The 144,179-nt window shown below is 38.4% G+C and overlaps 2 protein-coding genes across 2 annotated transcripts in view; both read right to left on the bottom strand.

Annotated features, from left to right (window-relative positions):
• Window positions 1–5,651, bottom strand: part of LOC128653250 (lysosomal alpha-glucosidase) — a 44,228-nt gene extending 38,577 nt beyond the window's left edge. The window contains exon 1 of the mRNA XM_053706441.1: window positions 5,517–5,651. The gene's annotated coding sequence lies outside the window, so the exon portion shown is untranslated. The remainder of the gene's footprint in view (window positions 1–5,516) is intronic.
• A 41,234-nt stretch (window positions 5,652–46,885) lies between these two features.
• Window positions 46,886–130,005, bottom strand: CCDC40 (coiled-coil domain containing 40). The gene is made up of 20 exons (XM_053706417.1): window positions 129,870–130,005; window positions 116,381–116,441; window positions 98,975–99,073; window positions 98,513–98,684; window positions 98,213–98,376; window positions 97,888–97,971; window positions 97,116–97,335; window positions 85,032–85,189; window positions 60,458–60,580; window positions 59,678–59,799; window positions 57,915–58,158; window positions 57,134–57,316; window positions 56,780–57,025; window positions 56,264–56,477; window positions 54,613–54,782; window positions 54,437–54,528; window positions 52,379–52,499; window positions 52,086–52,274; window positions 47,429–47,587; window positions 46,886–47,322 (listed from the first exon to the last, which is right to left on the bottom strand). Exons 4-20 carry the CDS (start codon window positions 98,607–98,609, stop codon window positions 47,059–47,061), a joined length of 2,850 nt encoding a protein of 949 aa, XP_053562392.1. The 5' UTR covers window positions 98,610–98,684; window positions 98,975–99,073; window positions 116,381–116,441; window positions 129,870–130,005; the 3' UTR covers window positions 46,886–47,058.
• Between the last annotated feature and the right edge of the window lie 14,174 nt (window positions 130,006–144,179).

Raw genomic sequence — 144,179 nt, 5'->3', positions numbered from 1 at the left:
GAGATGGTAATATAAAAGGTGTCTATGTATGTGTATATATATATATATATATATATATATATATATATATATATATATATATATATATATATATATATATATATATATATATATATACACACACACACACACACACACACACACACACACATATATATACACACACACCTCTCTCTAATAAAAAAAACTGCAATATACTTTCATTATTTATTTTGTCCCTTTTTCCTATAATTCAATTCTGAAATTGTGAGCTTTTCAGTTCCTATTAGAAATGGAAGTGCAAAACTCTGTTATATTCCACACATCTATTGGCTGCACACTCTAGTGTCCTATTTATAACCATTTATAACTCCCTTATTGGCTACAGCAGAGAAATGAACCTAAGTTACAACACGGCAGCTCTCATTGGTTTATAGACACAAACTTTACACTTATGTTGTCAATATTTAAACAACTAATAAAACTTTATAAAACACATCTACGTGTTATTCTCAGACTAATCTTTTCGTTGAATGCATCATTAAATCTAGCATTTATTTAGTGTTCAATGTCCCTTTAACAGCTCTGCAATGAGTTGGCATTTTGGGGCAATACATATGCACTTTCCTCATTATGAAAAAAACTAAAGGTTACAGCATATATTTCTCTATGGCTCGTTGAAATTAAAATGTCAGTTAACACCAAGAGAAGTTTATATAAATGTTTGTTATGTGTAATAAAAACAACTTTTCAATATAATTTAATTATCTATTTTGCCCCTTTTCTATATCATTTATCCCTTAAATGGATACTAAACCCACCTTTTTTTCTTTCATGATTCTGATAGAGCATGCAATTTTAAACAACTTTCTATTTTACCCCTATTATCAATTTTTCTTTGTTCCCTTGCTATCTTTATTTGAAAAAGCAGGAATGTAAGGTTACTAGCCGGCCCATTTTTGCTTCAGCACCTGGGTAGCACTTGCTGATTGGTGGCTAAATTTAACCAACAATCAGCAAGTGCTACACAGGTGCTGAAGCAAAAATGGGCTGGCTATTAACCTTATATTCTTGCTTTTTCAAATAAAGATAGCAAGAGAACAAAGAAAAATTGATACTAGGGGTAAATTAAAAAGTTGCTTAAAATTGCCTGCTCTATCTGAATCATGAAAGAAAAAAATGTGGGTTTAGCATTCCTTTAAAAGTGTGAATTTTCTAATTCTCAAAGCTGTAAATGCACAATGCAGATTTTGCAGACCAGTCAACACATTAGATTTGCACAATCAACAAATGCAAGATAACAAGACAATACAATAGCACTTAGTCTGAACTTCAAATGAGTAGTAGATTTTTTTATAACAAATTTCAAAGTTATGTATATTTCCACTCCCCTTGTACCATGTGATAGCAATCAGCCAATCACAAATGCATATACGTATAGTCTGAATTCTTGCACATGCTCAGTAGGATCTGGTGATTCAAAAAGTGTAAATATAAAAGACTGCACATTTTTTTTAATGGAAGTAAATTGGAAAGTTGTTTAAAATTACATGCTGTATCTGAATCATGAAAATTTAATTTAACCTGAGTGTCCCTTTAAGGCCAACTCTGTTAAATAGATCTATTTGACTGGCTTTAGCAGACAACTACAAAACAATGCATTTTATACTAACCGCTACAGACACAAGCCCCAATTGGCTTCTCCATAAATAAGGCAAGTGATAGATGGAGTTTAGCTATTGAAAAACAATTGCCCCAAACAAGATATTCAATTTGTTTAAAAAAAAATGTTTAGACATGGCTGATATGTTGTTCTTTAACAATACAACAAAATGGTCTTAGAATTACAAGGTGTTTAGGGTCCAATTAAATAAACTAGCAGTGGGTCCTCTATATTAAGTTTTACTAAAATATCTCATTACTTTCAGATTACCCTTACAAGGTCACACCCTAGTATAAAAAATATGTAAGCCTCTGTTACCTCTGATTACCTTGTATCTAAGAACGTTCTGACAGCCCCCTGATCACATGACTGACTATTTAAAATCTATTGAGTTGCATTTTGTATTGTGTTGTGCTAACTCTTAAGGGGACACTGAACCCACATTTTTTCTTTTGTGATTCAGATAGAGCATGACATTTTAAGCAGCTTTCTAATTTACTCCTATTATCAGTTTTCTTCATTCTATTGGTATCTTTATTTGAAATGCAAGATGTAAGTTTAGATGCCGGCCCATTTTTGGTGATCAACCTGGGGTGTTCTTGCTGATTGGTGGATACATTCATCCACCAATAAAAAAGTTCTGTCCAGAGTCTGAACCAAAAAAAAAAAAAAGCTTAGATGCCTTCTTTTTCAAATAAAGATAGCAAAAGAACAAAGAAAATGATAATAGGAGTAAATTAGAAAGTTGCATGCTCTATCTGAATCACGAAAGAAAAAATTTGGGTTCAGTGTCCCTTTAAATAACTTCTCAGGCGTGAGCACAATTTTATCTATATGTCCCACATGAACTAGCAGTCTCCTGTTGTGAAAAACAAATACAAAAGCATGTAATTAAGAGGCTGTCTATAGAGCCTTTGAAAAAGGCAGAAATTTAGAGGTTTAAATGTTATAAAAGTATATTAATCTAACAATGTTGGTTGTGCAAAGCTGGGGAATGGGTAGTAAAGGTGTTATCTTTCTTTTTTAAACAATAACAATTTTTGTGTAGACTGTCCCTTTAAGGTTGCGAACAACATTTTTCACAAAGCTGAAACAGAAAGGTGATAATAGTGCCTGGCTCATCATTTTCTACCAATTAAATGGATATTAAGGGATATTAAACACTTTGAGATAGTAACATAAAATGATTAATCGTATCTATAAAAAAACCAAAAAAAAAACGCAATATACTTTGATTATTTATTTTGCCCCCTTCACCTTTAATACCATTTTGAAATTTTGAGTATTTTAATTCCTGTTAGAAAGGGAAGTGCAGAACACTGTTATATTCCACACAGCTATTGGCTGCACACTCTAGTGACCTATTTATAACTGTCCCTAATTGGCCACAGCAGAGAAGGTAACCTAAGTTACAACATGGCAGCTCCCATTGTTTTATAGAAACTAAAACTTTAGACTTATTTTGTCAATATTTAAACTAATGAAACTTTAAAAAATACATCTACATGTTATTCTCAGACTAATATTTTCTTTGACTGAATCATATCTAGCATTTATTTCGTTTTTAATGTCCTTTTAAACACAAGTGTGCGCGTCTCATGTCCCTTAGAGGGCAGAGAGCAAAATCTCAAACCTGCAAATAAAATAGGCAGCTAAAGCAGATTGCATATTTTTGAAAACCCAGATTTATTTATGGTCTCTATTTAGCAGCACTAGGCTCACAAATGACAATGTTATTTTATGAGCTCATTGATTAAAGAGGCATTTAAATAACTTTTTACCCCCTAAAGACAAAATGTCAAATCTGAAACCTTGCTTTTTAAAATGCTGCAAATTGTATAAACCAGCTGTTTGATCTGCAGGTTACAGAATTTGCTTTTTGACCTTCTAGGAAGCATGGGTTAAACACAATGTTTTCTTAAAAGGAAGGAAGAGCTGTTTAATGTTCTTTGTTGCCACCTGTCCTCGACAATATTAATAGATACTAATAATAATAATATAATAATAAGAATTCCAGTCCTCAGGACCCACTGAATTAGAGTATAGGTGAAATAATCCGCTGATGGGTAAAATCAGGTTAGAAACCATGGTTACTGATCGGCTGATTATTTCACCTGTGCTTTAGTTCAGTGTTTCTCAACCATGGTCAAGTACCCCCAACAGGCCAGGTTTTCATTAAAGCTGAACCAGTGCACAGGTGAAGTAATCAGCTGATCAGTAACACCATGGTTACTAACCTGCTTTCACCCATAAGATGAATGTTTCACCTGTGCACTGGTTCAGGGCCACAGTTGAGAAACACTGCTTTAGTTAACTGGAATTGAGGAACACTGTAATAGATGACCAGCAGGGTAAAACTAGACCTTAAATCATACCCCATTGTTTGCAGTTATGCACTAACGACAAACAAACCTACCAGGAGCAGGTTGGGGAAATGGTAGAAAAAGAAATAGAATCTCCCAAAGATTAGAATAGGTAGACAAATACTCATTTTTGTAAATTATAAAGCAAGTAACTAATGAGGCAAGCAATTGTTATTTTTACACTGGCACATGATGTGAAGATGTCTCATGCCAGTAGGAATGTTTTTTTTTTTATTATTATTATTATAATTATTATTATTATTACGATACACCTGGTTTCTAAGAGGTTTTAGAAATGACATTTTCATACTGACAGTCATTTGAAAGACTATATGGTCAATATAGACTGATACTTAGCTTTGCCACCACTTACCAGCCATCACCACATTATATATGTAAAAACAAGGATTGCACAATACAGCAGCATACTCTGCACACAGGGCACTCTCTAGTCCAAAAATTACAAGCTTTTATGCATCTGTATTTGTTCTTCTCTCCCCCCACTACTTATGTAAACACACAGTGCAGCTGCACCCTAAATTTCCTCTTTCCGCCTGACCTAGCATTGGTGATATTTGGTTTGGCTGCACCTGATGCATGTTCTGCCTTACACACATTTATTACAGATTGTACCCAATTCACTCCCCAGCACTAGAAGCAGAGGATGCTGGGGGTGATATGGAAAGGTCCCACTAACCATAATGTGCAATCACTTCTTTACACATTCTTAGCTCTGTCTAGAACTAGGAGAGAATGAGGGGGCTTAAAAAAAAATAATAAAAAATAAGTGGGTGATATGCAAAGGTCTCACTAACCATAATGTGCAATCACTTCTTTACACATTCTTAGCTCTGTCTAGAACTAGAAGAGAGAGAATGAGGGGGCTTAAAAAAATAATAAGTGATGACACCCCAGATTAGTAACATAATCTGTCCTTCATCTGGAGTTTTATGTCAGCAGTTTGTTAAGATTTAGAACCACCATGACTACCAGGCACTCTGTGCAGCTGCACTTTTTGATCCCTCTACATATCAGTGCAGGCAGCTATTAAACCTGTGTCCCTCCCTCACTCCCTTTCTACTGATTTACCTCCAGATTCTGGGACTATAAAGGTGACACTTGGACAGATGACAACACACACCACATGCAATGGGTTCAGCCAGACACACCAGCATGAACTATATACTTAGATACAATGGCTATAAACAGACACACTACAAATACACACATCAACATGCAACTGGTGAAAGCACCCTGGCATACAGTTATATTCAGACATACTGATAGGCACCATATACAAAAATAATACCATGGGCACCTGATACCCAGACACACTGAAAATAACTGAACTCAGAAACATACGAACACAACATGCACTGTCAACTACTGGCATTGCATATATATATATACACACAATGTTTACAGACAGGGGATTCACAGATACTGAAAGCTAATACTAATTCTGACTCTTGCAGCCCTATAATATTCCCCTAGCTCTCACAGCCACTTACCACTTCCTATGCAGCAGCTCTCCAGCGACCTCCGCACAACATTTACTTTAATAACACTGGGTCATGTGACTGCCAATCATGTGACACTACAGAGAGAGAGAGACGTGAGGAAGAGTTGTGGTGAGGAGGTTATTTGTGCTGATGGATACTAGGGAGACATTATACATGAGTAGGCATTTCATTTCCGATAAGACATCTGAGGTTTTCTACCCTTGTGCAATACATCATCATATCGATCTTACTAATACTGTGGAATGTGCAGACAGGGGGAGGTGGTTCTAAAATATGAGGCGCACAAGCAGTGAAATAAAGAGGTCTGAGCAGGATAAATACAGAAAGCCTCAGCGAGAGATTTGTAAACACAGGGATAAAAGACTAAAAATATATGGCAATCACATTGCTGTACACGTGATATTTTTTTCAGTCAATTGAAAGCAGTTAAAGGGACATGATATACATTGGATGCATTTTACATTGATATAAGAATGTTAAAACAATATTACAGTGTTTAATGTTCCTGTACTGTATTAAAAAACGAAAACTCGACCTTTTTTCCGTGGGAGTTGCCAATATAAACCAGTGAGCACTAGAGTCCCAAAGACCTTGTAATACATAATAATGATACACTTCATGTTGCTTCCCTTTAAATTTATGCAACTGCAACTTAACCGTTTTCATGCAAAAATGGACAAAAAATTAATAGTTTAAAAGTAATATGTCTATTTAAATACTGAGAATGTGCACCTATGTTGCATAATGATATGTAAGAGTACTAGATTTCATATATTACAAAAAAATGTAAAAAATATTAAAAGGACAGTAAACACTTTTGTAATATAAAATAATTATACATTGTAAAACAACTTTGCAATATACTTTTATTTTTTACTTTGCCCCCTTTTCATGTAATTTGTCTGTAAGTTGTATATTTTCCAGTTCTGAAAATTGAAACATGTCAGACTTTACAAGCCGAAATGCCAGAAATCTGCCCTAATTTACAATTTATTTTTTCTGCTTAAAGGGCTATAATATTTTAAAAAAAATTAAATGTTCTAATTAATTAAATCCACAACACAGCTATGGCACTAGCACTGCTGATTAGATCAGCAGCATTTTTGCTTGGGACCAGCAGTGCTCTGCTTTGTGGGGGTTTAACACACAGTAGTGCAAGGTCACTAGTCTTAAAGGGACACTGTACCCAAAAATGTTCTTTTGTGATTCAGATTGAGCATGACATTTTAAGCAACTTTCTAATTTACTACTTTTATCAAATGTTCTTCATTCTCTTGGTATCTTTATTTGAAATGCAAGAATGTAAGTTTAGATGCCGGACCATTTTGGTGAACAACCTGGGTTGTCCTTGCTGATTGGTGGATAAATTCATCCACCAATAAAAAAGTGCTGTCCAGAGTACTGAAACCAAAAAAAAGCTTAGATGCCTTATTTTTCAAATAATGATAGCAAGAGAACGAAGAAAAATTGATAATAGGAGTAAATTAGAAAGTTGCTTAAAATTGCATGCTCTTTCTGAATTACAAAAGAAAAAATTTGGGTTCAGTGTCCCTTTAAGATTTCATTCTCTAACAAATTAGAGCATTTCATTTTTTCACTATTATGGCCCTTTAAACCAAACAATAAAGACCACAATAACTTTGGCAAACCCTGTTCTCTCCAGACTCAAGTCTGGATTGGCTCCTCCAAATAGGAAAAGTCAAGGGTGGAATTTGACCCTTGAATATATTTTAAGCAAATAAGATCTAATATAATTCAGACACTGCAGTTAAATGGCTATTAAATAAAAGTGAATGTATAAGAAATGTGTGTATAGCGCTTGAACTAAAACCACTTAAGCCTCCTCTATAATAACCTCCTCCAGGTTAAAAGTTTTAAAAGTAAAAAATGTGTAAATTAAAGGAGACACTAAAAAAGCTCTAAGTGTTACAAACTAAGAGATTGGGGGGATTAAGACACAAGTTGTAAAGTGTAAACTAGATATAATGTGAACTGATTGAAGTATTTGAGGCAGGTTTTACAATTTATACAGCCTTATAATAAGTCTCAAATTCTGCCAACACCTAATAAAAACTAGAAAGAGAATTGTGTATAAAAATATTCTTTACTATTCAATTATCACAAAACACATAAATATATTTGGACAAATAAAATATATAAGACTTTAAAAAAACATTAATTACTTGCAGGTTTTGACACTGAAATTTCAAAAAGATTATTTGGACAACAAGATGTGAGAGGAGAGAGCCCAGATTTAGAAGAATCGCAAATATTGCGTAAATTTCTGTCCTTTGTAGGATCAAAATGATCAAGAGTTAATAAAAAGACTTCTTTCCATTAGAATACTGATTTGTAAAATGGCAAACTTTCAAAACAATAACGATCTTGTAATATTATGTTCAAGATATCGTTTTTGGTGCAGCAATAAAAAATGACAGTCTTTCTTTAAAAGATTGACGATATTTTCAAGATATCCCTTTATTTAAATTGCGGGGAAGTAGTAGGTGAAATAGTAGTGACCAGCCACTATTAAACTCTAAAAAATTCAGCTCTAGGGAAGATGTTCAAGCACAATGTAACAATGTGTAGACAAACCAGACAGACATCTTGAGAAAGCCCGCAATTAGGGTGAAACGCGTAGAAGCTGTGTAAAGGAGTATCCACTTTGAATTTCAACTCTTTGTTTCCATCCCATCGAGGAGAATACCTGTCATCCGTGAGAGTTTGGAAACAAGTCCGGAGATTTGATCGCTCCCTGCGTACACTTAAGTACTAAGTGCAGAAGGAGTTAAACCGGTCCCCTACGGTAACTTGCGCAAGTTTGAAAAAAACGTTATCAGCAACCGCCATCAACAAAAGCACTAACTACGGAAGCCATTCAGAATCCAGCCGCATACGAGGAAGGGTGAGATTACCTGCATAGCATGCACAACACAAGCTCACCTAAAAGTACAGATCTGTCTGGTTTGTCTACACATTGTTACATTGTGCTTGAACATCTTCCCTAGAGCGGAATTTTTTAGAGTTTAATAGTGGCTGGCCACTACTATTTCACCTACTACTTCACCGCAATTTAAATAAAGGGATATCTTGAAAATATCGTCAATCTTTTAAAGAAAGACTAATTTTTTTATTGCTGCACCAAAAACGATATCTTGAACATAATATTACAAGATCGTTATTGTTTTGAAAGTTTGCCATTTTACAAATCAGTATTCTAATAGAAAGAAGTCTTTTTATTAACTCTTGATCATTTTGATCCTACAAAGGACAGAAATTTACGCAATATTTGCGATTCTTCTAAATCTGGGCTCTCACATCTTGTTGTCCAAATAATCTTTTTGACATTTCAGTGTCAAAACCTGCAAGTGATTAATGTTTTTTTAAAGTCTTATGTATTTTATTTTATTTGTCCAAATATATTTATGTGTTTTGTGATAATTGAATAGTAAAGAATATTTTATACACAATTCTCTTTCTAGTTTTTATTAGGTGTTGGCAGAATTTGAGACTTATTATAAGGCTGTATAAATTGTAAAACCTGCCTCCCATACTTCAATCAGTTCACATTATATCTAGTTTACACTTTACAACTTGTGTCTTAATCCCCCCAATCTCTTAGTTTGTAACACTTAGAGCTTTTTTAGTGTCTCCTTTAATTTACAAATTTTTTACTATTAAATAAAAGTGCTCTAATTCGTTAGAGGCATGTAATTTTTAAGGCTAATGACCATATACTATTGTGTGCTTAAAGTGAAAGTAAATCCTAGCGCCACACCAGCTCCCGCCCACCCTCTCTGCTGTCTGATCCTTCCTTACAGGCAGGTATGTTGTGACCTTAAAGTGAAGGTAAACTTTGATGAATGAAAGCCCGTTTTTTAAAAATTCTATTAAAAATAGGGGCACTTTCATTCATCTAAGTTTACAAAGCAGCCGTTTTGATTAAAAACGTACCTCTCTTCTTTGCACAGCCAGAGCAGCTTCCTCCACCCGGAGATCCTCTATTCACACGTCATCAATAACTAATCCAGCTTCCTCCAATCATGGCTTTCCCTCCAGGGTAGTCATTGCCTGAGGCCATGCCGTGATTGGTGGAAGCTGGATTAGTCATTGATGACGTGTGAATAGAGGATCTCCGGGTGGAGGAAGCTGCTCTGGCTGTGCAAAGAAGAGAGGTACGTTTTTAATCAAAACGGCTGCTTTGTAAACTTTGATGAATGAAAGTGCCCCTATTTTTAATAGAATTTAAAAAAAAAAACGGGCTTTCATTCATCAAAGTTTACATTCACTTTAAACAGTCTCTGCTGCGCATGACAGCTTCGGACAAACATATATATATATATATATATATATATATATATATATATATACATATACATATATATATATATATATATATATATATATATATATATAATCTCACACAAACAAATTAAGTTCCATTATACCTTTAGCACTATATGTATTCTGCCTCTGCATAGTTATTTGGGACACAGTGGCCAAAACTGATCAGTTAAGGTATTACCTTGAAATTAAGTACCTTCCCATAAATTAATTTTAATTAATTTGATTTATTCATATAAGTAAATCAGGTCAAATTAAAAAAAGAGTTTATGTAAGAATTATTTTGTTTTGCTATTTCAATAAATAGACGATGTCAGAAGCCAAATAGTAAATCTTTGCAGTTTCGTTCTGTAATCTCAGTTTTTTCCGACAGAACTGGTAAAAAAAAAGTATACATTTATACCATTATTGTGGGAACATTATAATTCACAGAAACTATTAATAAGGAACCTAGTATTTGTGCAAATATTTGTTCTAGAATATTAATGTGAATGTCAATTTTCACTGTTTTGATGCCTCTAAATAATTCCTTTTGTGTCTATTAGATAAACCGCCACTTTTTTTCCCCAAAAAAATAAATGATTTAGTATATATTTTTATTACCAAATTGACGCCGTTTCCAAGCCCAACTCCTCCCAGCCGCTACTTCCTACTTCTCAGTGTGACGTATAGAGTGGTCTCACCCGCTCTATATGTATCCTTCAAGCGCGCTCCCGTCTAGTTCTTCAACAGCACATGCGTTCAAAGCCAATATCGTAGACTAGCTATATAGTATTCAATGAATGAATACATTAATTGAATACTATTGTGTAACAAAATCACCCTGTAAGTATTGCAATATTATATATATGCAAGTAAGTATTGTAATAAAGAATTGCATTGTTCAAATTCGTTTATAATATGCTTATGATTTTGAAATCGATTACGAGCTCTTAAAATTTTGCTCCAGGGAGCTTAGCTATGTAATTCATTTTGCTTATTTTTAAAAAATATTTTAAAATACTTGCCAGCAATTTTTAAACAATTTTGTTTTTTATGCAAACTATTTTTAATTAATTAGCCCTTTTAGGATATGCACAGATCTCAACCTGTTTTATGTCCCTCTAAATTTAACTTTAAACATGCTGTAAAATCTTGTCTCTCAAAATATTTTTAATTTTATATTTAAAAAAAAAGAAGAAGAAATCTTGCAGTGTAGGAAACTTGCAGTAGAATATATGAACACATTATTAAGTAATGTGTAAACTAAATACTAGTTTTGAGAATGTATCCCATATGATGTATTTTTGTTTAAAATTCCTGCCAGCCACAGTCCATACATTTATACTTACCAGCTGATGTTGTCTTTAAAAACCAGGTGGCAAAGACTCGCTACAGGACCCAATGACCAGAGCATCACCTATATTAATAAATGAAAAAATTGTTATCATTTGATGAACAATCCTAACATGTTTGCACAATTCTCTACTTGTCATTTCCCAAGAGTTCACATCTATTGACAATACTCCAATCTAACTTCTATTATTTACCGTCTGAAGTGGCGGTTGATGATGTCTGCTCTGACATTGAGCCCCTCGTCCCGGAATGGCCCCTCTAGAACAGGCTCGTCCTCCTCATCTTGGAGGAGGCGTCGGGGCGCCTGGACGGCCTGCAGCATCCCAGCCCGCTGTGCAATATTATGCAGGAGGCTACAGGCTATAACAATCTTGGCCACCTTCTGAGGGCTGTACTGGAGGGCTCCTCCCGACCTGTCAAGGCACCGGAATCTCATTTTGAGGAGCCCAAACATTCTCTCGACCACAGCCCTAGTTCTCTTGTGCGCCCTATTGTAGCGCTCCTGAGCCTCATCAGTAGGGTTACGTAACGGCGTAATGAGCCAAGGCCGGCTCATGTAACCAGAATCACCTATAAATTATGAACATAACAAAATTAAAATTTAATCCACAAAAATGTAATTATATTAAACAAATTTATTTGTGTACACGATAATCCAATAACAAATGTTTAAATTTTTAAAAAATAATCTAGTTCAATCTTATTCTCCATCTTCCCATTTAAGGTAAGACATGCTACATATGCGTATTTTGCATAAACCAGACCTTTGCTAAAATACAAACTCAATGGTTAAATTGCATTTTCAATCTGCCCATTTAAGCTAAAACATGCTACATATCTGCTTTGAGCTAAAACTAGACATTTGCGGAAAGAGACAATGACATGGTTAAATTGCATTTGCTATCTTCCCATTTAAGGTAAGACATGCTACATAGGCGTATTTTGCATAAACCAGACCTTGGCTAAACTACAAACTAAATGGTTAAATTGCATTTGCTATCTGAGCATTTCAGCTAATACATGCTACATATGCGTATTTCGCATAAACCAGACCTTGGCTAAAATACAAACTAAATGGTTAAATTGCATTTGCTATCTGAGCATTTCAGCTAATACATGCTACATATGCGTATTTCGCATAAACCAGACCTTTGCTAAAATAAAAAATAAATGGTTAAATTGCAGTCGCTATCTGCCCATTTAAGGTAAGACATGCTACATATCTGCTGTGAGCTAAAACTAGACATTTGCGTAAAGAGACAATGACATGGTTAAATTGCATTCGCTATCTGAGCATTTAAGCTAGAACATGCTACATATCTGCTTTGAGCTAAAACTAGACATTTGCAGAAATAGACAATGACATTGTTAAATTGCATTCGCTATCTGAGCATTTAAGGTAAGACATGCTACATATCTGTTTTGAGCTAAAACGACATTTTCGGAATGAGACAATGGCATTGTTACATTGCATTCTCTATCTAAGCATTTAAGGTAAGACATGCTTCATATCTGTTTTGAATGAAAACTAGACATTTGCGGAAAGAGAAATAAATGGTTAAATTGCATCCTATAGCTGCACATTACACTAACAGTTTAAGACTACAGTGGCAATTGTCTAACTAATTAACCATGTTGTGCACAAATACTCACCAACGAGATACCCAGGGGGAAATTGTCTTTCCTCAAACTGCCGCCACAGGGAGGACAGAGAGAGGATGCGGGCATCATGATAAGCCCCACCGAAATTCGCACACCTGCATAATCCTCATCCGTGCGTCACAAACATACTGCACGTTGAGGCTATGAAAATGTTTGCGATTTCGGAAGGGCAAGTCATCAGCTGGAGCACGCAGCCCAATGTGGGTACAATCAATCGCTCCCAAGACATTGGGCAATTAAGCAATAGCAAAGAATTCCCGCTTCAGGCGCCTCCAATCACCATCATTCTGTGGGAATCCTATGTAGTGCTTACTGATACGTACCATGGCGTCCAGAAAGTTATCAAACACCCCAGAGAATGTACCTTGAGACAGGCCATGCATGTACATTTCTCCTGATTGAAAACTCCCGGAGGCCAGGACGTAAAGACAACTTAGCATCTTAGTGATGCCAGGGACAGCAGTCCTTATTCTTATACGTGGTTCCAGATGAGGTCTAAGAACATCGTAAAGGCCAATGAGCTGTTCGCGATTGAGCCTATACTTGTCATAAACCTCAAAGTCGCTCATGTTTTCCAAGGTGGGTCTTACCCTGTATACACGAGGACCTCGAACCAGACGAGCCCTTTGTCTCACTCGGAGCCGCCGAGGCTGCCTGATTCTATCAACCGCTACTTGGCCAACAGCAGCACCAGCAGCGTCTACCAGATCATCGTCATCCATATTTGCCAAGCTTAGCAGCACGAAGCCAAACAGCAGAGCAAACACAGCGCAAGGAGTAACAAGGTATGCAAAAACACAGAAGCGAATTGATACCATATCGATCACCATGGCGCTTTGGCCATGTTGTTTGGGGGATTTATAGTGCAATTAATCCAATGGTAGTGAGTTTGTAATGATTGCTAATTGTATACACTTGTTTGTATGTGAGCGGCGCGAATGCTTTCAAAGTGGGCGTTTTTTAAGGTGTTTGCTGAAATGTTGTTTTCCCCCAATGAATCTCAATGTGAAAGTATAAAATATCACACATACAGTGCATGTTTGTAATGTTTGATCATATGCGTAATAAATATTTATTAAACGCGATCTTATAGTAAAAAGCACACGTCCAGGCTAACATGAATGAAAGTGCATAGTTGTGTATAATGTGTGCATAGAATGTGATCGATCAATGTTGGTGCAATATTGTTTGTAAACGATAAAGTAACAGCTGTCATCTGTAGTATTGTATATATAAGTGATTTGCGAGCTGTCAATATTTAGTACGCATCCCTTTAAAATCGGCATAATAATGATGTTCCAAACTGTTGTTTACGTATATGTTGTATTGTAGTATTGAGTGCTAAAGTTATGAAAGGGGCGGTACAGTCGTAAAGCTGTAATGTGTATGGTTGAATCTTCTAATGACGTCATCATATTATTAACCTGCCTGTGTAGTTCTGAAATCCTCATTGTGTTGTTGTATTTGACTACATTGTTATTGTGTGCTGATAAAAATATAAATGTGTGCTTTGTGGTTGCGTGATGCGTGTTATGTACATATACGTATATATTGTGATTGTGTCCCACATATGCTGACTTCTCGAAAGCGGTCTCGCATTGTTGTTCCTTCCCATAAAGTGACAGCAGTAATCTGTTGTAATGATGTTCTTATTGTACGTAATTCCTAATGGTATATTGTGATCGAATCATGATGTTAAAAGTACAGTAAAATCCCTATTTTCTGTTTCGTGATTCGTAGAGAGAATGTAATGTGTTTTTCCCCCATCATTTGAATGCACATGTATGAGTGAATGATAAAAGTAAAGTATGTGCATCCATGACTGATCATGTGTTAAGCCTATGTAGATATGCTGTTGCTGCAAGCATATGAGTTGAATAAATGAAATGCAATAATAAAGGTAAATGAGAGGTGTTTCCCATTGTCTACTGTTTGTGAATCCTGAAATGCTGCAATTATTTCTCCTACATTGGTGTGTCCGGTCCACGGCTTCATCCTTACTTGTGGGATATTCTCTTCCCTTACAGGAAATGGCAAAGAGACACACAGCAAAAGCTGTCCACATAGCCCCTCCTCTGGCTCCGCCCCCAGTCATTCTCTTTGCCGCTCTGAACAAGTAGCATCTCCACGGGGATGGCAAAGAGTTTGTGGTGTTAGTTGTAGTTTTTATTTCTTCTATCAAGAGTTTGTTATTTTAAAATAGTGCCGGTTTGTACTATTTACTCTACAACAGAAAGTGATGAAGATTTCTGTTAAAGAGGAGTATGATTTTAGCACCAGTAACTAAAATCCATTGCTGTTCCCACGCAGGACTGTTGAAACCAGAGAACTTCAGTTGGGGGGAACAGTTTGCAGACTTATCTGCTTCAGGTATGACCAGTCTCTTTTCTAGCAAGACACAGTATTGCTAGAAGACTGTCAGTTTTCCTTTATGGGACCGGTAAGCCATTTTCTTAGACTCAGTAACAGAATTAGGGCTTACAAATTGGGCTTTATGCTGGTTGATACTTTTATGGGCTGAATCGATTAGTTTTTTATCATATTATATGACAATTGGAGTGTTTTGTGAACTTTGAAACACTTTTGGGAACGTTTATTTGCGCCTGGCAGTTGTTTAGATGCCTAATCTAGTCAGAAAGGCCCCTTCACTCTGGTAATGCAGAGTGAGTAGGCCTCATTTTCGCGCCTCAGTTGCGCAGTTACTTCCATAGACAGTGCATGCAGCTTCATGTGAGAGGGTCCTGTGGCTGAATAAAGGACTCAGGGAGGCTTAATCCTGTGTTGAATCACCCCTAAGGAAGGTAAAAGCCGCAGCAAAGTCTGTGGCAGGGACTGTAGTGTGTTTAAACCGGTAAATTGAACCGGGGTTTAGAGACTTGAAATTTGGTGTGCAATACTTTCAAAGCATTAAGGCACTGGGAAGTAAATTTCAGAAAGATCGGATATTTCTTTGATAGTTTTTTGAACATTCAGAAATAAAGTGTGTTCTTTTTATTATTTAAAGAGACAGTAACGATTTTGTTTAAAATTGTTTTCATTGCATTAATAGCCTGCCTAAATCTGTCTAACATGTCTGTACCTTCAGATAGCATATGTTCTGTGTGTATGGAGGCCAAGGTGGTTCCCCCTTTAAATGTATGTGCAAATTGTGCCATGGCGTCCAAACAAAGGAAGGACAGTACTGTCACATTTAATAAGGTTGCCCAAGATGATTCTTCTAATGAAGGTAGTGGGGATAGTTCATCATCCTATCCTTCTGTGTCAACACCAGTTTTGCCCGCGCAGGCGATACCTGTACATCTAGCGCGCCAATGCTTGTTACTAGGCAGCAATTAACAGCAGGTAAATGGATAATTCTATAGCAGCCCTTTTATCCAAACTGCCAGCATTTCCCAGAAAGCGTGATTGCTCAGTTTGTAAATACAGAGGATGAGCAAGTAGGCGCTGATGATAATTTTTATCTGTTATATCCCTCACTTCAATCTGAGTTGGCAGGTGAGGGGAGGGGCATGTCTGAGGGAGAAATTTCTGATTCAGGAAAAATTTCTCAGCAGGGGAGAACCTGATATCGTGGCATTTAAATTTAAGCTAGAACATCTCCGCGCCCTGCTTAAGGAGGTGGCTAGCTACTCTTGATGATTGTGATTCTTTGGTAATTTCCAGAGAAGTTGTGGCAAAATGGAAAAATTCTTAGAGGTCCCAGTGCAACGCTGATGCCTTTCCGATACCCAAAGAGGTGGCGGACATAGTGACTAAGGAGTGGGAGAATCCAGGTGTACCTTTTGTTCCACCTCCTATATTTAAGAAAATGTTCCCCATTGTCGACCCCCAGAAGGACGCATGGCAAACGGTCCCTAAGGTGGAGGGGGGCAGTTTCAAACTGCTAGCCAAGAGCACAACTATTCCTATAGAGGACAGTGTGCTTTCAAAGATCCTATGGATAAAAAACTGGAAGGTTGCTTAAAAAGATTTTTGTTCAGCAGGTTTCCTTCTTCAACCAATTTCGTGCATTATTCCTGTCACCACGGCGGCGTCTTTTTGGTTTGAGGAACTAGAAAATTCGCTCCAAAAGGAGACTCCATATGATGAAGTCTTGGATAGAATTCACGCACTAAAGTTGGCTAATTCCTTTATTTTGGATGCCGCCTTTCAATTGGCAAAATTAGCGGCGAAAGTGCAATAGTAGCGCGCAGGGCGCTTTGGCTAAAATCTTGGTCGGCGGATGTGTCGTCCAAAACTAAATTACTTAATATTCCTTTCAAAGGTAAGACCCTTTTCGGGCCAGAATTGAAGGAGATTATTTCAGACATCACTGGGGGGAAAGGGGCCATGCCCTCCCACAGGGATAGGCCTTTCAAGGCTAAGAACAAGTCTAATTTTCGTTCCTTTCGCAATTTCAGGAACGGACCGGCTTCTAACGCTGCAAGCTCTAGAACAAGAGGGTAACGTTTCCCAGGCCTAAACCAGGCATGGAAACCATTGCAAGGCTGGAACCAAGAGTAAACAGGCCAAGGAAGCCTGCTGCTGCTACCAAGACAGCATGAAGGAGTAGCCCCCGATCCGGGACCGGATCTAGTAGGGGGCAGACTTTCTCTCTTTGCTCAGGCTTGGGCAAGAGATGTTCCGGATCCCTGGGCACTAGAAATAGTCTCAAAGGGGTATCTTTTAGAGTTCAAGGAACTTCCTCCAAGGGGAAGGTTCCACATGTCTCGCTTATCTTCAGACCAGATAAAGAGACAGGCATTCTTACATTGCGTAGGAGACCTATTAAAGATGGAGAGGGGCTGAAGAACCCCAGTTCCAACAGCGGAACAAGGTCCTGGGGTTTTTACTCAAACCTGTTTGTAGTTCCCAAAAAAGAGGGAACTTTCAGGCCAATTCTGGATTTAAAAAATTCTAAACAAATTCCTCAGAGTTCCATCATTCAAAATGGAAACCATTCGGACGATTTTACCAACAATCCAGGAGGGTCAATATATGACTACCGTGGACTTAAAGGATACGTACCTGCATATTCCTATCCACAAAGATCATCATCAGTTCCTGAGGTTCGCCTTTCTGGACAAACATTACCAGTTCGTGGCTCTTCCGTTCGGTTTAGTCACCGCTCCCAGAATTTTCACAAAGGTGCTAGGGGTCCCTTCTAGCGGTCTTAAGGCCGAGGGCATTGCTGTAGCACCTTACCTAGACGACATTCTAATCCAAGCGTCGTCCCTTTCCAAAGCAAGGGCTCATACAGACATTGTTTTAGCCTTTCTCAGGTCTCACGGGTGGAAGGTGAACATAGAAAAGAGTTCCCTGTCCCCGTCCACAAGGGTTCCTTTTCTGGGAACAATAATAGATTCTGTGGAAATGAAGATTTTCCCTGACAGAGGTCAGAAAGTTTAAAACTTCTAAAAGCTTGTCGAGTGTTCTTCAATCTATTCCTCAGCCTTCCATAAGCTCAGTGCATGGAAGTAATAGGACTAATGGTTGCAGCAATGGACGTGGTTCCTTTTGCTCGAATTCATTAAGGACCATTGCAACTGGTGCATGCTCAAACAGTGGAGATGGGGATTATACAGACTTGTCTCTCCAAGTTCAAGTAGACCAGGTAACCAGAGACACTCACTCCTCTGGTGGTTGACTCAGGATCACCTGTCTCAGGGAATGAGTTTCCGCGCAGACCCAGAGTGCGGTCATTGTCACGACCCGACCGCCAGCCTCTTTGGGCTGGGGCGCGGTCTGGACTCTCTGAAAGCTCAGGGTCTATGGTCTCGGAAGAGTCTCTTCTCCCGATAAACATTTTAGAACTGAGAGCGATATTCAATGCGCTCCTGGCTTGGCCTCAACTAGCGAAGGCCAGATTCATAAGATTTCAGTCGGACAACATGACGACTGTAGCGTACATCAATCATCAGGGGGGAACAAAGAGTTCCTTGGCGATGAGAGAGGTATCCAAGATCATCAAATGGGCGGAGGATCACTCCTGCCATCTATCTGCAATTCACATCCCAGGAGTAGGACAACTGGGAGGCGGATTATTTGAGTCGTCAGACTTTCCATCCGGGGGGAGTGGGAACTTCAACCCGGAGGTCTTTGCCCAGTTAACTCAACAATGGGGCATTCCAGATCTGGATCTGATGGCGTCTCGTCAGAACTCCAAGGTTCCACGCTACGGGTCCAGATCCAGGGATCCCAAGGCGACACTAGTGGATGCATTGGTGGCGCCCTGGTCGTTCAATCTGGCTTATGTGTTTCCACCGTTCCCTCTCCTTCCAGCTTGTAGCCAGGATCAAACAGGAGAAGCCTCGGTGATTCTAATAGCTCCTGCATGGCCACGCAGGACTTGGTATGCAGACCTGGTGAATATGTCATCGGCTCCACCATGGAAGCTACCTTTGAGGCAGGATCTTCTAGTACAAGGTCCATTCGAACATCCAAATCTAGTCTCTCTGCAACTGACTGCTTGGAAATTGAACGCTTGATTCTATCTAAGCGTGGGTTTTCAGATTCGGTTATAGATACTCTGGTTCAAGCCAGAAAACCGGTGACTAGGAAAATTTACCATAAGATATGGCAAAAATATATCCGTTGGTGCGAATCCAAGGGTTTCTCTTGGAGTAAAATTAAAATCCCTAGGATACTTTCCTTTCTCCAAGAGGGTTTGGATAAAGGTTTGTCAGCTAGTTCTTTAAAAGGACAGATATCTGCTCTGTCTGTTTTGTTACACAAACGTCTGGCAGCCGTGCCAGATGTACAGGCGTTTGTACAGGCGTTAGTCAGAATCAAGCCTGTCTACAGACCTATGACTCCTCCATGGAGTCTAAACTTAGTTCTTTCAGTTCTTCAGGGGGTTCCGTTTGAACCCTTACATTCCATAGATATTAAGTTACTATCTTGGAAAGTTCTGTTTTTGGTTGCTATCTCTTCTGCTAGAAGAGTTTCTGAATTGTCTGCTTTGCAGTGTACTTCACCCTATCTGGTATTCCATACAGATAAGGTAGTTTTACGTACCAAGCCTGGTTTTCTTCCAAAAGTGGTTTCCAACAGGAATATTAACCAGGAAATAGTTGTTCCTTCTCTGTGTCCGAATCCAGTTTCGAAGAAGGAACGTTTGTTACACAACCTAGATGTGGTCCGTGCTTTAAAATTCTATTTAGAAGCAACAAAGGATTTCAGACAGACATCATCCTTGTTTGTCGTTTATTCTGGTAAGAGGAGAGGGCAGAAAGCTACTGCTACCTCTCTTTCCTTTTGGCTGAAAAGCATCATCCGATTGGCTTATGAGACTGCCGGACGGCAGCCTCCTGAACGAATTACAGCTCATTCTACTAGAGCTGTGGCTTCCACATGGGCCTTCAAGAACGAGGCTTCTGTTTATCAGATCTGTAAGGCAGCGACTTGGTCTTCTCTGCATACTTTTGCCAAATTTTACAAATTCGATACTTATGCTTCTTCGGAGGCTGTTTTTGGGAGAAAGGTTTTGCAAGCTGTGGTGCCTTCCATTTAGGTTACCTGACTTGTTCCCTCCCTTCATCCGTGTCCTAAAGCTTTGGTATTGGTTCCCACAAGTAAGGATGAAGCCGTGGACCGGACACACCAATGTAGGAGAAAACAGAATTTATTTTTACCTGATAAATTTCTTTCTCCTACGGTGTGTCCGGTCCATGGCCCGCCCTGGCTTTTAGTCAGGTTTCAAATTTTTTATTCTATACACTACAGTCACCACGGCACCCTATGGTTTCTCCTTTTTCTCCTAACCGTCGGTCGAATGACTGGGGGGCGGAGCCAGAGGAGGGGCTATGTGGACAGCTTTTGCTGTGTGTCTCTTTGCCATTTCCTGTAAGGGAAGAGAATATCCCACAAGTAAGGATGAAGCCGTGGACCGGACACATCGTAGGAGAAAGAAATTTATCAGATAAACATAAATTCTGCTTTTTGTGTCCTTTTAAATGTGATGTAATTTTTGAAAATGTTTGTTACTAGTGATGTTGATTTGTAGTTGATGTAATGTAAAAGTATCATACAATTTAATGTTGTTGTGAATTTCCCATAAGTAAACTCCATACGTCCACCATAGGGAAATAGCCATTTCTTGATCTATTTGTCATAGCGGGTCTAACGCAGAAAAACATGAGTTATTTTCTGAATTCTAGCGCTGGTATTTTGAGTTTTTTTGTCTACGCTTTTTGCGTGCGTTAGGGAAATCTGTCTGTCGCGTGCACGAGCACGTCTTCCCCATAGAAGTCAATGGAGGCTCAAAATGTGTGTGTAAATAAAATCCAAGACTGGTTTTGAGCGTAAAGTGAGTGACGTCATGGTCTTGTGTGAAAAAGTAGCTAAATCGTGTTCATTTTGTAATAAATAACTTGTTTGTGTATGTAATGTAGTGTATATTGTTTGTATGCATCGATGAGTGTATGTTTGTTATAATATTATTAGTTAGATGTAGCTATATGAGTGTCTTTTCCCGTCTGTCAATGTAAGTCAATGGCAAAATGGATTTGTGTTGTTTTTTTTTCTAACACCCGAGATCTCACAACTTTGATCCTTTCTATTTAGATGAAAAAAGAAAACATATGAAAAATAAATATAGTGTAGTGTTTGTATGAGTGTAAGTGTACTTTGTGTAATATTTGTTTTGCGATTCGTGGATGTTTATTTTGTCGGTAGATGTTAACTCCGGGGTCTGAGCTGTCGGTAGAGATTTCTGCGTTCGGGTATTTTTGAGTGTCGGTAAGTAAACTCTAAATACCAGCGGGCGGTAAAAACCAGCGTTAGATGCCCTATACGCTGGTTTTGACGGCTAACGCAAAACTCTAAATCTAGGCGTAAAACTTTACACTAATTTTAACCTTATTTAAACAACTAATGAAACTTTAAAAAATACATCTACATGTTATTCACAGACTAATCTTTCCTTTGAATGCATAATTCTATCTAGCATTTATTTAGTGTTTAGTGTCCCTGTAAGATATTGTGGTCCAGGTCCTAGTGTAAATAATCACCTGCATACATATATGGTTCTGTGTGTAGATTTGACAAAACCCCAATGGAGACCACTTACATTTAAAAAAAAGAAAAAGAAAACAATACTGAGATGTATATGATCCTGTGAGGGTGATCAGCAATACTACATAAAACTGTAGAGGCTGCCACTGTAAGACATTTTTTTGTCCCTATGATCTTGCAAACACATACAAGCACACTGTATTATATTATTCATATGTTTAATAGCAAAATAATAATGTGTTCATCTGCAGCATGCAGGAACGACTACTACTTGGAGAGAGATCTGCACCTGTCCAGCAACTTCCTCCTCAGCGTGTACCCAACAACATGGGCATAAGAAGCAGAACAGTATTTGGCCACTGAAATATAGTGTTATTTGTTTATGTAAATACATTTAAAAAATAATATATATATATATAAAACAAAGTTGTAAGAAATGATTGTGAGTTTCGTAACTGTGTGTGCTAGTTGAAATATAAAAGATAGAGGTGTTATGGCAAATGTTAATAGTGTAAACAGATTTGTGAAAAAATAAAGATGCCAAAACACTGTTAACATGCCTAAAATGTAGCTCTAGGTCTTACAGCATGGAGGGAAAGTAAAGATAGTAAGAGTGGTGTTATACTTAGTATTCATACCAAATTAAAATATAGACCAACATCCTGCTTAACCAGCTGCTGATAGCATAGTCATGGTCAGGTTGCTGTCTGTAGTGGCAGGTGAGCCATTCCACTTGAGTCCTACTGCAGAAGAATAGCAGAGCTGCCAACCATCATGCTTTGGGAACTTTGTCTCTCATGTCCATCACACAGTTCTCTTTGCCTTTTAAGGGCCAGATTATGAGTGGGGTATATAGGGGTTGTTTGCATTCGTCAGGTTTTCCGCTCATATTAGAAGTAAAGTGCATTGGATCCCTTTGCAGTTAAGTAGATAAAAACATGAAAAAAGAAATGTATGCAAAATTCAAATTTAATAAAGGTTTTATTTATGTTTTTACTGTAAATATTTCACATTCCTGTGTTCTGCACATAGCAGAATATGTTCTAAGTATTTATAAATACAGTAGATACTTATATATAATCATGCATAGATATATGTTGTACCAAACTACCATCAGATATATATAGAAAATATGTTATTTATGAATAAATAGAAAATATTCTGCTATGTGAAAAAAATGTAAAATATACATATTTTCATGTTGGGTTAGCACTCTTACGCATATGTGATCGCATTTGCGCATGAGTTGTGTGTTAGGTTTTTCTTCCCACTTTTTTTGCTCCATTGACTTCAATGGGGGAATAGGTTATCATGCGTGATATTGTAATTTAGGATTTTTACGTGCATTGGGTTAAGAGCATGAGAGAGAACTTTTTACTTTCAACTTGTAATACGAGCACAACCCGATGTGTGCAAAAAGCTTACTTCTAGCGCTTTTAACGCTCAAGTCGGATCGTTAGGGTTACCAGGTGTCCGTTATTAGACCGGACTGTCCGGTATTTCAGGCTACTGCCCGGTAATTTTATTTAAAAAAAAAACGGACGTAGCCTTAGGTCGTTTTCTTTAAAATTGTTTTACTATGATGCTGCTTAGCTTTACCCTACCCAAGCCCAGCCCCCTGACAGCAGCCAACTTCCGCCCGTGTCAACTCAGGCTCTGCTCAGCTGATCGGATCATCATCTATCTGATCCTGACAGTGTGCAGAGCCAGAGTTGCGGTCAGACTTCTCCCCTCTGCGCTGCTTGCCAGTTGCCACCCATCTGCGAGTCCTGCGACTGCTGCCTGTGTAACTGTCTTCTGTGGCTGTGTTGGACGTCGTCGCGTGATCACGCGGTTGACGTGATATCACATAGCAAGAAGACTCCGCTCTCAGTCTGTAATGCTGCAGACAGTGACTGAGTTGATCGCTGTGCTGTCTGACTCAGTCAGAGCCAGCAAGAATTTAGAATAGTGCATGCATGCTGCCCACTGCCCAGCCAAGGGAATAGACAGTGTGTGACTGTTACGTAATCCATTGAAGCAGCCAGGGACTGAGACCCAGTTAACAAAACAATGAGGTATGTCTCAGTCACTTTTAGTCTTTTTAAATAATTATTATATCACCATCACCCTGACAATTAATTATATATATATATATATATATATATATATATATATAAAATCTATCCATATAATATATTTATTAGCTATATAATATATATATATTTATTATATATATATATATATCTATATATATATATACACAAACACACAAATACATATATATATATATATATATGTATAAAGATATATAGATATATACATAAATATATATATATATGTGTGTATATATATATATATATATATATATATATAGATATATAGATATATAGATATATATATATATATATGTACTTAATATTATATTATACATATATTATTAAATACATATATATATAGACGCATAAACACACACACACATACTGTTTGTGTATGTATATATATATATATACACATATATATATATATATATCAAATTAGTCAATCAAATACAGATGTAGGTGTGACAACAAGACCCTACCACGCTTCGCCTTCCCCCCCCCCAATTTTGGCTGTATAGTATTTTTTTGAAGGACAGCTGGCAACCCTACGGATCGTTAAATAGCGCTCCACTTGTAATCTGGCCCTAATTGTGAATCAAGGACCACATAGTCATGTGCTGTGCTGGGCTGCCCCAACCCTGCCCACAGCTTGCACATCATGGAAGCTGCTAGAATATATTTGTTACAGTATCATATGACACTGATGTAAACTGCTTTTATATAAAATATTAAAAAGGAGAGTAAAGTCAACTTTAAACTTTCATGATTCAGATAGAGCATATAATTATAAACAACTTACCAATTTACTTTTGTTATTTAATTTGCTTTGTTCTCTTGGTATGCTTTGTTGAAAAGCATATGCAGGCATTGTTGCTCCTTAACCCCTTAATGACCGCGACGTACCAAAGGTTTTCTTGTTACTAATTACGTGGGTCCTGCCGCAAGCGGTGGGTCCGCACTATTATACCCTCACTCCTCCCTTCTGTTCACTGAAAATAGCGCGGTCTCGCTGCTGGTGGCAAGGTGCACTATTAATTACACAATCCCCATAGAAAGACCAGCGACATACAGGGTACATCGCTGTCTTTAAGGGGTTAAACAACAAATACCAAGAAAATTAAGCAGATTTAATTATAGAAGTAAATTGGCAATCTGAATCGTGAAAGAAAAAAAAATAGGATTTCATGTCCCTTTAATGCAGAGGATTAAAAAAGAAAGTTTCCTCTTCAGTGTGTTAATTTAGAAACTATTTCCCTTACCACTGACGAGCTGACCTCCACATTGCAGTTCAACCCTAATGCTGCTGTCCCCCATTACTGTCAACAAATGCAAACTCCCTACACCCCATATGCAAAATGGCTGACTCGCTGCTATTATTCCACCTAAAATTCAAGGCACCTCCTAGAAGATCCTATTATTGCAAACTCTCCTTAGCCAATAAGTCTAAGTGCACTGGACTGGCCTTGTTAGGCTGGATTAGACTGATATACTTTGGGAAAGTACTAATAGGCTCAATTTCTCAAAGATGCTGCTATCAAGTGGTAATCACCATAGAACAAGCTATTGAGCTATTGTTTGTTCCTGAGAGAGCTCTTCTATTTCTGTATGTATTGTAATATGACTCTGGGGAAGTCTCCCTAAGGGTCATGGGGAAAACAGACATTGACTCCTTGCTTAATGTGCTTAGAGGAATATGATTACACCTAATTGACGAGGTCCAATGAAGGCCAAAACATTCATCTAGGGTTGCCATGTTCCTTGTTCAGAGAGGGATTGCTTGGTATTTTGGGGCTAAACTGACCCTGTTAAGCACTGATATACTATTGGGCTAAAAGATGTGACGAAAAACAGGTTATAATTTGTAAAGCTATACACTAAATAAAAAATGAAAATAACTAAAAGTAACAGTGTATGCAAAACAAGGATATGTGATAAATCCAAACTAAACGGAAATAAGGCTGTGTAAGAGTCCCAAAATGCTTGATTGTCGTATTCCACGATGAAACACATAAAGAGGGAGAGAAAAGAATAATAGTGAAGTCCGCAAGAACCGGAATACACCACCTAAAATGAGCAGTAGTCACACTTTGAAGAGCTATATCTAAGCTCTTAGAGAAAAGGCAGGTTATTATTAAGCCCTACGGCTCTCAATAAGGTTCCCGAAGACTCCAAGATAAGTAGATACAATTTATTTAAAAGCAAAGGACACATACACAGGTTGTATCAGTCAGTAAACAGAGTATACAACAATCGTTCAATAAGCTGTCAAATGGCTTGAAGCGCATATGACTGATAGCTACAAAGTTCTGACCAGCGATACAAATGTCCTTGTAGTCCTATAATTATCCGACATACAACCTTTTTAAATGACTGGATGTCTTCTGATTGGTGGAAAGAGTCTCAGCATCACTTGTCACGCAATCTCCACATGATCATCTCAGCTTCACATATAATTGACAATCATTATATCTCTGTTATTTTTAGGAATCAACGTATTCAATAATCAGCTTTCAACAGTAAAGAGATAATATATTCACATAATAATGAAAAAGTAATACAGATTATACATACAATTATTACATACAAAATCGTATGAAACTCTAATAAAAGACTGGAAAAAACACATGTACAAGGTAGGTGCTCTACCACTGCGCCATTCTTAAATAGCAAACTGTTATACACAACAATAAATATATACTATAAATTCCATTTCCATTATATGAAAAGGACATGCTTAAAAAAGTCTGTTCAAAAAGGTCATGTAAAAGACCTCCCTTGGATATGAACCACTATCATATATCCCTCTTTTGTTAGTAGTTCGTATCCCATGGAGGAATTTTACATGACCATTTTGAACTATCATTGAAAAAGCTGGATTATATACCAGTCGGATATTTATAGGACTACACGAACATTTGTATCGCTGGCCAGAACTTTGGAGCTATCAGTCATATGTGCTTTAAGCCATTTAACTGCATATTGAACAATTGCTGTATAATGTGTTTACTGACTGATACAACCTGTGTATGTGTAATTTGCTTTCAAATAAATTGTATTTACTTATCTTGGAGTCTGCGGAACCTTATTGAAAGCCGTGGGGCTGAATACCAACGTGCCTTTTCTATAAGAGCTTAGATATAGCTCTTCAAAGTGTGACTACTGCTCATTTTAAGTGGTGTATAACGGTCCTTGCGGACTTCACTATTATTCTTTTCTCTCCCTCTTTATGTGTTTCATCGTGGAATATGACAATCAAGCATTTTGGGACTCTTACACAGCCTTATTTCCATTTAGTTTGTATTTATCACATATCCTTGTTTTGTATACACTGTTACTTTTAGTTACTGGGCTAAAAGTAGGGGAGGGCTGACAGCCTAAGGCCTGGGGGGCAAATCCAGTCAAGTGGTCCATAGCTCCAGTGAATCAGCTCACCATCCATGCCCACCTTTTCCTAGTTTTATAACGTGTATTGATGAGGCAAGACCGCAAGCAACAGCCAGCAGGACCCACAGCATGCCACAGCCAGCAGGACCCACCGCAAGCCACAGCCAGCAGGACCCACCACAGGCCACAGCCACCAGGAGCCACAGCCAGCAGGACTCACCGCAGGCCACAGCCACCAGGACCCACCGTAGGCCACAGCCAGCAGGACCCACTGCAGGCCACAGCCAGCAGGACCCACTGCAGGCCACAGCCAGCAGGAGTCAGATCCACCACAGGACAGTGCTGAGGGGAATTTTGCAGTTACTGGGTGGGCAGGGTGGATAGAGTGTATAGGGGTGGGAGAGATGAGATGTGAGGGGCATATAACTAAGACCTGACCTGAACAATTTTTGCATTAAGAGCATGAAACCCTTTCTAAAAGAAAAAAAGTCAGAAACAAGGTTTCACTTCAGCGATGGCCTCCTGGCTGGGGGTGACGGCGGCTAGTCCACAGGCTGCTCTTTCCCAGCGGGCAGGTAGGGTTGCCAGGTGTCCTCCACAAAAATACTAAACACCCATCAAATAAATGGGGGCATTGGTGGGGGTCAAATTTAGTGAAAACAAAAAACTATATATATATATATATATATATATATATATATATATATATATATATATATATATATATATATACACACACACACACACATACATATATATATATACAGTATCTCACAAAAGTGAGCACACCCCTCACATTTTTGTAAATATTTTATATCTTTTCATGTGGCAACACCCTATTGAGCATTTGTGGGGCATCCTCAAACAGAAGGTGGGGGAGCGCAAGGTCTCTAACATGCACCAGCTCTATGATGTTGTCATGGAGGAGTGGAAGAGGACTCCAGTGGCAACCTGTGAAGCTCTGCTGAACTTCATGCCCAAGAGGGTTAAGGCAGTGCTGGAAAATAATGATGGCCACACAAAATATTGACACTTTGGGCCCAATTTGGACATTTCCACTTTTGTTGCCAATGGTTTAGACATTATTGGCTGTGTGTTGAGTTATTTTGAGATGACAGCAAATTTACACTGTTATACAGACTGTACACTACTTTACATTGTAGCAAAGGGTCATTTCTTCAGTGTTGTCAAATGAAAAGCTAAAATAAAATATTTACAAAAATGGGAGGGGTGTACTCACTTTTGTGAGATACTGTGTATATATATATACACACACACACACATATATATATATATATATATATATATATATATATATATATATATATATATATATATATATATATATATATATATATATATATATATATATACAAAACACGGAAGGGAACTGCACTCTCACACTGGACCGGGTACACATCCCATGACCCTGCAACATGCTCAGCCCTGGGTGCCACTGGCACTCACAGGAAGCTGTGCTGCTCCCAGAGTCACAGGCAGTTAACCCCAGTCAGGTCTGGGTGCAAGAACCATAGGGAAAATTACAAAACAAATTAATACAACACACAGAGAAAACCCAGCACTCACAAGCTCTCAGCTAAGATTTAAAAGCTGAGCATGTTGCAGGGTCATGGGATGTGTCCAGTGTGAGAGTGCAGTTCCCTTCCGTGTTTTGTATATGTCTAGGGTGATTACATATTCCTGTGCACCCTTCCCTTGTTCCCAGTTTGTTTGGATTTGAAAGTTTGCATTGTGTGGCTGTTTTGGGTCCCAGGTATTGGAAAGGACCTTGACGAGGTACCTGGCTTGTCCCATTTGGCCAGATGCGGTAACTAACCTTTCCATTTTTGCTTTTAAATCTTAGCTGAGAGCTTGTATGATAGAATCCTATCAGCCAATCGGAATTGAAGGGACGCCATCTTGGATGACGTCCCTTAAAGGAGCCTTCATTCGTCGGTAGTCTGTCGGGAAAGAAGGATGTTCTGCGTCGGCGGGATGAAGATTGAAGATTGAAGACCCCGCTTGGAAGATGACATCGCCCGGATAGAAGACTTCTTCAACGCCGCTTGGAAGATGACATCGCCCGGATGGAAGACTTCTTCAGCGCCGACTGGAGGATCACTTCATCGGATGGAAGATTTCTTCAGCGCCCCTTGGAGGATCACTTCTGCCGCTCCGGATCTCCTCTTCAGTTCCATCGGTGGCTCGCTCGGCTGAGTGAAGACGACTCAAGGTAGGATGATCTTCAGGGGATTAGTGTTAGGTTATTTTAAGGGGGGTTTGGGTTAGATTAGGGGTATGTGGGTGGTGGGTTTTAATGTTGGGGGGGTTGTATTTTTCTTTTACAGGCAAAAGAGCAGTTTTCTTTGGGGCATGCCCCACAAAAGGCCCTTTTAAGGGCTGGTAAGGTAAAGAGCTTTGAACTTTTTTAATGTAGAATAGGGCAGGGAATTTTTTTATTTTGGGGGCTTTGTTATTTTATTAGGGGGCTTAGATTAGGTGTAATTAGCTTAAAATTGTTGTAATATTTTTTAAATGTTTGTAACCTATTTTTTTATTTTTTGTAACTTAGCTTTTTTATTTTTTGTACTTTAGTTAGTTTATGTAATTGTATTTAATTGTAGTTAATTTATTTAATTAATTTAATGATAGTGTAGTGTTAGGTTTAATTGTAACTTAGGTTAGGATTTATTTTACGGGTAATTTTGTAATTATTTTAGCTAGGTAGTTATTAAATAGTTATTAACTATTTAATAACTATTCTAACTAGCTAAAATAAATACAAAGTTACCTGTAAAATAAATATAAATCCTAAAATAGCTACAATGTAATTATTAATTACATTGTAGCTATCTTAGGGTTTATTTTACAGGTAAGTATTTAGTTTTAAATAGGAATAATTTATTTAAGTATAGTGTAGTGTTAGGTGTAATTGTAACTTAGGTTAGTTTTTATTTTACAGGTAAATTTCTCTTATTTTAGCTAGGTAGCTATTAAATAGTTAATAACTATTTAATAGCTATTGTACCTAGTTAAAATAAATTGAAAGTTACCTATAAAATAAAAATAAATCCTAAAATAGCTACAATATAATTATTATTTATATTGTAGCTATATTAGGGTTTATTTTAAAGGTAAGTATTTAGTTTTAAATAGGATAAATTTAGTTAATAATAGAAATATTATTTAGATTTATTTAATTAATATTTAAGTTAGAGGGGTGTTAGGGTTAGTGTTAGACTTAGGTTTAGGAGTTAATAAATTTATTACAGTGGCGGCGGTGTAGTGGGGGGCAGGATAGGGGTTAATAAATGTATTATAGGTGGCGACGGTGTAGGGGGGGCAGATTAGGGGTTAATAAATTTAATATAGGTTGCGGCAGGGTCCGGGAGCAGCGGTATTGGGGTTTAACTATTTATTTAGTTGCGGCGAGGTGCGGGATCAGCAGGATAGGGGTTAATAACTTTATTATAGAGGGCGGTGGTATAGGGGGGGGCAGGATAGGGGTTACTAGGTATAATGTAAGTTGCGGCGGTGTCCGGGAGCGGCGGTTTAGGGGTTAATACATTTATTATAGTTGCGGCGGGGTCAGGGAGCGGCGGTTTAGGGGTTAATATGTATAGAGTAGCTTGCGGTGGGCTCCGGGAGCGGCGGTTTAGGGGGTAATAACTTTATATAGTTGCGGCGGTGTAGGGGGGGGACAGCTTAGGGGTGTTTAGACTCGGGGTACATGTTAGAGTGTTAAGTGTAGACAGCTCCCATAGAAATCAATGAGATGTCTGGCAGCAGCGAACTTGTACTTTCGCTATGGTCAGACTCCCATTGATTCCTATGGGATCCGCCACCTCCAGGGCGGCAGATTGAAAACCAGGTACGCTGGGCCGGAAAAGTGCCGAGCGTACCTGCTAGTTTTTTGATAACTAGGAAAAGTAGTCAGATTGTGCCACACTTGTGTGCGGAACATCTGGAGTGACGTAAGAATCGATCTGTGTCGGACTGAGTCCGGCGGATCGAAGCTTACGTCACAAAATTCTACTTTTGCCGGTCTCTAGCCTTTGATAACTAAGGCGGATCAGCCTCGCCACAAATACGCTGCGGAATTCCAGCGTATTTGAGGTTGACGGCTTGATAACTACCCCCCCACAGTATATATATATATATATATATATATATATATATATATATACACACATACATATATATATATATATATATATATATATATATATATATATATATATATATATATATATACATACATACACACACACACTTTTGAGGGTGATATTGCTTTTTAAGTTGTTATGTCAGTTATATTTTTCTCTGTGATTTATTTTACAGCTCAGTATTAGTTTATGGCTCTTTGTCTGATGGTTAGTTTATATTCATCCTACATCCATATCGGCTACATAATTGCCCCCAGTAAATTATGAACTGTCCTGATAGTTTATATTCTTTTATTTTTCCTAAACTTACATTCCTGCCTTTTCAATCAAAGATTCCAAGAGAACGAAGAAAATTTGATAATAGGAGTAAATTAGAAGTTGCTTAAAATTGCATGCTCTATCTGAATCATAAAAGAAAAAATGTGGGTCAGTTCACATTCATATAACATCTAAATTTTGCATTCTATATCTAGTTTTTCAATAAAAAGGAAATTTATGCTTACCTGATAAATTTGTTTCTTTTACGATATGACGAGTCCACGGATTTCATCCTTACTTATGGGATATCGCCTCCTGGTCAGCAGGAGGAGGCAAAGAGCTCCACAGCAGAGCTGCATAAATAGCTCCTCCCTTCCCCCCCCAACCCAGTCATTCGACCGAAGTTAGGAAGAGAAAGGAAAAGCCAAGGAGCAGAGGTGACTGAAGTTTAACAAAAATAAAAACCTGTCTTTAGAAAGTAACAGGGTGGGCCATGGACTTGTCATATCGTAAAAGAAACAAATTTATCAGGTAAGCATAAATTTCCTTTTCTTTTACAAGATATGACAAGTCCACGGATTTCATCCTTACTTATGGGATACAATACCAAAGCTATAGGACACGGATGAAAGGGAGGGACAAGACAGGGACCTAAATGGAAGGCACCACTGCTTGAAGAACCTTTCTCCCAAAAACAGCCTCAGACGAGGCAAAAGTATCAAATTTGTAAAATTTGGAAAAAGTGTGAAGAGACGACCAAGTTGCAGCCTTGCAAATCTGTTCAACAGACGCATCATTGTTAAATGCCCATGAGGAAGCAACAGCCCTAGTAGAATGAGCCGTAATTTGTTCTGGAGGCTGCTGTCCAGCAGTCTCATATGCAACATGGATGATACTCCTCAGCCAAAGAGAAAAAGAGGTAGCCCTAGCTTTCTGATCCCTACGTTTCCCAGCAAAAACAACCAATAATGAAGATGTTTGACGAAAATCCTTAGTCGCCTGCAAGTAGAACTTCAAGGCACGGACTACGTCCAAATTATGTAACAGACGCTCTTTCTTAGAAGAGGGGTTAGAACACAAGGAAGGAACAACAATTTCCTGATTAATATTTTTGTTAGAAACAACCTTAGGAAGAAAACCAGGTTTGGTACGCAACACCACCTTATCAGCATGGAAAATAAGATAAGGAGAATCACATTGTAATGCCGAAAGCTCAGAAACTCTGCGAGCAGAAGAAATAGCAACCAAAAATAAAACTTTCCAAGATAATAACTTAATATCTATGGAATGCATGGGTTCAAACGGAACCCCTTGAAGAACATTAAGAACTAAATTCAAACTCCAAGGAGGAGCAATTGATCTAAACACAGGCCGAATTCTAGTCAGGGCCTGACAAAAAGATTGAACATCTGGAACATCAGCCAGACACTTGTGTAACAGAATAGATAAAGCAGAAATTTGTCCCTTTAAGGAACTTGCTGACAATCCTTTCTCCAATCCATCTTGGAGAAAAGATAAAATCCTGGGAATCCTAACCCTACTCCATGAGTAGCCCTTGGATTCACACCAATAAAGATATTTACGCCATATCTTATGGTAAATCTTTCTAGTAACAGGCTTGCGTGCCTGAATCAAGGTATCAATAACTGCATCAGAGAACCCCCGCTTAGATAAAATCAAGCGTTCAATCTCCAAGCAGTCAGCTGCAGAGAAATTAGATTTGGATGATGGAAGGGACCCTGAATGAGAAGGTCCTGCCTCAATGGAAGCTTCCACGGTGGCAGAGAGGACATGTCCACTAGGTCGGCATACCAAGTCCTGCGAGGCCACGCAGGAGCGATTAGAATTACCAAAGCCTTCTCCTGTTTGATCCGTGCAATCACTCTGGGAAGGAGAGCAAAAGGTGGAAACACATAAGCTAGGTTGAACGACCAAGGCACTACCAAGGCATCTATCAGTTCGGCCTGAGAATCCCTGGACATGGATCCGTATCTCGGGAGCTTGGCATTTTGACGAGACGCCATCAGATCCAATTCCGGACTGCCCCATCTGAGAATCAGGGAGGCAAAGACCTCCGGATGGAGTTCCCATTCCCCGGATGAAACGTCTGTCTGCTCAAAAAATCCGCCTCCCAGTTGTCCACTCCTGGGATGTAGATTGCTGACAGATAACAAGAGTGAGCCTCTGCCCACCGAATTATCTTGGATACTTCTGTCATCGCTAAGGAACTCCTTGTTCCTCCCTGATAATTGATGTAAGCTACAGTCGTGATATTGTCCGACTGAAATCAGATGAATTTTGCCGAAGCCAACTGAGGCCAAGCCTGAAGAGCATTGAATATCGCCCTCAACTCCAGAATATTGATTGGAAGTAGAGACTCTGACCGAGTCCACACACCCTGAGCCTTCAGAGAATTCCAGACTGCACCCCATCCTAGAAGACTGACGTCCGTTGTCACTATCACCCATGAGGGTCTGCGAAAGCACGTCCCTTGGGACAGATGATCCTGTGACAACCACCAAAGAAGAGAGTCTCTTGTCTCCTGATCCAGATCTATCTGAGGAGACAAATTTGCATAATCTCCTTTCCACTGTCTCAGCATGCTCAGTTGTAGAGGTCTGAGATGAAAACGAGCAAACGGAATGATGTCCATAGTCGCCACCATCAGTCCAATTACCTCCATGCACTGAACCACTGATGGCCGAGGATTGGACTGAAGGGCTCGGCATGTATTCAGAATTTTATTTTCTGACTTCCGTCAAGAAGATTTTCATGGATATAGAATCTATTAGAGTTCCCAGGAAAAGAACCCTTGTCTGTGGAATTAGTGAACTCTTTTCTAGATTCACCTTCCACCCGTGAGTCCTTAGAAAGGACAGAACCATGTCGGTATTAGACTGTCAGTTGATAAGACGGCGCCTGGATCAGAATATTGTCCAGATAAGGCGCCACTGCAATGCCCTGCGGTCTGAGAACTGCTAGCAGAGACCCTAGCACCTTCGTGAAGATCCTGGGTGCCGTGGCCAACCCGAAAGGAAGAGCCACGAACTGAAAATGTTTGTCCAGGAAGGCAAACCTTAGGAACTGGTGATGATCTTTGTGAATAGGAATATGAAGGTATGCATCCTTTAAGTCCACGGTAGTCATATATTGACACTCCTGGATCAATGGAAGAATTGTCCGAATAGTCTCCATCTTGAGGGATGGAACTCTGAGAAACTTGTTTAGACTCTTGAGATCTAAAATGGGTTGGAACGTTCCCTCTTTTTTGGGAACCACAAAAAGATTTGAGTAAAACCCCTGCCCCTGTTCCTGTATCGGAACGGGACAAATTACTCCCATAGTGGAGAGGTCTTTTACACAACGTAAGAACGCCTCTCTTTTTATCTGGTCTACAGATAATCGTGAAAGCAGGAACCTTCCTCTTGGGAAGGAATTTTTGAACTCCAACTGATACCCTTGAGACACGATTTCTAGTGTCCAGGGATCCTGAACGTCTCTTATCCAAGCCTGGACAAAGAGAGAAAGTCTGCCCCCTACTAGATCCGTCCCGGTTCAGGGGCCGTCCCTTCATGCTGTCTTGGGGGCAGCAGCGGGCTTCTTGGGTTGTTTACCCTTGTTCCAAGCCTGGTTGGGTCTCCAGCTGGGCTTGGATTGTGCAAAGTTCCCTTCCTGCTTAGCGGAAGAGGAAGAAGGGACTCCCTTGAAATTTCGAAAGGAACGAAAATTACTTTGTTTTATTTGTTTGGCTGACTTATCCTGAGGGAGGAGGTGGCCCTTACCTCTCGTAATGTCAGAAATGATCTCCTTCAATTCAGGCCCGAAAATGGTCTTTCCCTTGAAAGGAATAGCCAAAAGTTTAGACTTAGAAGACACATCCGCAGACCAAGATTTTAACCATAAGGCTCTGCGCGCTAAAATGGCAAAACCTGCATTTTTAGCCGCCAATTTGGCGATCTGAAAGGCGGCATCTGTAACAAAAGAATTAGCCAGCTTAAGGGCCTTAATTCTATCCATTATCTCCTCTAAAGAAGTCTCAGTCTTCAGAGACTCTTCTAAGGCGTCAAACCAAAAGGCAGCCGCAGTTGTGACTGTTACAATGCAAGCCGTCGGTTGTAAGAGAAACCCTTGATGAACAAATAGCTTTTTTAGAAAAGCCTCCAACTTTTTATCCAAGAGTCTCGCACGGTGTCAGCTATAGGGTACATTTTCTTAAACATAGGGGAAGGGGAGAACGGGATACCCGGTCTTTCCCATTCCCAAGTAACAATTTCCGAAATTCTCTTCGGAACCGGCAAAGTATCAGAATAAGAAGGAACTTCCAGATATCTGTCCATCTTACACAATTTCTCTGGAGGTACCACAATGGAGTCACAGTCGTCCAGAGTCACTAAGACCTCCCGAAGTAACAGGCGGAGGTGTTCCAGCTTAAATCTAAAGGACATGACATCCGAATCTATCTGGGGCAACGCATTTCCTGAGTCAGACAGTTCCCCCTCAGACAGAGTCTCCCTACCCCCCCAATTCAGAGGTCTGGGAGGGTACATCAGAGATAGCCATCAAAGCATCAGAAGTCGCAGGGGCCCCATGGGTTTCTGCCCTGCTACGTTTGCCTTGCAACACTGGCAACTTAGACAAAACCTCTGTGAGAGTAGATGACATAACTGCAGCCATATCCTGCAGAGTAAATGACGCAGACGCCGTTGAAGAGCATGGCGTTACTTGCGCAGGCGTTAAAGGCTGTGACGCTTGGGGAAAAAGATGCGGCATACCCTCACTTTCATCAGGCCGAGAACCCTCTATAGACAAAATATTTTTTCTTTACATTGTAAGGCTCTCTCAATACATGAGGGACATAGTGTAACAGGGGGTTCCACAATGGCATCTAAACGCATAGCACATGTAGTGTGTTCCAGATCTTCCATGTTGCAAAAAAATAAATAAAGACCAGCCTGGTCGTGACTCTGTTAATTAAAACCTGTGTACTGTGTCTTTAAATATAAACTAACTCAGGTTGTCACAGAATGATCCTGAATGATCAACATAAAACAGATGTGAAATAAGTCTTTTGTCCCTCTTACTATGTAATCCGATAAAGGAATGCTTATTAATCCCCTAGAACAACAGACACCTCGCCGCAGCTCTACTGCGGCTCCTACCTGACCTGCCAGCAGCCAGCAGAACACACAGCAATCCTAAGAACGCTTGTAATTACAGACACAAGCAAACTTAGGAGCCGTAATGAAACACTGCCGTCGGAACTCCAACAGATAGCTGCGCGGCTGAAGCGCGCAAGGATTTTCTCCGCCCTTCGTGGGCATATTAAAACAACACCGGGAAAAAACAAAGTGCCACCATACACCGGAGTCCGACAAGAGAAAATTGTAATTCTCCCTCCGACTCCGGTGTTACGTCCCAGCGTTAGCGTCAAGTCCTACATAATAAACAATCGCTCATATTATACACAGCCATTGTGTGATTGCAACCGTCCCCAGCGCTTCTGACTTAGTCTTAGTATATGTCAGAGAGAATTGGGAGTGCTAAATGTGTCTATGTCCCATTACACAAATGAAACCCACACCTGCAAGAAGGGAAAGTCCTTAGCCCGAGCCCCTTCACAGACAGAGGAATAGCACAGTCAAGTCTGAGATAAGCTGTAACAGCCCCAGAGAGAAAGACTGCACTTACCTCCATGCTGATGAATAGCATGATGATCCCCCAGTGTCAAGAGGTCCACTCTTCCCCCTGAGGTCCTGCAAGGATAGCAAAGTCTTAGTTAACATTCTCTAAGACCAGAATAGAAAACAGCACAAGCAAGGGAGGCGCAGTGAAATTAAAAACTCCACTAGTTCCCACAGCCTAAAAGGCTATTACTCCAGATGCTGCTCTATAGAAAAAAATAGTACACACTGGCACCATTTAAAATAAAAAACTCTTGATTGAAGAATTCTAAACTAACACTTCACTCACTTTACCTCTTCCTATCACTAACACAGGCAAAGAGAATGACTGGGTTGGGGGGGAAGGGAGGAGCTATTTATGCAGCTCTGCTGTGGAGCTCTTTGCCTCCTCCTGCTGACCAGGAGGCGATATCCCATAAGTAAGGATGAAATTCGTGGACTTGTCATATCTTGTAAAAGAAAATACTATTAAACCAGTTGAACCATCTTCCAATTAATGAAGAAAATGAGTAGGAATAATAAAAAAATCAATGTGGTCACAGTGTATTGTACTCAATTCCAAACTCGCCTAAAATACTTGTGCCAAAAATCATTCTATACAGAATTTGGCAAAAACAGAATTTATGCTTACCTGATAAATTACTTTCTCCAACGGTGTGTCCGGTCCACGGTTTCATCCTTGTGGGATATTCTCCTCCCCTACAGGAAATGGCAAGGAGAGCACACAGCAAGAGCTGTCCATATAGCCCCCCCTCTGGCTCCGCCCCCCCAGTCATTCGACCGACGGTTAGGAGAAAAAGGAGAAACTATAGGGTGCCGTGGTGACTGTAGTGTATAAAGAAAGAAAGAAATTTTTCAAACCTGATTAAAAAACCAGGGCGGGCCGTGGACCGGACACACCGTTGGAGAAAGTAATTTATCAGGTAAGCATAAATTCTGTTTTCTCCAACATTGGTGTGTCCGGTCCACGGTTTCATCCTTACTTGTGGGAACCAATACCAAAGCTTTAGGACACGGATGAAGGGAGGGAGCAAATCAGGTTACCTAAACGGAAGGCACCACGGCTTGCAAAACATATCTCCCAAAAATAGCCTCCGAAGAAACATAAGTATTGAATTTGAAAATTTGGCCAAGTATGCAGGGAAGACCAAGTCGCTGCCCTACAGATCTGATCAACAGAAGCCTCGTTCTTGAAGGCCCATGTGGAAGCCACAGCTCTAGTAGAATGAGCTGTAAATTGTTCAGGAGGCTGCCGTCCAGCAGTCTCATAAGCCAATCGGATGATGCTTTTCAGCCAAAAGTAAAGAGAGGTAACAGTAGCTTTCTGTCCTCTCCTCTTACCAGAATAGACGACAAACAAAGAAGATGTCTGTCTGAAATCCTTTGTTGCTTCTAAATAGAATTTTAAAGCACGGACCACATCTAGGTTGTGTAACAAACGTTCCTTCTTCGAAACTGGATTCGGACACAGAGAAGGAACAACTATTTCATGGTTAATATTCCTGTTGGAAACAACTTTTGGAAGAAAACCAGGCTTTGTACGTAAAACTACCTTATCTGTATGGAATACCAGATAGGGTGAACACACTGCAAAGCAGACAATTCAGAAACTCTTCTAGCAGAAGAAAAAGCAGAACTTTCCAAGATAGTAACTTAACATCTATGGAATGTAAGGGTTCAAACGGAACCCCTTGAAGAACTGAAAGAACTAAATTTAGACTCCATGGAGGAGTCAAAGGTCTGTAGACAGGCTTGATTCTGAGTAAAGCCTGTACAAACACCTGTACATCTGGCACGGCTGCCAGACGTTTATGCAACAAAACAAACAGAGCAGATATCTGTCCTTTTAGAGAACTAGCTGACAAACCTTTATCCAACCCTCTTGGAGAAAGGAAAGTATCCTCAGAATTTTAATTTTACTTCAAGAGTATCCCTTGGAGTCGCACCAACAGATATATTTTTTCCATATCTTATGGTAAATTTTCCTAGTCACAGGCTTCCTGACCTGAATCAGAGTATCTATAACCGAATCTGAAAACCCACGCTTAGATAGAATCAAGCGTTCAATTTCCAAGCAGTCAGTTGCAGAGAGACTAGATTTGGATGTTCGAATGGACCTTGTACTAGAAGATCCTGTCTCAAAGGTAGCTTCCATGGTGGAGCCGATGACATATCCACCAGAACTGCATACCAAGTCCTGCGTGGCCACGCAGGAGCTATCAGAATCACTGAGGCCTTCTCCTGTTTGATCCTGGCTACAAGCCTGGGAAGGAGAGGGAACGGTGGAAACACATAAGCTAGATTGAACGACCAAGGCGCCACCAATGCATCCACTAGTGTCGCCTTGGGATCCCTGGATCTGGACCCGTATCGAGGAACCTTGGAGTTCTGAAGAGACGCCATCAGATCCATATCTGGAATGCCCCATAGTTGAGTTAACTGGGCAAAGACCTCCGGGTGGAGTGCCCACTCCCCCGGATGGAAAGTCTGACGACTCAAATAATCCGCCTCCCAGTTGTCTACTCCTGGGATGTGAATTGCAGATAGATGGCAGGAGTGATCCTCCGCCCATTTGATGATCTTGGATACCTCTCTCATCGCCAAGGAACTCTTTGTTCCTCCCTGATGGTTGATGTAAGCTACAGTCGTCATGTTGTCTGACTGGAATCTTATGAATCCGGCCTTCGCTAGTTGAGGCCAAGCCCGGAGAGCATTGAATATCGCTCTCAGTTCCAGGATGTTTATCGGGAGAAGAGACTCTTCCCGAGACCATAGACCCTGAGCCTTCAGGGAATCCCATACCGCGCCCCAGCCTAATAGACTGGCGTCAGTCGTGACAATGACCCACTCTGGTCTGCGGAAACTCATTCCCTGAGACAGGTGATCCTGAGTCAACCACCAACGGAGTGAGTCTCTGTTCATCTGGTCTACTTGAATCTGTGGAGACAAGTCTGCATAATCCCCATTCCACTGATTGAGCATGCACAGTTGTAATGGTCTTAGATGAATTCGAGCAAAAGGAACTATGTCCATTGCTGCAACCATCAATTCTACTACTTCCATGCACTTAGCTATGGAAGGCTGCAGAATAGAGTGAAGAACTTGACAAGCGTTTAGAAGCTTTGTCTTTCTGACTTCTGTCAGGAAGATCTTTATTTCTAAAGAATCTATTATTGTTCCCAAAAAGGGAACTCTTGTTGACGGAGACAGGGAACTCTTTTCTACGTTCACCTTCCACCCGTGAGATCTGAGAAAGGCTAGAACAATGTCTTGTATGGGCCTTTGCTTTGGAAAGAGACGACGCTTGGGTTAGAATGTCGTCTAGATAAGGTGCTATAGCAATGCCCCTCGGTCTTAATACCGCTAGAAGGGACCCTAGCACCTTTGTGAAAATTCTGGGAGCAGTGGCTAAACCGAATGGAAGAGCCACGAACTGTCTTTCCAGGAAGGCGAACCTCAGGAACTAATGGAGATCTTTGTGGATAGGAATATGCAGGTACGCATCCTTTAAATCCACGGTAGTCATGAATTGACCCTCCTGGATTGTTGGAAAAATCTTCCTTGTTCCGTTATTGGAACTGGGTGTATCACTCCCATCTTTACTATGTCTCCTACGCAGTGTAAGAATGCCTGTCTCTTCATCTGGTCTGAAGATAAGCGAGACATGTGGAACCTTCCCTTTGGAGGAAGTTCCTTGAATTCTAGAAGATATCCCTGAGAGACTATTCTAGTGTCCAGGAATCCGGAACATCTCTTGCCCAAGCCTGAGCAAAGAGAGAGAGTCTGCCCCCTACTAGATCCGATCCCGGATCGGGGCTACCCCTTCATGCTGTCTTGGTAGCAGCAGCAGGCTTTTTGGCCTGTTTACCCTAGTTCCAACCTTGCAATGGTTTCCATGCTGGTTAAGGTTGGGAAGTGTTGCCTTCTTGTCTGGAGGCCGCAGAGTTAGGAATTGGTCCGTTCCTGAAATTGCGAAAGGAACGAAAATTAGATTTGTTCTTAGCCTTAAAAGGCCTATCTTGTGGGAGGGCATGTCCCTTTCCACCAGTAATGTCTGAAATAATCTCTTTCAATTCCAGCCCGAATAGGGTCTTACCCTTGAAAGGAATATTAAGCAATTTGTTCTTGAACGACACATTCGCCGACCAGGATTTTAGCCAAAGCGCTCTGCGCGCCACTATAGCAAACCCTGAATTTTTCGCCGCTAACTTAGCTAATTGAAAAGCGGCATCCAAAAGAAATGAATTAACCGACTTAAGTGCGTGAATTCTGTCCATGACTTCATCATATGGAGTCTCCCTTTGAAGCAAATTTTCCAGTTCCTCGAACCAAAATACGCTGCGATAGTGACAGGAATAATGCACAAGATTGGTTGAAGAAGGAAGCCCTGCTGAATAAATTCTTTTTTAACAGTCCTTCTAATCTTTTATCCATAGGATCTTTGAAAACGCAACTGTCCTCAATAGGAATAGTTGTGCGCTTAGCTAACACTGAAACCGCCCCCTCAACCTTAGGAACCGTCTGCCATGTGCCCTTTCTAGGGTCGACAATGGGGAACATTTACTTAAATATAGGACGTAGAACAAAAGTTATGCCTGGCTTTTCCCACTCCTTAGTCACTATGTCCGCCACCCACTTGGGTATCGGAAAGGCATCAGCGTGCACTGGAACCTCTAAGAATTTGTCCATCTTGCACAATTTCTCTGGAATTACCAGAGAGTCACAATCATGTAGAGTAGTTAGGACCTCCTTAAGCAGGGCGCGGAGGTGTTCTAACTTAAATTTAAAAATCACTATATCAGTGTCTGCCTGCTGAGAAACTTTTCCTGAATCAGAAACTTCCCCTTCAGACAGGCCCTCCCTCACTGCTATACTCAGATTGATGTGAGGGAACAACTGATAAATTGTCCTCAGCGCTAACCTGCTCATCTTCTGTATTTAAAAACTGAGCAATCACGCTTTCTAGAATAGGATGGCAGTTTGGATAATAGATTTGCTATAGAATTATCCATCACTGCAGTTAATTGCTGCATAGTAACCAGCATTGGCGCACTAGATGTACTAGGTATCGCCTGCGTGGGCAAAACTGGTGTTGACACAGAAGGAGAGGATGATAAACTATCCCCACTACCTTCACATGAAGAATCATCCTGGGCAATCTTATTAAATGTGACAGTACCGTCCTTACTTTGTTTGGACGCTATGACACAATTTGCACAAAACATTAATAGGGGGAACCACCTTGGCTTTCATACATACAGAGCATAAGCTATCTGAAGGTACAGACATGTTAGACAGAATATGGCAGGCTAATAATGCAATAAAAACGTTTTTAAAGAAAAGCGTTACTGTCTCTTTAAATAATAAACAAGCACACTTTATTTCTGAAAGTTTGAAAAACTTTGAAGGCAATGTGCCTTGAAAGTATTGCACACCAAGTTTCAAGACTTTAACCCTTAAAATGAGCAAACCGGAGCTATTTGTTCAAATAAACAATTTTATCACACAACAATCACTGCCACAGCCTTGCTGCGGCTTTTTACCTTCCCTTAAAGTGATTCAGCACAGAAATAAACCTTCCTGAGTCCGTTTTCTTTACCCACAGGACCCTCAAATGAAGCTGCATGCACTGCCAAGGAAATAAACTGCGCAATTGAGGCGCGAAAACGGGGCCTCCTCCATCTGCATTACCAGAGTGAAGGGGCCTTTCTGACTAAAGTAGTAGACTAACTAGATGCCAGGCGAAAAAAACGTTCCCAAAAGTGCTTTTATAACACAAAAAACCACTCTAAATGTCCAATAAATCTGATATAAACCAATCGATTTAGCCCACAATAGTGTCAACCAGTATAGAGCCCATTTATAAGCCTTAATCTGTTATGAATCTAAGAAAATGGCTTACCGATCCCCTAAGGGAAAAACTGACAGTCTTCTATCATTAACATGTCTTGTTAGAAATATGACTAATCGTACCTGAAGCAGATAAGTCTGCAAACTGTTCCCCCCAACTGAAGTTCTCTGGGCTCAACAGTCCTGCGTGGGAACAGCAATTGATTTTAGTTACTGCTGCTAAAATCATACTCCTCTTTTAACAGAAATCTTCTTCATTTTCTGTTGTAGAGTAAATAGTACAAACCGGCACTATTTTAAAATAACAAACTCTTGATAGAAGAAATAAAAAACTACAACTCACACCACAAACTCCTCACCATCCCCGTGGAGATGCTACTTGTTCAGAGCGGCAAGGAGAATGACTGGGGGGCGGAGCCAGAGGGGGGGCTATATGGACAGCTCTTGCTGTGTGCTCTCCTTGCCATTTCCTGTAGGGGAGGAGAATATCCCACAAGTAAGGATGAAACCGTGGACCGGACACACCAATGTTGGAGAAATGTAATCTATTTATTTGAATACCTGCATTATTTATTTGCTCAGATAATCATGTATCTATAAGCCCTGACATAAATAAAAGTGCATTGCTGCTTCCGGGCTATCTAGGTATGCTTTTCAATGAATGATATCAAGAGAACAAAGCATATTAAAAATAGAAGTAAATTGGCATTTTTTTTTTTATTGTATGCTCTATCTCAAGCATGAAGTTTACTTTTCACTTTACTGTCCCTTTAATCCTATTAGTATTTTGTCTAAACTAAGCGGTCCTGGAAATATGCTAATTTCTGTGGTAGTCTCCCATATATTAGACAAATATATTTACATACAAAATTAAAGGGCCACTCAAGTCCAAATAAAGTTTTATGATTCGGATAGAGGATGCAGTTTTAAGACATGCAATTTACTTCCATTATCAAATTTCTGGGGAACAAGATCTTACTGAGCATGTGCATGTACTGAGCATGTGCACAAGCTCAAAGGGTATACGTATACAAGTCTGTGATTGGCTGGTGTCTGTCACATGATGCAGGGGGTCGGAAAATATGAGAAAAAATACATTTGTCAGAAAAAAATCCACTGCTTATTTGAAATTCAGAGAAGGGTTTAAATCATTGTCTTATTATTATATACTTATTTATTATGCAGTTTTACTGCATTGAGTGGTTCTAATGTATATTTTATGATGAAGTACTTTGGTTAGTACAATTTATAGTATAGCTGCTTTCACAGCTTCTTACATGGAGTCCCTAATGTCATCATTCTAGGACCCTTCCATAGAATGATGACATTAGGGACATGTCAGCCACGTATTCTGTGGGGTGAGTCTTGTATCTGCATTACAAAGATTGTACTGGATTGACTTTCAAATAACGGATATCTGCTTATGATTTCATGCATGTGTTAAGTAATTGTGGCAATTCTACCTCAATTTAGCCGCCTCAATGTTTGAGCTTACATCGGCTATAATTGCCCAGACATGTGATTTCTGTATTGCATCCAGTGTAAGTGAACTGATGGAACTATGCTATTAATGCATATATGTACACAGAACTTGGCTTCACTTTAACACAGCGTGTGGCCTGTTTTAACACATATACAGTATGCCTTGCTGCTCGAACTTGCATTTATTTGTATTGCACTTTTTACCTAGCAGCATATACATGTTGCGTACATTGTATCTGTCAGTTTGCATCTTTAAATTATATATGTTGCGATATTTGTTTTGTATTTCATTACATTCTGTTCAGTAAGGATAGATCCCTTTTCTCTTCCACACTAGCGTATACCATTGTAAGATTGCAGTTTGGGCTAGTGTTTGGCAGGGTGTTGCTGGCTGGATTGTATATGTATGAAATATTCCGGCACTGTATGACATAGATCCAATATTTTGAACCTACCCAAGCATTATTCCCCTATTGGCGGAGCTTGTGAGCCCTTTATATGAATATACGGCAACGCTTATGTAAACTTTTGGTACTGGACCATTCGTTTTCATTCTGTCCTGGTGTTTTTCTTTTCTTTTTTATTTTGCTAATATTTCTGTGTAAATTGTGCATCAGAGGAGTTTGATATTTCCTTCATTGAGACTTACCATAACATTACAATTCGCTATGATTTTTCAGTAAAAAATAAATATGGTTGTTTAAAAGATGTGCTGAATTCCCTGTCTTTATTTTTGGGCATAAATTACTGTGTGCCCATATATCTCAGCATCTGTCTGAGGTTTAATATTTTGTTTAAGGGTCTGCAACAGTTATTACTTATTGATTGTTGATTGAGTTTATTCTAGCCTTCCTTGCCTCTGCTTTGCTTGAATATTAGCTGTTTTACTAATACACAAAGGTGACCCTGTCATGGTTAGAACCAGTGACCATGAGGTTACATCATTACGGCATCAAGTATGTCAGCCAACAGAAGCATGTTTGTGGCTATTGTTATACAATCGTTAATAGATTTTCTTCCCATCAGGAAAAATATAATTTCCTTTAAAATATTACATCACACGCTTCTATGTTTTGCTGTATGTTAACTGAAAAGAAACATTTTATTAAGTATTATACCAGTTTTGATTTTATTGTTTTATCCAAGTTTTGTAGTTCTCAGAAAATTTTAAATAGAGCAATTATAAAATACATTTAAAATTCTGGACTTTTAAATTTTGTTAAAATAAAAAATATATAAAAATATCACAATGTAGAATACTGGAAATAAGTTCATATTGATGAGCAAGCCATTGGAGTTTTGTAAGAAGAAAGGACAATATAGGACATTTGTAGTCATTTTATTTTAGACCTTTTATTGCTGTGTCTAACTTAAAGGGATACTAAACCCAATTTTTTACTTTCATGATTCGAATAGAGCATGCAATTTTAAAGGGACATTAAACACTTTGAGATGGTAATATAAAATGATAAATTGTATATAATAAAACAACTCTGCAATATACTTTCATTATTTATTTTGTCCTCTTTGCCTGTAATTCCATTCTGAAATTGTGAGCTTTTCAGTTCCTGTTAGAAATGGAAGTGCAGAACGCTGTTAAATCCAGCACAACCATTGGCTGCACACTCTAGTGACCTATTTATAACTGACTCTAATTGGCCACAGCAGAGAAGGTAACACAAGTTACAACATGGCAGCTCCCATTGTTTTATAGACACTAAAACTTTACACTTATTTTGTCACTTTTTAAACAACTAATGAAACTTTAAAAAATACATCTACATGTTAGTCATGGACTAATCTTTTCTTTGAATGCATAATTCTATCTAGCATGTATTTAGTGTTTAATGTCCCTTTAAGGAAGTTTCTAATTTACTCCTATTATCAAATTTTCTTCTCTTGGTATCTTTATTTGAAAACGCAGGAATGAAAGCTTAGGAGCCGGTCCATTTTTGGTTCAGAAACCCTGGATAGCACTTGCTGATTGATGGTTACATTTAGCCACCAATCAGCAAGCGGTACCCAGGTGCTGAACTTAAAATGGGTCGGCTCCTAAGCTTTCACTCCTGCTTTTTCAAATAAGGATACCAAGAGAACCAAGAAAAATTGATAATAGGAGTAAAGTAGAAAGTTGCTTAAAATTGCATGCTCTATCCAAATCATGAAAGAAAAAATGTGGGTTTAGTATCCTTTTATGGTTTAATCACTGACACACTATGGTTCCATTTTAATATGATAACAAAGCATCTGCTATTGAAAGAGAAGACTATGAGGTAGAGACTGTTGTTATTTATCATGGCGTCCTTTCAGACATGGCTTCCTGAGAGCCCAATCGCACCTCCAAGGCTAGACTGACATTGCGCAGGATGCTCTGATATTGCGGATAGTCTTGCTGGATCTGATGTACTATGGTGCTGACTGCATGCATACGGGTCTCTTGTTTCTGCTGCTCCAATTCCAGAGATCGAGGTGTACTACACATGGGTGTGTATTTTCCATCCTTCACAGCCTGCAGGTGCTTCATCCGTGTCTGATAGGCCACAATCTCGGATAAGTTCTAATGTAACGTACAAAAGGGTATTCACCCAATTAATCACAAGATTAACAACAAAATGAATCACAAAACATGGTCTGATCTATGATGGGAAGGAATATTTAGTTACCTGCCGCTTCTTCTCCTGAAGGCGCTCAATTTCAGTCTCCATTGAATTGGAATCAAGTTTTAAGGTAGAGATGTTTTGCTGTTTTTCTTCGATTTCTTCACCTAGTTCATGCTGAGTTTTCTGTAGGTCAGTTACAATATTTGTGCATTCTTCTGCGTTCTGTCAGTAGGAAAAACAGAGCAGTGAGCTTTCACCTTTACTCAGACATTACCCTCAATATAGCTTTAAAGACAATTGCTTCAATAGATCAGATAAAAAATAAACATCTAGGGCCAATTAATTAAAATTTGCCAGCATATAATGAAATATTGAAGAGACCCTTCCATGGGCACACCTCAATCAATTCTCTAAAAGAGGGGGTGAGAGGCGAGCTGCCTGCCATAGAAGGTAATGAAGCTCTCTCTAATGCATATTCTTGCACTGGAGTGAATGTGACAAGGAGCACTCAGAACTAACAACAACAAACAAATTACTATTTTTTTAGTGTACTTTACCTTGCATTTGCTTCTAGTTTCTTATACATATCTTTGTCTTTCAGTGCAACAAGTGCATTATGTATTTTGATACAAACTTGCCAGATATCATTTGCTGGGATAAAGGAATGAGACCTACAGGTGCAAGCCTTTTTTTACAATACAAAAATCAAGTATACTATGCATTTCATACTTTAACCCCTTAATGACCAAGGACGTACGCCACACGTCCTCAAAAAAAATACAGTTAATGACCGAGGACGTGTGGCGTACGTCCTTGGTCTGGAAAGCAGCTGGAAGCGATCCTGCTCGCTTCCAGCTGCTTTCCGGTTATTGCAGTGCACGGGGGGCGGTGGGCGGGCGCGTGCATGGGGCGGGAGCGGGAGGGAACCGCTACACTACAGAAAAATAAAGCTGTCAAAAGTAAAAAATTAAAACTTTTGATAGCTGTAAATTAAAAGCTAAGGGATCTGGAAGGGGTGGGGGGTTGATCTTGGGGGGGGGGGGGAAGCTACACTACAGAAAAGGGCATTTTTGTTTTAAAAAAAGGCACATTTTTTTACTAAACTGGGTACTGGCAGACAGCTGCCAGTACCCAAGATGGCACCCATTAAGGCAGAGGGGGAGGGTTAGAGAGCTGTTTGGTGGGGGATCAGTGAGGCTGGGGGCTAAGGGGGGATCCTACACAGCAGCATATGTAAATATGCTAAAAAAAAAACACAAAAAAAGCCCAAATATAGCTTTTATTTTAGTACTGGCAGAGTTTCTGCCAGTACTTAAGATGACGGGGACAATTGTGGGGTGGGGGAGGGAAGAGAGCTGTTTGGGAGGGATCAGGGGGTCTCATGTTACAGGTGGGAGGCTGAGCTCTACACTAAAGCTAAAATTAACCCTGCAAGCTCCCTACAAGCTACATAATTAACCCCTTCACTGCTAGCCATAATACATGTGTGAAATGCAGCGGCATTTGGCGGCCTTCTAATTACCAAAAAGCAACGCCAAAGCCATATATGTCTGCTATTTCTGAACAAAGGGGATCCCAGAGAAGCATTAACAACCATTTGTGCCATAATTGCACAAGATATTTGTAAATGATTTCAGTGAGAAACCTAAAATTGTGAAAAACGTTTTTTTTAATTTGATCGCATTTGGCGGTGAAATGGTGGCATGAAATATACCAAAATTGGCCTAGATCAATACTTGGGGTTGTCTACTACACTACACTAAAGCTAAAATTATCCCTAAAAGCTCCCTACATGCTCCATAATTAACCCCTTCACTGCTGGGCATAATACACGTGTAGTGCGCAGTGGCATTTAGCAGCCTTCTAATTACTAAAAAGCAACGCCAAAGCCATATATGTCTGCTATTTCTGAACAAAGGGGATCCCAGAGAAGAATTTACGCCATAATTGCACAAGCTGTTTGTAAATAATTTCAGTGAGAAACCAAAAGTTTGTGAAAAAATTAGTAAAAAAGTGAACGATTTTTTGTATTTAATCGCATTTGGCGGTGAAATGGTGGCATGAAATATACCAAAATGGGCCTAGATGAATACTTTGGGATGTCTACTAAAAAAAAATATATACATGTCAATGGATATTCAGAGATTCCTGAAAGATATCAGTGTTCTAATGTAACTAGCGCTAATTTTGAAAAATAATGGTTTGGAAATAGCAAAGTGCTACTTGTATTTATGGCCCTATAACTTACAAAAAAAGCAAAGAACATGTAAACATTGGGTATTTCTAAACTCAGGACAAAATTTAGAAACTATTTAGCACGGGTGTTTTTTGGTGGTTGTAGATGTGTAACAGATTTTGGGGGTCATAGTTAGAAAAAGTGTGTTTTTTTCAATTTTTTCCTCATATTTTATCATTTTTTTTTATAGTAAATTATAAGATATGATAAAAATAATGGTATCTTTAGAAAGTCCATTTAATGGCGAGAAAAACGGTATATAATATGTGTGGGTACAGTAAATGAGTAAGAAGAAAATTACAGCTAAACACAAACACCGCAAAAATGTAAAAATAGCCTTGGTCCCAAACGGACAGAAAATGGAAAAGTGTTGTGGTCATTAAGGGGTTAATGTACAATTTTAACTTTGTAATTTGAAAATTCAATAGTATTCCCCTATGTACTTTTTACAATGTATAGTACATTTGTATTTTGATGCCTATTTTAATATAAATTTGTTTTAAAGTAATTCTTATTCAGGTTAACCTCATCCATACAGTTTGAACAGGTCAGTAGATACAATCAGCACTTCTAGAACATCGATTGGAAAAGCAAGAATATAAAGAAGATCTGTCCGTGTACAAATAAAAAAGGAAAATGAAAAATCACCATATTGTGTATAAACGCATCTCAGATAAAAATGCTTGCCATTACCAATCTATAATCAAATATTAGCTAGATCTACTAGATCTAAGCTCTATATAGTAGCTTAACAAGTCTACAAGGAGAACAAAGAAAAAGGGTAGGAAAACAGAACCTCAAGTTTTTACATTTATTTTTTAGCACAAGGAAATCGCAACATAGTACAAACATCACATAAAGCGACATATAAGTATAGTCTAGATTAGAATATACCACATGCTAGATAAATTTTGATATCCTTAACAAATAATATTCAACAATGTGTTAAATAACAGTTAAAGTGGCCGACTTATCGATGACCGAAAGGCCCTAATTGCCCTGTTTTCGCGCAAGCCTTCAGGCTCGCCAGAAACAGGACTTAAGAAGCAGAGGTCTTAAGGCTCATACGCCTCCTCTGAGGCTGCGGACATCAATCCGGCCGATCGTGTACGATTGGGTTGATTGACACCCTCTGCTAGCGGCCGATTGGCCGCAAATCTGCAGGGGGCAGCATTGCACAAGCAGTTCATCAGAACTGCTTGTGCAATATTAAATGTCGACAACGTATGCTGTTGGCATTCAGCGATGTCTGGCGGGCATGATTCGCTACAGCGGATCATGTCTACCAGACACTGATAAATTGGCCCCAAAGGATCTAACTTTATAGCACATATCATAGTATGATCAGACATACAAGATGTTTTAATCAGTAATGAATTAAGTAATATAAATAGTATCCTAAGGTAAAAAGAAACAAGGATCACTCACTTCTCAATAACAAATATAAATGACTAAGTTCAACAAGGAAAGCTAACGATCATTTAGCGATGTAGCATAAAACTATCTTCAGTTCATCAGTAAGAAGCAACATACGTGATAGGAGTTACTGCACAATTTTAGGGAAAATAAAGGCCATATAAAATAAATGGATATACAGCATCACTCATGTTTGTGGAAAGAAAGAAAGAAAGAAAGAAAGAAAGAAAGAAAGAAAGAAAGAAAGAAAGAAAGAAAGAAAGAAAGAAAGAAAGAAAGAAAGAAAGAAAGAAAGAAAGAAAGAAAGAAAGAAAGAAAGAAAGAAAGAAAGAAAGAAAGAAAGAAAGAAAGAAAGAAAGAAAGAAAGAAAGAATATTATGGGGGAGTATGAAACCAAGGGCAGTGTTTGGTTAAACTATAGAAGGGTACATAGATTCCCTAAATTAGTCCATCTCCAAACTAGGTGAGAGCTGACTACATTATTATTTCTCTTAAGGAAATCTCAGATATTTAAGTCCACAGAGAGTATCTAGAGTGTCCTACTTTGCCTAAATAGGTTCTATGGTCGTCTACTGAACCACACATCCCATATATCCCAATAGCTATCCATCTTATCTTGTTTTCTGTAAACATATCTCTCCATAGTAGCAAGATATTCTATTAGGTCACCTGGATAGCGCTTGCTGATTGTTGGCTAAATGTAGCCACCAATCAGCAAGGGCAACCTAGGATCTGAACCAAAAATGGGCCAGCTCCTATGCTTACAGTCTTGCTTTTTTAAAATAAAGATACCAAGAGAACGAAAACATTTTTATAATAGGAGTAAATTAGAAAGTTGCTTAAAATTTCATGCTTTATCTGAATCACAAAAGAAAAAAATTGGGTTTAGTATCCCTTTAATACTGTAATGTATGTCTCTGCTTCATGTACAGAAATGTAGGATACTCCCTTTAGTGAGATACAGTGCTATCAAAGTAAAATTTGCCTTTAGAGAAGAGAGGAGAACTTTAGAGAATCGGATACTTAGTTGCTCCTTGAGCTTAGGATTACATAGAGCAAACCACTCACTTTTTGTGTTTCTTTTATCTTTTTCCTCAATTCCTGCAGCTTCCCACGGAATTCATTAGTAGTTAGATGGTTTCTGTCTTTCTCAGCCAGGCCCTGTCCACGTGTTGTTATGGTCTCCCTGCGAGACACCACTGCCTCCATTTCACGGATCATTTTTTCCTGCTGCTTAATCAGCTGTGCATGTCTGACCTGATTATAAATCAAAGAAATGTCACATGCTATTAAATGAACCCCACTTATCGCTGCAGCTGGGCAGACAGGATGGATGCTTAGGGCTGTCCCTTTTTACAGACCTGCATACGGTGGATTTCAGACTTCATTGCTCGGATTTCTCCCTGACCAGCCTCCGAGTCCACTGCGTTTCTCATCTCTTTGGCTAACTGGATCTTCTTCTCCCACAACATGATCTGATATCTGCCAAAATGTGAAAGAACAGTCTGTACTGTATGTGATATCTTCATAATCTCCACCAGTATGGCATGATCAGTAATCTTGCTAATTTAAAACACTGCAGTCCTTCTTGATGTACTTGATGGAAACAGTGTTTGCACAATATACAATGTGGTTAAATGCATTCCTGCAATACTGCTGCCATATAGTGTTCCAAACACGTGCACGCCCATGAGTCTACCTACCTGTTTCTCAAAAAATGGTACAAAATAATTACGTTTTTTTTTTAATTGTACACTCTATCTAAATAAAAAAAATGTTGGGTTTCCTGATCTGGTGGAAATGCTGAAGAAAACCAGAGATCAAGTGGACCAGTGGTACAACCAACGTGTAATGAAATGCTGCAACCTGGAGGATTTTCAAAGAATTCAAAACTGTTAGAACCAATATGAAAATGTTTCTATCTGACAAAACGTTAAAGGGACATGAAACCCAAAATTATTTCATGATTCAGATAGAGAATACAATTTTAAACAACTTTCCAATTTACTTCTAATATATAATTTGCTTCATTCACTTGGTATCCTTTGTTGAAGTAGTAGCAATGCACTATTGGGAGGTAGCTGAATGCACTGGGTGAGCCAATGACATGAGGCAAATTTGTACAGCCACCTTTTCAATAAAGGATATTACGAGAACAAAACAAGGTAGATAAAAAAAAAGTAAATTGGAAAGTTGTTTAAACTCTGTGATATCTGAATCAGGAAAGATAATTTTGTGTTTTCTATCCCTTTAAAGGGACAGTAAAGTCAAAATTAAACTTTCATGATTCAGATAGAGCATGCAATTTTAAACAACTTTCCAATTTACTTCTGTTATCAAATTTGCTTTGTTCTCTTGGTATCTTTTATTGAAGAGTAAAACTAGGTAGGCACATAAGAGCTCAGGAGTGTGCACGTGTCTTTAGTACTCTATGTCAACAGTGTTTTGCAACATTGTTTGTAGCTTTGTTATACAATGTCACAAAACACTGCTGCCATAGAGTACTAATAACACGTGCACACTCCTGAGCTCTTATGAACCTACCTAGTTTTACTTTACTCTTCAATAAAAGATACCAAGAGGACAAAGCAAATTTGATAACAGAAGTAAATTGGAAAGTTGTTTAAAATTGCATGCTCTATCTGAATCATGAAGGTATAATTTTGACTTTACTGTCCCTTTAAGGAAAAGCTTTTTAAATGTAAGTTAATAGTACAGTATCGGTTTTTACTTCCTACCAATGCTCTTTGGCTGATACTAATGCGCATTTGTGGACAGGTTTAAATGCTCATAGTACCTTCCAGCCAATAAGCATTATTAGGAAGAACCTATAAGCCAGTAAGCATTAGGGTATCTGCCTGTAAGCATTGGCAGGAAGAACACAACTGATGCTGCTGTATTAAATTCAATTTAAATTTAATGTTTTATCAGGAAAAAAATAAATAAAATAATGCATCTAGATGCCAGAATATATTGTCCCTGTTTTGTTTATACTGAAGTCAATTTACAAGGGCATTATCTGCTTTTTACTAACACAGAATAACAGTGGACAGGAGAAAACACTATATCCTGCAGTTATAATACTTTATAGTTGCTACTCACTTAAAGGGATATGAAACCTATTTTTGTTTATTTAATGATTCAGATAGAGCTTGCAATTTTAAGCAACTTTCTCATTTACTTCTTTTATCTTGGTATCTTTATTTGAAAAAAGCAGAAATGTAAGCTTAGGAGCCGGCCCATTGTTGGTTCAGCACCCTGGGCACCACTTGCTTATTGGTGGTTACATTAATGATACCAAGAGAACAAAGAAAATGTGATAATAGGAGTAAATTGCTTAACATTGCCTGCTCTATCTGAACCATGAAAGAAAAAAATGTGGGTTTAATATCCCTTTAATACAAAAACAGGCGACTTACTCTGCCTCTACAAGACTATGGAGGAGTCTCTCCTTCTCCTCTTGGATGTTTCCCAGGAACTGCTGCATTCCAATTGACTCCCGCTCTGCCTCCTAAAACAAAGAAATAGACGTGTTACTCTGTGACGTAGCCGGAACTTGCGACATAACGCCGGTGTCGGTACTTCTGGGACTCACCCTAAGAGAGTGCATGAACTCGCTCTCCATTAGCTGGTTGTGCTGTTCCAGTTGTTCTTTGGAGCTGATGTTTTTGCTCAGCAGAATATTCAGCCGCAACATGTCATTTTTCAGGTTCCTCATGTGATACTCAATATCCTTTTGCTCTTTCTTCTCCTGCTCAATCTCATCTGAAGGGAACAGACAAGAATCAACTCCTCAATCAATTTCTAAAACAGGACGTTGTTCTACATAATCTACAGGGACATGAGACCCAAACGTTTTCTTTTGTGATTCACTAATTTACTTCTATTATCTGATTTGCCTCATTCCCATGGTATTGTATTTGTTGAAGAGATACCTAGGTAGGTGTCTGGAGCACTACATAGCAGGAAATAATGCTGTTTTCTAGAGCCCTTACAAATGGATAACATTCTTGCAAAACTTCTGCCATATGGTGCTTCCGACACGTGCACATTACTAAGCTTACATTTCTGCTTTTCAACAAAAAAGACCAAGAAAACAAAGAACATTTGGTAATAGAAGTAAATTAGAAAGTTATTTAAAATTGTATGCTCTGTCTGAATCATAACATAAAAATGTTGGGTTTTATGTCCCTTTAACAGTAATTAATGATGTAGCTGATCCCATTTCCCAATATAATGTTGATAAAAGTGTCTGAAACAACAGTACAGCAAGCATCTTACTAACACATTTTTTCCTTACGCTTATGCACAGTAAGCTTAAATATAGCCCAATTGTAAACCACTCTGTTACAAATTAGAAGCCCTGATATATTAAATATTAAACATTGCAAGCTCTTCTGGTGCAATAAGGCATATGTTTAGGGTGATGTTGCCACTGGTCCATTTTTAAAAGGCAAACCAAACATGCATCTGTTCCTATTATTTTTTTTTCCCAATATTCTGTTTTTGTAGACCCATTTCATCCTTAGGATGCCAACATTTGGCATAAGGTGACTTTCACCCCCCAAAACTGCCCACCCTAGGCTTGGTTTCCTTTTGTCTTTGTAAATAGTGAATGTCTGGTGTCTGTTAAAATATACCTGTGACTCTGGATGGGGTTTAAAGGGGCATAATACTTATATGCTAAATCACTTGAAACTGATGCAGCATAACTGTAAAAAGCTGACAGGAAAATATCACCTGAGCATCTCTATGTAAAAAAGGAAGATATTTTACCTCACAATTTCCTCAGCTCGCCAGAGTAAAATGTTACCTTTCAGTTACTGCCCAGCTGCAGGTAAAAAAAAAAAAGGAATAAATGAAGAGCAGCCAATCAGCATCAGCAGTACTGAGGACGTGAATTATTTTACTGTGATCTCATGAAATTTCACAACTCTTATGAGATTTCATAGTAAACATCCTTAAACTGAATAGGGAAATAACATGAGTGTGCATGAGGCACGTTCCCTTGCAAGTCTCAGGACAGGCATACTGATTTGCTTCTTAAAGTCCTTTACAATGGGGTGTGAACACTTAGAACATTTTGAGGTAAACTATCTTTCTTCTTTACATAGAGATGTTCAGGTGATATTTTTTAGTCAGCTTTTTACATCTATGCTGCATAACTTTCAAGTGTTTCAACATCTGGGTATTATGTCCCTTTAAATGTGTTACATATTTATATTCATTAGGACTAAAGTGCTCACTCTCAGTTCGGATTTTCTTCTGCTGCATAATGGTCAGCTCTTTCTTTAACATTTCCACTGTGGCATCCTGCTCTTCGCGCTGTCGTGTTAGCATCACCATATCCGTCTGCAGCCGGAGCCAGAACTGCTGTACTGAGACAATATCCGAGTTGCATTCATCTATCTGCTTGTTCAGAGCTGTAATTTGGATCTCCAAGGGTCCCAGTTCCTTCCCCTGATATAGAAATAACATAAACATGAGTAAAATAAACTTTATTGACAACTCAAGTTCTGTAAATGGTTAACTTATACATAATTAATTATTCCAGTGCATTATTAGAGTAACCCAGCCATAATTCATTAATCTTCTACAGCCCTATACATTTAAGTAACCCAGAAACAAACAGTCACTTCGATACTGCCTGGCATATTACCAGAATAACACATCAATGAAAGCTCCAGTAACAATCTGTACATTATTACCCCAGAAGAGCTACAGGAGATTTTACATTCAAAATTACCCCAACTTCAAATTACCCCAATTTGAGCGATGGTGGCCTCTATCTGCTTGCTGAATAGATTGATACTTGACTGCTTTCTTTCAATTGCTATGGTACGTTTAGAGATCTCAGCTTGACTCCTGTGTATCAGCTCAGTGGTGCTCTGAATGTCTTTTTCCAGTTCCACCAATGTCTTCTGTAGACCTTTAATTCTAGAAGAGCTGTTATTTACTTCCAGCTGAAATTGGGCTGCCTCATTCTCTATCTTGGAGTAGTCTATCTCCTATATGTATGGGAAATAAAAGAACATCATCTTAATCAGTGCGAAGATGTACCTAACCTTAGTACCCACATTAGAAGGTGGAAGCGCTTTAATGCTTAGGTCACCTACCAGTTCAAGCTTCCTCTTTTGCAGCTTTGCTGCCAGCTGAGCTGAGTACTTGGCAGCTTTACCAGATGTCAACTTATCTTGAAGCTTCTCCATGATGTTATTTTCCAAGGCTACTTTCACCTGGGCCTCTTTTTCAATCTGCTTGCGTAGCACTTTCACCTCGCTCAAGCGACCCGCACGCTCCTAAAAGTTGGAAGCCAAAATATCACATTTATGTGGTATGAATAGTAAATTATTATATATATATATTTATCTTAACATCCATTACTAACTGGATACAATTACATTTTATAGTGTTGCTCATAGCAACATAGAAGGCAAAGAGATACAGAAGATGGATTATAAATGATCTCCAGGAATATTTTCAGAGAATTTGCAGGATTTCTAGAACTGTTCCCTGTGTAATCAATATTTTATCATATACAAAAAGTAATCTCCACAATATGCCTAACTGTAATATTTTATCCTATACAAAAAGTAATCTCCACAATATGCCTAACTGTAATATTCTATCTTGTACAAAAAGTAATCTCCACAATATGCCTAACTGTAATATTCTATCTTGTACAAAAAGTAATCTCCACAATATGCCTAACTGTAATATTCTATCTTGTACAAAAAGTAATCTCCGCAATATGTTTAACTGTATTGGGTGATGGGGGAAACCAGACGGGGACTCCTTGCCCAATGTGTCTAGAGGATATGGCAAATTAGGGAATGAGACAAAGAGGTAGAGCTACTGTGCATAGTTTTGTTCCATGCGTATCCCCAGTTCACTCACCATAGTAACCCTGCTAAGTGCTTGCTCGGTCTCCTGCAAGGTGCGCGTGTACATAGTAAATTCAACTCTCAGCGCTTCTTGTCTGGCCTGGCACTGAGCAATCAGCTTCTTGCACATAGCAGCATCACTCTCTGCCCGATTGTACATAAGGGTAAGCTGTTCATTTCTGTCCTCTTCCTTTGTGGTAGCTTTCTTATAGCTCTCAATCTCAGTATCTAGAGAACGAAGTTCCTGTTGGGCCAAACTGATCATATACAAAACAGGTGAATAAATATGGAATTGAGGTAAGAAATCCCAGGAGGGTAACAACAGGCAAATACTAAGAATGCACAGTCATAATCATGTGAAAAGGGGGGATAAGCCGAATGTATAGCACTGGGACCAAAAGGGAATGACAAGTACAGTCTGGTTTTAAAGATACATTAATGAGATTTACTTCTACTACATAACTCAAGGTTCGATTACACACCCCAAGTCCTTGGCTGCACTCTCAGAACACACATGATGCATTTCCCTTAGCACACTATAAGTAAACTGGGTGCACATCCACCGACACAAGTAGATAACCCCAAAGCACCCTGGTGTGCAAAGACCACCACCAATATACAATAAAACGCAACAAAAACTAATAGGCACTCATATGCAAAATGCAGCAAATACTACAAACAGAAAATGGAGAAATAGTTATAGCAATTGGCAAATAGACAATAAGCCGAATATACTCATTAAGGCCCCTCAGTACTTGTGACCTAATCTCATTCTTCCATTCTGGCTTTCAATTATGCACTAGAGTGGCCTTGGGTTATGGCACCTGACAAGGCTGTCCCCTATCATTTGCACTATGTGAATAAAGCCACATAATACAACAAAAGGATCACCTATAGTCATAAACAGAATAAGAATGGGTAAGAGAACTTATTAAGCAGTAAGAACTCAGTATATATATATATATATATATATATATATATATATATATATATATATATATATATATATATATACACACTGCATATATGTATATATATATATATATATATATATACACAGTATATATATATATATATATATATATGTGTGTGTGTGATGTGGCACTGTACCTCACAAATCATGATACAATTTTATATATAAAAACTATACTTATTAAAAATAAAAACTAGGTGGATTTCTAGATCTAGATTTCTAAAATAAATAGCTACTGTCAAAAGGAATACTATGTCAGGTATCTTCCCCTTATTGTACTGTCTTCCAAAATACATCTCAACATACTTATAAGTTACAACCTAATAAGAAATTTGCCAGATCTATTAAAGTTGTAAACACATCTGCCATATCATGCTATTAAGTTACATGCATGCTCTTGGGCCTACCTTAGTATGCTCTCATAGAAAGGAGCTAAGTTTCAACAAAGTATACAAAGATAAATTGCATATTGTTTCTGAATCATGACATTTTCCTTTCGATGTTCATGTCTCTTTAAGAGGAAATGGAAGAAAACCACAGTTCATCCTGACAGTCAAATGATGCAATCACTGCACAATACTAATTCATATTCATAGTAAGGAAATTGAATATAGTGAATATTTAAAGCAGAAAATGGCAATCCTTGTGCAATACAATGTAATCCTACCTTATGTACACAATAAGACTAAAGCATTGGCTGGCTCCCCCATTTATTTTTACCATTCAGCATGAATCTACAGATTGCCCACATTGTAGCCGTTTACTGAACATATCATTACAATATCTGAGTGTAAAACTAATACCTCAGGGCCTCTTGAATAGCAGCATACGCTTCATCCCGCCTCCTCATGCCAATCAGACTGCTGTTCCACTGCTGAAGTAGGTGCTTCTTCTCTAGACCAATGGCCTCAATCTCCATGCAAGCCTGGAAAGGTGAGAGAGGTGACAGGTGGCAAAGTAGCATAGCACAGAGGAGAGATGTAAATTCATTAAAGGGGCATTAAACCCAAAACTTTTCTTTAATGATTTAGGTAGAACATACGATTTTAAACAACTTTCCAGTTTACTTCTAATATCTAATTTGTTTCATTCTCTTGGTATCATTTGATGAAGCAGCAGCAATGCACTAATGGTTTCTAACTGAACACATGGGTGAGCCAATGACAATCGTTATATATATGCAGCCACCAATCAGCAGCTAGAACCTAGTTCTTTGCTGCTCCTGAGCTTACCTAGATAAACCTTTCAGCAAAGGATAACAAGAGAAGGAAGCAAATTAAATAATAGAAGTACATTGGAAAGTTGTGTAAAATTGTATTCTCTGTCTAAATCATGAATGTCTAATTACGACTTTACTGTCCCGTTAATGCTCATGCACCCTACAGACTATCATTGTGAGATCTGACAGAAGTACAACGTCCCTCACGTGATGCAATAAACAAGATAATTAATGATAGTAGTAAAGGAAAGCAATGTGTGATATATATTTTATAGGGCTAGTAAGCAGCAATATAGCATCACATCTGTTTCCTCTCTTGGTTCAGACTATATTATTGGTCACCATAATGAGTGCTTCTTCTTACCTCTGCCACTACTTCACGAGCAGCCTTGGTGTCTTCACGCTGAGCAGAAACCTGTGCTTCGTACAAAGCAATTTGCTCGCGAAGACGGTCGGCCTCCCTCGTAAGTCGATCCACAAACATATCCTGAAAAAAGCATTAACAGAAAAAAGTTTTGTGCATGTGCACATGTTAGCATCCATCATTAAAATCAGTGCGAGAAACAGAAATATGGGACAACAGACATTCTAATACAGAGTTGCCCAAACTATGGTCTGTGGGCCAGTTTTTTTTGGGTGTGTTCTTCAACACAACTGAACTGAAAGCAGACATCAGCAATTTGTGATCGAAAAGGCAGTTCCACACCTCTTATTAGGTAAGCAGGTTTGTGTATTTATACCACATTTCTAAATTAAAAGAATATAAAGTTAAATTAAATGAAATTCTTAGGCCTAGATTTAGAGTTCGGCGGTAGCCGTCAAAACCAGCGTTAGAGGCTCCTAACGCGGGTTTTTTACGCACTCCGGTATTTAGAGTTTATTTACCGCGACTCAAAATACACCTAACGCTCAACTTTCTACCGCCACCTCAGACCCAGTAGTAAACATATACCGCACAAAAAAACATCCACGAATCACAAAACAAATATTACACAAAGTACACTTACACTCATACAAACACAACACTATCTTTATTTTTCGGAATTTTTATTTTTTCTTAAAAATACAAAGGATTAAAGTTGCGAGATCTCGGGTGTTTGAAAAAAATCCACACAAATCCATTTTCCCATTGACTTACATGGACATACGGGAAAAGACCCTCATATACCTACATCTAACGAATAACATTATCACAAACATACACTCATCGATGCATACAAACAATATACACCACATTACATACACAAAATATTTATTTATTACAAAAAGAACACGATTTAGTTACTTTTTCACACAAGCTCATGACGTCACTCACTTTACGAGGAAAACCAGTCTTAGAAAAAAAAATATAGAAATCTTTGGAGCCTCCATTGACTTCTATTGGGAAGACGTGCTCGTGCACGCGAAACCCTCATTTCCCTAACGCACGCAAATAGCGTAGACTGAAAAACTCCAAATACCAGCGCTAGAAAATACATGCTTTTATGCGTTAGACACAGCTATGATAAATAGATCAAGAAATGACTATTTCCCTATGGTGGATTTATGTTTTTTAATATTAAATATTCACCACACCATAAATATTTTTAACACTTTTAGATTACATCAACTACAAATCCCCATCACTAGTAACACATTATTATTTCAATAAAATTACATTTACAATTAAAATAAAATTCAATACACATTTCTGGATTCACAAACACTACACAATGGGAAACATCTCTCATTTACCTTTATTATTGCATTTCTGTTATTCAACTCATATGCTTGCAGCAACTGCATATCTACATAGGCTTAACACATGATCACTCATGGATGCACATACATTACTTTTAACATTCAATCATACATGTGCATTCAAATGATGGGGGAAAAACACATTACATTCTCTCGAGGAATCACAAAACACAACATATGGATTTTACTGTACTTTTAACATCATGATTCCATCACCAGAAACCATTAGGAATTACGTACAACAAGAACATCATTACACCAGATTACAGATGTCACTTTATGGGAAGGAACAACAATGCCAGACCGCTATATAGAAGTCAGCATATGTGGGACACAATCACAATATATACGTACATGTACATAACACGCATCACCCATCACGCAACCACAAAGCACACATTTAGATTTTATTCAGCACACAATAACAATGTAGCACAATACAACAACACAATGAGGATTTCACAACTACATAGGCAGGTTAATAATATCATGACGTCATTACAAGATTCAACCATACACATCACAGATTCACCACTGTACCGCCCCTTTAGGAACTTTAACACTCAATACTACAATACAACATATACGTAAAACACACTTTTGAACAGCATTATTATGGAGATTTCAATGGGACAATTCAGAAATATTGTCAGATCGCACATCAATTATATATATAATACTACAGATGACAGCCGGAAGTTATTCAGTATTCGTGCAATTTTTATGGGACGCATACAATATCGTCAGATCGAAAATCACTTATATATATAATACTACAGATGACAGCCGGAAGTTATTCAGTATTAGTGCGATTTGAAAGGGACGCGTACAATATTCACATCTCGGCAATCACTTATATATACAATACTACAGATGACAGCCGGAAGTTATTCAGTATTAGTGCGATTTGAAAGGGACGCATACAATATTGACAGCTCGGCAATCACTTATATATACAATACTACAGATGGCAGACGGGAATTTCGGAATTATTATTGCGATTTGAAAGGGACGCGTACAATATTTTACAGCTCGGCAATCACTTATATATACAATACTACAGATGGCAGACGGGAAGTTCGGAATTATTATTGCGATTTTAAAGGGACGCATACAATATTGACAGCTCGGCAATCACTTATATATATAATACTACAGATGACAGACGGGAAGTTCGGAATTATTATTGCGATTTTAAAGGGACGCGTACAATATTGACAGCTCGGCAATCACTTATATATATAATACTACAGATGACAGACGGGAAGTTCGGAATTATTATTGCGATTTTAAAGGGACGCGTACAATATTCACATCTCGGCAATCACTTATATATACAATACTACAGATGACAGCCGGAAGTTATTCAGTATTAGTGCGATTTGAAAGGGACGCGTACAATATTCACATCTCGGCAATCACTTATATATACAATACTACAGATGGCAGACGGGAAGTTCGGAATTATTATTGAGATTTGAAAGGGACGCGTACAATACTTTACAGCTCGGCAATCACTTATATATACAATACTACAGATGGCAGACGGGAAGTTCGGAATTATTATTGCGATTTGAAAGGGACGCGTACAATATTTTACAGCTCGGCAATCACTTATATATACAATACTACAGATGGCAGACGGGAAGTTCGGAATTATTATTGCGATTTTAAAGGGACGCGTACAATATTGACAGCTCGGCAATCACTTATATATACAATCCTACAGATGGCAGATGTTCCTTTATCATTTACAAACAATATTGCAGCAACATTGATCGATCACATTCGATGCACATTATACACAACTATGCACTTTCATTCATGTTAGCCTGGACGTGTGCTTGTTACTATAAGATCGCGTTTAAGAAATATTGATTACACATATGATCAAACATTACAAACATGCACTGTATGTGTGATATTTGACACTTTCACATTGAGAATCATTGTTTGAAACTAACATTTCAGCAAACAACAAATAAACGCCCACTGTGAAAGCATTCGCGCCGCTCACATACAAACAGGTGAATACAATCAGCAATCATTACAAACTCACTACCATTGGACTAATTGTACTATAAATCCCCCAAACAACATGGCCAATGCATCACTTGTGATCCACATCAGATCAAGTGCTTACCTTGTTACGCTGTTTTGAAAGATGGATGACGATGACATGGTAGACGCTGCTGGTGGTGCTATTGGCGAACTAGCTGTTGGTCGAATCAGGCAGCCTCGGCGGCTCAGACCGAGACGAAGGGGTCGTCTGGTTCGAGGTCCTCGTGTCTACAGGGTGAGACCCACCTTGGAAAACATGAGTGACTTTGAGGTTTTTGATAAGTATCGGCTCGATCGCGAACAGCTCATTGGCCTTTACGAGCTTCTTAAACCTCATTTGGAGCCACGTATACAAATAAGGACTGCTGTTCCCCCCATGAGTAAGATGCTAAGCTGTCTATACGTCCTGGCCTCCGGGAGTTTTCAATCCGGAGAACTGTACATGCATGGCCTGGCTCAAGGTACATTCTCTGGGGTGTTTGATAACTTTCTGAACGCCATGGTACGTATCAGTAAGCAATACATAGGATTCCCACAGAATGATGGTGATTGGAGGCGCCTGAAGCGGGAATTCTTTGATATTGCTCAATTGCCCAATGTCTTGGGAGCCATTGATTGTACCCACATTGCGCTGCGTGCTCCAATTGATGACTTGCCCTTCAGAAATCGCAAACATTTTCATAGCCTCAACGTGCAGTATGTTTGTGACGCACGGATGAGGATTATGCATGTGTATGCGAATTTTGGAGGTGCTTGTCATGATGCCCGCATCCTCTCTCTGTCGTCCCTGTGGAGACAGTTTGAGGAAAGACAAATGCCCCCTGGTTATCTCGTTGGTGAGTATTTGTGCACAACATGGTTAATTATTTTGACAATTGCCCCTGTATTTTTTAACTGTTAGCGTCATGTTCAGCTATAGGATTAAATTTAACCATTTGTTATTTACCGACGCTAATGTCTATTTTTATTGAAATGCAGATATGTAGCATGTCTTACCTTAAGTGTTCATATAGAGAATGCAATGTAAACATGTAGTTAGCATTTTACACAAGGTTTGGTTTAGGAGAAATACGCATATGTAGCATGTCTTAGATGAAATGGCAAGATATTATCTCATGCAATTTAACCCTGTCATTGTCTTTTTCTGCTAATGTCTATTTTTATTGAAATGCAGATATGTAGCATGTCTTACCTTAAGTGTTCATATAGAGAATGCAATGTAAACATGTAGTTAGCATTTTACACAAGGTTTGGTTTAGGAGAAATACGCATATGTAGCATGTCTTAGATGAAATGGCAAGATATTATCTCATGCAATTTAACCCTGTCATTGTATTTTTCTGCTAATGTCTATTTTTATTGAAAAGCAGATATGTAGCATGTCTTACCTTAAGTGTTCATATAGAGAATGCAATGTAAACATGTAGTTAGCATTTTACACAAGGTTTGGTTTAGGAGAAATACGCATATGTAGCATGTCTTAGATGAAATGGCAAGATATTATCTCATGCAATTTAACCCTGTCATTGTCTTTTTCTGCTAATGTCTATTTTTATTGAAATGCAGATATGTAGCATGTCTTACCTTAAGTGTTCATATAGAGAATGCAATGTAAACATGTAGTTAGCATTTTACACAAGGTTTGGTTTAGGAGAAATACGCATATGTAGCATGTCTTAGATGAAATGGCAAGATATTATCTCATGCAATTTAACCCTGTCATTGTATTTTTCTGCTAATGTCTATTTTTATTGAAAAGCAGATATGTAGCATGTCTTACCTTAAGTGTTCATATAGAGAATGCAATGTAAACATGTAGTTAGCATTTTACACAAGGTTTGGTTTAGGAGAAATACGCATATGTAGCATGTCTTAGATGAAATGGCAAGATATTATCTCATGCAATTTAACCCTGTCATTGTATTTTTCTGCTAATGTCTATTTTTATTGAAAAGCAGATATGTAGCATGTCTTACCTTAAGTGTTCATATAGAGAATGCAATGTAAACATGTAGTTAGCATTTTACACAAGGTTTGGTTTAGGAGAAATACGCATATGTAGCATGTCTTCGATGAAATGGCTAGATACAGATTTATATATAATTTTTTTTTAATTTTTTTATGTTTCTGACAACTTTTAATATGGATTATGGTTTTTAAAAAATATATTTATACAACAATATACTAGTTTAAGTATTCTGTTTGAATTATGTTCTGTTCTAAATTTATAGGTGATTCTGGGTACATGAGCCGGCCTTGGCTCATTACCCCCTTGCGTAGCCCAACTGATGTGTCTGAGGAGCGCTACAATAGGGCTCATAAGAGAACCAGGGCGGTGGTTGAAAGGATGTTCGGGCTCCTGAAGATGAGATTCAGGTGCCTGGACCGTTCTGGAGGAGCACTCCAGTACAACCCAAAGAAGGTGGCTAAGATCGTTGTAGCCTGTAGCGTCCTGCATAATATTGCACAGCGGGCTGGGATGCTGCAGGCCGTCCCGGTGGACAGAGACCTCCTCAGAGATGAGGAGGATGATCCTGTTCTAGAGGGGGAATTCCAGGACGAGGGACTTGATGTCAGAGCAGACGTCATCAACCGCCACTTTAGACGGTAAATAATAGAAGTTACACTGGAGTATTTTCAATAGATGTGAACTCTAGGGAAATGACAAGTAGAGAATTGTGCAAACATGTTAGTATTGATAAAATGTTATAATAATATTTATTTCTCATAATATAGGTGATGCTCTGGGCATTGGGTCCTATAGCGAGTCTTTGCCACCTGGTTTTTATAGAGGACATCAGATGGTAAGTAGAAATGTATGGACTGTTGCTGGCATGATTTGTACACAAATACATAATATGGCATAAATGTTTAAAAATATAACTTTGTTTACACATTACTTATGTACATAATCAGAAAGGGATACTCTAGAATGACTATGGTTCAATGTCACACAGAGGTTTGTTCTGCTCAATATGACTCATCTTCACACTTGATAGAAAATAACACAGGTTCATACACAGGCTTAGTAAGCTAGTGATAGATATTTATTATGAAATGGGGGGTGGGAGAGGGGTACAGAACTGATTCACACACTTGTATGAAATCTTTATATATAATTTCTTACATTAGGGAGATGACTTAATATAAAGACTGAAAGGGAACAATTTGAAGCCTGACAGTGAAGATTTCCAAGACTGACAGTGGGGAAAAAGCCAAGATTGAAATTGAAGTATACCAATGGGATCATGTCTGGCATATTTAAATTCTGCTGACCTTGAAAACCATACAAAGACATGTTCACATGGTAAGTGCAAACTATTTGATAGAATAAGGCTGTGGAGACATCCTATTGGAGACACTTAGATGATTTTCTATTTTGTAGATGGTATTTCCCAGTCCTCTATTTAATGAACTGATGAATAAGACACCTATTGAAGATCAACTGTTTACCCCTGAATTGACATTCAAAGACCATGCATTGTCCAGGTTGGTGTACCAATGCATGCTAGTGAAGACTGTAGAATATTAGTAGCTTACATACATTAGTCATATTTAGTTCTTAATTAGATATTTAGGGATCACAATCAGACACTTAGATGATTTTACTTTTTTAGATGGTATTTCCCAGTCCTCTATTTAATGAACTGATGAATAAGACACCTATTGAAGATCAACTGTTTACCCCTGAATTGACATTCAAAGACCATGCATTGTCCAGGTTGGTGTACCAATGCATGCTAGTGAAGACTGTAGAATATTAGTAGCTTACATACATTAGTCATATTTAGTTCTTAATTAGATATTTAGGGATCACAATCAGACACTTAGATGATTTTACTTTTTTAGATGGTATTTCCCAGTCCTCTATTTAATGAACTGATGAATAAGACACCTATTGAAGATCAACTGTTTACCCCTGAATTGACATTCAAAGACCATGCATTGTCCAGGTTGGTGTACCAATGCATGCTAGTGAAGACTGTAGAATATTAGTAGCTTACATACATTAGTCATATTTAGTTCTTAATTAGATATTTAGGGATCACAATCAGACACTTAGATGATTTTACTTTTTTAGATGGTATTTCCCAGTCCTCTATTTAATGAACTGATGAATAAGACACCTATTGAAGATCAACTGTTTACCCCTGAATTGACATTCAAAGACCATGCATTGTCCAGGTTGGTGTACCAATGCATGCTAGTGAAGACTGTAGAATATTAGTAGCTTACATACATTAGTCATATTTAGTTCTTAATTAGATATTTAGGGATCACAATCAGACACTTAGATGATTTTACTTTTTTAGATGGTATTTCCCAGTCCTCTATTTAATGAACTGATGAATAAGACACCTATTGAAGATCAACTGTTTACCCCTGAATTGACATTCAAAGACCATGCATTGTCCAGGTTGGTGTACCAATGCATGCTAGTGAAGACTGTAGAATATTAGTAGCTTACATACATTAGTCATATTTAGTTCTTAATTAGATATTTAGGGATCACAATCAGACACTTAGATGATTTTACTTTTTTAGATGGTATTTCCCAGTCCTCTATTTAATGAACTGATGAATAAGACACCTATTGAAGATCAACTGTTTACCCCTGAATTGACATTCAAAGACCATGCATTGTCCAGGTTGGTGTACCAATGCATGCTAGTGAAGACTGTAGAATATTAGTAGCTTACATACATTAGTCATATTTAGTTCTTAATTAGATATTTAGGGATCACAATCAGAAAAAGGAATACATATTATAGTTGATATAGAGGTATTTGAATGGACATGAAATATTACATTTATGTTCAGCATACATATATTGTTTACATGTGATATACATTATTATGTATAAATTTAATTTTTGAAATTTAAATATTATTTTTAATCAACAATATAATGGTGTATGTATTTCATTAATTTAAAATGAATGTAATGATTATCTTTAAAAAATGTTGATCAAAGTTAGAGCATAGACACCATATGATTTTAAATGTATTTTATGAATATTTTACAACGTGTGTATTAACTTTGTTCCATTTTTATTATTTGTCATTTCAGATTGGCATCTGATGACTTCATGGAATATTTATTTATTTTCTATTAAATATATATTTTTTTTTTAGCAGATTCTAATATATATCAATATAATCTGTAAATAAATAAAACTTGGACTCCCATGACTGGTAGTTGGCTATTTGACAAGCACATGCATAAGAGAAAATAATGCATTAATAGTAGAAAATAAAATTCTTCAGAGAATATTAAAAGATATATTTTAACATTAATTGGGGAGTCATATTCTTCAATGCTTTTATATTGAAAAAGTATATATTAAAAATATTTAGGATATGTATTAATATTATGATTGTTTTAACATTTAATAAGGTGAAGTGGTTCAATTACATGAAAGTGACAGTGTTGTTGAATGTAAAAAGAATTGTATAAGATCATGTATCTTCCTTAGGTATCTCAAAACATTATTAGAAAATATTTTACAATTATTACATTTATAAATGGTAGGTCATTTAACTTTATAATTTTTAATAATTAGTTATTGGATGCCAGGTTAATCTATGTAATTTTCTAGTGGAGTCATTTAACTATACTTAGTAATATTATGTATTTATTACAATCTTACCTCTTGGGTTAGACATCAAATATCTATATAGAATGTAATTTCCCCTTTAGTTTATTTTGTCAATGTTAAATAAAAATACAATATGTTTGGGTCCTTAAAGGGGTCATTCAAAATGTATATTTTGTATACATTGTTACAAATATCATACAAGAATTTAAACATATTTAGAATGTACTATAGAATTACATTCAGTCTTTAAATATACTTGTTAAAATAAAAATAAATGCACATATCTTAGTGAATGATATAAGGCATCTATATGCAAACAACAATCAGCATCAAAATAGCCTATGTAGAGATGTATTTAATCCACGAATATATATAATTACAATATAATGATTGAATAACAAAACATATTAAGTTGGTCAAATATAAGATTATGATACAAAATGCATACATAACATATAGCTTAATGTCCCTCTACGCTGAAGGCTAAAAAATACCTCATTTAATAAATATATTTCAGTCAGTGTGTAAAACAATCTAGAAGTTAATCTAAATTTGCTTTACTCATATGTTAGACTCATTTAGCAAAAGGAAGGTGCCTAGGTTTATGATATATTAAGCATTATTGTGAAATGTTTATTTAAAGGGACATGAACTCAAAATATACTTAAAGGTAGCCATTTAAAAAAACCATGATTTATACATTCTGAATGAGTATTCTATTTTAATAAACTTTAAAACTTGTCTCATATTATGAATGCTCATTGTGATGTTGCTATCATTACTTTAGAAATAAGCCAGTAAATAGCTAATTTATTTGCTTCAGTACTCTGGACAAAACTTGATTGTTTGGAATAATTGATGCAACAATCGTCAAGGACAACCCAGGTTTTTATTAAACAATTGTCCGTAATATAAAATATCATTATTGATTTTCAAAGAAACATAACAATATAACTTAACATTTGATAATCGTATTAAATAATAAAGTTGATTAACATTTCATGCTCAATCACCAATGGTAAATTTGTTTGGACAGTGTCCCTTTAAGAGCTTGAAATAGTGTATTTACTTCTCTTCCTATCTTGACATACTTTGCTTGAAAAGCATATCGAGATAGGCTCAGTAGATGAAGATTGGTGGATGCACAGAGATGCCTTATGTGATTGGCTCAACCATGTGCATTTAAATTTCTTATGTTGAGGATATATAAATACTAAGAGAAAATGATTTACATTTTAAAGTCTAAACAATCTTCTATCTCTACAGATCATTTGATACAATTGTTTGTAATGTCTCTTTAAAACTAAAGACGCCATTGCACAATAACATATATGAGCACTTCAGAGAAATACAAGCTCGAGGTTTATTTGCGAATAACAAAGCTGTAGTTTAACATTTATAAACAGATTATCAAAGTTACTGACATTCTTCCCGGAATTTTAACATTAATAAATATTGCGTGGGAAACGCATCTTCAAACACCAGATTAGCATATTTAAACATTAGTGTAATGTCACGCAATAGCACACAATCAATGTGCATTATAAATACATTTAATAGAGCAATGTCAATACTTCACAATCAATTTATTTAAAGAACAATAAAGACATACAATATTAAATGTGTATTTGTATTAAAGAAACAGACCGTTATTAAACCGAGAAATGTCTACAACATTAATAATGTGACAGGATGAGATTTTAAAGAGTATTTAATCATTAATATTTCACGGATCACGGATATTAAATCTGCGTCACACATATCCGCATGACAGGCCCATGAGTTACAAATAAGTCTACATGAAAAATGAAGTTACAGCACCACCAAGCGGTATGTGTAAGGAAGTTACTAAGATATGAAACATTAAGGAACGGCCAATCAGAGTTCATCACACAAACACAACTTGAGTCAGGATGGTCTCACAGACATTATAACAATATTTCAAAATTTTATCCAATCAGATGTACAGATAAATTGTCCCATGGTGCATCTCATGTTTACTTCACCATATAAAAGTCCATTACACGTTGCCATCTTTGTCAGTTCTCTAATGCCTGCAGGCAGTTTATATTATTATAATATATTTATTGTACAACCCAGCAGGCATGTCAGTTCCCAGGTTCACCAAGGAGGAGAGCGCTGCACTGGTCCACGCCGTCAAGGACTTTTATCCCCAGCTGTTTGGGAACAAGAGGAGCTCGACAGATGCGCCTGTTAAGAAGGCCCTCTGGGAGTCTATCACCAATGCGGTTAGATTGGTGTGTGACGTCCAGAGGTCCCAGGATCAGATCATGAGGAGATTCGGAGATATGAGGTTGCGTTTATCGAAAAAAGTCAACCTCATAAGGGACTGGGTACAAGCCCGTAAAAGAGGGGGCCAAAGAAAGGCCCCGCGGAAACTGTACCTACTCCCTTATGAGGTGACTTTATGCGAGCTCCTCAATCTCCGGGTCCCCAAAAGATTTAGATCCTCGCCATCCTCGGCCTCCTCTTCTTCCCTCCCAGCTGCGGGATCTGAAAGTCCTGACGCGGGGGACAGGGCAGATGCTTCTCCGTCCGGTGGCCTGGGAGGACCCGATAGAGAATCTGAACCAGGTAATTATCCAACTTCATATAATATTTATAATGTTAAAAATCCAAAATGTGTATTTAGTCAGATACTAAACCTATACAGATCTCACAACATACACTACATATGATGTTTAGATATCTGATTTTACATTAGTGATACATGAAATTGGAATGATGTTTATTGCGCTCTACAGAATATGCGTCACAGAGCGGAAATCTAATTTCGCATCCACGTTAACATGGGTTTGCGGAAAGTGGCATTGCTTTATACATGTTGGTCAAATGACGGATGCGTAATTCCGCTTGGAATCATTGCGCAATGATCGCGAAAATGGCATTTCTCATCCACGTTAACATGGGTTTGCGGAAAGTGGCATTGCTTTATACATGTTGTTAAAAATTAAATGGAAAATCTTAGATTAGTGAAGAATACAGTATTCTTATTTTAAATATTATATCTAATAAAAAACGAATAATACTAATAAATTATAACATATGGCCATCAATTGATGATTATGTAATAACAAGCATATATTCTTAAAGATACAGTAAACAACACAACTGATTGAAAATAAGAGTCCAGGATATATTTATCATTCATTTAATTGCGGAAACTATTAACTCATGGGACTACCAAAGGATTAATATTTTTCTATTGATTTGTTATTAATGTAAATATTTTAAACATGGCATGATTAGTATTAATGATATGCAATCCTCATTTAATATATTACAGATATGGATGTGGCTGCTGGATCCTCAAGCCAGGGCTTGTCACAGTATGGTATGTCTCATTTTAATTGACATTTGTCTTAGAAACATGGAATGAACATTACATACTAAATACACATTGTTCTATATTTATATGTAATGTCTATTTAATAGATGAAAATTATATAATTATTCGGATATACTTAAATAACATATTTGATTTTAATTGCATGCTCAATACCATTCATTACATCAACATATGGAGTAGATAATTCATTAACAAACAACAACATTGTGGAATCTATTTAATTTTAGATTAAAGGGATACTGAACTACAATTATTAATATTGTCTTTCACATACAGTATGCAATATTAATAAACATAAAATATAATACTATCATCATATGTGACATATTCTATTGCTAAATGTATTTTAAAATAAATAAAGTACGTTTATGTGCATCTAAATATTTGTTGACCAACCTGGGTTTATATTGATGATTGGTGGATACCTTCAACAAACAATATTTATTGAATCCAATATTCCTTATCTGCCTTTAAGATTAATATCGAACAACATTCGAATTATAATAGGAGTCAATGTTAAATCATTTTTTACAGTTTGAACATAGAAATCAATTATTTAAATTAATCATGTCAGTGTCCCTTTAAGACAAAATAGATTCATTCATCATTACATTATTTTTATTAAAAACTATTGATATATAAATCTAATTATCTGTTGGAGTTACTTTATATATATCTGCATACTCTAACAGCACCATGATTACATATTTGTAATAATAAAGTTTGTTATGTATTGTGATAAATATGTGTTGTGTCCTAAACAAGATTACTGTACATTGAAAAAATGGCTCGATGTGACACATGTTTGTTTAGATTTGTCAACAGATGCTCCTCAATATGTGGTTTGTGTGTATTCTTGTAACTTCTTAAGGACATATGACGGAATTATTCCGTCATAAAACAATTGAGCTAAGTGAAAGCTGTGTCCTTAAAGGGTTAAGAACATTGATCATTGGGTATATTTAGATATGCAATAGCAGCATCTGAGATGAATTTGATGTCTAATGTAGTCTGACATTAAACATATGTTGAATACAGATATGTTTACAGAATCCCCTTGATTCAATCAAGCATTTTCTGGTGTAATGACTGCTCTATTCTTCACATTTTAAAGTTGATTAATGTTAAAATTCTAGACAGATGTGATTTAGTGATATCCAAAATGTGTTTAATAATATATATCTATATCATTCATAGAGAGAGTTGGTGTGGGGAGCCCACAGGAATCCAGCAGTGACATAGAGCCGCCTTTGCGGTCTCCTGGTAAGTCCATTGACTCATTTATATGTAATTGAAGGTGTATTGCTAATCAATATTATGATCATGATTCCGATGAAGCATAACATTATAAAAAATCATAGAATTTATCTTCTGATTATATATTTATTTTTTATATTGAGCGATTAATAATTTCTACTTTATTATTCTACACATTTGTTATTCATAAGATGTCTAACATATGTTTTTTTAATTTTTTTTTTTTTTAACAACAGTCATCAAGTGATACACACATGAGAAATCTTAAATGTTCTATGTACTATGCTTTTATGAATTTAACATTAAGACAAACAATACATTAATATTCTGATTTATTGACAATAACAAATCTATTGTCATTTGTATGCTCCATCAAAATGATGTAAATCATAACTTTGTGTGTGTATATCTTTAATGCAACATTGATGTGCGTATTTGAGCAACAGTAACATATGTTATAATATCTGATCTTAAGGTGTACACAACATGTTATGTTTTACAGAGATTGATGTCACATGTGGGATGGAGGAGGAAGAGGCTGCCTTGGAGTCTGATGGTATGTGAAATATATCTATCATGTTTCCAACATGTTTCTTTTTTTGAAATCATTTTATTGAAGACATTCAAAGTCTACAGCTTTTTCCCTTTAAAAAGGAATATTATTTGTCTGTTCAAATACACTACTGCCCCCTTTCTATATCAGGCAGCATGAAAATCTGCTTGTATATATTTTTTTAAGAATATATAATTCATGCCATCATTATGTCACATGCATATTCCATGCCAAAACACAATAATAAGTTTCACATTGTACAGACAGTCATTGAGATTCATCTGAGTGCCTATATAGATACCATATCCTCATTTCAGAATAGTTTACAGATTCAAACACACTTCGAGGTATATTGAAAACATAATCAATTTTAAATGCGTTGATTTGATGTCAGGATGTATGAGATGTTAATATATTTCTTTTACATTTTCAGATGGATCCACCACTTCTGGTCATCTGGATTCCGCCCCTGCCCAGTCACAGACCCCTCCCCGTGCACACACCCCTGACCATGGCCACACCTCTGCACACACCCAGAGCCCTTCCCATCACCAAACCCATGACCATGCCCCGACCACTGCCAGCCCTTCCCATATTTCATATCCTGTCCCTCCCAAAAAACGCCCATACACCCCCCTTCGCCGCTCTCCCCGTATTCTGGCCCGTACAGCTGCCCAGACCCAAACTCCCCACTCCCCAGCTGTACGGCCTACCCTGGAGCAGCAGCTCACCACTCCCCAAGCCATTCCCATCCCTCCCCGAGCCAATCCCATCCCTCCCCCCTGTTTAAACCTTCATTGTCCTGGGTGTCAGATTGTCCTTCCCAGGCACAGCTGTAAGTATCATTCTAAATACACTTTATAAGATACTTAAAGGTACAGTGAAGTTAAATTGGTTAAATTGTGATTCAAATCCAGCATGCAATGTTAAGCCAATGTATAATAGAATACTCTTATGAATTATTCGTCATTCTCTTGATATATTTATTGAAAACAACTTATTCCTATAATTAGTTTAAACAATAAAATAAATGTGGCCATCATTTCTTTATTGTTGGATGAATGTATCCATCAACCAGCATGCACAAACAAGGTTCATCAACAAATATTGGCTTCCATAAAAACCAACATTCTTGCATTCAAAATATAGCTTGACAATTAAAACATATAATGAATATGTGTAATTTCTAAAGATTTGTCATGTCATGCTCTATCTGAATCAGTCCATTAAATATTTAGGTTCAGTGTCCCTTTAATTGGATATCACTACATATACCAAACACCACTACTTGGATACAAAATTTTATGTCCAAATGTGGATACATTATCTCTTGTCTAACCCAGTGGGAATGTAATTTCTTCTGGTTGCTATGTTTACACAGCTTGTCCTCAATGCCAAAATGTTTAAGGATATGTGTGCCTACCACAGTCTAAATTGAATTTTTAAATTGCTAATGTAAGTACAATGTAAATCCTTTAACAAGATTTGATACACTCAAGCTGTATAAGTGGATCATCTAAAACCAATTAAAGGGTTCAACATGTTTGAGTAACATGAGCCTTTAATGATTTCTGTCTGTCTGAATAACCTAATTCATGTGTAAAGAATATATGAAAAATAATTGATGTAAAAAATTATTTGTCTTTATGATGACAATGTATGTATTAAAATCTTTTATTCTGTTGTGTAATTATCCTTAATATTAATTTTTATTTTATTTTAGGCTGTGACTCAGCATGGCTCATGCTAGAAGGGATAGCAAGAGTAGAGCAGGCCGTGTTGAGGAACGCAGCTGTCCTGAGAGGGATGAACGACACCATGCAGGCCCAGCTCCGGGTTCAGGACTTGACTCTGCGTGAAATTATGCAATTACGTTCAAGGCCTGAATCTGGAGCTGGACATGCACAGGACAATGAAGAGGATGACCAGTAAGTGGAGGATCTGGATATGCTCCATGGTGGCAGATAATAATCCTCTGTCCACATGTTGAATTTGTATTTATATTGTTGCCATTTGGCCTTTTTATCAGTTTTTTGTTGTGCCTGTTGCACTCTTTTACCTTGTCATGTGTCTCCAATGGGGCTATGCTGGCCCTTGGCAACTCTCTTCATGGACTGTGATGCACTGTGTTACCTTGCCATGTGTCTCCAATGGGGCTATGCTGGCCCTTGGCAACTCTCTTCATGGACTGTGATGCACTGTGTTACCTTGTCATGTGTCTCCAATGAGGCTATGCTGGCCCTTGGCAACTCTCTTCATGGACTGTGATGCACTGTGTTACCTTGCCATGTGTCTCCAATGGGGCTATGCTGGCCCTTGGCAACTCTCTTCATGGACTGTGATGCACTGTGTTACCTTGCCATGTGTCTCCAATGGGGCTATGCTGGCCCTTGGCAACTCTCTTCATGGACTGTGATGCACTGTGTTACCTTGTCATATGGCTCATATATTCCTTATTTTTACAAGATTATTTATAAACGTTGTGTATGTTTTCTTACATACTAATAAAATAAATTTTATTTCACAAATCTTTGTCCTCATTCTTCCTGTTATTTTTTGCAAGCTCTAGTTTATGTTGTTTATCCTTAAAGGGACCTAACAAATCTATTTGTTATAATGAAATCATATATGTAAGACAATAGTAAATGACTTTAAGATTAACATCTCCAATGTAATCTTATTATTTGTGTTTATATTATTTTCTCTTAGCTCTATCATTGCCTGATTATGATTAGCAGAGTAATTTCTTTATATATGTATATATATTTTTGTATTTGTGTATATATGTATATTTAAATGTTCATATCCATGTGTGTATTTATAAACTCTGCATGAATTGATGCACCTTTACCAAATGATCTGAGTATTGATACAATGATATAATCCCTTTAAAGTGTTCATTTTATTTAAATAGTATTGACTATGTGTATGCTCTTTTTAAAAACAAAATAATGTCCCTTTAAGTGATGTTGATCACTATTGTAAATGAATGTATTTCCATTTGTAAAGCGTTTTTGTCCTTTTTACAAGAACAAGGACATATAGTTTTATTAATAAACAATCTTATTGTAATGTTGACAGCACCTGTATTTCATTTTCAAATCTATATTATTGTCAAAGTGTAACCAAATCAATCTCTGTGTGTAATACAAATAATGTAGATGATGAATATTAGTTAACTAATATGTTAACAAAATACATCTCCTCCCATATATGGCTATAGGTAGGCTGACCATAATTAAACTTGAATAAATGACACGTTTAATCAATACATGTATAACTATTGTTATTCAACAACAATCCAAAGATATCTTAAAACATCAATGGCATATGTATTTCTCATGTGTATCTTTTAAATGTTAAAGATATACACCATAGCTATAGTTCAAGGGACAGTCAAGTCCGAAAAGATGATTCATAATTTGGTGACATTCCTAGATAGCAATCTACACACATACTAGTTCCTAAAATATAAATACGTTTCTTAATGATATGCCAAGATGTCACTGAGTCCTTGTATTGTCTGCGGTTTTTCAGCGATCTCGGATGCGCCATGTTGCTTAAGACGTCACCTGCCAGGCTGTCCAATGATTCCTTGTATTGACTGACGTTCTTACGTGATCAGGAATATGCCTTTTATTGGATTGCGTTTTGACGCGATCAAGGATGCGCCTTATTTTTTTGGGCGTTCTTACGTGATCAATAATGTGCCTTTCATTGGATGGCGTTCTTACGTGATCAAGGAAGCGCCATGTTAAGACGGCACATGTAAAGTTAAAAAAACGTGTGATTGGATTGCGTAGTCCCGCAATATTTGTGCACGTTAAAAACGTTTGTGACTGCATGCAATTTTAAAAAGCTTGCGAATATGTATTATTTGCATCATGTTACATTGTTGACCCGTAGCTGATAAAGACCAACACATTCTCTTTTGCTGGATGTCTGGTTGAATCAACGAACGAAAGCAAAATGTTTTCATGCATAGGATATTTCTAGGCAAGTGCAAATCTCTACAGTCCATGTTTAATATGTTTGTCAACAATGTTCCTTTTTCTTAAAAATTAATGTTGTGTTTAATGTTGAACATATCTAATTAATAAATATGCGCTATTGTGTTTGAATAAAGTAATCAATATGCATTTATCATATGCTAAATATATGATGCCGACTTCTTCTAAATGTAATTTCGTTGTATATTTTATGAAAGGTTCATTAGACACTCACATTATAAATAAAAATATTTGATTTTGTCTCTAGTTAGATAGTCCATTGTTTAACCAATAGGTTTATTTTGTCTTGTGTTGTAAGAAAATGTAAGTAATTTTCTTACTCCTCGCAAAGCCAATGAGTTTCATGTGAGTACCATCTCCAGCTTTGTCCAGTTTGTGTAAAGGTTCTTTTCATATGTTAATGATGGGGTATTGTGTTTTACGGTTGTAATGGTGGTTCATCTATATTTAAAATATAGCTAACCCTATTTTATTTGCAAGTGTTTGAAGCTTTTTAATATTGCTATCAGTATATGTTAATCTTGTTGTTTGTAGTAGTGTCTATTACATACAGTTATGTAAAAAATATAGGATACTGTCCCTTGAATGCAAATGTTGTTTTTTTGTATCATGTATGAGATCCACATAGTTTAATCTTCAAATATATTTTTGTTAGCATATTTCACCCCCCCACTCCTAAAAGGACTTTAAACCATATTCATTGTTAAAATAAAAATAGTTACAATAAAATATTAACACAATAATGTCTCTTAAAGAAAATAGACTTTATTTAACACGTCAATATAAATGTGATTTTCAAATATTTTTTTTGACAAAGTACATGTAGATATAGCAACAAGCTTAAAATGTGTTAGCATATGTAATGTTGTTAAAGGGACAGTTTCGAAAAAAATTTTTTTTACATTATTCGAAAAGTCAATTCTGTAATAACAAGGATATCAAATGTTTCTCAACAATTGAACATTTGCTATCTAAATTTGCTATCTAAACCTATGAGGTTGGTGTGCTCATTTCTTAAATCTTGAAGAGTGCTTGTAATCATTATACAATTTGAGCACTAGAGGGCATTTGGATAGCATTTGTATATGTAAAATCTTGTGCTCATACAGCATATTATTGACCATGTATTGATCATTGATATCTAAAATGTTGTTATGTCAGAACAACAAATAAGTGGTCATTTTTCATAGTCATAGATACAAGGGTAAGCACATAAGTCACACATGTATTTCTCCATGTTTTGTTGTTTCAAACTTTATAATGCGTAATACAGTGTTTTCTTTGTAATCAATAATTTTCTGACTGTCCCTTTAAGCTGTGTTATTGGCATTCAAACAGTAATATGCCATCATGGATAATTGTTATGGTAATTTAGTTAGCGATTCGGGAAACAGTTTGGACATCACATCACAGAAACCAATCAATATCATGAACAAGGATAGGTATGTGATGATGTGGTTTTCACACACTTATAACCCACACTCTGCAAAGAATCTTCCTCCATGGACCCGGTCCCATAGAAGTCGATTATATACAGAGTGTGGTCCACAAGTGTATGAAAACCACATCATCACATACCTATCCATTACCCAAAAAAAATAATTTAAGATGGAAAAAAATACTTACTTCCTCTTCCTTCCCCTCTTCCCACGGGGCTGAGGCTCTGGGAGAGGCAACTGCCGACTCCGAAGAGTCCTCCTTGGAGCTGTTGTGGGAGGAGTGGAAGGAAGAGTACTGGGACGACCAAGGTGAGGAGTAGATGGCTGAGGAGGAGGAGGAGAAGATGGCTGAGGAGGAGGAGGAGAAGATGGCTGAGGAGGAGGAGGAGTAGATGGCTGAGGAGGAGGATGAGATGGGCCGGCAGGAGGAGATGGCCCAGCAGCAAGAGGCCCAGCAACAAGAGGCCCAGCAACAGGAGGTAGACCAGCATGCGCCTCCCGGAATAATGTGAACATTTCCTGATGAAGATTGAACATTCTTGTTTGTCCTTCTTGTATTGTATTCAGTATACTGATTATTTCGTTTTGGCCTTGAATTATTTGATTCTGCCCATCAAGTATTCTGCGTCGTCCTTCTATGTTTTCTATCCGGGAGGTACGCATCTGGTCTATGTACTCCAGTAGAACCCGCACCTCCGCTATTTCTTCTTGTTGTGCCTGTTGAACCCGTGCACGGCGGGGTGCCCGTGCACGGCGGAGTGCGGGTCTTTGAGGGACCTCGGGTTCCGCGGCTTCAGCGGCATCCTCCTGTGCTTCCGGGGCCTCTTGATCATCTCCCGTGCGCTGTTCGTCACGGGGGGCCTCTTCCCTCCGAAGTGGGAATTCCTCACCACCACTCTCATCCCGGGGAGATGCAGGAGGCTGTGCTGCCTCGTCCCCAGACTCTGTATATTAAAAAAAAAATAAAAAAAGAAATGTATATATTAGCATATTTGCAAATAAAGGTTTAAATGACTTAGCTTACGATACAATTACAAATGCAGAATCATTAATCCACTTTGAAATCTAACAAACAATCAATACGATTTCCGCTTTTTCTAAACAGTGTTTGTGATATCTGGTCAATGTGAATGTTTTTGCGTTTGTTTTCAGTCTGTTTAAATGCACACCTAACCTATAGCCTAGATACTGATGTAACCGCTAAGTAATAGAATGCGTGTAAACAGCGTAATAGCATTAATCTGATCCTTAACACATGAAACCCAATGTTTTATCTTTCATGATTTATAAGCATACATTTAGTATCAACTTTCGAATGTACTTTTGTTATCTAATTAGCTTCATTCTCTGGATATTCTTTGCTGAAAAGCATATCTAAATATGTTTATAAGATTCTGATTGTTAGCTGAATATAGCTGCCTCCTGTGATTGTTTCACCGTGTGCATGGCTATTTCTTCATTAAAATATATCTCAAGAATGAATCAAATTATGTAATATAAGTACATTTGAATGTTTTGTCAAATTGTATTCGCTACCTCAATCATGAAAGTAAATGTTTGCGTATAGTGTCCATTGAAATACATTCGTATGTGAAATTATTGTTCAATGAGCTTACCGTCAGATGAGAGTGGCAGGTTCCCGGTATCGATTCCTCCGATACCGACTACTTCCACCTCGGAGATGCTGGGCCGCAACATTTCCTCCCATCTGCAGTACTCCATTTCAAGGGCAGGGCCGCCACCGGTCCCTGCGGCATGTCGGGCCTCCAGGCTTAACTTTTTTTTAAGTTCAAGTTTACAGTCCCGGTACCGATGTTTGATGGAATCCATATCCCGGTTCCGGCAACCCACTGCATTGACTGCATTCCGAATCTCGTTCCAGAGCCTCCTCCTGTCAGTCGGGGTAGTCTTCTGGTGCTGCAGCATCCTATACCTGGCCATATAGGCCTCTACGAGGGCCTCCTTCTCCTCCATCGTAAACCTCGCCTCCCTAGTCGCCTTGGCCTTCCCCTGTGACGATGCCCTCTGTTTCCCGGACTGTGAAGCCCTACTCTGACCGCCACTGGGCCCAGCCACTTGGTCATCTTGAACCAAGTGGCTGGGTCCACCCACCGCTTCCACCCCCGCTTCCTGCCCCCCTTCCTGCCCCCCTTCCTGCCCTGTTCCTCTCCCCCTCCCTCTACCTGTCCCCTGCCTGGCCTCCATCTCCTCCCTAAACTAAACCCCAAATAATCAAAAAAAAGTGAGTGTGATGAAATGAAAGGGGGTCAAAATAAAGAACTAAAAAGACAAAAAAGGTGCTTAAAGTGTGAGGGATGTAAAAAAAAACAAAGAGGGTAAGGAGTATTTAAATAAACGAAAAGAATAAGACTAAAAGGAGGATATGTAAACTAAATGTAACTAGGGGATGGGTATGGGATGGGTATGGGGTATGGGATAAGAGTAAATGGGATGAAAGGGAATGGGACTACAAGGAATGGGGTATGGAGTGTAGTATGAGGGGGTAGGGGGTATGGAGTGTATGTAGTGTTATTGATAAGTGTATGTATGTATTGAATGTGTTTGCGTGTAAATGTGTTAAGTGTACAGATAAATCACTCGCTCGCTAACTAACACTACTTCTAATTCTCAATAACAAACACTCCCACTAACGCTCACTAACTACCACTAACTGACGCTCACACTAACAACTATCACTAATAACTCCCACTAACTCACTCACGCTCCCACTAACAGACTCTCTCCCACTCCCGCTAACTCCCACTAACTCACTCACTCTCTCACGCTAACACTACCAACTGACTATCTCACGCTAACACTACCAACTGACTCTCTCACGCTAACACTACCAACTGACTCTCTCACACTAACACTAACTCACTCTCAAAAAATCGCAAAATCTCTATTCTTAAATCTCCAAAGACCCACCAGCAACACAGTCAAAGAAGCCCTGCTTGTGTGGTGCTTATATACCCTGTGTAAATGTTTAATGATGTCCCAATTTCCATTGTAATTAGTGTTCAGGTGTGCTTTATTAGCAATTAATATTATTGCAATGTGTATTAGGTGTGTTAATTTGCGCATGCTCATTTTGAGTTGGTATTTGTGGAATGTGTAGAATGCGATGATGTCATAGTGGTCGTTTTCTCTAACATTGTCCAATAGTATTCTTTTTAAATGTGAATTTGCGATGGTGTGTTCTTCGTGAAGTGTTGTATATGTATGTTTTTCATAATATATAATGATATTGAATGCGATTTTTTTTTTAGTGTATGTATATATTTTTTAATCCTTGTTGTTATTGTGCGATTTTCCGCATCTTAAAGTATATGCGTATTCCCCGTATAAATAGTATTAAAACTTCCCCCGCTTGTGAATGTGTGATGCTTCATAGTTGCCAACTTTTAAAAAAAAATTCCAGGGACACTTTGCAGCAGAGCAAGCAAGCGGGTTACTGGAGTATTGGCAACCTACTGTTCAACTGCTCCGCCCACTCAGTTCTGCAATCAAAACACACCCATTTGAAAGTAATAGTATAATTTATACTTATCCATAGTTTATTATACAGATTACAGCACCAAGCTCTTACACCTACCCATTCTCTGGAACACATTCTGGGCATATGGTTATTTTTACAACACAGCATCAAAATTAGAAAGACAAATAATATGTGAACCCATTCAATAATAATAACAATATTCCATTAGGAATGAATTATATTTAAATAATATACTACATCTATTTATCATCTATCTAATTGTATATGTGTATGTGTGTGTGTATATATATATATATATATATATATATATATATATATATATATATATATATATATATATATGCAAACAACAAATGTTGTGCAAAAGAGATTTTCAGGGACATTTCCAGGGACAAAAAAAATCCAGGGACATACAACAAAATCCAGGGACTGTCCCTGGAAATCAGGGACTGTTGGCAACTATGGATGCTTGTGTGCTTTGTTGATTGATTGATGTTGTGACATTTGCGGCGTGTTATTGTTGTGCATGATGTGGTATGCGTCATATGACCGAGCTGTGCGTATTTCTCGCGAGATCGAGTGTTAGGTGAAAAAAGCTATTTTTTGCCTTTCCCATTGATCTCTATGGGAGACTGTCTAACGCGGGCAGGATTACGCGTGTGACATACACGCGTTAGGAGCATCGTTAGATGGTCTTATATTAACTCTAAATACCGGAGTCAAACAATGCCGTGCGTTAGACATAAAACACGCGTGGCGTTAACAGCCCATCTACCGCCGAACTCTAAATCTAGCCGATAGTAACTAATGTTGTTTTTAACTAAAAATGTGATTAAAAACAAAGCTTAATTTTAAGGCTTTGTCTTAGTATATAAAGTAAATTGGCACATGGAAAATCCTGCTATTAGTAACCAGCCCTCCGTAAAAAAAAAGTTTAGTTCTAAAAGGTGAAATAAGTCTGTTGTAAATGAAGGAGGTCACTTCTACGTATTTTAAGAGCTAACGACTTACTGGGCCCAGACTGATAAACATCAGGTAAGCAGAAGAGGGCTAAAAACACTGCAACCATAGGTGGCACCAAACACACAACAAGCTACTACTGATAGGCATCTGTCAGAAACCTTATGCCATGACAGTGTTGTTACCAGAATATACACAAATCTACCACCACAGCAAGGATGTCGCCATTTTAGAGTGACAACACCGAAAATGGGATTGGTTTTATGGTTAGCGTTGAGGATTTGGCTTTATGGTTTGGCAAAAGTTTTACTGGAGTTACAATTATGGATAAGGTTAACTCTTCAAATCCTTGAGAAGGCTGCAAAAACAAGAACCTTACAGTTGTGTTCGAGTTACTAGATGAGCACCTCTCACTTGTTTTGTGCTAATGACTTACCGGGTGTGAATTACCTGTTTTTGTTTCTCAATTTCAGCCTGCACTCTCTCAGCCTCTGCTTTCTGCACTGCTCGTTTCATCAAAGAGATGTCTGATCGCACGTCCTGATTTACATTCTGCATATAGAAGAGTCTTAAAGCCAAGTTCTCCACCTCTGTCTGCATAGAGGATACTAAAGGTAAAGAGGAACATAAGTATATAGCAGATGAGGTCACAATCTTCAAATTTAGACATCTTTTTTGACAGGATTTCTTCTAATTTATTTTTTTACTTTTTAATGCTATTTTAGAATTAAAAGCTAATATCACCATTCTGTTATTTATATCTTAATGACTGCAATAATTAAAGGGGCATTCTAATGTAAAAAAATAAAAATAAATACAAAGGGCCAGATTGCAAATGGCATGCTAACAGTTGAGTGCTATTGAGCGCGACTTCAGAGCTCTGGTTAACTGTTATGCTTGAATAAAAAGTGTCACAAAATACATAAAATACATTTAATAGTACAGTTACATTCATAATAATATTATCTAATAAAAAATATTTTTTCTTTCCTATGACATGGAGAGTCCACAATGTCATTCCAATTACTAGTGGGATATTCAACTCCTGGCCAGCAGGAGGAGGCAAAGAGCACCCCAGCAAAGCTGTTAAGTGTAACTTCCCTTACCCATAATCCCCAGTCATTCTCTATGCCTCTGTCAATGGAGGATGTGCGAAGTTGGTGTCTGAAGATTTTAATCCTTTTATGGGTACTTTTCCCTGCAAGCAAGGATTGGGGACTAGCTGTGTCCACGTCAATCTCTTGAGTAAGAGTAGTGGTGGCTTTTAGCAGTTAAAATGCGGCGAGGATGTCTTTGCTTTACTTCTTTTTTTTTTAAATAAATCTTTTATTGAGATTCTTGAGAAAAAAAAAACCAGTACAATATATACATCCGATCCAAAATATACAATCCTATGTCACATATCACTCTGCATAGTTACCAGTGCATCAGCTTGTCTTAACATTTAAATGCTGAGATTCGTTACATATTACAAGATCAACTAACATGAGAATCTCTCATTTTCAGTTACAGTTCTTGAAAATTTAAGAAATATAGTAGAACAGTGGTTAATGTGATGGTTACATAACAACCAACCGATATAGGAAAAACTTGTTTTGTTCCTAGTATAACCATAACATAGGTAAGAGATAGGTAAGAGTAATATCCAGACTTGTATGCAACACATTGAAGCACATCATGGCATTCAGGGCTTTACATGTTTGGTCATCAAGCACCTTAAGTCACTTCTCTCCCCAAAAAAAGGGGGGAGAAGAGAAGGAAGAGAGGGACAAAAAGGAAAGGAAGGGATCCCTTTTCCATATAGCTTAATCACCTATTAAGGAGAGTTCTACAACTCTGTTGTGATTATAGAGGTCTGATGTAGGTCTAGTTTATTCGATATTTTAAAGGCATAGGTTTCCATTTCTCTAATATAATCCATGATGGCTATGACTTTGGGAAGGGCAGGAGGTGACGGCTGCTTCCAGTCTCTCGCCACTGCTAATTGTTGTGGCCATGAGTAGGTAAATTGAAGAAGAAAAAAAGGGCGCCTCCTAGTGTAGCCAATGGGTTGTGATATGAAGTACAATTTAAAGTAATATACACACAATATGAGAAGGCAAAGGTAATGCCTAGGGAAACGTTCTGGGAACTTGTCAGTATCCCGGCAGACTGTGCACAGAGATGGGCAGCTCCTCCTGGAATCAGTGCAAGATTCAACAATCTAAAATGTGGAGAAAACAAGGGCGACTCCTAGTGCAGAGCAATAAGGTATTTAGACCCCGTATCCAAATCCCAGGTATAAGGGTACTCACAATTAGTAGCGCACCAAATGGTGCAAATGACACATACTAGGCTATTATAGTGGCCCAGTTCACATAAACATCAGGATCCCAGATGGAAAAGGTCCCAATTAATCCTTAGTGAATGGCCGTATAAAAAGAGACTCAAAAAAGTGCTTAAAAAATAAAGACTTTATACGATATATTAAAAAAGAGCAATACAATAAATTGTAGTACAATAGTTAAAAACAAACAGTATTATATGCTACGTGTTTCTCGGCGTCTACCGCGCCGTTTCCTCAGGCTGGTTGCATTGGTAGACTAATATGGAGGATCTGTAGGATGTTAAAGATCGTTCTCCTCAATCCCTTAATTTTAGGACACTCCCACCAAATGTGTACAGGCATGCCTAGGTTACCACATTCTCTCCAGCATAGCGGCAAAATTTTGTAGTACTTGTGTAACGTGGTAGGAACCAAGTGCCATTGCACTGTAAGCTTATAATAGAGCTCCCACAAGGTAGCGCAATGTAGGTATGTTTTGGCCACCACCAGCTCTCTGTGCCATTCGGATACATCTGTGACTATGTGAATCTCTTTCTCCCATGTTAAATATTAACTGTGTTTGGTGGGTGTTGTGGGGGTGATTAATACATGATAATGAAAAGAAAGTGATCCCTTAAGAGGTTTCCCCAAATCCCACCTAGATTCCCACGTAGTTCTTGGTCTAGGAACAATTTTTCCCATTCCCCAAGATGACAGCAGGCTTGTAAGACGGAGATACTCAAAGCGTAACGTAGTGGGAAGGCCAAATTGTTCTCTAGCTATTGTGAAGTCCATTAGCCTATTATCTCTATATAAGTTGATGACAAAGAGGGCTGCGGCTGTATCCCATTTAGAGATATGGGTCTCAGATAGGGACACCAGTAGTGTATAAAGTTTAAAGAGAGGGGAAGGGTGGGGGGCTAAATTTGATATCGCTCTTTTAGACTCCCAATGTTTAAGAGCATCAAGGATGAGAGGGTGGTTGATAAGAAGTTTACTTCTCAGATAAGGGGGGATCCATGGAAGGTCAGATAATGCAATACCCTTGGGCAGCATGTCCTGCTCGACTTCCTGCAAGCGAAAACTGGTTGCCGGCACAGACCAGTTCATAAGCTGTGAAAGTCTAGCGGCATTGTAATATAATATCACAGTAGGAAACGCAAGTCCTCCCAAGTGGATAGGTTTTTGCATAATTATTCCATTAGTGCGTTGTCTCCTACCTGCCCACACATACGCTGATATCATACTCTGGAGTTTATTTAAGAGGGCTCTAGGGACTGTGAGAGGAAGGCACCTGAAGTCTTTGCTTTACTTTTAACACTTTGCTACCCCTTTGTAGAAAGCCAGAGTTGGTTACTCTGTTCTTTCTTTTCCTTTAGGTTCATGACAGGGAGCAGGCCACACCTAAGGATCAGCATCTATCATGCAGTTGGATCTAAGGTAAGTGACTTTGCCTTCTAGGTACAGAAGGACAGCAGCACTTAAGAGGTTAAACCTCCTTTTCAGATCCTTTTTTCTGGGACATAATAATCCTTTTTTAAGGATTCATATGGGGACAATATATTTGGCACACTTAATATGAGACAATATTTGGCACACTTAATTCAGTAATGAGACTTGACATTTGGCTAAGGGATGTAAGGGGTTAATGGTAAAGGATATCCTTTATTATTTAACCTGTGGCTATGTATTGAGGCTATGGGCTATTAAGGGCTTATTTGTGTATTAAATGGAAGAGCCTTTTTTAACTGTCTATCACTTCATACATTTTTTCACTTAGAAGAAATATTGCGCAGTTTATTTTAGCCCGGTCACGTGATGCTTCCGGTTTAGCACTTCCGGTTTAGCGGAGCGGTGCCGTTGAGACCACAGTAAGCATTTGCTACGGAGGAGAGGATCTCCAGCTCTTCTTGTGTCAGCTTTATTTACATCTACCCGAATCGTTTAAGAGGAGAGGATCTTTTCAAGGAGTCTGTTTTTTCCTCTTACTAGTGTGGTATTTCTTTTGGTGGTAGGAGCCTCAGGCTATCTGAGGTTGTTTCTAAAAGCTAACTTCTATGGTTATTATTATTAACATTTGATATTTAACTTTCATTGATAATTATTTGAATTTAAAATTGCTTAATTTTATTTTTAATTTTTTTAATTTTGCAATTACTTGTGGTACTTGTTACCTCATAGCCATGGACCAACAGGATCAGTCCATCTCTATGGATAAATGTTTACTTTGTTTAGAGGCTCAAATTGTTCTGCCTATGCAATTTTGCTCCTCTTGTTTAACCAAGACTTTAAAATTTAAGGACAAATTACTCCCTTCTGAGCCTACTGTCTCTCAGGATAATGCTGTGTGTGACATGCTTCAGCTTTCTACTCAAACGTCCCAAGCCTTGTTTCTCATACTATGCCTTCTGTGTCCTCTCATCCACCTGGAGGTGTTTATTTACCTGGGGATTTAGCCGCTCAGATTTCGTCTGCAGTAACAGCGGCTTTATCAGCTTTCCCTTCATTGGGTAAGCATAAGAGAAAATCTAAACATCTGCCTGATAGTAAGACTTCTGACTCTAGGTCTGCATTAGCCAATCATTCTTAGATGTCTGATGAGGAGCATACTTCAGTAGCTTCTGAAGGTGAGATCTCACTCTGACTCTGACACTTCAGCAGAAAAATCTTCAGAAACTGAAGAGGTTAATATTAGATTTAAGCTTGAACACCTCCAGTTACTACTGAAAGAGGTTCTAGCTACTTTAGACGACTCTGAACCTTCAGTTGCTGTCAACCCCACGAAGTCTTCTAAATTGGATAGAGTTTATGATTCCCCATCTTCTGAGGAGGTTTTTTCTGTCCCAAGGAAGATGTCTGAAACTATTGCTCAGGAATGGGATAAGCCAGGGGTTCTTTTTTCCCCTTCCCCTGTTTTTAAGAAGATGTTTCCTGTTGCTGATTCTATTCGTGACTCATGGCGCACTGTTCCTAAACTAGAAGGAGCAATTTCTACTCTTGCCAAGAGACCTACTATTCCTATAGAGCAGAGCTTTCCAAACTTTTCATGTTGGTGACACACTTTTTAGACCTACATCATTTCGCGACACAGTAATTAATTCAGTTGTACTAGCAAAAAGGAGATTAAACTAACTTGTTTTAAGAGATACGGACACATACATAAATTATATAATAATGAAATTTACAAGTAACAGTATGTATGTGCAAGAATTAAAAAAAGTTTAATAACACCAATAGCTACTTACTATTTTAATGTGATGTATGAGGTTGATGGGATGAACACAGTTTCGGAATATTTGGTGGAATATTAGATAAAGATACCCACATTTCATCATCAAGCATTTTTAAGTTTCCACTTCCTATCCATATATCAAGAGCTAGAGCAGCAATGCACTACTGGGAGCTAGCTGCAAAAAAAATCCACTGACTTCTGACTTCAGCTCAGCGTTTAAGCTGCCGCCCTCTGAGCTCGGTGAGTCCGATTGACTACTGCCCACACTGCAAACACACTGCTGTCCCACTCAATGACTATACAATGACTATACAATGACTATACATGCAGTCACATGCCAATTAAGGAGACAACACATGCAGTCAGGAGTCAATGTGCCGCCAAAGCCGCCAATGGGAATAGTTTCAGTTCCCACTGAGCTGCGCCAATTGGTTAAGATGATCTGTGACCCACAAGGTATCAATCACGTGTCAACCATGTGATATGCGTAGCAGGCAGGCGGAAAGTCAGAAACCAAAAAAAATTAATTGAAAAAAATTTGTGCTGAAGCAGGAACACACCTACACACTGCTGCCGACACACTAGTGTGTCCCGACACACAGTTTGGAAAGCACTGCTATAGAGGATAGTTGCTCTTTTAAAGGGACACTGTACCCAATTTTTTTCTTTTGTAATTCAGAAAGAGCATGCAATTTTAAGCAACTTTCTAATTTACTCCTATTATCAATTTTTCTTCGTTCTCTTGCTATCATTATTTGAAAAAGAAGGCATCTAAGCTTTTTTTTGTTTCAGTACTCTGGACAGCACTTTTTTATTGGTGGATGGATTTATCCACCAATCAGCAAGGACAACCCAGGTTGTTCACCAAAAATGGTCCGGCATCTAAACTTACATTCTTGCATTTCAAATAAAGATACCAAGAGAATGAAAAAAATTTTTATAATAGGAGTAAATTAGAAAGTTGCTTAAAATTTCATGCTCAATTTGAATCGCGAAAGAAAAATTTTGGGTACAGTGTCCCTTTAAGGATCCAATGGATTAGAAGCTAGAGGCTTACTTAAAAAAGATGTACATACATCAAGGATTACAGTGGCAACCTGCGGCAAATATTGCCACAGTTGCAGGTGCAGCATCTTATTGGTGCGATGCCTTGTCCGATCTTATTTCAGAGGAAACTACGGTAGAGGAGATACAAGATGAGATCAAAGCCCTTAAACTGGCCAATACTTTCATTTGTGATGCAAACATGCAGATAATTAGACTGGGAACTAGCTAGCTAGCTAGCTTCACTGTACTAGCACGCCGAGCTCTGTGGTTAAAATCTTAGTCGGCTGATGTTTCTTCAAAGGCCAAGCTCTTGGCTTTACCTTATAAGGGTAAGACTCTGTTTGGACCTGGTCTCGCAGAGATCATTTCTGAGATTACAGGTGGAAAGGGATCTTTCCTTCTTCAGGACAAGAAGAATAGACCTAAAGGTCGGCAACTTTCCTTTCGCAACTTTAAGGGACAGAAGTCCTCACCTTCCTCTTCCAAACCTGACCAATCCAGGTCCCCTTCGAAATCCAGTTAGCCCTGGAATAAGGGAAAACAAAACAAGAAGCCTTCCGCTGACTCTAAATCAGCATGAAGGGTCTGCCCCGATCCAAATTTGAATCAGGTGGGGGGCAGGCTTTCTCTTTTTCGACAGGCTTGGATAAGCAATGTCCCAGATCCATGGGCTGTGAACATAGTATCCCCGGGTTACAGGATAGGATTCAAGTCTTGCCCTCCAAGGGGCAGATTTCTCCTGTCAAGATTTTCCTCAAACCAGGTAAAGAAGGAGGCCTTCTTAAATAGCGTAAAGGACCTATCCTCCCTGGGTGTCATAGCACCAGTTCCTCTAAGGGAACAAGGTCTAGGATTCTATTCAAATCTATTTGTGGATCCCAAAAAGGAAGGAGCTTTCATCCCATCCTAGATATCAAGTGTCTTAACAAATTCCTCAGGGTTCCGTCCTTCAAGATGGAAACTATTCGTTCCATTCTTCCATTGGTCCAGGAGGGTCAGTTCATGATGACCAAAGACCTGAAGGACGCGTGCCTACATGTCCACATTCACAGGGATCATCACCAGTTTCTCAGATTTGCTTTTCTGGACAAGCATTTCCAGTTTGTTGCCCTTCCGTGTGGTCTGGCCATGGCTTCCAGAATATTCACAAAGGTTCTGGGAGCGTTATAGGCAGTAATCATATCCCAGGGAATTGCTGTGGTGCCTTATCTAGACGACATTCTGGTTCAGGTGTCATCTTTTTAACTAGCCCAATCTCATACAGAGATGCTGTTGTCTTTTCTACGTTCCCACGGATGGAAGGTGAATTTGGAAAAGAGTTCTCTAATCCCATCTACCAAAGTGTTTCCTAGGGACAATACTAGATTCCCTGTCTATGAAAATTTTCCTGATGGAGGTCAGAAAATCTAAACTTCTTGCTTCCTGCCTTTCTCTCCAGTCTGCCTTTCATCCATCAGTGGCTCAATGCATGGAGGTGATTGGTCTGATGGTGGTATCCATGGACATCATTCCTTTTGCTCGGTTCCATCTGCGACCACTGCTTTGTATGCTCTGTCAATGGAACGGAGACCATTCAGATTTATCACAGAGAATAAATCTTGACCCTCTAACAAGAGACTCTCTCTTGTGGTGGATGTCACAGGAACATCTGTCTCGGGCACTTGCTTTTTGAGACCTTCCTGGGAGATTGTGACTACGGATGCCAGCTTGTCAGGCTGGGGAGCTGTTTGGGGTTCTCTGAAGGCTCAGGGCCTGTGGTCTTGGGAAGAGTCCTCTCTTCTCATAAACACCTTGGAGTTGAGAGCTATCTTCAATGCCCTATCAGCATGGTCTCAACTGTCTTTAGTCCGGTTTATCAGATTCGAGTCGGACAACATCACCTCAGTGGCTTGCATCAACCACCACTCGGAGTTCCTTGGCATGAAGGAAGTGACTCGCATTCTGCAGTGGGCGGAACCCACGATCTGTCTTCTATCTGCCTTCCACATCCCAGGAGTGGACAACTGGAAGGCAGATTTTCTGAGCAGACAGACCTTTCATCTCGGGGAGTGGGCTCTCCATCCGGAAGTGTTCTCTCAGATAACCCTCAGGTGGGAGGTTCCAGAGTTGGATCTGATGGTGTCCCGCCAAAACGCCAAGGTTCGAAAGTACGGTTCGAGGTCAAGAGATCCTCAAGCCGCTCTGATAGATGCTCTAGCGGTTCCTTAGAGGTTTTCTCTGGCATATCTGTTTCCTCCGTTTGCTCTCCTTTCACAAGTCATTGCTCGTATCAAACAGGAGAGAGCATCGGTGATCCTAATAGCTCCTGCATGGCCGCACAGGATCTGGTTTGCAGATCTGGTAAGGATGTCATCTCTACCTCCTTGGAGGTTACCTCAGAGGAAGGACCTTCTAATTAAGGGTCATTTCCTCCATCCAAACATAGATTCTCTGAAGTTGACTGCTCTGAGATTTAACACCTAGTTCTGTCTAGACATGGTTTTTCTGAAGCGGTCATTGAAACTATGCTTCAGGCTCGCAAACCTGTCACTCGCAAGATTTATCATAAGATATTGCGTAAATATCTTTATTGGTGCGAATCTAAGGGGTTCTCCTGGAGCCGGGTGAGGATTCCCCAGATTTTGTCATTTCTTCAAGATGGCCTGGAGAAGGGTCTATCGGTTAGTACTCTAAAGGGTCATATTTCTGCAGTATCTATCCTTTTGCACAAACGTCTGGCAGACTTACCAGATATTCAAGCCTTTGTTCAGGCCCTGGTTAAAATCAGGCCTGTGTTTAAACCTGTTGCTCCCCCGTGGAGCCTTAATCTAGTTCTTAAAGTTATCTTGGAAGGTTTTGTTTCTTGTTGCAATTTCTTCTGCTTGCAGAGTGTCTGAGCTTTCAGCTCTGCAGTGTGATTCCCCGTACCTTATTTTTCATGCTAATAAGGCGGTCCTTTGTTCTAAATTGGGTTTTCTCCCTAAGGTGGTGTCAGATCGAAACATTAATCAGGAAATTGTAGTTCCTTCTTTTAGTCCTAATCCTTCTTCTCATAAGGAACGTCTTTTGCATAACTTGGATGTTGTGCGGGCTCTAAAATTTTACTTGCAATTTACTAAAGATTTTCGGCAATCTTCTGCCCTGTTTGTTCTTTTCTCTGGAAAGCGTAAGGGTCAGAAGGCCACTTCTACTACTCTGTCTCTCTGGTTGAGAAGTTTGATTTGTTTGGCTTATGAGACTGCAGCAGCCTCCTGAGAGAATTATGGATCATTCCACTAGGGCTGTCTCCTCTTCTTGGGCATTCAAAAATGAAGCTTCTGTGGAACACATTTGTAGGGCGGCAACATGGTCCTCTCTGCATACTTTTTTCCAAATTCTACAAATTTGATACTTTTGCCTCGGCCGAGGCTTCTTTTGGGAGAAGGCTTCTTCAAGCAGTGGTGCCTTCTGTTTAGGTCCTCCTGTCTTTTTCTCCCTCCCTGTTCATTCCGTGTCCTCTAGCTTGGGTATTGGTTTCCACTAGTAATTGGGATTACGTGGTGGACTCTCCATGTCATAGGAAAGAAAACAAAATTTATGCTTACCTGATAAATGTCTTTCTTTCCGGACATGGAGAGTCCATGACCCCGCCTTCTTTTTAATTATAATTTGGCAGTTTTTTTGAGAAAACCTCAGGCACCTTTTCACCCTTGTGTTTCTTCTTTTTCTATTTTCCTTCGGCTGAGTGACTGGGGATTATGGGTAAGCGAAATTACACTTAAAAGCTTTGCTGGGATGCTCTTTGCCTCCTCCTGCTGGCCAGGAGTTGAATATCCCACTAGTAATTGGAATGATGTTGTGGACTCTCCATGACCGGAAAGAAAGAAATTTATCAAGTAAGCATACATTTTTTTTTAAATTGTATAAAAAAGTTATAAGGGCTCAAAGATATGAGGTCGCAGGTGTTATGACATATGTACACATATAAACACATAAATACATATAAGTGCATTGGAGCCTTTTGCAGTCAAGTAGATGAAAATATGTAAAAGCATTGTTCTTCATTATAGACTTTAAACATTAACTAGCACCATAAAAAAGGGGGTGCAATTCAACATATAGGGCTAGATTTCAAGTGGGGTGAAAAAATATTAGAGCTATTGAGCAGTAACACTGCTCAAGTTAAATCAATAGCGCTCCTCTTCTTGCGCTCATATTACAAGTGGAAAGTTATTGTTCAAGAGAAAGCCTCAGGCACGCTAATACCTGGAAGTCTCAGAGTGCGGCTGCAGTTAGACTTATATGGGGAGTGCTACAAAATCCTGTTCTGAATTTTGCTTGCTCACTAACCTGAAGGTGCGCTAGTCCAACTTGACTAAATATATTTAAACAAAAAAATCCTTTTAAGTGAAGAACAATGCTATTAAAAGTATTTATATTTTAATGGGATATGGTATATGTCAAAGTGTTTGACAGGGAAGGGCTCTAAGGTATCAAGCTAAGTATTATAGCACTGTTATGCTTTGAGCTTGAGTGTGACACTTAACTCACAACTTGTAACATGAGTGCTAAACATTCTCTGGTAATTCTGTATTACCATGGACATGTAATACCAGACAACCAGCTAATTTTAGCGTGCCCCCACAATATTGATAAGGCACCCTGTACTACCAGTTGCACGCCAATTGTTATCTAGGCCATAGTGGGTTAAAGCTTTTAAGAGTATAGATATCTTGATTACAGATATTTGATACAAAACCTCTAGATGTAATAAGAGATTTTTGTAAACCACAGGGAATTCAAATATCTGACGTCAGAAATCATCTCTAGGGACAGAGAAAATATAGTTTTAACCCTTACATTCACTTGGTTCTAACCCTTACACACACATCACTGTTAGGGCTCATTTAAAGATTAAAGGGATATAAAAGGTTTTTGTTGTTGTTTTTTTTATATTATATATATGTTATATACTGAATAAAACTACATTCTCTTGTTGTGTTTGTAAAGACAGGAAGCTGGGCAAACATTTATTTCTATTTAGTTTCATTATCAATAGCTTTAATTTAACCGCTACTTTTTTCATGAAAAAAATATATGTCCCTTTAAAACTCAGATTCCATCCCTATCCCACAATGAAAAGTAGGCCCTATATGTAACACAGGTTATACAGTATGTATTGTGTGTGGCCATTCCTTCCATCTCAGCAAATATTTTTCCATTTTATAATTAAAGGGACATAATACTCATATGCTAAATCACTTGAAACTGATGCAGTATAACTGTAAAAAGCTGACAGGAAAATATCACCTGAGCATCTCTATGTAAAAAAGGAAGATATTTTACCTCACAATTTCCTCAGCTCAGCAGAGTAAGTTCTGTGTAAAAAGTTATACTCAACTGCTGCTCAGCTGCAGGTAAAAAAAAGAAAAGAATAAATGAACAGCAGCCAATCAGCATCAGCAGTGCTGAGGTCATGAACTTTTTTACTGTGATCTCATGAGATTTCATTGTAAACTTCCTTACGCTGAATAGGGAAATAAGATGAGAGTGCACATAAGCTCGCTCCTTCCGCTGTCCCAGGACAGACATACTAATTTGCTGCTTAGAAGTCCTTTACAATGGGATGTGGCTACTGAGAGACTTTTGAGGTAAAATATCTTTCTTTTTTACATAGATATGTTCAGGTGATATTTTCTAGTCAGCTTTTTACAGTTATACTGCATCACTTTCAAGTGTTTCAACATTTGGGTATCATGGCCCTTTAAGCAATGGTACGTGGACACTATACTATAATAGAAAGAGGTTTCTAGTTTTATTCTTTATTTTAGCGAGATGGAAAAAGGATTTAGCATGGTACTGGTTGATAAGATTATTATAACCAGATACAAGATGTCAAATTAATAAAATAGTAAAATATGTAATGTTCTTGATGATTTTGGGTGGTAAGTGGGAGAGAGAACAAGTTTAGTTGAAAAAAGCTGTTTCTGACCTTTCTTGCGTTCTTCGTTTGTTATCTGGTGAGTGTTCTTGTACAAATTTCGGATTTTTTCCAGCTCCTCCTCTTTCTGCCGGCGCACCACAGAGACCTGGGAGTGTTTATCTTGATGTTTCTCCAGCCCCATCTGCAAACGTGCAAGTTCCTGTTGTATTCCATACAGGATCACACCAAGTTCCTCTCGTTCCGTTTTATTTTTTTTAAAGGAAGAATTCTGTAAAAAGGCCACATTACAGAGTTAGAGTAGTATTCCAAAACTTACCTGCAATTTAATTATTCCTCAAAAAAACCTCAGCCGTGAACTCAAGTGATTTCCTGCAAAAATAGATACATTGTAATGGTGAATTTTGTAAAAAAAATCATTAGATAAATTATCTATACCCCTAATTGTTAAGGTACGTATTAAACCGTGGGGTATAAAGTGCTGAAAGGATGCAGAAATATACAGAGTGTATCACGTTTCTGATCACAGAGGCATCTGCATCAGAAATAGGGCCTGATTTTCAAAAACTCGCCGGCATAGAGAGAAATTATCAGATTATTTTACTGTAAAGTAAGTGTTTCTCCTTAGCATAAAGAATATTACTGAAGTATTCTTCATAAGATACACAGTTCCCAAAGCAAAAATTAGAGAGCTTTAGAGAATTAGGCCCATAGTCTCTGTTCATGGTCCTGTTAGTGCTGACAAAGAGCCCCCCCCCCCCCCATGGTCTGGAAGATTCATCTTACACACCGGTAAGCAGTACACCTGCTGTTCTATATATACCATTTCACGTAGTTCCATATCCAGATTGTTTAACTGTTTGCTGAGGTAGTTCTTGAGAGCAGTCTGGAATCTGTTCATCAAAGGCTGGCAAGAAAAAAACAATTATGTTTGGTTAAATGTGTTAACCAAAGTTAAGGGCAATTGATAGGATGTAAAAGACCTATGTGATCAGATAAAAAGCTTTAGTGACAGTGATTAAAGATCTCTTGTATGTGGTAAAGCAATCATAGTGCTTCTTCCCTTCAGGAAGTAGTGTCAGGAAGCAGAGATGCAGAAAGAAAGAAACTCTCAGTCTTTGGATAGAACCCTTTGTTGGAATTCTTACATGATCAGGATCAAGCACCACCAGATCTGACTCTTCCTCAAAGTCACCATCACCCCCCTCTGATCTGGCTTCTTGCTCTTGATTCTCATCATCGCTGTCACCCAGCTGCTGGCTGAACTGATGGAGAGCTGAGTATGGGGAAGAGGTCACAACTCCTGTGTCACCTGAACCCAAAACAGATAAAGTAAACTTAATGTGAGATAACATGTAGTAGACAGAGAGGGAAAGATGCATCATCACATAATAATAGTTGTATGTTGACATTATATGTATAGAAAAGCTAACAGAGGGTCCTGTTACCTGAAGCTGCAATATTTTCCATGCTTTGGGTCTGTAAGGACCTCCGACTGCTGGCCCTTGAAGAGGTGGGACGCATACTCTGATTACTGCTAACCATGTCACTTAGCTGTGGAGAAATAGGCGTCTCTCTGGTTGAACTAGCTTTCTTAGGGGAAGTATAACCAGCAGGTTCCTAATATAAATAAACACAGAAAAAAAATAATGTTGTGCATAGCACCAATAGAATCCCACTGAAAACATATTGAGATGTAAATAATGGTCACAGAAAGTGTAATCAGCAATACACATATTAAACCCTAGAGGGCACCATTGTAAGCCAAATGCTCTTATACTTTTTGATCTTGTTAAGATTAAGGGCACTTAAAGCAAATTGTATACATAATATGCACACAATATTAACATTGTTTTGGTACTTTATTGAATATAAAACTCACAGGACAAGAATACTGTATATACACTTACTGGTTCTTCTGCAGTCCCAGTGATGGAGTCTGGAGAGCCTGCCCCTTGTGCAGACTCCTCTCCTTCAGATTCCCCCTCTGCGTGTTCCAATAGATCTTCCTAAATTAAGAAACACAATAGCATTTTCCTTTGAAATCTAGATTATTATTATTAGAAATTTAAATACAATTAAAAAAAAACCCACTTAGGTTTGAAAAAATGTTATCCTGAGTTCAGGAAGTACACACAATAGCTGAGATGTGAAGAGCTTTACAAAGAGGTGGCTTTTATCAATCATTAAAGGGACATCAAAGTAATGTATTTCTTTGTTGCATTTTTACAAATTATTACAGTGTTTGTTTTCTGTAACACGTTACTGTTGTGTTCTGAGAAAAACAAAAGATAGTTTTTATGCTTGTGAGGTATGTTTTCTGTCCACCAATGAAGCAGAGGGAATTCTCTTTATGGCCAGTGCGTAAACAGCCTTGTGGAACTCAGACATACCCTTACTATTAGCTTCAAACCACAATCAGCTTTAAATGGATAATGTGATAAGAGTTATTTGAATTGCATGTAGTGGCAGAAACACCCTTTCAAATGGACTGGGCACTCGCTCTCTAGTTCATCCTGCATTAGGAAGTTGATTTCTGCTGCTGCCTCTTGTAAACATAGCAGCAGAAATCAGCTGCAGAAATTTGATAGAGAATAGTGCAGTATACATATTTTCAATTTAGGCAGAGGATTGAACTGTCAAATGCAGCCATTTCAAATGACAAAATAAAGGGAAATGAGCTGTTTGTAAACAAAAGTAAAATGTAATTGTCACATTCACAGGTACTCCTTGTGCTGCTGATGAGTGTGGTGACATAACTTTAGCAATTTATCCCTGCAATATTCAGATAGACACTTTTTAAACCCAACTGTTTAAAATAACAGGCCTAGTTCATGTAAGAAAGCCTTCAAACCCCCACCCCGATACACATTTGTTATCTAGACAAGGCTTTCAGCCTAGTCCAAGTATACTAACATATAGCCTTTGAATGGCATATAATAGGTCACACCCTACCCTAGTAAACACATTAGAGAATTTTGCTAAGTATTCTACCTTCTTTTCTTGGGATAAATTCTCTGTGATTTTTATATGAAGTTATTGGTGTTGAACAAATAGTGGTTATGATAGGGTTGCCCTATCTATCTATCTATCTATCTATCTATATACACACACACACACAGCAAAACTCATTTGAGTTATAGTGGAGATAAAACCATGATATTAAAATACTCTGTTACATAAAAGTAAAAGATATATAATTATTGTATAAAGGATTTGCAAATCTAGACAAGTATCCCCGCTTTCTTACCCCCAGAAGTACTCTGTATACATTGTTACCAATACACCAGGGGAGTTTGTGTGAGATATGTAAATTAGATACACAATATCTGACAGTTTTTGCTTCCAAGTACGGTTTTAAACACAGAAATCCCCTTTATCGGGTAGGATGCAGCAAGATAAACCACTTCTGTACAGCCATTTTGACTTTTTTTGACTCATCAGCAGAAGGTAGGTTTAAAGGAATAGTCTAGTCAAAATTAAACTTTGTGATCCAGACAGAGCATGCCATTTTAAGCAATTTTCTAATATTCTCCTATTATCAATTTTTCTTTGTTCTCTTGATATCTTTATTTGAAAAAGCAAGAATGTAAGCTTAGAAGCTGGCCCATTTTTTATTCAGCACCTGGGTAGCGCTTGCTGATTCGTGGCTAAAAAAAGTTTCATTTTGACTAAACTATTCCTTTAAGTTGCTGCTTGGTGAAGCTTTTTTCCTGAGAAAATTGCACTACTGTGTTTGTGTGATTGTGATTGCTGTGTTTAAAACATAGTAAATAGGCCAGGCGGCACTCTTTGGATTTTAATATCATCACACCTTTATTGTGACGTTTCGGAGTTAAACGCCCCTTCCTCAGACTTTTGCCAGCACCCTGGATTTAAAAATTTAGAGTGAGACTGCCCTTCTGTGGAAATGTATATACACAAACACACACACCTGTATATATTCATTGTATCCCAGTGTATATAATTTGATTCTTAAAACTCTCTGCACATAATGGAGACCTTTCAGTGTTTTATCACGTTAGCTGTTGATGTTTTAGTGGTTTTATGGGTCTCGTTGCTGAGGTGAGATCATCTTTTGAATTTCATAGAGGCTCATGTCACCCAGGGCCGCCACTAGAAAACGTATATGCACTTTATTCTTAAGTGTAGACAAACTTGGAAATGTTGTAAAGGTAGTAACACACAAACACAGAACTCAGTAGTAAGGTCAAAATGTCCTAAGGAACAGACAATGGACACACACACAAACTCAAACACAAACTTGCACATACACCCAAGGAAACACCCACAGAGACAGTCTCAGAAAACACACAAAGACATACACACTCACAGACACCCACAGAAAACACACACACACAGAGACACTAACAGAAAACACACACAGACTTACATATACACACACACCCTCACAGAGACATCCACAGAAAATGCACAAAGACAGAAATAAACCCTCACAGGGAGACCCACAGAAAAGAAATACTGTACATACACACTCATAGAGACACCAACAAAGACATAAACACAGACACTCACAGCAACACTCACAGGAGGTAAAATGTCTGCACATTGTCATCCCCTAAATCAACAGTGTGTGACATGCATGATAACAAAATAGCAGAAATGAAGAGATCACTTTTTAAAGAATCATATTGTAAATGAGCAAAGAAAAATAGTTCTGTTAATTCAAAATTGTACATTATTGATCTGTCAGAATGGGTAGATTAAGAAAAGTACTTTTGAAAGGTTGACATACTGTATGTTTGGGGTTCCCCTTTTTCCCCAACCAAGAGCACCACTTCAAATCTGCCAGCTGTACTTATGGATTTTGAAAATGCGGTACTCTATATCGTCTTGGTGGAACTATAAGCTGTGGTACTCAGTCTCATACAATTAGATCTGGTTAAATGCAGGATTTAGGCTTGTTTATATGTATTTAAAAATTAAATCAGCTGTAGTGTAAACTGAACAGTGTTAAAGGGACAGTCTAGGCCAAAATAAACTTTCATGATTCAGATAGGGCATGTAATTTTAAACAATTTTCCAATTTACTTTTATCACCAATTTTGCTTTGTTCTCTTGGTATTCTTAGTTGAAAGCTTAACCTATGAGGTTCATATGCTAATTTCTTAGACCTTGAAGGCCACCTCTTTTCAGAATGCTTTTTAACAGTTTTTCACCACTAGAGGGTGTTAGTTCATGTGTTTCATATAGATTACACTGTGCTCGTGCAAGTGAAGTTATCTGGGAGCAGACACTGATTGGCTAAACTGCAAGTCTGTCAAAAGAACTGAAATAAAGGGGCAGTTTGCAGAGGCTTAGATACAAGATAATCACAGAGGTAAAAAGTATATTAATATAACTGTGTTGGTTATGCAAAACTGGGGAATGGGTAATAAAGGGATTATCTATCTTTTAAAACAATAACAATTCTGGTGTAGACTGTCCCTTTAAGTTAACCTGCCTCATTTCAAACACTGAGCAATCTTAGCCTGAGAGTATAACATTTTATGCAGATGTAAAAATCTTAGATAAAATGCCTCCTGGCATCTGGAAAATCCTTGCATAAAGGGTCAGTAAACTGGAATGTAATTAAAATATATTTATAAATTAAAAAAATCATATCTGTAAAAAGGGCACCTACCATTTGTGTATTGAGGAGGAAACATTTCTGCATGGTTTTAAATATAGAATTTCTACAGCATTGTCAAATAATCATAAAATACACTGCTGCATATTGCTTAAAATTTTTTTTATGGACCCCTGACCCCACCATACAACTACCACACTGAAGTTACAATCCGAAATTGCACAAATAAAAAAAAAACATTTACTAAGTGATCTGCCATATGACTCAGGCACACACTGTACAAACTTAAGTGCCAAGTCTGTCTCACACTGTGCATAGTGGTTTAGTGCAGACTCAGAAATCCTCTCAAATGTTAATGCATTACTCCTTGTAATGACATTTCCCCATGCTCAATAGCACTCTGCTGTAGCAACCTCTGGTGACTGCCAAAATGTAAAAAAAAAAAAAAAAAAAAAAATGTATTTAATAGTTGTGCTTGTCTCATGGGGCCCACTGGGCCCCTGAAAGGAGTCACCCTATTCACTCCCTGATGGCGGCCCTGATGTCACCTATGTTTCTAGCTGATCGCCAGTTGGTGTTCCTGCCATTAACATATATAGTTGTACTTAATGATCCAATACATGATATCTCCAAGAACTGTTTAGCAACACTGAAAAACAATAAATACAACCGCAGCACTTAGAAATGTGTGTAAAATGTTAAATATTTGTGTGGTTGTTTTGTTATGTTCAAATAGTTTCACTGGATAGAACAGTATTTTATATCAGCGAACTTGCAGATGTGAAAAAGTGGTTGATGATGTTCTAAGTGTGTTGGATTTTTTAACCTAAACAGCGACGCAACATTTGGGAATAAATCTCTAAGACTCTTGCCCTTTTTCGCCAGCAATGTTGCAATGTTTTTTTCAGTGAGATCTCAGATTCACAAACTAATATTTATAAATAGACCACTGGTTTTCAAACCTGTCATCAGACCTCCTTCTATAGAAATGAAAATTTACCTGACGGAGTCCAGGTTATCAAAACTTCTAAATGCTTGCCGTGTTCTTCACTCCATTCCGCGCCCCACGGTGGCTCAGTGCATGGAAGTAATCGGCTTAATGGTAGCGGCGATGGACATAGTGCCATTTGCGCGCCTGCATCTCAGACCGCTGCAATTATGCATGCTCAGTCAGTGGAATGGGGATTACACAGATTAAATGTCCCCTCTACTAAATCTGGATCAGGAAACCAGAGATTCTCTTCTCTGGTGGTTATCTCGGGTCCATCTGTCCAAAGGTATGACCTTTCACAGGCCAGATTGGACCATTGTAACAACATACGCCAGCCTTCTAGGTTGGGGTGCAGTCTGGAACTCCCTGAAGGCTCAGGGTTCATGGACTCAGGAGGAGAAACTCCTCCCAATAAATATTCTGGAGTTAAGAGCAATATTCAATGCTCTTCTAGCTTGGCCTCAGTTAGCAACACTGAGGTTCATCAGATTTCAGTCGGACAACATCACGACTGTGGCTTACATCATCCATCAAGGGGGGACCAGGAGTTCCCTAGCGATGTCAGAAGTCTCCAAGATAATTCCCTGGGCAGAGACTCACTCTTGCCACCTATCAGCGATCCATATCCCAGGGGTAGAGAACTGGGAGGTGGATTTTCTAAGTCGTCAGACTTTTCATCCGGGGGAGTGGGAACTCCATCCGGAGGTGTTTGCTCAATTGGTTCTCCGTTGGGGCAAACCAGAATTGGATCTCATGGCATCTCGCCAGAACGCCAAGCTTCCTTGTTACGGATTCAGGTCCAGGGACCCAGAAGCGGCACTGATAGATGCTCTAGCAGCACCTTGGTTCTTCAACCTGGCCTATGTGTTTCCACCATTTCCTTTGCTCCCTCGTCTGATTGCCAAAAATCAAACAGGAGAGAGCATCGGTGATATTGATAGCGCCTGCGTGGCCACGCAGGACCTGGTATGCAGACCTAGTGGACATGTCATCCTTTCCACCATGCACTCTGCCTCTGAGACAAGACCTTCTAATACAAGGTCCTTTCAATCATCCGAATCTACTTTCTCTGAGACTGACTGCATGGAGATTGAACGCTTGATCCTATCAAAGCGTGGCTTCTCTGAGTCAGTAACTGATACCTTAATACAGGCACGAAAGCCTGTCACCAGGAAAATTTACCACAAGATTTGGCGTAAATATCTTCATTGGTGTGAATCCAAGAATTACTCATGGAGTAGGGTTAGGATTCCTAGGATATTGTCCTTCCTCCAAGAGGGTTTGGACAAAGTACTATCAGCTAGTTCTTTAAAGGGACAGATTTCTGCTCTGTCTATTCTTTTACACAAGCGTCTGGCAGAAGTTCCAGACGTTCAGGCATTTTGTCAGGCTTTAGTTAGAATTAAGCCTGTGTTTAAACCTGTTGCTCCCCCATGGAGCTTAAACTTGGTTCTTAAAGTTCTTCAAGGGGTTCCGTTTGAACCCCTTCATTCTATTGATATCAAACTTCTATCATGGAAAGTTCTTTTTCTGATGGCTATTTCCTCGGCTCGAAGAGTCTCGGAGTTATCTGCCTTACATTGTGATTCTCCTTATCTGATCTTTCATTCAGATAAAGTAGTTCTGCATACAAAACCTGGGTTTTTACCTAAGGTGGTTTCTAACAAGAATATCAATCAAGAGATTGTTGTTCAATCATTATGCCCTAATCCTTCTTCAAAGAAGGAACGTCTTTTGCATATTCTAGACGTAGTCCGTGCATTGAAGTTTTACTTGCAGGCTACTAAAGATTTTCGCCAAACATCTCACCTGTTTGTTATTTACTCTGGACAGAGGAGAGGTCAAAAGGCCTCGGCGACCTCTTTCTTTTTGGCTTCGGAGTATAATCCGTTTAGCATATGAGACTGCTGGACAGCAGCCCCCTGAAAGGATTACAGCTCATTCTACTAGAGCTGTGGCTTCCACCTGGGCCTTTAAAAATGAGGCCTCTGTTGAACAGATTTGCAAGGCTGCGACTTGGTCTTCGCTTCATACCTTTTCAAAATTTTCAAAATTTGATACTTTTGCTTCTTCGGAGGCTGTTTTTGGGAGAAAGGTTCTACAGGCAGTGGTTCCTTCCGTTTAAGTTCCTGCCTTGTCCCTCCCATCATCCGTGTACTTAAGCTTTGGTATCCCACAAGTAATGGATGATCCGTGGACTGGATACACTTAACAAGAGAAAACATAATTTATGCTTACCTGATAAATTTATTTCTCTTGTGGTGTATCCAGTCCACGGCCCGCCCTGTCCTTTTAAGGCAGGTCTAAATTTTAATTAAACTTCAGTCACCACTGCACCCTATGGTTTCTCCTTTCTCAGCTTGTTTCGGTCGAATGACTGGATATGGCAGTTAGGGGAGGAGCTATATAGCAGCTCTGCTGTGGGTGATCCTCTTGCAACTTCCTGTTGGGAAGGAGAATATCCCACAAGTAATGGATGATCCGTGGACTGGATACACCACAAGAGAAATAAATTTATCAGGTAAGCATAAATTATGTTTTTACCTGCTCTCATCCAAGGTAATCCTGAAAACCTGGTCTGTTGGGGAGGCCTGAGGACAGGTTTAAAAACCAGTGGTCTAGACCAATGATCCAGCAAATAATATGAGTGCATGTTATTGCTAATCTCAAGTATAAACTAGGAAAACTACATTTTTTTATTGTTACCATTTTTTAAATAATGGATTCCTTAAAAGGTCATGAAACCCAACATTTTACATAGAGCATGTCAATTTAAACAACTTTCCAATTTACTTCTATTGTCTAATTTGCTTTGTTCTCTTGCTATCGTTTGTTGAACAGAATACCTAAGTAGGCTCAGGAGCAGCAAAGCACTACTGTGAGCTAGCTGCTCATTGGTAGCTGCACATATATGATTCTTGGCATTGGTTTACTTAATGTGTTCAGCTAGCTCCTAGTAGTGCATTGTTGTTCCTTCAACAAAGGATAAAAAAGAACAAAGAAATTGTGATAATTTAACCCCTTCGCCCAATCAGACGTATATATACGTTGTGTGGTATTTTGCCTATCGTACCGTAAATATATATATATATATATATATACGTCGGAGCTGCAGGAAGCTCCCGCAGTCTCGGCTAACTTACAGCCGAGAGCTGGAGTTCCTGAGCTCCAGGAATCTGCCTGCATATGGAACCAGAGCACGAAAGCAGATGCTAGATCTTTACAGACAGTGACACTGTGTGTGTCACCGTCTGTAACGATCCTCTGCTGGTGCAGTAATGGCAGTACTTAAGATGGCGGACACTAGCTAGGGGGGAGGGTTATATATATGAAAAAAAAATATTAATGCCTTCAATTTTCATATTGGCAGACTGTCTGCTAGTAGCTAAGATGAGGGGTGAGGGAGGGAAGAGAGCTGTTTGGGAGGGATTAGGTAGGTATCAGGAGTGGGAGGTGTCAGCTGGGAGGGTAACCTCTACACTACATTAAAATTAACCTTACAAGCTACCTGATTAACCCCTTCACTGCCGGGAATAAAAGAAGTGTGGTGTGCAGCTGCAGGGATCACACAGAGAAGCTTTTACATCCATTTATGTTATGACTGCACAAGTGATATGTAAATAATTTCAGTGAGAACCCCAAAGTTTGTGAAAAAAGTTTGACGGTGAAATGGTGGCATGATTTATATTAAAATGTGCCTAGCTCAATACCTTAGGTTGTCTACTTAAAAATAATAATATAGTTTTGATAGGTAAATAGAAAAAAACATAATTTATGCTTACCTGATAAATTCCTTTCTTCTGTAGTGTGATCAGTCCACGGGTCATCATTACTTCTGGGATATTACTCCTCCCCAACAGGAAGTGCAAGAGGATTCACCCAGCAGAGCTGCATATAGCTCCTCCCCTCTACGTCACTCCCAGTCATTCGACCAAGGACCAACGAGAAAGGAAAAGCCAAGGGTGAAGTGGTGACTGGAGTATAAATCAAAAAATATTTACCTGCCTTAAAAACAGGGCGGGCCGTGGACTGATCACACTACAGAAGAAAGGAATTTATCAGGTAAGCATAAATTATGTTTTCTTCTGTTAAGTGTGATCAGTCCACGGGTCATCATTACTTCTGGGATACCAATACCAAAGCAAAAGTACACGGATGACGGGAGGGATAGGCAGGCTCTTTATACAGAAGGAACCACTGCCTGAAGAACCTTTCTCCCAAAAATAGCCTCCGATGAAGCAAAAGTGTCAAATTTGTAAAATTTGGAAAAAGTATGAAGCGAAGACCAAGTTGCAGCCTTGCAAATCTGTTCAACAGAGGCCTCATTCTTGAAGGCCCAAGTGGAAGCCACAGCTCTAGTAGAATGAGCTGTAATTCTTTCAGGAGGCTGCTGTCCAGCAGTCTCATAAGCTAAACGAATTATGCTACGAAGCCAAAAAGAAAGAGAGGTAGCGGAAGCTTTTTGACCTCTCCTCTGCCCAGAGTAAATGACAAACAGAGAAGACGTTTGTCGAAATTCCTTAGTTGCCTGTAAGTAAAATTTTAGAGCACGGACTACATCCAGGTTGTGCAGTAGACGTTCCTTCTTTGAAGAAGGATTTGGGCATAAAGAAGGAACAACAATCTCTTGATTGATATTCCTGTTAGTAACTACCTTAGGTAAGAACCCAGGTTTAGTACGCAGGACTACCTTATCCGAATGAAAAATCAAATAAGGAGAATCACAATGTAAGGCTGATAATTCAGAGACTCTTCGAGCCGAGGAAATAGCCATTAAAAATAGAACTTTCCAAGATAACAACTTTATATCAATGGAATGAAGGGGTTCAAACGGAACGCCCTGAAAAACATTAAGAACAAGGTTTAAACTCCATGGTGGAGCAACAGTTTTAAACACAGGCTTAATCCTGGTCAAAGCCTGACAAAAAGCCTGGACGTCAGGAACTTCTGACAGACGTTTGTGTAACAGAATGGACAGAGCTGAGATCTGTCCCTTTAATGAACTAGCAGATAAACCCTTTTCTAAACCTTCTTGTAGAAAAGACAATATCCTAGGAATCCTAACCTTACTCCAAGAGTAACCTTTGGATTCACACCAATATAGGTATTTACGCCATATCTTATGGTAAATCTTTCTGGTAACAGGTTTCCTAGCCTGTATTAAGGTATCAATAACTGACTCAGAAAACCCACGTCTTGATAAAATCAAGCGTTCAATTTCCAAGCAGTCAGCTTCAGAGAAGTTAGATTTTGATGTTTGAAGGGACCCTGTATCAGAAGGTCCTGTTTCAGAGGTAGAGACCAAGGTGGACAGGATGACATGTCCACCAGGTCTGCATACCAAGTCCTGCGTGGCCATGCAGGTGCTATTAGAATCACTGATGCTCTCTCTTGTTTGATTCTGGCAATCAATCGCGGAAGCAACGGGAAGGGTGGAAACACGTAAGCCATCCTGAAGTCCCAAGGTGCTGTCAGAGCATCTATCAGGACTGCTCCTGGATCCCTGGATCTGGACCCGTAACGAGGAAGCTTGGCGTTCTGTCGAGACGCCATGAGATCTATCTCTGGTTTGCCCCAACGTCGAAGTATTTGGGCAAAGACCTCCGGATGAAGTTCCCACTCCCCCGGATGAAAAGTCTGACGACTTAAGAAATCCGCCTCCCAGTTCTCCACTCCCGGGATGTGGATTGCTGACAGGTGGCAAGAGTGAGACTCTGCCCAGAGAATTATCTTTGATACTTCCATCATAGCTAGGGAGCTTCTTGTCCCTCCCTGATGGTTGATGTAAGCTACAGTCGTGATGTTGTCCGACTGAAACCTGATGAACCCCCGAGTTGTCAACTGGGGCCAAGCCAGGAGGGCATTGAGAACTGCTCTCAATTCCAGAATGTTTATTGGCAGGAGACTCTCCTCCTGACTCCATTGTCCCTGAGCCTTCAGAGAATTCCAGACGGCACCCCAACCTAGAAGGCTGGCGTCTGTTGTTACAATTGTCCAGTCTGGTCTGCTGAATGGCATCCCCCTGGACAGATGTGGCCGAGAAAGCCACCATAGAAGAGAATTTCTGGTCTCTTGATCCAGATTCAGAGAAGGGGATAAGTCTGAGTAATCCCCATTCCACTGACTTAGCATGCACAGTTGCAGTGGTCTGAGGTGTAAGCGTGCAAAGGGTACTATGTCCATTGCCGCTACCATTAAGCCGATTCCCTCCATGCATTGAGCCACTGACGGGTGTTGAATGGAATGAAGGGTGCGGCAAGCACTTTGAAGTCTTGTTAGCCTGTCCTCTGTCAGGTAAATCTTCATTTCTACAGAATCTATAAGAGTCCCCAGGAAGGGAACTCTTGTGAGTGGAACGAGTGAACTTTTCTTTTCGTTCACCTTCCATCCATGTGAACTTAGAAATGCCAGCACTAACTCTGTATGAGACTTGGCAGTTTGAAAGCTTGAAGCTTGTATCAGAATGTCGTCTAGGTATGGAGCTACCGAGATTCCCCGCGGTCTTAGTACCGCCAGAAGAGCACCCAGAACCTTTGTGAAGATTCTTGGAGCTGTAGCCAATCCGAATGGAAGAGCCACAAACTGGTAATGCCTGTCTAGGAAGGCAAACCTTAGGTACCGATAATGATCTTTGTGAATCGGTATGTGAAGGTAAGTATCTTTTAAATCTACAGTGGTCATGTACTGACCCTCTTGGATCATAGGTAAAATTGTCCGAATAGTCTCCATCTTGAACGATGGAACTCTTAGGAATTTGTTTAGGATCTTTAAGTCCAGGATTGGTCTGAAAGTTCCCTCTTTTTTGGGAACCACAAACAGATTTGAGTAAAACCCCTGTCCCTGTTCCGATCGTGGAACTGGATGGATTACTCCCATTAACAAGAGCTCTTGTACGCAGCGTAGAAACGCCTCTTTCTTTGTCTGGATTGTTGACAATCTTGACAGATGAAATCTCTCTCTTGGAGGAGAGTATTTGAAGTCCAGAAGGTATCCCTGAGATATTATCTCTAGCGCCCAGGGATCCTGAACATCTCTTGCCCAAGCCTGGGCGAAGAGAGAAAGTCTGCCCCCCACTAGATCCGATCCCGGATCGGGGGCCCTCAATTCATGCTGTCTTAGGGGCAGCAGCAGGTTTCCTAGTCTGCTTGCCCTTGTTCCAGGACTGGTTAGGTTTCCAGCCTTGTCTGTAGCGAGCAACAGCTCCTTCCTGTTTTGGTGCAGAGGAAGTTGATGCTGCTCCAGCTTTGAAATTACGAAAGGAACGAAAATTAGACTGTCTAGTCTTGGCTTTGGCTTTGTCCTGAGGCAGGGCATGGCCTTTACCTCCTGTAATGTCAGCGATAATCTCTTTCAACCCGGGCCCGAATAAGGTCTGCCTTTTGAAAGGTATATTAAGCAGTTTAGACTTAGAAGTAACATCAGCTGACCAGGATTTTAGCCACAGCGCCCTGCGTGCCTGAATGGCGAATCCTGAATTCTTCGCCGTAAGTTTAGTAAGATGTACTACGGCCTCCGAAATGAATGAATTAGCTAGTTTAAGGACTCTAAGCCTGTCCGTAATGTCGTCCAGAGTAGCTGAACCAATGTTCTCTTCCAGAGACTCAATCCAGAATGCCGCTGCAGCCGTGATCGGCGCAATGCATGCAAGGGGTTGCAATATAAAACCTTGTTGAACAAACATTTTCTTAAGGTAACCCTCTAACTTTTTATCCATTGGATCTGAAAAAGCACAGCTATCCTCCACCGGGATAGTGGTACGCTTAGCTAAGGTAGAAACTGCTCCCTCCACCTTAGGGACCGTTTGCCATAAGTCCCTTGTGGTGGCGTCTATTGGAAACATTTTTCTAAATATCGGAGGGGGTGAGAACGGCACACCGGGTCTATCCCACTCCTTAGTAACAATTTCAGTAAGTCTCTTAGGTATAGGAAAAACCTCAGTACTCGTCGGTACCGCAAAATATTTATCCAACCTACACATTTTCTCTGGTATTGCAACTGTGTTACAATCATTCAGAGCCGCTAACACCTCCCCTAGTAATACACAGAGGTTTTCCAGTTTAAATTTAAAATTTGAAATATCTGAATCCAGTCTGTTTGGATCAGAACCGTCACCCACAGAATGAAGTTCTCCGTCCTCATGTTCTGCCACCTGTGACTCAGTGTCTGACATGGCCCTAATATTATCAGCGCACTCTGTTCTCACCCCAGAGTGATCACGCTTACCTCTTAGTTCTGGTAATTTAGCCAAAACCTCAGTCATAACAGTAGCCATATCCTGTAATGTGATTTGTAATGGCCGCCCAGATGTACTCGGCGCTACAATATCACGCACCTCCCTCTGAGCGGGAGATGTAGGTACTGACACGTGAGGCGAGTTAGTCGGCATAACTCTCCCCTCGTTGTTTGGTGAAATTTGTTCAATTTGTACAGATTGACTTTTATTTAAAGTAGCATCAATACAGTTAGTACATAAATTTCTATTGGGCTCCACTTTGGCATTGCAACAAATGACACAGGTATCATCCTCTGAATCAGACATGTTTAACACACTAGCAAATAAACTTGCAACTTGGAAATACAATTCAATTAGAATAATATTAAAACGTACTGTGCCTTTAAGAAGCACAGAAGATCTATGACAGTTGAAAATTAATAAATTGAAACAGTTATAGCCTCAATCCTTGTAAACAACACAACTTTAGCAAAGGTTTAATCCCATTAGCAAAGATAACAAATTCTGAAAGCAGGAAACAAATTACAGAATAAACGTTTTTTATCTCAGTCAAACTATAATTCTCACAGCTCTGCTGAGAGAAATTACCTCCCTCAAAATAAGTTTTGAAGACCCCTGAGCTCTGTAGAGATGAACCGGATCATGCAGGGAATACAATGAGTTGCTGACTGAAATATTTGATGCAGTAAAAGCGCCAAAAAAACGGCCCCTCCCCCTCACACACAGCAGTGAGGGAGAACAGAAACTGTCAGAAAAACAGATTAAGCAACTGCCAAGTGGAAAAATAGTGCCCAAACATTTATTCACTCAGTACCTCAGTAAATGAAAACGATTTTACATTCCAGCAAAAACGTTAAACATAATCTCTAGTTATTAAACAGATTTATGTATTTCTTACAGTGTAATTCTAGTGAAGTACCATTCCCCAGAATACTGAAGTGTAAAGTATACATACATGACATTATATCGGTATGGCAGGATTTTCTCATCAATTCCATTGTCAGAAAATAAAAACTGCTACATACCTCTATGCAGATTCATCTGCCCGCTGTCCCCTGATCTGAAGTTTACCTCTCCTCAGATGGCCGAGAAACAGCAATATGATCTTAACTACTCCGGCTAAAATCATAACAAAAACTCTGGTAGATTCTTCTTCAAACTCTGCCAGAGAGATAATAACACACTCCGGTGCTATTTTAAAATAACAAACTTTTGATTGAAGATATAAAACTAAGTATAATCACCATAGTCCTCTCACACATCCTATCTAGTCGTTGGGTGCAAGAGAATGACTGGGAGTGACGTAGAGGGGAGGAGCTATATGCAGCTCTGCTGGGTGAATCCTCTTGCACTTCCTGTTGGGGAGGAGTAATATCCCAGAAGTAATGATGACCCGTGGACTGATCACACTTAACAGAAGAAAAAACTAAGGCTCTATTTCTGTTTAAATGGAGTGATAGCAAAAATTATAAAAATTCTCCGATCAAGTTTTTTGGGCAAGTTTTTCTCAGAAAGTCCCGGTAGTGAATGGGGTTAAATAAATTGGAAAGAAATTTAAAATTGTATCATCTATCTCAATCATGAAAGAAAAATGTTGGGTTTGGGTTTCATGTCCCTTTGATGCATTTATGCCGTATGAAAATGTTTGTTTTTATTTCTACAACTTCTAAAAATCTAACATAGTTGCATCAATGGCCTCTGCCTAGGAAACAGGTCTAAAAGTAAAATATAACTTTGTTGTGACAAAACACATCTTTTTCTCCTTCATCCTACTTTTTATGAAATTCCATAATGTCAAATTCGGTTTTTAGACATCAGGTGCAGACATCAGACGTCAGGAGTCATGCAATATCATCATGCAAATATGAAACTCATATTTTGTAAATACAATAACCTAAGTTTATTTGTATATCTATCTATCTATCTATCTATCTAACAAATAATTGTGTATGTGCCTTTGTCACCTACAGAGTTTTTTAGATTTAGGAAAAAAACAAAACATTTTGTCTGTAAAACACAGCATGTACCAATATATATTCAGTTAAACTAAAGCATTGTAAGATTGTTGTTGTTTTTCTAAAGTGCTTCATATAATAAAGGCACAAGAGGGAATTGAGGATAATTCCACACTTAGTCATTCTACCCTTACACATAAAATGGTGCAACAAACAATATAATTTTAATAAACAGGAAAATATCTTATTATAACTAACAGAACCTGCTCATGTTCACTGCACTCAGATTTAAGTTTATTTGCTTATTTGTTTAAAAAAAAACAAAAAAAAAAACTAAAAACTAAAGCAAACAGCCTGATAAACAGAGCAAATCTACCTTGCAGTGAGCAGGGGATGTCTGACTCCTGCTGAATGCATGATACCCGACTCCTGCTGAATGCATGATACCCGACTCCTGCTGAATGCATGATACCCGACTCCTGCTGAATGCATGATACCCGACTCCTGCTGAATGCATGATACCCGACTCCTGCTGAATGCATGATACCCGACTCCTGCTGAATGCATGATACCCGACTCCTGCTGAATGCATGATACCAGACTCCTGCTGAATGCATGATACCCGACTCCTGCTGAATGCATGATACCCGACTCCTGCTGAATGCATGATACCCGACTCCTGCTGAATGCATGATACCCGACTCCTGCTGAATGCATGATACCCGACTCCTGCTGAATGCATGATAACTGACTCCTGCTGAATGCATGATACCCGACTCCTGCTGTATGCATGATAACCGACTCCTGCTTTATGCATGATAACTGACTCCTGCTGAATGCATGATACCACACTCCTGCTGAATGAATGATTCCTGACTCCTACTGAATGAATTATTCCTGACTCCTGCTGAATGCATGATACCTGACTCCTACTGAATGTATGATTCCCGACTCCTGCTGAATGCATGATACCTGACTCCTGCTGAATGCATGATACCCGACTCCTGCTGTATGCATGATACCCGACTCCTGCTGTATGCATGATACCTGACTCCTGCTGAATGCATGATACCACACTCCTGCTGAATGAATGATACCTGACTCCTACTGAATGTATGATTCCCGACTCCTGCTGAATGCATGATACCTGACTCCTGCTGAATGCATGATACCCGACTCCTGCTGTATGCATGATACCCGACTCCTGCTGTATGCATGATACCTGACTCCTGCTGAATGCATGATACCTGACTCCTACTGAATGTATGATTCCCGACTCCTGCTGAATGCATGATACCTGACTCCTGCTGAATGCATGATACCCGACTCCTGCTGTATGCATGATACCCGACTCCTGCTGAATGCATGATAACTGACTCCTGCTGAATGCATGATACTCGACTCCTGCTGTATGCATGATACCCGACTCCTGCTGTATGCATGATACCTGACTCCTGCTGAATGCATGATACCTGACTCCTGCTGAATGTATGATTCCCGACTCCTGCTGAATGCATGATACTCGACTCCTGCTGTATGCATGATACCCGACTCCTGCTGTATGCATGATACCTGACTCCTGCTGAATGCATGATACCTGACTCCTACTGAATGTATGATTCCCGACTCCTGCTGAATGCATGATACCTGACTCCTGCTGAATGCATGATACCCGACTCCTGCTGTATGCATGATACCCGACTCCTGCTGAATGCATGATACCTGACTCCTACTGAATGTATGATTCCCGACTCCTGCTGAATGCATGATACCTGACTCCTGCTGAATGCATGATACCCGACTCCTGCTGTATGCATGATACCCGACTCCTGCTGTATGCATGATACCCGACTCCTGCTGTATGCATGATACCCGACTCCTGCTGAATGCATGATACCTGACTCCTACTGAATGTATGATTCCCGACTCCTGCTGAATGCATGATACCTGACTCCTGCTGAATGCATGATACCCGACTCCTGCTGTATGCATGATAACTGACTCCTGCTGAATGCATGATACCACACTCCTGCTGAATGAATGATTCCTGACTCCTACTGAATGAATTATTCCTGACTCCTGCTGAATGCATGATACCTGACTCCTGCTGATTGCATGATACCTGACTCCTGCTGATTGCATGATACCTGACTCCAGCTGAATGCATGATTCCCGACTCCTGCTAAATGCATGATACCTGACTCCTGCTAAATGCACGATTCCTGACTCCTGCTGAATGCATGATACCTGGCTCCTGCTGAATGCACGAATCCTGACTCCTAATTTGTAATGCATCAGGTAGGATGGATTACGGATGGAGTTTTAGAGAAAGGAATTATGTCATAAAATGGACACCGTACTCACCTTACTTGATCCTTCTCAGACTCTAGTAATATCTAGAGTAGTTAAAATACATGTCATTGTGAGAAAATAAAGCTCAAAGCAGGAGTTCACTATGCAGCAATTATAGCCAAACCTTTTGTGTCTTTTTAATAATACTAAGATATAAATATCTCCATTTAAGTGTGCAAACCTGATTATTCCTACCTCATGGTCTGATATCTGTAGATCCTCTTCATTATCAGACAGCTGTACATCAGATCTTGGGCTAAAACAAGTAAAAAAATAAATATTTCAATATGATGTTTTTTTTCTACAATATTAAAGATTTTAACATTCACTAGCTACGTAGTTTGATGTGATTTGCTGCTACCTCTGAAGCTGCACCAGGGGACTTAGTACTTAGTTGATGGGGAAACTCTCTGAGGGTACCCTGCAGGCTGCAACACTACCTACATCTGGCACTTGTCATTTTTAGTAAATATATTACTTGTAGTTTAATATCTATAACTTAATATTCATCCCATAAGGCTTTTGAAATATTGAACTATGTCCCCATGTATTAGGAAGTTGGTAATGATTTAGAGCATTTTAGTATTCCACTATTGCTTTCATATAATTATGTGTTTCGGCAGAGTGGTTAAATACACAATTTAAAGGGCATGAAACACAAATGTTTTTCTTTTATGATTCAGATAAAAAAAAAAGTTTCCAATTGACTTCTATTATCAAATGTTTGTTCTCTTGGTTTCCTTTGTTAAACATGCAGGTAGGTATGCTCAGGAGCATGCACCTGCCTGCAGTACTATATGGCAGCAGTTTAGCAATAACGTTGTAAATTTGCAAGAGCACTAAATGGCAGCATTGTGTCCTGCCACACAGTGCTCCAGAAGTGCACGCCACCTACCTAGGTATGCTCTTCATAAAAGAATACCATATGAACAAAGGAAATTTGACAACAGAAGTAATTTAGAAACTATAAATATATTTTATTTATTTTTTTGGTGCTCTTTCTGAATCACAAAGAAAATTGTGGGTTTCAAGTCCTTTTAAAGTAATCTCCAGAGAAGCAATACACTGCTGGGAGTTAGCTGAACACATCTGGTGAGTATATCACAAGAGACATATGGTTGTATAGCCATCAATCAACAGGTAAATCCTAGTAGCTGCTCCTGAGTCTACCTAGGTTTGCTTTTCAATAAAGATACCAAGGGAACAAATTTGAAACATCTATTAAAATTGTATGTTCAATGTGAACCATGAAAAGTTTGTTTTGACTTTCATGCCCCTTTAAATGTAATCATCTTTTAAATTTTTTTCAGGAAAAATGAAAAATGAAATGTTGAATTGATAGTCTTCCATACTAATGAGAGAAATATTTTGTATACAATGCCTTTTTTTTTTTTTCTCGTTTATGTGGAATATCATTAAAATCTCACTTGTCTGATGGCTAATAGCAGTAGCGAAAGGGTAAATTCACTTCCCTGTCAGATCAGATGAAAAAAAGAGTAGGAAAAGCAAAACTGGTCTAATTGCTGTGAAACTTTTTTTAACCCTTTCGTGACAGGTTCAATTTGTCTACAACAGAACAACGTTCCGATGTAGACAAATTGAAATCCTGCGATCGTGCACGCGAACGCAAGATTTCAGTTATAGGATTGGGTCAGGGGAGCGTCCCTATGACGCTAGGCACACCCTCCAGACCGCGATCAGATCCAAGAAGCGCCGTTGGCTTCAGGACAGCCAAACGGCAAGGACGTTTTATTCCGTCCTAACGGCGCTAAAGCCCAGCGTGGTTAGGACGGAATAAACGCCATAACGGCTTTAAAAGGTTAAAGATTTAATTACATAAAAGCCAGATGTTTGAGTGCAGGTAAAATAGATCATTGTGAAATAGCTCACAGGTGATATAGAGCTCAATCTCTTATAAGTCGACCAGTTGGCATTTGACCAAATTTCCCATCAATTCCTTGGAGTGTGATGCAACAATGATTATATTCGGGTCATATAATTGTCCAGAATACTAAGTTATCTCAAGTGCAGGGTTGTTCATACCAAGGCCCTCCAGAGCATTCTGTATGACCCTCATATCCCTATCTGAAACACACAGAGTGTTTCTCTAATCTGCATCCTGCTAATTCCTGTCCTCTGAAGACATCATATATCTTTCTGGGCACCCATTTGTGAAGTTAAATATCATAATTTGCTAAATAATTTTAAAGGGATAACAAGGTGCATTTACATTTTAATTAGAAATATTTTGCAATATAGTTCTATTAGCAAAAAAATTTCTGGTAGTTATGTTTTTCAGATGCGTATGCACATATGCTTTAAAGGGACAGTCTTCTTGAAAATGTTTATTGTTTAAAAAGATAGATAATCTCTTTATTACCCATTCCCCAGTTTTGCATAACCAACACTGTTATATTAATACACTTTTTACCCCTGTGATTATCTTGTATCTAAGCCTCTGCAAACTGCCTCCTTATCTCGGTTCTTTTAGAGACTTGCATTTTAGCCAACCAATGCCGATTCCTCTGTAATTCTATGGGAGTGAGCACAATGTTATCTATATGGCGCACATGTACTAGCACTGCCTAGCTGTAAAAATGTCAAACTGCACTGAGATAAGAGGCAGCCTTTAAAGGGGCAGTCTACATCAAAAATGTTATTGTTTAAAAAGATAGCTAATCCCTTTATTACCCATTCCCCAGTTTTGCATAACCAACACAGTTATATTAATACACTTTTTACCTCTTTGATTACCTTGTATCTAAGCCTCTGCAGACTGCCCCCTTATTTCAGTTCTTTTGACAGACTTGCATTGCCAATCAGTGCTGACTTCTAGGTAACTCCACGTGCATGAGCACAATGTTATCTATATAGCACACATGAACTAACACCCTCTAGTTGTGAAAAACTATCAAATTGCATCCTTCAAGGGTTTGGAAATTAGCATATGAGCCTACCTAGATTTAGCTTTCAACAAAGAATAATAAGAGAACAAAGCAAATTTGATGATAAAAGTAAATTGGAAAGTTATTTAAAATTGCATGCCCTATCTGAAGAATCATGAAAGTTTAATTTTGACTAGACTTTAAGTGTCCTGTGAACCGACATTCAAACACTGCACCGTCTCTGAGAGTAAGCAGGGGCTTGCATGACACAAATTAAATCTTCACAGATGCAATACACATCACCACTAGCTCTCTGATCAGGCATGGTGTTTGAATGCTGATCCTCTAGTTGCACGTAGCATATTTGTGTATGCCGCTAAAACAGTAATAACTTTTGCGAGAAGCATTTTTGCTAATGGAAGTATATTGCAAACATTCTTCTATTTAAAAATGAAATGAAATCATAATCGATATTACAATTTTGACCTTTCTATCCCTTTAAGTTTGTTTACATATTAGAATATATTTTTGTTTTGAGCAATAGCATTTGTACCGTGCTTACTGACCCTGTGAGTAGAGCAAAGAAATTGAATGCCACTTCTTACTTGAGAAAGCTAAACATTCCTGCTTTAACACTATCTGTACACTAATGCATTAATACTAGTAATAATAAAAGTATTATCATTATCATGTTCAAAAAAATAAACCTTGATTTCTCTTTTCCATCTGTACAGGAGCCTTTAATTTTTTTTATCAATGCTATAAAGTTTTTACAGATTTTTTTGGGTGCTGTTCTCTTATATCTTGTTAAATCTTGTGTCACTTTTTCTTTAAATACAGCCCCTTACCTAATATCAGTCACACAGTTATCTGAGAGATGTGAATGTGTTACTAGGTTACAGTTGTGTTGCCGTGTAGTCTGTTTCTGGAATATGCAGAGATTTTTTTTTTGTTTGCAAACGGTATTAATAGATTCTGAGTTTCTTGCAACAATTCATGCTTAAAGGGACACTAAAGTCATAATTAGACATTAATGATTCAGTACATACAATTTTAAACAATGTTCCAATTTACTTCTATTATTTAATTTGCTTCCTTCTCTTGTTATCCTTTGCTGAAAGGCTTATCTAGGTAAGCTCAGGAGCAGCAAAGAACCTAGGTTCTACCTGCTGATTGGTGGCTGCATATATATACCGATTGCCATTGGCTCACCCACCTGTCCAGCAGTGCATTGCTGCTCCTTCAACAAATGATACCAAGAGAATGAAACAAATTTGAAAATAGAAGTAAACAGGAAAGTTGTTTAAAATTGTATGTTCTACCTAAATTATGAAAGAAAAATGTGGGGTTTCGTGTCCCTTTAATCCTATCATGTATGTGAAAGAGCAACAGGTAAAGATATTAAAAATATTTCCTTATGAGAAAAGGTCAAGTAAAAGCTGTTTTAACGTAAAGTAAAACTAACAGGAAGTGAGTGGCTGTGTACTACTAATACCTAGGCATCTTTTAAGTAGCTTTCTAATTTACTCCTATTATCAATTTTTCTTTGTTCTCTTGCTATCTTTATTTGAAATAGCAGGAATCTAAGCTAAGGATCCAACTCATCTTTGGTTCAGCACCTGGGTAGCACTTGCTCATTGGTGGCTAAATGTACTCACATATCAGAAAGCACTATCCAAGATGCTGAAATAAAAATGGTCCGGCTCCTTAGGAGTAGATTAGAAAGTTGCTTAAAATTGCATGCTCTATCTGAATCATGAAAGAAAATATTTGGGTTTAGTATCACTTTAACCCCTTAATGACAGACAACGTACGTCGTACGTCCTAAAAAAATATACCCTGTGGCCCTCTCGCACCCTACACAGCAGTATATGTAAATATGCTTAAAAAAGGATACCTTTTATTTCAGTACCAGCAGACTTTCTGCCAGTACTTAAGAGGACGGGGACAATTGTGGCGTGGGGGAGGGAAGAGAGCTGTTTGGGAGGGATCAGGGTGTGTGATGTGTCAGGTGGTAGGCTGATCGCTACACTAAAGCTAAAATTAACCCTGCAAGCTCCCTACAAGCTACCTAATTAACCCCTGCACTGCTGGGCATAATACACGTGTGATGCGCAGCAGCATTTAGCAGCCTTCTAATTACCAAAAAGCAACGCCAAACTCATATATGTCTGCTATTTCGAAAAAAGGGGATCCCAGAGAAGCATTTCCAACCATTTGTGCCATAATTGCACAAGCTGTTTGTAAATAATTTCAGTGAGAAACCTAAAGTTTGTGAAAAAGTGAACAATTTTCTTTTATTTGATTGTATTTGGCGGTGAAATGGTGGCATGAAATATACCAAAATGGGCCTAGATCAATACTTTGGGTTGTCTGGGCAGCACTTGTTTATTGGTGGGTGAATTTATCCACCAATCAGCAAGAACAACCCAGGTTGTTCACCAAAAAAAGGCCGGCATCTAAACTTACATTCTTGCTTTTCAAATAAAGATACCAAGAGCATGAAGAAAATTTGATATTAGGAGTAAATTAGAAAGTTGCTTAAAATTGCATGCTCTTCTATCTGAATCACAAAAGAAAAAAATGTGGGTTCAGTGTCCCTTTGATGTTGACTGTCCCTTTAACATTGATTTTTGAATACACAAAGGAATGCAGTACATTTTTAAATATCTTTCAATTGGAACAATGTAACTGAAAAATCTCTTATTGTAAGGTATTATAGAGGTCCTTTACTTTACAGGACTTCACCTATGTATTTAACTAATTTGTGGGGTTAAACATATAGCTACCCAGGGTTAGATAACACATTACATGCTTTTACAAACTAGATCATTAGAATATTTAACTTATCTAAAGTAAAGGCATTTTATGCTGTAAAAACTAAAAATGTACAGGTAGTAAGATTAGCTCAATTCTAAAGAGAAATGGACAGCACCCCCCCTACCTAAAATATTACAATGTTCTAGCACTTCCTGTACTGTTATTTTAAATAATAAACTATTTATATATGACTATTTTCCCTCACTTCCCAACTGATAACAAAAAGCCCCTCTCCTGACACCCCTAGGTTTCAGAATTGACTTTCACTTCTATCACCAGAGTATCACAGTGGACACTCACAGCAATTATGGGGTATCACAAAAATCTCATGCCACCCGGGGTTGTCATAAAAGAGCATCACTTTCCTTATCAAACAAAAAAACATCACTTTCACCCTTGAGTATCAGAAGGACAATAATAGGGATACACAGTTGCATCAGATCATGAGCTTTCAGAAAGAACAAATATCCAGCCTCAATGTTTATCAAAAAGAACCCTGACTACCATCACTGATGCATAAGATAATGTCCTAACCTATGACAGCTTCTTCACTGGGACATAAAAAAACATCCTGCAACTCTATGGGCATCTCAGAATATGCAACCCTTGTGGTACCAGGTAGGATACCAAGTTATCTGGTTAATCAGACAGTTTTACAGTCTTTGCATGATTTATAATCAGATACACCTAGCATATATGACCGATTAACCTATATGGTTTGACCCTATAACATCGGTTTATACTCGTAATATAATGGAAGCTAAAGCTGTAATCTTACCTTCCAGGAGCAGACATTTTCGGTTGCTATGCGACGCAGCAAACTTCCGGTAGAGGAGGTAATTATGAATCGTACTAACAACTCTAGGGAAGAGGTACCAGGAGCAGACATTATCAGTTGCTATGCGACGCAGTAAACTTCCGGTTGAGGAGGCAATTATGGAGCGTACCAAAAACTGTAGGGACGTGCTGCGCTCACATAATAGTAAGAGTCCTCCCCCTTCGTGTGTGTAATGTAAAGTTTACGAAGGCAGCTATTTATGTGATAGTGAAAGGTTAGGCTACCCATATACCTACACCTGTAGTGAGGTAGCCTATCAGTGGAGAAGCATTATGTCTCGCAGGGAGGTGACACTAAACTTAGGGTTAGCGTTATATTGTATGATGAGACAAGTTACTGGGACTTGCATGTATAACAATGCAATAACTATCTGATCTGAGACTGCCTGCAAAGTGTATGTGTGTCTGACATAAACATACGGTTATTATACAATGTGTATAGGCTACTGTCAATCTGTGTGCATTATATGTAAAATCAGGAGGATTAGGACACGAATAGAGGCCATACTGAGATCAGTACTGAGAGCAGTTCCTCTAGGTCCGTTGCTTCATTTGTACAGGCAATTTATTTTGTAAATAAAAAACCAACATCTTCATATAAACATAACTATATATGTATGTTATGATGCTAAAGTTAGCTCCTTATTCAGTAAGCTTCTTAATTGTAAGTTTTAAATTGTTATGATTCTCTGGTGTGCACTCTCAAAATAAACTGGGTACACATCCCATGAACCAACAACCCCATCAAGAAAAAAAAAATATGCACACACACAAGATAGAAAACAGATCATAACGTTACAATTATTTTATTATATATGTTATTTCTCTTGGTGAGCTTTGTTGAAACTTAGCTTACTTTGTATGAGAGCACGTGCTCACTATATGGCAGCTGTGACAACAATGGTATAGCATTTCAGACAAGTGACATTTCTATCATGCATATGAAAGAAAACTATTTAAAGATTTGTTGTTTGAAAAACAGGTTATGCATAAATTCTTTATTTTTATTTATAATCTAGCAGAAAGTGCATGTTTACAACTGGGCCTTAAAGGGACACTCAATCAAAATTAAACTGTCATGATTCAGATAGAACATGCCATTTTAAACAACTTTCCAATTTACTTCCATTAACAAAATGTGCACAGTCTTTTTATATTTAAGCTTTTTGAGTCACCAGCTCCTACTGAGCATGTGCAAGACTAAGTGTGTATGCATTTGTGAATGGCTGATGGCGGTCACATGGCATGTGTATGCATTTGTGATTGACTGATGGCTTTCACATGGTACAGGGGGAGTGGAAAATGACATAACTTTTAAAATTGTCAGAAAAAAAAAATCTACTACTCATGTGAAGTTCAGACTAAGTGCTATTGCATTGTCTTGTTATCTTGCATTTGTTGATTATGCAAATCTACTGTTTAACTGGTCCTTTAAGATTGTTCACTGGCTGACAAGCAGAACTCCCTCTGTTTTATTAGTGAACATTGACACACGTCACTTCAGTTTAAGAAAAGGCCCTCTTTTTAAGCAACAAAGAAAAAAAGAGTTTGATTTCCCTTTAATAAAGTAAGAAAAGTAGAAAAAACTAATCAACAAGCCTGTGATTAAAGTGATGGTCTGCAGATTGATCATTTGCTTGTTTTAATGTTGCTCTTTGGAGAAGTGATTGCTGCAAACTGGTTATTTGTCTTGCAAAACTGTTTGTCTACTATAATTGCTTATTCCAACTGTATTTGTGATATTTGGTCTTTAGTATATTTTTTCTATCACTTTCCAGTGTTTTCCACAGAAAATGTTGCTAACCGGGTGTTATTATAAAGTAGATGCAATTCATTGCATAATAATTTAAAGGGATAGTAAACTCCATTTTCTTTTATGATTCATTTAGAAAATACAATTTTAAACAACTTTCCAATTTACTTCTATTATCAAATTTGCTTCATTCTCTTGTTATCTATTGCTGAAGGGACAGCATTGCACTACTGGCAGCTAGCTGAACACATCTAGTTAGCCAATCACAAGAGACAAATGTGTTCAGGCACCAATTAGCAGCAGCTCCTTCTAGTGTATTATATGTGTGTGTTCATTTTAACAAGGGATACTAAGAGAACGAAGCACATTTAAAAATAGAAGTGAATTTAAAAGTATCTTAAAATGACACGCTCTGTCTGAATCATGCAAGTTTAATTTTGACTTTCCTATTCCTTTAACAAATTAATGTAGTGATAATTTGTGCAATAAACATTTAAAATCAGTTGAGTGGCGCACCCATTAAAAAGCTTCTGGGGAGAGCATTGACTTTCTAACCTTTCATTATCCCTTTACTTTGGCTATTCATAACACAGAGGAACCTGCCTCTGGTTTTATTCTGCAGGACAATCAGAATGACATGGTATAAGTTACTGTGGAATCTGAGCTGACCTGGAACAAGTTTGCAAGCGTTTCTGCTTCGCTTTTTATTAAAAATCAGTCTATGATGTCTGGCAAACTATATGGTTTTCTTTTGATTAGTTACTAACTAGGCTAGAATATTATAGCGAAAGTAGCAGTAAACACTTTGTAATTACAACATTAAAGGGGCAGTTCCGTCATTTATTTTTTCTTTCAAGATTCAGATAGAGCATGCAATTTTATCCAACTTTTCAACTTACTTTTATTATCTAATTTGTTTGGTTTTAAAATGCTTTTTTTGAAAAGTATAGCTAGATAGACTCAGGAGCAACAATGCACAATTGGGACCTAGCTGCTTATTGTTGGCTGCACAAATATGTCTGTTGTTTCCTGACCTAATGTGTTCAGCTAGCGCCCAGTAGTGCGTTGCTGCTCCTTCAACAAAGGATATAAAGAGAATGAAGCAAATGTAATAATAGAAGTATATAGGAGTTTTATTTTTAATTGTGTGTTCTGTATTAATCATGAAAAAACATTTGGGGTTTCTTGACTGACTCCAACAAGTAGAGACCTGTCAGTTTGATTTCCTTAAAGGGACAGTCTAGGCCAAAATAAACTTGATTCAGATAGTGCATGTAATTTTAAACAATTTTCCAATTTACTTTTATCACCAATTTTGCTTTGTTCTCTTGGTATTCTTAGTTGAAAGCTTAACCTAGGAGGTTCATATGCAAATTTCTTAGACCTTGAAGCCCACCTCTTTTCAGATTGCATTTTAACAGTTTTTCACCACTAGAGGGTGTTAGTTCACGTATTTCATATAGATAACACTGTGCTCTTGCACATGAAGTTATCTGGGAGCAGGCACTGATTGACTAGACTGCAAGTCTGTCAAAAGAACTGAAATAAAGGGGCAGTTTGCAGAGGCTTAGATACAAGATAATCACAGAGGTAAAAAGTATATTAATATAACTATGTTGGTTATGCAAAACTGGGGAATGGGTAATAAAGGGATTATCTATCTTTTAAAACAATAAAAATTCTGGTGTAGACTGTCCCTTTAAATCTGGGGTATCTGCTTTGACCATTTTCAGTGGATTTATTTGCCTCCTAATTGTCAGTTGCCCACAGTCACAGAAACAGCTAGAGCTTGTCTGTTTAATACACTTTTAAAATCACTTATATTTTCAAATGTGTAGCCTCAGTAGGGACCTTGCTCCTTTCTCTTCTTCATCATGATGGCAAAGGTGCCCTTAGCAGTCAGACACTTATACGACTGCAGTGATGTAACACCTTTGTGCGCCAGACATGGTAACCATCTCTTTCTTTGCTGTTTGGATCTTTTTCTTCATTTCACTCTTTGTTGATAGACATTTATGACGCTCTTCATAGTCTAATTTTAAGGGAAACGTGTCTTGGATGGTTTCAATGGAAACTGTCTTGCCAAGATTTTTTTCAATGCTCCGCTTGTTAAAGGGACACTGAACCCAAATTTTTCCTTTTGTGATTCATTCAGATAGAGCATGCAATTTTAAGCAACTTTCTAATTTACTCCCATTATCAATTTTTCTTTGTTTTCTTGCTATCTTTATTTGAAAAATAAGGCATCTAAGCTTTTTATTTGGTTCAGAACTGTGGACAGCACTTTTTTATTGGTGGATGAATTTATCCACCAATCGGCAAGAACAACCCAGGTTGTTCACCAAAATTGGGCCGGCATCTAAACTTACATTCTTGCATTTCAAATAAAGATACCAAGAGAATGAAGAAAATTTGATAATAGGAGTTAATTAGAAAGTTGCTTAAAATGTCATGCTCTATCTGAATCGTGAAAGAAAAAAAATTTGGGTTCAGTGTCCCTTTAAAGGGGCATGGAAGTCAGAATAATTATTTCATGATTTTTTTCAGAGCCTAAAATGAAAAAAAAAATCCAGTTCATTTTTGTTTTCAAATGTACCTCTTTCTCTCTAGAACCTTTTTGAAACGTATCTCCATACCATGAGAATGTATATAGATAGGTTTAGGAGCTTTCCTGTGTCTTGAGCATTGTGTGCGTAAAATTGTTACGAACATTGTTGCAAGGACACCTGCCATATATCAAGACACATACCGTGTTTCCCCGAAAATAAGACAGTGTCTTATATTAATTTTTGTTCCCAAAGATGCGTTAGGTCTTATTTTCAGGGGATGTCTTATTTTTCCATGAAGAAGAATACGGTACACATTTATTGTTGAACAAAAAAAAGGAAATGTATTGCCTGTATACGGTACGGTAGGAAATGTAGTCCTCCTGTGTCATTTTGATTCCCCCCTCTGATCCTCCTGTGTCATTTTAAGTGATCCCCCTCCCCCCACCCCACCCCTTTATCAGACATTTCCCCCCTACCTCAGTCACCCCTGTGTGTCCACAAAATGTGCCCGACTCCCTGTCTAATTGTAAGTCAGTCAGACTCCGTCAGGGCAGAGCGAGCAGCAAGCGGCAGCTTGTCCTGGCGGCGGCGCAGGCTCTCTGATTAAAAGAGACCTCGCACTTCCTGTCTGCTCCGGCTGGGCCTTATGTTCGGGGGAGGCCTTATTTTCGGGGAGGTCTTATTTTCAGGGGGATGCCTTATATTTCAGCGAGAGGCAAAACTGTAAGTAGGTCTTATTTTCGGGGGATGTCTTACTTTCGTGGAAGGGAAACACGGTACATGCTCCTAAGCAAATCTAGATATGCTCTCATAAAATGGAGCTATGTTTCAACAAAAGATACTAAGACAGAGAAGTACATTTGATAATAAAACCAGTATACTGAAAAGGTTATTTATATACTGTATATATATATATATATATATATATATATATATATATATATATATATATATATATATATATATATATATTCTGATGGGGTTATGTTCATGAGATATGCACCCAGTTTATTTTGAGAGTATGCTCTGGTCTGTGTAAGCAGTCAATAACTATGATTTTCAATGTATTTTTAGGTATATTATAATGTATTAATATTTGTTTAGTGCAGTACATGAGTAGGAGTACACAGTGACAATCCATGTTATAAAGGAATACAGATACAGAAAACCAAATTAAAGAAAAGTTATTACAGCAGTGGGGGAACCCTGCCCCAAAGAGCTTACAATCTACAGAATCTCACATGTTGCTAATGCACTCTCACATATGCAATGTGTAGGCTTTCTTGGACACCAGCAATTTGTATCAAGAGTAGGTCCCAAACGCTGGAGATGCAGTGGCAGGTTATTTATGCTTATTATTCCATTGCCAATAGCTGTCTCTCTTTTTTTCTCAAAAACTCTTTATCTTAAAAAAGCTGTTAGTAAAATATTGATTAGCTAAATACATACTTCTTAGTTCACCTTTATTGTATCTACTATGTTAAAGGGACATGAAATCCAAACATTTTCTTTCATGATTTAGGTAGAACATACAATTTTAAACAACTTTCCAGTTTACTTCTATTATCAAATTTGTTTAATTCTCTTGCTATCATTTGTTGAAAGAGCAACAATGCACTACTGGTTTCTAACTGAACACATGGGTGAGCTAATAACAATCTGTATGTGTGTGTATATATATATATATATATATAGCCACCAATCGGCAGATAGAACCTAGGTTCTTTGCTGTGCCTAAGCTTACCTAGATAAACCTTTCAGCAAAGGATAAACAGAGAAGGAAGCAAATTAAATAATATAAGTAAATTGAAAGGTGTTTTAAAATTGTATTCTCTATCTGAATGTCTAATTATGACTTTACTGTTCCTTTAATGGTGGTGTCCTATACAAATAGTACAAGGTAGGGTGAAAAAAACCCCCAGTGGTACTAGTGCCCAAAAGTGTTGGTACTCTGACTCTGGACTGCCCCATACTGCTTGGTTTCTTTAATTGTAGCTCTTAATATTTTATCAATCCATTTTATATAGCAGTAATTGTGATTTTCCCCATGTTACTGTATATATGTGTTTAGATTTTCCCCATGTTACTGTATATATGTGTTTAGATTTTCCCCATATTACTGTATATATGTGTTTAGATTTTCCCCATGTTACTGTATATATGTGTTTAGATTTTCCCCATGTTATTGTATATATGTGTTTAGATTTTCCCCATGTTACTGTATATATGTGTTTAGATTTTCCCCATGTTACTGTATATATGTGTTTAGATTTTCCCCATGTTATTGTATATATGTGTTTAGATTTTCCCCATGTTATTGTATATATGTGTTTAGATTTTCCCCATGTTACTGTATATATGTGTTTAGATTTTCCCCATGTTACTGTATATATGTGTTTAGATTTTCCCCATGTTACTGTATATATGTGTTTAGATTTTCCCCATGTTACTGTATATATGTGTTTAGATTTTCCCCATGTTACTGTATATATGTGTTTAGATTTTCCCCATGTTACTGTATATATGTGTTTAGATTTTCCCCATGTTACTGTATATATGTGTTTAGATTTTCCCAATTTTGGCTGCATAGCCTCAAAAAGATGCCCTAAGTGATTACATATTTACGTGCATAATTGTTTTCATATTGGGTATTTTATAATCTGTAGCAAAAGAGCGACCACATGTTTACCACATCACATATGTTCACCACAACACACTGTACAGGTCCCAAACTCCCAATACTACCATCCTGCGTGCATCAGTAATCCAGCATCCGCAAGCAATCCCTAGTCTGGTAGGGAAAGGGTTACCCGGATCCGCCCCGCCCGCTCAGCTCTTACCAGGCTCAGGCTGTGATCAGGCCGGACGGGGCGGAGAGCTGAGTGTCCCGTGGGTTATGAGCTGTGCTCTTGGGATTCCCGAGCTACTGGACGGATAGCGGAGAGAAGGGCAGGTAGGTGCTACCGCTGCGTCCCACTTACTGGGAAGGGCACATAATGAATCCCCAAGGAGCTGACATGTGGTATAGACATGAGAACCTATAGAGCTGCCAGAAACATTACACTGCAACACTGGTCCCCACAGACACATTGGGTATATGAGACGGATCCTGAATTAATAACAACTAGTATATTATAGAAGTGACCTCACCTAACAGTCACGTGAATATTGTACATGTCTGACCTTCATCCCATAGCCTCATTACATTTTATAGTGCTGATCCGCATCTTATAGCCCCTTCTACTATTGTGTAGGACAGACCCTTTATCAACTAGTATCATTCAAAGGCTTTTTATGCGATCCCCAAAGGACAGCACTATACCGATAAGCCTTATAGTGGAATTTACTGAAAAACTATTTATCCCAGCTCCTGCCTGTAAATGGATTAAAGGGACAGTCACACCAAAATTGTTATTTTTTTTAAAAGATAGATAACCCCTTTACTACCCATTCCCCAACTTTGTGTACCCAACATTGTTATATTAATATACTTTATACCATTTAAACCTCTACATTTCCGCCTGTTTCTAAACCACTACTGACATCCTCCAATCGCATGCTTTTTATTAGGGTTTCACAAGACTGCTTATTCATGTGTGCCATATAGATAACATTGTGCTCTTTTCCATGGAGTTGTGCAGGACACATACCTAATTAGCTAGAATGCAAGTCAATAGATAATAAATAAATAAATAAATAGCCATGTGATAAGGGAGCTGTCATAAGAGGCTTAGATATAAGGTAATCACAGAGGTAAACAGTGTATTTATATTACAGTGTTGGCTATGCAAAACTGGGGAATGGGTAATAAAGGGATTATCTATCTTTTTAAACAATAACATTTTTGGAGTAGACTGTCCCTTTAAGTAAGGAAGGGGGAAATAACTAATAGTCCAGCTGTTAGTAGATCACCTTCTTAAGAGCTGACTACAACAGTGCCACTATTGGCAGGGCCCTCTACCCTATAATTGTTTTGTTGTACTCCCCCTTTGTTTATAGCGCTGCGGAATCTGTTGGCGCTCTACAAATAACCGATAATAATAATAATAATAATAAAAGAGATAGTGTGTAGATTTTTTGGGATGTTAAACTAAGGCTATGTATTTTCTGGGTATAAAATGGGACCCTCCATACTGCCCAGACTAGATGTGTTCTTTCATGACTGTCCCTATCTTAAAGGGACATTAAACACTTTGAGATGGTAATATAAAATAAATAATTTATTTAAAAGAAATATACTGCAATATACTTTCATTATTTATTTTGTCCCCTTTTCCTGTAATTCCATTCTGAAATTGTGAGCTCTTCAGTTCCTGTTAGAAATGGAAGTGCAGAACACTGTTATATTTCGCACAGCCATTGGCTGCACACTCTAGTGACCTATTTATAACGGTCTCTAATTGGCCACAGCAGAGAAGGTAGCCTAAGTTACAACATGGCAGCTCATATTGTTTTATAGACACTAAAACTTTACACTTATGTTGTCAATATTTAAACAACTAATGAAACTTAAAAAAAATACATCTACATATTATTCTCAGACTAATCCTTTTCTTTGAATGCATCATTCTATCTAGCATTTATTTAGTGTTTAAAGTCTCTGTAAACCCTCACTGGATCCAGTCTATACTTAGTACTGGATCATGTAGGACTAATGCTTATACTATAGTTACTTTATAGTATTTATTTTATGGAAGTGATGGTTGTTCTTCTGCCACTGTTGGACCTTATTATCTGCAAGGTCATAGTGGATCTTCTAGGACTGATTCTATTACTACATCCACACTCTTTGCTTTAGGCCTGATTTTTGCTTTGTTCCGAAACTGCTCCCTGCTGTGCTTACACCATAACCACACACTGAGCCCTATGTCACCCATTCACAGTTTTCTTATTCTACACAGCTATAATAAATATGATAAGGATGGACCTGTTGACATTCTTTATTTGTATTGGACAAACAGTATTAAGACGCATGCTTATCACAACATGACACCAGTATGTACATTGATTCAGAAGAATCTGGGGGCTTTACACTTGTCTGATTTTACAGTGGTGATTGGTAGAGATGAATTGGTAAAGGACAGCAAAGCTGCTCTGTACTAGACCAATGGAGTAGTGTTAATTAGTAGAAGATAAAGGGTAACTGACTGTATTTGTTAACTGGCTGATAGCTTTTGACTCTATTTGACAAGCTAGAGAGCCACATCTCCCTAACTTTTTGGATGATTGGTGCCTTTTTGGAAGTGTTTATAAATTATTAATGGGTGTCTGTCTCTGCAATATTTTGCTAGATCATGCTTTTCTATGAAATTGAAATACCTTTTGTTTAGGAAGTTCATGGTTAGCCAGACCAACCTATGCATGATTTCAAATTTTCCCACATGGAAGGTAGATTTAATTAGTACAGAAGGGAATCTAATTGCAATGACCTGGTGCTCCCTGTCTTGCAGTGCCATACAGTAGACTAATGCATATGTGCGTATGCTGGGCTGGTGTGTGCTGCACTCCACAGTGACAAATATACTGAACTGTAGCAGTGTCTTTCATTAGACAGGTGCTAAATGCATAGCTCTTCCACTCATTGGACTGGTGTTGCATCCTTATAGTGATGGTAAATTTATATAGTCTGGTAAGCTTGATTTAAAATCTGATAAACAGTCGAGTCTCTAACTTTATTTCAGAAAAAACGATAACGTTTTATATTATTTGATTCTTACTATTTTATTGCGGCATCCATTCGCTCCGCCCCCCTTGTTTGTCGTGCTTTATGCACAGCGCCGTTGTAGAGCGGTCCCACGCGAACATATTCGCTAAAGAACTTTTTTTTTCTTTTCTTACAAACATGCCAGAATGCCAGGAATGTGATTGGATAGCAGAGAAAACGTCATAAAAAAAAAAAAAATAACACTGACTGGCGGGGCTGCTGGAGCGCACAAGGTGCAAGGTGGTATTGACATTTTTGATGAATTAAACACCTACTTATGTTTATAGTTCACAAACAATATACAGAAGTGCCAGATGGAATAAACACAATATTGGAAAAACACAATTTTATGTAACAGATGAACTAAGAACTGATACTTTAGATTAGATCGCTGCCTTCTTGCAGTCTCTCCTCTGTGACTGTTTAGAAATAGGGTAATGGTGATAGATGGTGCAGGTCTATTAGATGATTTTTCTCTAGTGAATGAAGAGAAAAAAGGCTTGAAGTGTATATAAAAGCCAATTAATATTGATGCAGTATACTCACTCCGTAAGTTGTATATGGTCAGCTGAACTGGAATGTAATATCAGGTGGTAAGAGTCTACAGGATTCTGTTATCAAATGTCAATCTTCCAAAAAGTGTCCAAATACTAGACTGGGAGTGAATGGACTCAAATCACAAAGGTATCCAATGGAAAAAATGTAGTAACTTACTCCATATAAAGGGAGAATCCGGCCTGGCACAGCAAAGAAAGATTTCAACAATCTTTCAACTTGGATAAAAGAAGGTTTTATTTGCTCAACGCGTTTCAACATATTACACGTCTTTATCAAGAGCACAAGTTAAAACAAGCAAAACAAATGAGTAAAAAAATGAGTAAAAACAAATGCTGAGTGTCACACTCAGCATTTGTTTTTACTCATTTGTTTTACTTGTTTTAACTTGTGCTCTATCTATCTGTCTGTCTCTGTCTGTCTATCCTCAAAAATCATCAAACAGAGCAGCATGTATTATTACTATTCTTGCTACTTAGTTACCTTTGGGGGGCCACACATTTTTTAGCACCAAGACCCTTTGTTGAGTAGTTCCGCTACTGCTGATTCTGTATGCCTAGCTGTGTCAGTTACAGGCCTTACTCTGCCATTAACTGGAGTAGAGTGGTATCCCTACCCCTGCTGTTCACTATAGCTTTAGTATCGCCACACACTGGAAAAGTGCTGCATTCTTAACTCTTCCACCCACCTCTCTGATTCTTTATTGTTGGCTTTGCAACTCTTTTGACTGCTTCTGTATTCTCTAGCTGAGCCACTCAGTAGACTGGTTCTACATCCCTAGTTCATCCAGTTAGTGAACTGGTGCTGTATAATTAAAGAGCAGGCAATTTTAAGCAACTTTCTAATTTACTCCTATTGTCACATTTTCTTCATTCTTTTGCTATCTTTATTTGAAAAAGAAGGCATCTAAGCTAAGGAGCCAGACAATTTTTGTTCAGAATTTGCTTAAAATTGCATGCTCTATCGGAATCATGAAAGAAAAAATTTGGGTTCAGTGTCCCTTTAAATGTGATGTTAACTTCTGGTGCTCCTTGCATAGCATTGTAAACCCTGGATTGTTCGGCATGAAGCTAGATAAATCCTAACATCTGACAGCCACATGGGAAGGAAACAACAGCATCTTGTGGAGGTTGCATAATAGAGGTGGAGGTCAGGGTCACAGAACGGGAGGTTTATAACTAATAAGAAAAATATTCTTTTCTTTCACTTCCGATTGTTGTGATAACTTCATGGATTAGATAATGTGTTGCTTAAATACCTTTTTTTTTATATACAAGGCTAGACTGGCACAGCACTGGCCTTGTAATCCACATTGGAACTTTTGTCTTGTTATACCGTGTTCTCCACAGAAAATGTTGCCAGCCAGGTGGCAGGATTAAGTAGCCGGGTGGGGGCAGTGTAATACTTTGCAATAATATAACATTTTCTGTGTATATATATATATATATATATATATATATATATATATATATATATATATATATATATATATATATATATATATATATATATAATGCATTTCATTGGCTACTGCATTTTAAAGGGACACTAAAGTAAAAATGTAACTTTCATGATTCAGACAGAGCACACAATCTTAAGCAACTTTCTAATGTACTCCTATTATCGATTTTTCTTCGTTCTCTTGCAATCTTTATTTAAAAAGCTGGAATGTGATGCATAGGAGCCACCAATAAGCAAGCACTATCTATGGCGCTGAACCTAAAATGGACTGGCTGCTAAGATTTACATTCCTGCTTTTTTAATAAAGATAGCAAGAGAACGAGAAAAATCGATAATAGGAGTAAATTAGAAAGTTGCTTAAAATGTCATGCTCTATCTGAAGCATGAAATAAAAAAATGTGGGTTTAGTATCCCTTTAAATGTAGGAAAGCTGTACCTGTCTTACTCACAAGGAGGGATCAATCCTTTAAACCTTTACACCAAGGCATAAGCTCAACAGAACACTGGCCTTGCACTCCTTGCATTTTTTGCTTTACAGTCACTTAAAGTTTATTTCAAACTCTCACAGTTGTTAAGGATTCTGATGGATGAGTTGGCTGCACCAAGATCTTATTTGAAAAGCAAGAGATTGTTGTGTTTTCTTAGCAGTTAAGTGGTTAATACAGAGACCCTGCAGTACACTGCCAGACCAGACCAGCTGGTTAAACTTGTCTGGTAAGAAAATATTCTTCTGGTAAAGTTTATCTGGGCAGCTTTTGTTATTTTATTTATTTTTTTACACTTTTTTGCTCTCTTTGGCACTTTGTATATCCAATCTCACTACATAAGGAAGGGATCTTGAGCTTTCTCTTCTGAGCTTCACTTTCACTTGTGGTTTATGCTCAAGTAGAGAAAACGTGATATCGCCTTGTTTGCTATTGTTTGTTTTTCCTCCTGTACTTTAAAATCATTCCCTTATTTTAACTCATTACAGAAGCCAGTTGGTAAAGCTCTGCATCTTTATACTGGGCACAGCCATCTTGGTCCGCACATATTGCTGGGTCTTGGTCCGCACGTATTGCTGCGTCTTGGTCCGCACGTATTGCTGCGTCTTGGTCCGCACGTATTGCTGCGTCTTGGTCCGCACGTATTGCTGCGTCTTGGTCCGCACGTATTGCTGCGTCTTGGTCCGCACGTATTGCTGCGTCTTGGTCCGCACGTATTGCTGCGTCTTGGTCCGCACGTATTGCTGCGTCTTGGTCCGCACGTATTGCTGGGTCTTGGTCCGCACGTATTGCTGCGTCTTGGTCCGCACGTATTGCTGGGTCTTGGTCCGCACGTATTGCTGGGTCTTGGTCCGCACGTATTGCTGGGTCTTGGTCCGCACGTATTGCTGGGTCTTGGTCCGCACGTATTGCTGGGTCTTGGTCCGCACGTATTGCTGCGTCTTGGTCCGCACGTATTGCTGCGTCTTGGTCCGCACGTACTGCTGGGTCTTGGTCCGCACGTATTTTACTTTTACAGATAAGTGACTTTGCTGGCTTTCTCAATAGAAAGCAGAAGAGTTACATTTTTGCAGTTTTTTTTACACAGTTGAAAAGTTACATAGCAAATGTAAAGAAGCCCTTTGGAGTACTATAGAGCAATGCATCCACTGCAATAATCTACAGCTTCCACTCTGTACTGTGCATGCTAAGCTAAAGTGCTTGTCAAACTGATGTGAATGCACACTGCTCTGTCACAGGGTACACGAATACTTAAATTCCAAGATGGCTGTGCCCAGCGTGAAGATGCAGAACTAAACTAACCAGCACATTTAAATGGTTAGAATAAAGGAATAGCTTTAAAGAGAGCTGCATGAGTAGTAACCATGCTACTGTAGTTGTAATCATGTACCTTAAAGGGACATTAATCTGAGTATAACAAACACAGCTTGTCATATACTGGTTTAAAGGGACATTTTTATTTCTATCCTCACATATACAAAAACAGGACTTAAAGGGACATAAAACCCAAAATATTGTTTTCATGATTCAGATAGAGCATACAATTTTTAACAACTTTCCAATGTACTTCTATTTCCTTAGTTTTGTTGTTATCCTTAGTTGAGAAGCAGGGATGTAAGTTCAGGAGTGTGCACGTGGCTGCAGCACTATATGGCAATAATGTTATACATTCGCAAGAGCACTAGATGGCAGAACTATGTCCTGTCATGCAGTGCATCAGGCATGTTCATGCTACTTATCTAGACCTTTCTTCAACAAAGAATAGCATGAGAACAAAGCAAATTTGATAATAGAGATAAATTGAAAACTTTTTGAAATTGTATTCTCTATCTGAATAATAAATGAAAAATTTAGTCTTTCATGTCCCTTTTAGCAAAATTATTTTAAATGATGGTGCCACTCAGGATACTTGTGCAAGGGAAACATTTTATACTGGGGTTGTAGAATCCAACATTTTAGGAAACAGGGCTACAATATTTTAGGAGCCATGTCACCCTGGCCCCAGGATTTGTCAAGCCCTCTTTAAATGAAATGACTGCTCTATTTATTTTATTTTAGATAGATGTTGGCTGCATGTGACTTGAAGTCCTAAGTTTTCTGGGTAAATCCTAGTCAGGATTTTCTAGATTGTTACAAAATGAAACATCTACATTGCTGTATTCTGACAATGGTAATCTATCTGTATATAATCCAACCATAATTAGAATATCTAGACTGTTTAGCTGTTTATGAATTATGGCTAAGTCCTATTCCGATTTATAAATAATACTTAATGATAGGTTTGCCAGATTTGACTTCCTGTCAACCCTATAAATATATGTACATGTTACAAACTCAGTATAATGTGTTCACGTGGCTTAGGTGTTGCCCCAGTTTGGTTTATTTAGCTATGTAAATATTTTCTCTCCAATATATTAAATCAGTTAAAAGAGAGCATTAACAAGCCGCTATTAATCTAAAGTGCACCACTGATTTTATTACGCCATTCACAAAATGATTAAGGACTGTAATCTGTTCATCATATATGGGATTCGCTCAACAACTTAATTAATACAAGACTATATCCTAAAAAACGTTTTCTACTAAAAACTGAAGTTTAGGTTTTCCTTAACATGATTGTCTAAAATCATAGAACATATAAGGACATTATTACAATGAAGGTTTTTCTTTTTAGACTGTAATTATCCAAAAATTAGCATTGTGGGAACCGTCCCTTTCAGCCAATGAGAATTTAAATGAAAGTATGAATTGTGCACACAAACAGCTCTTACTTATTTCCCCCTCCAACCTGATATTTTTTGTTGCTGGACTTTCACATGCGCAACAGGAAATATGTTATCTTTGTCTTTATTTTTCATGGAACACACTGTACTAGGGTCATTTTCATACATTATTTTAGAAATTACAAAAACAAAATCTGACACAGTGACATCATATTTTTGAATGAAATCCTTTCTACTGCTGTTTAGGGGTTTGTGAGGTTCATACACTGGTGTAAGAATTTAGGTAGAAATATAAGGAGAGGGATGGTTTCTTACACAATTACTTTGCAAAGTAGCAGCTGTTTTTCTTGTATTAATGCTTATTGGCTGACAGGGACAGTTCCCAGAGTGCTCTTTTCTTGGACAAGGGCAGACTGAAAAGAAAAGTCCAATTTCTTTTCTTTTTTTTTTTTTTGCATTTGCTGCTTTAAAAAATAAGATTGGGGGTAAAAATACTTTTTTGGGTGCATCATAGAAAAATCTTTCCCACTGTCTTGACTGGTTTAAAGGGACAGTCAACACCAGAATTTTTGTTGTTTAAAAAGAAAGACAATCCCTTTATTACCCATTCCCCAGTTTTGCATAACCAACACAGTTATAATACACGTTTTACCTCTGTAATTATCTTGTATCTAAGCTTCTGCTGACTGCCCCCTAATTTCAGTTCTTTTGACAGACATGCAGTTTAGCCAATCAGTGCTCACTCCTAGGTCACTTTACGTGCATGAGCTCAATGTTTTGTATATGAAACATGTGAACTAATGCCCTCTAGTGGTCAAAATGTATTCACATTAGAGGCAGTCTTCAAGGTCTAAGAAATTAGCATATGAACCTCCTAGTTTTAGCTTTCAACTAAGAATACCAAGGGAACAAAGCAAAATTGGTGATAAAAGTAAATTGGGAAGTTGTTTAAAATTGCATGCCCTATTTAAAACATGAACGTTTTTTTTGGACTTGACTGTCCCTTTAAACATTTTAGGTGGGACTCCAGATGGAGAGGAATGTTTTAGTTTTTTAGCCAGTACTTAGCATTGGTATTAAAAACACAGGGCCTCAGAGATGTGGGGCTCACACTTCATGTGATATTTAGATGCCTGTTAGAAGCCTACAGTGATGTCACACAGTTAAAGGGACACTAAACCCAAGATTTTTCTTTCATGATTCAGGTAGAGAATACTATTTTTTAAACAATATTCACATTTAATTCTATTATCTAATTTGCTTCATTCTTTAGATACCCTTTGTTGAAGAAAAAACAATGCACATGGGTGAGCCAATCACACGAGGCATCTGTGTGCAGCCACCAAACAGCAGCTAACGAGCCTATCTAGATATGCTTTTCAGCAAAGGATATCAAGACGATAAAGCAAATTGGATAATAGAAGTAAATTAGAAAGTTGTTTAAAATTACATGCTCTTTCTACATCATGGTGTAAAACATGTAGGTTTTATGACCCTTTAATTTTAAACCGTATTTGACTCTTTGGTAAATTAGATATATTCTCCAGCCTTCTATAGAGATGTTATGTATTTGGAACCAGAAACAAATACTTTGCAGCACCCCAGCCACAGCTGCAGTGTACTAAGTGTAGTATGAGGTAAGATCAGGCTGGAACGTGGTGATACAGACAAAGAAGGGAGACCCATTAATGTGTGAGTGTCTTAATAAAAAAAAAAAGCCAGCAACCATGTGACTTATCTGCCAGTGAGGATAGCACTTAAATCCTGATAGTGTGTCACATCTATGGGGTAATAATATAGATTTATATGAGTCTTGCCCCTATGCTGACTATGTTCCTGGCACAGGAAAGGGGTTCTGACAGTCACCAGAAATAGTTCTGCATTTGATCCAGGAAGGAATACAATGCAGAGGGTCCTACAAGGAAGCAGATGTTTCTAAAGATGCAAGGAATTAGTTTCACTGCAGAAGTAAATAAAAATAAGGCATTTAATGCCTTGTCTGTCATAGCAATGAGTTGCAGGCTGAGCCCCAGTATGCCCCCCTTACTGTAGCCACCTTCATTTGATTGTACACCAATGTCAAGTTTTAGAAATAGAATTAACATGAGTATTGACTATACACTAGGTTACAAGGGGATAATCTAACTATACCCTTTTATCTATGGCAAGGCTGTTCCACCGTACAATCCTTTCTCCTCTCACTGTACACTTACTTTGTTACACAGTCCTTGTGAGTGGCCATTAAGATAATCTATAGAGACTTGGGTAAGGGCTTACACCATATTTGCCAACCTGACTGTTGTTTACTGTAGGTGTTGCTTTTGGCTCCTAGCATCAAATTATTAACCGTTAAAGGGACACTAAACCCAAATGTTTTCTCTAATGATTCAGATAGAGCGTGCAATTGTAAGCAACTTTCTAATTTACTCCCATTATCATTTTTTCTTTGTTCTCTTGCTTTTTTTTTAATTAAAAAGTAAGAATGTAAAGCTTAGGTGCCGGCCCATTTTAGGTTCAGCACCCTGGAAAGCGCTTGCTTATTGGGGGCTACATTTAGGTTCTTAACCAAAAATGGGCCAGCTCCTAAGCTTTACATTCCTGCTTTTTTAAAATAAAAATAGCAAGAGAATGAAGAAAAATTGATATTAGGAGTAAATTAGAAAATTGCCTACAATTGCACTCTCTATCTGAAGCATTAAAGAAAAAAATGGGTTTAGTATCCCTTTAATGAAGTTGCTTAGTGTTGGCTTATGTTGCCAAAAATATATATACATCACTACCCAGCAGCTGTTACCTTTCTGTTTTTACTGGTATGTTTTCAGTAACCTCCTCTCTTCAGCAACTGACCACACATTAGTCTCACTGGAAGGGCACAAGGCTGAATGCCCAGACATCTTTCTAATATTCATTTCAGCTGTGTAAACAAACAGTGATACTGATTAACCCTCTGATAGCTAGTGAGGCATACAGTACAGTTTGTTATGCCTATGTTCAGATCAAATGTGCTTGTAACTGCTTGTAGTTTGACATTCACAATATTCCCTTACAGAACATTAAATAATGAATGGCATTGCCATTAGCTCTAATACTGTTCAATCCTTGCATCTTATTATATCCTACAAGACTGTAAGCTCTTTAGACAAGATTTAGTTAAGAGGTTCTGCTCTTAATTAGCCAGCTTTCTGGAGCAACCAGGAGCCAGGGTAAATATCCTTGTTTCATTTGCACAGAGAGACAACTTTGAAGAGGGAATTGGGTGTGGTGTCCACAAACAGGATCTTGGAGATTGGAGAAATTTGCCTTATGGGAAGGACTGGGAGGGAGGGTGCTTAGTGCCAGGGAACAGGTGTGTGACATGCGATAGCAGGTTATATACACAAATTATAGCTGTTGTGCACAGCTTGTAATGGAGAGTCCAGGCTAATAGCAGAACTAACATTTAATTACATGCAAAGAGAAGGATATGAAGGAAAAACGCAATACTAGTTCCTTATATGGACACTTATAACGTGATTAGTCAAACAGATTTTTCCGCTTAAAATCTGTGTCTATACTTCATAAGCGAATGTAATTGTTTTACCACCTCATTGTAGTGGTTGTTACTTCCTGTGTGATTTCAGCACTTCCTATGTAATCTGAACAAAGCATTGTGTTGTATTTTTGTGCTTTATTCTAATCTGCAGCGATGCCCTCAGCCGCACATCGCAGAAGCTGTTTGCTATGTGTTTATGTGACTTCAATCAATACCTCTAAATCAGTGGAAGGGCACAAAAGGGGGTCCCTGATTCCTCTCATGTTTAACTGCCATAGTACATTTAAAGAGATATAAATGATCCCTGCACAACATATTTCATTATATAAAATAGTACAGTTGTGATTTATTTGGCGTGCTAATATATCGATAAATTGCGATTGTTTCCATGCCCCTCCCCTGAATTCACCTGCATGCAACATATTTAAAAGTAATTTTCTTTATTTTGTTAACAAAATTCATATTGTTTTGCACTTCAGGGGCATACACTTTAAAAGGTCTTTTGAGTATGTTTATCTTCTTTGATGTGAATTTAAAGGGAAATTCTGAAGCAAAACTGACATGCTCTAATTTTGCATTACTAGCCTACTAGGCCAGTGAGCCAGTCAGAAGCAGCGTTTACACATTACTGTAAATCACCAGCTATGTCTTACACAGGAGCTTGTCTTTACCAGAGGGTTTAACCCCTTAGTGACCAGAGCACTTTTCCATTTTCTGTCCGTTTGGGACCAAGGCTATTTTTACATTTCTGCAGTGTTTGTGTTTAGCTGAAATTTTCCTCTTACTCATTTACTGTACCCACACATATTATATACCGTTTTTCTCGCCATTAAATGGACTTTCTAAAAATACCATTATTTTCATCATATCTTATCATTTACTATAAAAAAAATTATAAAATATGAGGAAAAATGAAAAAAAACACACTTTTTCTAACTTTGAACCCCAAAATCTGTTACATATCTACAACCACCAAAAAACACCCATGCTAAATAGTTTCTAAATTTTGTCCTGAGTTTAGAAATACCCAATGTTTACATGTTCTTTGCTTTTTTTTGTAACTTATAGGGCCATAAATACAAGTAGCACTTTGCTATTTTCAAAACATATTTTTTTCAAAATTAGCGCTAGTTACATTGGGACACTGATATCTTTCAGGAATCCCTGAATATCCATTGACATATATATATTTTTTTTTAGAAGACATCCCAAAGTATTGATCTAGGCCCATTTTGGTATATTTCATGCCACCATTTCACCGCCAAATGCGATCAAATACAAAAAATTTGTTCACTTTTTCACAAATTTTTTCACAAACTTTCAGTTTCTCACTGAAATTATTTACAAACTGCTTGTGCAATTATGGCATAAATGGTTGTAAATTCTTCTCTGGGATCCCCTTTGTTCAGAAATAGCAGACATGTATGGCTTTGGCATTGCTTTTTGGTAATTAGAAGGCCGCTAAATGCCACTGCGCACCACACGTGTATTATGCCCAGCAGTGAAGGGGTTAATTAGGGAGCATGTAAGGAGCTTTTTGGGGTATTTTTAGCTTTAGTGTAGTGTAGTAGACAACCCCAAGTATTGATCTAGGCCCATTTTGGTATATTTCATGCCACCATTTCACCGCCAAATGCGATCAAATTAAAAAAAACATTACATTTTTCACAATTTTAGGTTTGTCACTGAAATCATTTACAAACAGCTTGTGCAATTATGGCACAAATGGTTGTAAATGCTTCTCTGGGATCCCCTTTGTTCAGAAATAGCAGACATATATGACTTTGGCGTTGCTTTTTGGTAATTAGAATGCTGCTAAATGGCGCTGCGCATCACACGTGTATTATGGCTAGCAGTGAAGGGGTTAATTAGGTAGCTTGTAGGGAGCTTGCAGGGTTAATTTTAGCTTTAGTGTAGAGATCAGCCTCCCACCTGAAACATCAGACCCCCTGATCCCTCCCAAACATCTCTCTTCCCTCCCCTACCCCACAAATGTCCCCGCCATCTTAAGTACTGGCAGAAACTCTGCCAGTACTAAAATAAAAGGAAAATGTGTGCATTTTTGTGCATTTTGTTTTAGCATATTTACATATGCTTCTGTGTAGGATCCCCCTTAGCCCCCAACCTCACTGATCCCCCACCCAACAGCTCTCTAACCCTCCCCCTCTGACTTAATGTGCGCCATCTTGGGTACTGGCAGCTGTCTGCCAGTACCCATTTTAGTGAAAATATGTGTTTTTATTTAAAAAATTTCCTTTTTCTGTAGTGTAGCTTCCCCCCCCCCAATACCAACCCCCCACCCCTTCCAGATCGCTTAAATGCTTTATTTTTAAAATGTTTATTTCATTTTTTTAATACACTTACTCTTTACTTTTTTTCTGTAGTGTAGCGGTTCCCACCCGCTCCCGCCCCGTGCACGCGCCCCGCCCGCCACCCACCGTGCACGCGCGCGCGCAGCCGTGCGCGCCCCCCCGAAGGCTCCGCCCCCGATCCCGCCCCCCTCCACCTTCCAGATCACACCGATGGCCGCCCACCCGCCTCCCAAGTCGGCTCCCACCCACCAACGATACCGGCCATCGATGTCCGGTGCAGAGAGGGCCACAGAGTGGCTCTCTCTGCATCGGATGGCCAGAAAGTGTTATTGCAGGATGCCTCGATGTCGAGGCATCACTGCAATAACCGGAAAGCAG

This window comes from Bombina bombina, chromosome 1, assembly GCF_027579735.1.
Source record: "Bombina bombina isolate aBomBom1 chromosome 1, aBomBom1.pri, whole genome shotgun sequence".
NCBI lineage: Eukaryota > Metazoa > Chordata > Amphibia > Anura > Bombinatoridae > Bombina > Bombina bombina.
The sequence above is the reverse complement of the archived record's forward strand: the minus strand, read 5'-3'. Positions and strand labels throughout refer to the sequence as shown.

Excerpts from the sequence above, each read along its gene's own strand:
- CCDC40 (XM_053706417.1), bottom strand. The coding sequence starts at position 98,609 with ATGGTTAGCAGTAATCAGAGTATGCGTCCCACCTCTTCAAGGGCCAGC. Across the intron at positions 59,800-60,457 it reads CTCGTGAAGTAGTGGCAGAG|GCTTGCATGGAGATTGAGGC; the intron begins GTAAGAAGAAGC and ends TCACCTTTCCAG. Across the intron at positions 56,478-56,779 it reads CCACCATCGCTCAAATTGGG|GGGAAGGAACTGGGACCCTT; the intron begins GTAATTTGAAGT and ends TTTCTATATCAG.